Source organism: Periophthalmus magnuspinnatus, chromosome 17 (genome assembly GCF_009829125.3).
Source record: "Periophthalmus magnuspinnatus isolate fPerMag1 chromosome 17, fPerMag1.2.pri, whole genome shotgun sequence".
In the NCBI taxonomy this organism is placed as follows: domain Eukaryota; kingdom Metazoa; phylum Chordata; class Actinopteri; order Gobiiformes; family Gobiidae; genus Periophthalmus; species Periophthalmus magnuspinnatus.
In genome coordinates, this window is record NC_047142.1 from 21,504,045 (window position 1) to 21,648,223 (window position 144,179).

At 39.2% G+C, this 144,179-nt stretch overlaps 5 protein-coding genes across 6 annotated transcripts in view; 1 reads left to right on the forward strand and 4 right to left on the reverse strand.

Annotated features, from left to right (window-relative positions):
• Positions 1-21,556: 21,556 nt before the first annotated feature.
• mib1 (MIB E3 ubiquitin protein ligase 1) lies at positions 21,557-73,610 on the reverse strand. The gene is given in 24 exon segments (XM_033982133.2): positions 21,557-23,810; positions 24,069-24,169; positions 24,885-24,953; positions 26,946-27,107; positions 27,723-27,801; positions 29,420-29,609; positions 30,261-30,442; positions 32,498-32,656; positions 33,095-33,181; positions 34,050-34,182; positions 59,968-60,119; positions 60,221-60,418; positions 60,540-60,647; positions 61,359-61,492; positions 61,613-61,757; positions 62,764-62,947; positions 63,261-63,355; positions 63,357-63,466; positions 64,150-64,216; positions 67,795-67,899; positions 70,222-70,263; positions 70,266-70,353; positions 72,191-72,362; positions 72,782-73,610. Coding segments are annotated over 24 exon segments (3,132 nt in total). The 5' UTR covers positions 73,011-73,610; the 3' UTR covers positions 21,557-23,669.
• A 2,373-nt stretch (positions 73,611-75,983) lies between these two features.
• On the forward strand, positions 75,984-90,102 carry abhd3 (abhydrolase domain containing 3, phospholipase). Its single transcript, XM_033983146.2, has 9 exons — positions 75,984-76,232; positions 77,207-77,370; positions 78,999-79,181; positions 80,496-80,541; positions 83,127-83,239; positions 86,697-86,870; positions 87,375-87,423; positions 87,505-87,670; positions 88,244-90,102. The coding sequence occupies exons 1-9, from the start codon at positions 76,071-76,073 to the stop codon at positions 88,423-88,425; spliced, it is 1,239 nt and encodes a 412-aa protein (XP_033839037.1). The 5' UTR covers positions 75,984-76,070; the 3' UTR covers positions 88,426-90,102.
• Positions 90,103-91,890: 1,788 nt separating this feature from the next.
• Positions 91,891-92,366, reverse strand: LOC117385309 (histone H2A-like). Its single transcript, XM_033982606.2, has one exon. The coding sequence runs from the start codon at positions 92,362-92,364 to the stop codon at positions 91,936-91,938; it is 429 nt and encodes a 142-aa protein (XP_033838497.1). The 5' UTR covers positions 92,365-92,366; the 3' UTR covers positions 91,891-91,935.
• Positions 92,367-95,493: 3,127 nt separating this feature from the next.
• On the reverse strand, positions 95,494-118,850 carry greb1l (GREB1 like retinoic acid receptor coactivator). The gene is made up of 34 exons (XM_033982084.2): positions 118,678-118,850; positions 116,718-116,814; positions 114,995-115,160; positions 113,966-114,136; positions 113,234-113,410; positions 112,746-112,922; positions 112,232-112,354; positions 111,506-111,625; positions 110,332-110,466; positions 109,543-109,677; positions 108,680-108,811; positions 108,063-108,248; positions 107,426-107,722; positions 107,220-107,348; positions 106,976-107,110; positions 106,308-106,508; positions 106,017-106,197; positions 103,473-103,662; positions 103,252-103,388; positions 102,832-103,174; positions 102,587-102,702; positions 102,214-102,437; positions 101,314-101,885; positions 100,699-100,807; positions 100,472-100,615; positions 100,237-100,370; positions 99,818-99,979; positions 99,494-99,698; positions 98,913-99,075; positions 98,541-98,768; positions 98,327-98,468; positions 98,037-98,237; positions 97,732-97,870; positions 95,494-97,173 (listed from the first exon to the last, which is right to left on the reverse strand). The coding sequence occupies exons 3-34, from the start codon at positions 115,149-115,151 to the stop codon at positions 97,010-97,012; spliced, it is 5,829 nt and encodes a 1,942-aa protein (XP_033837975.1). The 5' UTR covers positions 115,152-115,160; positions 116,718-116,814; positions 118,678-118,850; the 3' UTR covers positions 95,494-97,009.
• Positions 118,851-142,209: 23,359 nt separating this feature from the next.
• The window catches only part of dusp12 (dual specificity phosphatase 12), a 2,485-nt gene continuing 515 nt past the window's right edge, over positions 142,210-144,179 (reverse strand). The window contains exons 2-7 of one of the 2 annotated variants that reach the window (XM_033982585.2): positions 144,171-144,179; positions 143,660-143,778; positions 143,497-143,584; positions 143,079-143,164; positions 142,682-142,761; positions 142,210-142,442 (exon numbers count right to left, since the gene is read on the reverse strand). The exon at positions 144,171-144,179 is cut by the window's right edge and continues 105 nt beyond it. In XM_033982585.2, the coding sequence (XP_033838476.1) occupies positions 142,299-142,442; positions 142,682-142,761; positions 143,079-143,164; positions 143,497-143,584; positions 143,660-143,778; positions 144,171-144,179 (526 nt within the window). In that variant the 3' untranslated portion in view covers positions 142,210-142,298. Of the gene's footprint in view, positions 142,443-142,681; positions 142,762-143,072; positions 143,165-143,496; positions 143,585-143,659; positions 143,779-144,170 lie in introns of both variants that reach the window. The other variant, XM_055228379.1, reaches the window with a different exon arrangement.

Below are 144,179 nucleotides of genomic sequence, written 5' to 3' on the forward strand. Positions count from 1 at the left end.
TACAGAGCAGTGTTGTTTTTGCGCGGACCCCCTCCACGTGATGAATGAGGTGTTTTCGTAGTGATGTCAAAGTGTGCGGCTCTGACACAGGGAGGAAAAGTGGCAGGACGCCGCCCTGTCTCCACATTATCCAGAGACGGTCAGGCTCTGGGCCCGTGTCTCAGGCCGCTAATCGAGTTACATTTATCACACGGCGTTTTAGTGGGATTCAGTCTGTGCCACCGCGGTTCAGCTCAACATGACACCCTCTGCAACTATTAAACCCGTAATTACGCATTGCTCGTACGCGTAAAAGCCCATTCCTCTCCGCGTGCGATTAGCCCACTTTTATCAGGGATGTTGTTTGTGTCTTCCTGAGTTGTGTCTAATAGCCGACCCCTCTCCAGGTGTCACTGCCTTATGTACAGACTTGATAATGATTATCTCTAACACTTCAATCTTATTATAGGTCCAGAGCGAGTCGAGGCAAGCCCTGATTATCAATACTGCTGCATAATTGTTAATGCGGGGAAAACTCAGAGCTCCCACGACTCAGCGTTAAATGATGGGGTTGGAATGACTTCATTTTATTCCTAATGGGCAGTTTCTTACAGCACTGATAAATATCAACAGAACTGATTTGTCACAATTGTGATTGAAAGTGCAATCAGCTTATAGTCCTATTATTACATTTTCACTGTTTATGATTAATTTGACATTATTTTTGCTGTTGAATCCATGAACATACCTATATAAACAGACGTATATCTACTCTTAGAGATTAGGCCATAAGAAATTGCCACAAGAACATTGCAAGACCTACAGTAATAGGCATTTACCCCCAACCTTTGTCCTTTAAAAATATAATAATGTGCAATATTTTTTAGCAAATATTATTGCTTCTTATAGTGTGAATCTGAATGTGCAAAAACATTCCCAAACACAATTGAAAACAACTCCATCCTTGGCTGTCTATTGCATTTCAAACCTACTGACCTATTTGCATTTATTTAACAGAAAATAGAATTATTATCTCTTTGTGAAAGACTCCCATAACACAGGCCATACTCTTAGTTAATCAGGCTAAGTGTTTGTTGCAAAGGCTGCTGGGAGTTGGTGAGCTCAGACTATTCGGAGTGGTAGATGATTAAACACTTTGGAACAGGTGTAAAACTAACCTTTGACGTTTTGGACCTGTACCATCACCATTCATCTGCCAGTTCTGTCTGTGCTGTTTTTTCAACCCAAATTAGGCCATCACTATTCAATACAGTGGCTCTGATGTAGCTATAGCCACTTTTATCTGGTGTTTTGAATATTATTTGTGTTTTGTGAGAGTTATCGTTGGTGCCATTATGTCATATCATAGTGACACAGACATTAAGGGCCCATATAAGCTGTAGTCTCCAGACATTATCTAATATGTCTGAACCACTGTCTGTCAGTATATCATGAACTTTTTTAATCATGCTTTTGATATATGAGAAGAATAAGCCAGGCTAAAACATCACGCTATTAGGAACAGTGAACTATAGATGGTATCCAGAACAAAATGACATGTGGCTTAATATGTTAATCTAGTGGGTGCGTAAATAAACACTACACATACAGAAGTTTTTGTGCTTTAGTCCCAAGTCTGTATACATTATTTAAATATATTTGACTTTATATTTGACTATAGCTGTTTGATGTCAGCATATAAGATTATAATTTGTTTTTAAAAAGCCAGCACAACACATTCAGGGAACAGTCAAATGCATTTTAGGTCATTTATTACAGAAATGTCACCACAATTCCAAGAACTATTAATATTGAGTTAATACTTGAAAGTAATTTATTAATACTTCCCCATATAATATTTTTATTTCACCATCAATCAATCCAACATAATAATATGCAATGTAATAAATGTCAAAGAACAACATGTTCATTTCCCTGTAAAATTAATTCCCCTGATTTTCAATACACTGTTTAAGCAAATGTCCTTCTTTGGAGTGGGTGGAATACACAAGCTAATAGTTTTAAGACACATTAGTAGTTCATGTATTTGCATTACTATGGCATGATTCACACCTTGATAATGTCTGGAAATGCAGTAGTGGAAAGTTCATTGTGTATTTTGTATTCTCTGCCTTGGTCATGTATTTATCCTGTGAATAATGAGGAAAAGACCTGACTGTTTTGGGGAACTCAGGAGCCCTTCAGTCTGCCCTATCACTTTAAAGGAGCCGCCTCCGAATAGCCCTCAGTCAGATAAACTTAAGTGTTTAAAAACCCATTCATCCACTAAACAAGATAAGACGCAGAAGTGAGCCATTTCACACAGTACCTGCTAATACACTGTAAAAACGTGTTGTCCAAAACAAAACTGTGACTACTGCCACCGTGGATTTTGTGGATTGAGCTGTTGGCCTAGAAAACTCAGCAAGCGATGGTGAGATTTTGAAAAAGAAATGAGGAAGAGTCTGTAGTGAATAAGGAACGTTTGGTGTATTACTGCAAATGGTCCAAAAAATAATCCTAATGAATTATAATGTTTATTCTGGTGCATCAGAAGCCCATTTACTACTGGTCTGTGGATTAGGTGATCAAATAGCACAGTTTTATATCATTCAAGTTCAACTGTACTGTAGTGGTGTAGGGTTAAGTGTCACTGAACATTTAGATTTTGTGAGATTGATCCTGATTAAGTTCGTTTCTTGAATATCTCTCCTTGTTCTACACCTCTTTTCATGTCTGCTGCCCAATTAATCTGATATATAAGAGCCAGTAAAGAGCCAGTAAAGAGATCGACTACCACATATTGGAAAAACGTTCTATTCGAGATCTTTCTTTCCTCTCAAAAATATTCTAAAATCTTTTAATATGTGTGAGTTATTTAGCACATTTAACCTTCACACAAGCTTCACCTTTAGGTTCGGGATGACTTGAAGGCCTCTCTGTTTGGTTTGTGTTTTTTGGTTTTATTTTGTTATTTTAGTCAATGCAAATGTGTACTGTTCCAAAACAAGATGGAGCTAGAACGTTTTGCACTGTCCATAATGTCATATAGAAACAGGAACACATCTTAACACTGAATCTTCACCTTCACTGGACTCATTCACCCCTGGTCTGCGCTGTGTGGAAAGTGCCCCTCATCTCTGCTGCTGTAGATGCATGGAGCTCTTTGTTATTGTTCCCGTGCTGTCTCCATCCTGTGGCCTGCCTCATGCGCGCCTCTGTTTTGTCTTTTGGCCTGAAGGTTAGGGCCTGGGACAAAGCTCTTTCCCTGAATCAGCTGTTTAGAGCCCACAGCGGTGTTATAGTATGGACAGAAAACAGCCTTGGAGTGCGGCAGGACGTCACTGATAGGACAGAGGCAGACAGAGACAGGCGGTGTGGTGGGACAGAGGAGGGAGGAAGAGAGGGGGAGGAGGAGGAGGGAGGGAGGGAGGGAGGGGAGGTGTGCATGGATCCTTGGGACTGGCACCAGGGGAGAGGAGCAGGCTCAAAAGTGTATTCATGTGTCAAGGTCTGCGGATCTGCTGCTGCAAAGGGGTATAGATATAATGCATGTCTTTGTGTTCATATGAAATCTTGCAGGTTGAATTTGTCAGTGATGGAAAGAATCCTATCTCATTTATGAAAATTCACTTTGTTTAGTACAAAAATTGCAGATAAAAAAAAAAAAAAAAGTTAAGTTTGAACCCTTATTGACCTGGCCTTTTGTTTTCATTGTTTTGACTGTGCTATTCATCCAGAGAGTCTTGCAAGGCAGCGTGAAAAAAGAAGAAAAAAATTATTCATTTGAAAAGAGACAACTTACAATGTCAGTTCTTATTCAGGGAATTTGCATGCGTGCTTTAATCAAATGAATTTAAACCTGAGTAGGCTACAACCGCTCTTATTAAACACTTTGTCAGTCCACACAAAAGTACTAAACGTGGTCGCTGCCAACACTGTGTTAAAATGTGTAAAACTTTTTTGAGCGCACCAAAGTCTGGCCTTGACCTTCTGCGAATACAGTTTCTTTGCAGTTGGAGAAAACTCATTCAAATGTGCCCACAGCTCTCCAGCCCAGGAGAACAAATAACCCTTGTGCGACGTGATAAGATTTGAACTTCTCTAAACGGAGCCTAGACATGATTTTGCATTGGCTTTGTCCTTCTGTGACCGCACAACCTTGCACTTAAAGCAGACAAACATACTGCACTAGCCTTCCACACACATTAAACAGTGTCTCGACTCTTGGCCTGAGTCAGTTGCCAGACAATGAAAACACGGAGCTGCAGTTTCTATGGCGTGACCAGGTCCTTTTGTTTGACAGAAAAACATATGCATTTAACATGGACCAATTATGGTTTTATCAGTTGGCCGTCAAACACACTAACTGTGGCGTTGTATTATGCTTTTCGTTGGCTGTGTACTGTACCACGCAGAGCCCAGGTCGGCTTATTTGCCCATGGAGGGAGTCTCTCACAGAACAATGTGTCATAATCACGTCTGCTCCACTGTAACCAATGTGAGAGGCACAAGTGAGTGGAAAATGGAAACACAGAACACAGACAGGCACGAATTTCAGTGAGAGGCTTTTTAAAGAAAACATGATTTTTCTCAAGTACTTAGTAAACATACATAGATTATTATTTTACTTGTTGTTCATTGTAAACTACAAAATGGATCCAAAATGTAGTAGTAAAATACAGAAAAAATACATAATTGACAAACCCCGCCTCTCCATAGTGGCATTTCACTGTAGCAAACATTTTTATTTTACACAGTAGCATTAACATTTTTGAACCCTACGTTTATAACCCAGAGTCAAAGTTTTTAATAAAGCAAAAGTTAGTACAGAAAAGTGACAGGTATAGGGGGTAGGTGAAAACAGCAAACTTTCCCAAGTCACTGACAGGTGGCTGCAACCAGTCATGAAGTTGGGGCTTTCAGAAACAACAGTTAGCTTTAGTTACCTCATAAAGGCAATATAAAGCACATGAATTGTTGCCTTGGCTGAGGTACTATATTATCTAACTATATTTTCATTGATTTCACAATATGGCAATAAGACCATGAGCTGCTTTGATTTTCAATGCAATTTTAAGTGCCACAGTCTAGAATAAGCAACTCCATTTAGTGACCTAGAAGCCTCCAGTTGTTTTTGTTGCTCCTAGCTTTTATGATTTGAGATGTGTTGCGGTCTTAACACTCAAGATGTTTTTTGTTTTGGGGTTTTTTTTACATTTATTTGATGAACAGTGAATAAAACTTGCATTTCATACAGTACATTATGTCCTCACGCATTTGCATTCGTGTTTGTGTGTCGAATGTTTGGTCTTTCAGGGAGTATCAGGCCGATCAGCAGCACGTACAGTCAGGCTGTTATTGTGACTTAAACAGTGGACCGCAACAAAAGAAAGTCCACGAAACACACAGACAGAACTGACTTTAGCCCGAGTGGACCCACCTCCCCTCAGCTGCAGTCACGTCCACATCCAGAGCCGCTTATGAATGATGGAGGAATTATGTAAGGGGGGTATGGTTATAATTTCTTCACTGCTAATAACATTAAAAATGCACTATGTAACTTATCTGGAGGTGTGGTCTGACATTTTCTAATCTCAATATCTGAAATGTTCCATAGTACACCATTAAATGTATTGCCGCTTCACAGATCTGACCTATAATTATACCTATAGGATTGAATGGATGGATTTTTTTTTTTTATTCATTTATTTTTTCTATTAGGCCCACCTTTATGTTGCATTTATTTTATATCTGTAAAAATAGTTGTGGTAAGACATGGAGAAAATGATTGCAGAAACAAAATGAAAGATGTGTATTTAAAATGTAATGTAATGTTCCTAAAGCAAGGCAGTAATTATTCACAGATAACTCAAAATACATAAAGTTTATGGTAGTAATATACTGTTATAGTTAATGGGTTTTCATTGCACTGTTAGGGTACATGACATTTTCTATAAGCAAACATGTATGTCTGCAGTGAGTCATCCCTCACTGTCAGTTACACCTTTAGACTTTACCCCTCGACCATAGTCTCACCAAATGCGATCTGTACAGGACTTTTTATAATGCACAGAGTAAATGGGACAATGAGGGTCAGGATCAGCAAACTATAGTCTGTGTGGCTTGGGGGGCTGTGGTGCAGTGGAATGGTGGTGTGTAGAGTTGTCCAGTGATTTAATTCTGGGTTAGTTTTTCTCCTGATTGTGTTTTGCATGGTTTTGTCCCGGTTTAATCCCGGTTTAGTCCTGATGTAGACTTAGTTTGGTCCTGGTTTAGTCCTGGATAACTCATGGTCTAGCAAGATTTAAATTTTAATATTTAGTTAATTATTTTAAAAGGGATCATGCACAATTAGAACATAAATGTTTCAATTTGATGCATTGTACCAAAGTTAGCCTTGGGGGTAATTTACATCTACAGTCCCTTGTCAATAAGGTCAATAAATAAGTAAATAAATAAAATCCAGGTACCATGTTTGATTCTAGATCTAGTTATGATCCAATGGTTTGGACTTGGGGATCTAATTTAGTCAAGACTGAGACTTCTTAGTTCATTCAATATGAGTAAAACAGTAAAACATTTCACAACCTGCTTCTCCATAGAGATGTTTTTTGTTTGTTTTGTTTTTTTGCCTGGACAGTATGGCATTATAATATCTATACTGTATTTATTCAAACACCAGTTTTATTAAATATCTTGAAAACATAAATTCTGTGTAAGCCTGCATCTCCTAAGACTTGACTAGAATAGAGACAATAGGTCATTTAATTTGATGAGAACGTACATTACTCGTTGTAAAAGCCACACCTGTGTATTACTATAGGCCAGATTGAACACGCCTCCTGGACATCCCACCTGTGACTGGGGTCAGAGAGGCGCTAATGAGTAACCTCCTTATATGGTTGTGTTAATGGTTAACCAGGCCCATAGACACTACGCCCCTGTCCCAAGCACCTGCAGCCCACTTTACAGGCCTCATCCTGGGATAGAACAAATACTGGGAGGGCTTGTTAGGGCTTTACATGAGCTCTCCTCACCTGACATACCAACAGGTGTCCAGCATAAAGCTAACACTAAACACAGTGGTTAAAGGGTTAATTGGCTGGTCTTCCCCCCTAGTGGCTTATTTTGCGTCTTGTAAAAGTATTACTTCAATTTCACTGTTGTAGTAAACCTGTGTGTTCATGGGAACAAGTCATCTTTGCTTTATGATTTTATGACAAACGGCAAAATTATATTATATTGGTGGAGTCTGAGCACAATGGGGTGTTTGTAAATACTATTAACTATTGACCTTATTCTGCCCTTCCCCCTTTTGCCACTAAGTGCTACTAAACTGCGCTTTCTTTGTAGTGGTGCTTCCGGTTAAGTGGGAATCCCATTCATTTCAATGGAGAATTTGAGAAAAGCTTTGCAGCTAAAAGATGACGTAAAGTAGGTTATTTGTGTAAAACGCTCAATGTCAAGTCAGCACTGCACCGATTCTCTGGAGGCTTTAAAACAGCTTTGTAGTCTGTGCAGAACTTAACAGAGGTCAAGCTCAGCAGCCCCATGCAAAATAATACAATCCAAATGTCGATGGAGGCGCTCACTGCAACTCTGGAATAATGTGAATCCAGGCTTACTTTATTTAACTTTTTCTATTTTTGAATACTGGCCTGATCAACTTGTTAGCACCTCCTGCATATTGCACCCTTTCTTCTTGTTCTTTAGATGTTTTGTACTACAAATTTTTTTGGTGGGATGTTTGCCACCTGCTTTTCTCTATTGCTTTGCCTAGAATATTCCACAGTACTACTACTTTATCAATTTCTCTTTGTTATTTGGGCTGACTGGAACCAGATGAGTGTAAATACAAAGAATTATCTTTTTACATTATGTAGTTTCTGAGAAAAAATTATGTAAGTCAAATGTCCTCATATGTGGACATTTTACTCATTTTGATAAAACATTTGAATAATGATTTGCAAAACCTATTTATTAAGACCCTGAAAACAGCAACATTTATCCTGAATGTAAAAACAAATGTGAAACAACAATTGTGCCTCTTAGAACAATGTTTCTCGAGTGAAGAGCTGCTGAAAGAAAAATTTAAAAAAATTTAAATAAAATATTCTAAACATTCTTAACTGTTAAAAAATGAATATATATAATATATTTGCATTGTTGTTGTTCTTGCATGCTGTTATTCTTCTTCTAAAAATTAGCATTGTGGCCTAGACAACCCAAAATGTGTTGTCCACATATGAGGACACCAGGTCTCAGGAGGTTAATGCCACACTGCGGAATATATGTTACTTCATGACAAACATTCATGACATCACAAAGTGGAGCAGAGCGTTTTGAGCTTTGGAGATATAGACGGACTCATAATAAAGGATTACTCAAATATGTGTGAATGAAACAAAACACAACTCCAGATATGTTTTTGATAAGGTAACATCATTATAACATGGTTTAAATCTCACCAGATTCAATTTTGTGTAATACAGGACCTTTAAAATGGTTTATAGACTGGTTTATGGAGAGCAAATGGCACCTTTCCTATAAAATCCACTGTGTATAAATATTTTGACTCAAGTTTTTACCAATTCCATTTCTAGCACATCCATTTTGTGCTATAATGTCAAATTAACCATGAGACCAATGCCAGTGGTAACAAGGTCAAGATGATGTTCTTTTTATTAAAATGTGAAAAGAGATTCAAACCAAGGTCTTGTTAGCGCAATAATGTAAGAAATTGCAATACGAGTTCATTTTTGTCATTTTGTAATCACATTTAGACACCAGCTGCAGTCTTGCACTTAAATATTTCTCCACACTTTGGTTAAATGCATAAAACCCTCCTCTGTGCTCTGGCAGGAGGCAGAGCACATTCACATGGACACACACACTCCTCTAGTTCTTGATAAATACCGGCAGCAGCTCCAGCAAGGTCAGGCTAACCTCCCCATGACCTTCTGCAGCAGCTACGCGTTTGCACTCAACTCTATGCACGGCAGCTAATGCTAACAGCTAGCCGCTTCTCTCTGACTGGTGCAGAGTTATTACTTTAGCAACATAATAACTACGGTACCCTGCTTGCATTTTTTTGGTTTGCCAAGCCTGCCTGGTCAGTCCACACAGATTAACAAAATCTCTGTTTAAATGTAATATTTTCTGACATAAACTGATTTAGGTATAACTTATCTATCGTCTTAGTGTTTTGATTTGAACAAATAGACAATAGACAAATGCTAATACTAATGTAGGCATGCCCAAACTGTGGCTCGGGGGCCAAATGCAGCCCTCAGACCAATTTTCCTTGGCCCTCAAGCTTTCCGGTGAATTGGCCCACATTACCTTAAACCGTACTTTTTACTGTACATTTCTGAAAATCTACTTACTGCCCATATCAAATATTTAATGTGCCCTATTGAGGATGTAAGCATGAATAAAGATCTAGTGCTTCAGTCTAACTTGTAATAATAACGCAGATTTGAAGTATTTACTGTATTGGCGACAAGTCTATGGCCCTTAATCGACCCTCAGCTTTGTCTATGTTTTTATACGTGGCCCTTATTGAGAAAAGTATGGACACCTCTGTACTAATGGGTGTACTCTGTAAACAGACCCTTGTACCATCCCAAGTTCAAACCAAAGCTGTCAGCGATGGTCGAAAATCTAGGCTAATGTCTCTTTTGAATTGTTTTTGATAAGGCAATATGTAGAGATAAGTGTTGTCACCATCCTATCTGTAAAAAGGAAGCTGCTTTGATAAATCTAGTGTAATCGAATAAGCTCTGTGATTACATGCTTGTGGAGTCTACTGGTTTAAGAATAGGGCCGAGGTTCATAACACTTGCGGGGCTTGTAAAGTTGATAACATCTTTACATTAAACAAATGAGTCCTATCACCTCTGATAGTCAGGATCACTCTGGATTTGTTGACATAATGAAGTAGTACTGATAGCCTATGTCAGTGACACACATTGGGGAAGCAAAAAGACTTACAGTGGGGAGAAAACATCTTATTGGAAGTTTGTAAATAGTTAGATGCAAACACTTTTTTTTTTTTTTACCAGTTGCCAAAAAAAAAAAAAAAAACAAAAAAAAACAAATAGTGGAGAAAATTCAGCTGATGTCTAAAATAAATAAATAAATAATAATTCGTTTGAAAATTTTAAACAGACTCAAACAAGAAAACAATGAATGATAGCCTACAAATATCAGGACCAGATAAAAAACAAACACAACAAAACAAACAAACAAACAAACATACATGCATACATACAAACAAACAACAACAAAACATAAAAGTGTAAATCCACTAATCAAGAACAGAATACAGCTTCCTTTTTGATGACCAGTCAACAAACTGGAGGCTCTTATATAACTGTGTAGCCTTGTATATACACTATCTCTTTTTCCATATCAAACAAGTGAAGGCAAGGCAAGTTTATTTGTACATAAAGGCACAATTCGTACATAAAGTGCTTTACATAATAAGAACGCCTTTAAAATCACACAAATCAAAATATAAATAATCACAAATAATCATCATAAAATTAACATTCAAACAGAAGAGTGCAGAATAAAAACCTTTCAGTCATATGCAAAGCTGAACAGAACTGTTTAGAGCCTGGTAGAGGCCTGTCTCGCATATTCACGAAGATTGTTCCAGGTTTTAGTTGCAAAAAACTATATTTTAAAATGAGAAAACACTGTATTGCCATTGTCAGTCAAAAAAATGCTCATATGCTTTGGCCATTAAGTGTAACATAAAACTATAAATATTATGTCTAATAGTATTCACTCATTCTAGCATTACTACAGACAGATTTATATAATATATAGGCTAATTATATAGGATTTCTAATATGGGACATCTTTGTTTGTAACTCCAGTGCCCTCCTGTCTCTCCTGTGTGCTGAGTCTGAACCCGGCCCCCCTGCCCCTCTGCCCCATGGTGACCCCAGCTGCAGAGGTTGGGGTTGAGTAAACTGTGTGAGCTGTGTAGTCATCTCCAGCAGAGTCCTGTCTCCCCCTCTACCCCCCTCCGAACCCTCCATCCCCCTTTACATCACCACAGCCCCTAACTGCATGTATGGCATTCCTGTCTTCTTAAGAGGCAGAGGTGGTGGTGATGAGTTACATTTTACTCCATTATAAGTGATAAGTAGCAGTTTGTGAAGAAAAGTTGACAAAGTAAAATGAGTGTAACATGTCATAGGCATTTTAAACAAATGGGGGCTCATTCAACATCCAAATTAAAGGAGTTTCATATTTTCCCCCCAGAGGCCTATATTTACTTTTTCTACTAGTACTACTCCTTTACATTATTTTTTCTGCAAGTAAGGAGAAGATGGAGACATGTGTTTTTATGTTTGATTAATTTCATTATTTAACATTTGTCAAAAAAATCTCACCAAAAAATCTCAAATATTTTGCCAATTATACAAGCAACTGTTTAGACAGCCACTTTCTTCAATAAAGCAAAACACAAATAAGAAACAAGACAGTTCCTACAAAAACAACAATATGATTTATGGTCACATTAGCTGATTACTTATAGAGTACAGGCAACAAAGTATGCATGGATGCAAAACATTCATGAATAATAGATTTCATTTATAAAACACTTTCCAAGTAATGTCTTAATCAAGCACAAAAAACATAAATGTGGTTTTATGCTGTTGTGTCCTTCAGCAACACACTAGTATAGTATAGTAGACATCGCAGTGTATGACTGTTTGGTTGTGATTTGAGTCTAGCCTAGGGCAGCTGGAGCTAAATGAGTGTTTAAGCACATTATAAGGACACAGTGCCTGTACAGAATGTTCCAGAGTATGCCATTAATTTATCGATCTAGCATGTATTAAATTATGGGTGTAGTCATTTCTGTTTGTGTGTCTTGGTTCCACCCATGTCTCATGTGCATGGGATATGGGCGCAGTCCGTTCCCTGTCTCCCCGATGGAGACAGCCTATCAGGACCCAAACGTCATCTGTCTCTGGGAGCGCACTGCAGCTCGACCTCATAGATTAGCTGCTCCTATCACACGCGCCTCTGTCCTCTTTAAGTGGATGCTCCTTTCGCTCACCACAACATGCCAACCTGCTTTAGGCCACAGGGTTAACTTTGTTTATCTGCTCAAGGTTGAGGGACCAACCGGCAGACGGGCAGATATCAGCTATCTTAAAGCCAGCTGAGATTTTAGGGGCCTACTTTATTCCATGCTTAAAAGTTTAAAATGTTGACAAACTACAATTTTCTGGACATGTTCTAGTCCATTCAATGAGAAGTTAACCTATTGAGAGATTAACACAAAAAATAATACAGCATGTTGAGACCATCAGATGTGATCTGCATAGTTTTATGGAATGGCAGAACGCTATTATTCTTATTCTTGTTCTTATTCTTGTTATTTATTTTTTTTCTAAATACAATGCACAGTTTATTTGCAAGATTTCTGGTAAATTGTAATATGTTTCATGACAATACACTGAAAATTGGATTATACAGTTACTTTACAGCAATAATTTATCAATATTTTGTCTATCAAGTTGACAGAATTTGTAAATTTTCTTTTCTTTTAGTTGATAAAATGTTAACACGGGGCTCTAGTAGTTGCAACTATGTCCTGGTCATACATTTGACATTTTAGAATTAAAATTTTCATCTTGTAAAATAAATGAATATAGTAAAAACTCATGTGAAGTACCCTTCTCACTTATTACATTAGCTTTTTAAAAATCATATTAATAAGAATCCTGTATAGGTTCATTGCATGATCCAGAAGTAAGACACAAACTAAAACTAGATGTGCTTTAAGGGCTCTGTAAAAATGCCCTGTAGTTTGGATGTCTATTGAGGAGTTTGTAATAACACAGGCTGTGGCTGTTTCTGTTGCTATCAGAGCACAGCTGCCCCTTTCCCAGGCTCAGACCTTCAACACTGGGTCTGGTGAGAACTGCAGGTTTAATGCGCACTGGGAGAATCAATATTTGTCTTTTGGAAACAAGAAATTTTCAAAATAGGAAAGCAGAAATGTCAACTAGAATCAACTATAAACTTTAACCAAAAAGCTGTTACCAAAAGGCTACTATTTATAATTAGTGAAGTATTTCAAGGTGTACAGCACAACTTTCCCAGTGGCTTGGGTCTGCCATCTGTTTATTTCCAAGAACAGGTTCTTGCTTTGCCTGGAATGTTCCGCAGACAGAAAGGCATTAAACATATCTATCTTGCATTTATTTAATTACAAATGTTTTTATTACTTTTACAGACCTTCCTACAGTGAAAATCTTAAACAGTAATTAACATATCTTGACAAAGGTCCTATGAAGACAGAAAGTGTATTAGCACATATGTAAATGATGTGAGATTTGTCTAGATATAATATCAACCATAACTAAATGTCATGCACAGTATCTGTTACCATATATATTATATCTCTAAAATACTTTCGTCTTTTAAATCACATTTTCTAGTATGTTGCCCATATGCTCCTCGCTGTTTGCAGCAGGTGGTGTGAAGAGGGCCTCTCTCAGTCCTGCTCAGAACATGGAGCTCTGGTATATTTGTGTATCGTGTATTGATTCTGAGGTACAACCCTTTGGCTGTAAAGGAGAGATAACACAGGTTAGGCATTAACTGCATTTGACTGGGGTCAGTGTGAGCCTCTTTCACATCCCCACACCTGCCCACAACTCTGAAGGCCTCTGTGCCGCTGGACTCTGGAATATTGATTTTCTCTATTCACTAAAAAAGCAAAATGGCTGCTCTTGCACACAGTATTTCCTGGTGACAGAGAGCAGATAGGGCAGCTACATTCCTGTTGACTCCTTCTCCAAGGCTACTGCATGCCCACTCCACACCTGTTAGAAGGGCACTTGTTTTTGTACAATGTGTCGATTTGGTTTCTCTGAACAGGAAACTCCCTCATCCTCCAGCAACAAGATGGAGCACATAACAGTGTTGTAGGGATTTTCTGTGGATAAAAAGTGCCCACGAAGTAGTGGAACTTGTATGAAAGGATCACCATTTGAACAAAAGAAGTTTAAATGTGACTTAGTATCAGTATTTAATATGATTGTTTTTATTACACAAAATAATATGTGTGTGTGTGCGTGCGTGGGTGTGTGGGTGTGTGTGTGTGTGTGTGTGTGGGGTGCGTGTGGGGGTGGGGGTGTGTGTGTGCGTGTGTGTGTGTCGTTGTGTGTGTGTGTGGGGGGGGGGGGGGGGGGGGGTGATTCAACTGCATAATTCCATTCCAAATAAGAAAGTTAAAACCATAATGGAAACAGAGAAGTTTCATGCCATCCATACAGTGTAACATTATGAATACGGAGAGAATATAAGCATATTAACTATTACTTATGTGTTTCTTCTATTTTATGTGTCTTAAAAAGAATGGCAGTAGTTGCTCATTCGACATGGGACTGACAAATTCAGAGGAGATGTTGAGTCAGAGTGTGGCTGGTTGTGACAGAAAGGGCAAATTACTATAGAACTGTGGCAAACCTGTGAAATGAACAATCAAATGGAAAAAAAAGAATAGCTTCCACTGAATAGTTTACTATGCACTACAAATATGTCTCATCAGTTTTACAAACTGTGATGCATTCAGTAAAGAATACCAGAGGTTACATAAACTGCAGAGGCCTTAGAGTGCAGCTGCTCAGAGTTTGTTGTTGAGTAAAGGCTCATGTGATGGAGTTTGCTCTTGTGTTGATTAAGCAGCAGGTCCATTGTTCTGAGACACAGAGAGAACGCAATCACATCAACTCACTACAGCTACTGAAGGTCAACTCTGGGGCAACTAACATGCACATTTAGCAATATGTGTGCATGGATGTCTAAAGTTGTTTTTAGTTTTCAGTATTCAGATTGCACAAGCTTCTAACTAAATGTGAATGTAATATGTATGATTCTTAAAGTGATCTGTTGTAATGTTTCCTCATCAAAAACATGCCTGGAATTTTGTTTTGTTCCATTCAAACATGTTTAACACACAATCCCTGCGTATTTAGGCTGAGTTTTTCTCTCAGACAGAAAGCACACTGTACCACCTTGTGATGTCATGTCGTAGTACAGGAAAAGCTCCACTGTTTTTTTTAAACTCCATACACCTTCACTAAAATTCTAGGATAATTTCAGCTCAGCAATGACTCATCTCTACTGAATAAAAGGTCAAATGCAGCTGGTAAATGTAAAAAAAACTATTTGGTCATGAGATCACAAGGTGTAATGGAGCAGTTTGAGGTTTGTAGATGGACTAATAATAAAAGATTACTCAAACATGTATTATATCATCTTCTTGTCTCCATGGAAATTGGTCGGAATGATAATGGCATAAAACGTACCAATCTATCATTTATTAACTATGGGTGTTTTCATTGCTCAAAAAATATCCTGAAAAACTGAGCAGTCTAACTTGTAACTTGGCCTGTTGGTGTCACTGTGCTCGTCTGTAGATAAATTCATTTCATACCATACTGTGGAACGTTCCCACCAAATCAATAACATCTCCATGGATACAAGCAGATGGCGAACGCTCTACCAGAAAAGTTACATAGTGCCCCTGTAATAATGGACACTTTTACACCGGATGCTTTTGGGGCTATACTCTCTTTGAGCAATCTTACTATTATATTAAATCTGATCTGATTTAAAGGGCCTGTATTACTCTCTTTTCTCATCTGTTATAAAGTTGTTTTCTCATCCAAAACAGACCTGGAGTTGTGTTTAGTTTCATTCACGCATGTTTAACACATAAATCCTGCATATTTAGGCTGCTATTCCACCTTGTGATGTCATGTGGTGATACAGGAAGTGCTCCACTTTGTTTTTAGACTCCATACACCTTCACTAGAATCATTTGGATAATTTCAGCCCTACATTTGACAATCTCTACTAAACTAAAAGGAAAAAGTAGCTATTAACTTAAAAACTAACACTTCATGATGTCACAAGGAGGAACAGAGCATTTTGAGCTTTGGAGATCTAATAATATAGGGTTACTCAAACTCCAGGAATGTTTGAGGAGGTAACATTACATCATGACTTAAAAAAGAATCAGTTTTGTGTAATATAGGACCATGTTTTCATTTGTTTGTGACTGGTGTGACATATATGCAGAGATGCCTTGTCCTACTTCATTACAAACCATTACAAGTCTACTGAGGTCCATCACCTGTAATGTTATTATTTCCAGTGGAACTAATAAAATAAACACCATCATTCCATCAGCAATATGTCCAATCTGTGCATCAAACACTTTACAACCAGAGGCAAAGGTTGAACTGTGCACTTTTATAGAATTATTAAGTAAGCAATTATGATAACCCTCTGTTTTAAAGATAATGGATGATAAGGTTTGGCAAACGCATACTGTAGCATGGCCTTTTGTTGATCTACCTGGGGACAAAATCAATACATCTTTTCAACTATGTCTCCTCTGTTCTATTTTTAATGATGATTTTGCCATTGCAGAATACAAATAAGATGCAAGAAAAGGTGTTAGAAAGTAATGGGTGCTTAGTTGATGGCATTTTATCAAAGCTCGTAAACCTTGGATGACTATATATTGATAAAGGTTGTTTAAAGTGTCATTGGAACGATAACATTTGCACTGTAAATGTGGCTCCAGCCTCCAATCAAGCTCAGTGTGATAAGGACAGAGACTAGAGGCCTGCAGCAGCCAGTGTGCAGGCCACAGGGGATATCACTTACTTTTATTACTAATTCATAAATCTGTCTTTTTGATAGAAAATGTATTTGGATCCAAGTTGGCTGAAGTTTAAAATAAAATTAGTTTTGGGGAAAAAAGTTTTACAGTTGCTAAATTGTAGTAACTTGCAAGTATCGAAGTGTATTGTGTACACCAGGCAAGTAATTTGGCAGTAAATGTACCAAAAACTTTGTAAAATAGTACTTTTTGTAATGAAAATAGACATTGCAAAAAAAAACAAAAAAAACAAACCACTTTGAATTCAAGGGAGTAGTAGTGCTAAATAAAAAAGTAGTTCTAATAAAGTAGTGGTAGTAATGGTAGTGGTAGTTATGACTGTAATTAATCAATGTAATTTCAGCGTATACGTTAAATAATAAAAGCACTTCAACTTTAGTCTTTGTAGCAGTACTAGGTGTAGCAATTTATATACCTTTAGTGGTAATTACTTAAAGAAATGCTAGTATATCCTGTGGACATTTCGAAACTTTTGCTAAAAGTGGAAACTTCTGAACTTGCACACAGCAGAAGTTAGTAACAATAATGGTAACTGCAGTAGTAATTGCAGTAGTGGTAATATTGGTAGTAGTCACAGTTAGATAGCATGTAGACAGTAGGATTTAGGGGAATTAGTTGTAGGAGTAATACTCAAGTTTTACTGATTACAAGGGAGATGTTGATACAGCAATTGGACTTTTATAGTAGTAGAGATTGCAGTAGTTGCAGTAGTGTGAAAGTAAAAGCAAGAGTTGTTGTTTTAATTCTACTTGTGTACTTTAAAGCTACAGTGTGACTTTTTAGCCAAATATAGAACAAAAGAAAAGCATGTTTTGTTTCTCATTTTGGTTGTATTTATTGCACTGAAACACATGAACCCTTACTCTGAGCGAGCTTGCGTCTCCACAAACCTGACTCTTATTTGTCCTGGAGAGGGTTTCGACCTGCTTTTCCATGATAACGTTGTTCCTTTGACTATAACATTTTACAGTATGGCATAAAACACATCTATCTCCCTGGAGAGTGTTCCGAGGTATGGTTTTTCTTTTAAATTTGTATTTCTATGGAATCAACCTTTAACCAATTATCCATAGTGTTTAGGCCTACTTACTCCTATTCTAAAAGATATATATATATATAGCTGACTTTATATAAATGCATAATAAGTCTTGTTCACTGACACGCTATAAGCATTTTCATTTTTGTAGGTTACATTTTATAGAGCTGTAAACAAATCAGACCTCAATATTATTATCCTGTTATACTAGGTAAGTGCCTTGTTTTTCTAGTACAGTATTACATGCACCAGAGGATCCCTGACCGTGAAAGACGAATGAGTGAGGGACTTGACACTTTGCCCTGATCAATATCAATAAAGCAATCACCACCGGGCCTGTAGGAGCAGAGCCACTGATTTATGACTTTACTATAGAGGTGGAGCCATGAGTCACTGCTAAGCAAAAACACTAAATCTGCATCATTTAAAAACTGTTATCCTTTTGAATAAGCTAAAGCTATTACTTTGCCTGATGTTCCACAGTGTTACATTCAACAAATCTAGTGTAATGAAAAGCAGGTGGCATTACCAGAACAAGTTACAGGCCATATCTGCGGAGAGGCAATCACACTTACAGCAAGATGGCGTGTTTTTCAAGGTATCTGTTTAGCAATAAAGCATCTGCTGTTGAATGAATTCTAATACTGTGGACCATTCCAGGCAAAGCAATAACATCTTCATCGTGTCAGACAACCCCACCAGAAAAGTTACATAGTGTACCTCTAAGAAATAATTGTAAAATATATAGTAATTTCAGTAGTTTATGCATGTCTTATAATATTGACTGTAGCATGTTACAGAGAGTTGGTAGTTGAAAGCTGCCCCTCCCTCCTTCTTCTAGAGCAGTGTGTCCAAACATGCTCAGTGCACTTTGGTCAGGCTCGTCATAAACAAAGACAATAAATTCGATATTCTGAACCGGATGACTTGAGAAAGAAGGAAGGACAGAACAGACCTTCAGACAGGAAGACATCAATGCTTCCAACAAGGCAAAAATAAATGCAAGCAAATCAGACACGGGAGAGGGGAAGTACGTGCTCAAGTAAAAGTAATGTTTCTTCAAAAGTACAAGGATAGTTTTTGATAAAATGAAAAAGTGGGGGAATTATCAAACAGAAAATTAGAAAGTATAAATAAAAAAAATAAAAAAAATAATTCTGCTATAGCTGCATACAAAAAAAAATGTTATAAAATGATCTGCTATAAATTACCATTACTTTTGTTAACCAATTTGCATTTTATAAAATCTAATAATCAATAAATCACATTTTTTTGTAAAACTGTGACTTGTCGGTAACTGAACCTTATTCGTGACAATAATACCCACATATATTTAACAAAAATATAATAAGGGAATTTTTTTGAGTGGAAAAACTACACTAATTCTGATGAATAAAATACATGCCAATTTCCCAGGTGATGCAATGACTAGACTGGAGTTGTTGGATACACTGCCCTCTTGTGATAAACTTTGAAACCTGCATCTCTGAGAAATAATAAATGAATGGACATATAGCTTCTCATTTTGGTATATTTAAAACTTTAGCAAGATAATAAAACCCACATTTGTCCCACAATAGAGACATGGCAGTTCAGGGCTATGGCACCACTGACCTTTTACAATGATGTTTGTGGAGGCTCGTAGGACAGTCCCTGTGTTTTCTCAGCACTGTGGGGGGTCTGGGATCGTCCTATCTGCTGCTCGGTGAAGCCTGTAGGACAGAGGGGGACAGGGGTCTGCAGGGGAGGCACACGTCACCCCTCTCTCTGTGGGATGTCCCGTGGATTAGATGACCTCCTGGAGCTTGAGGAGGGACAGGTTGGAGATAGGGCCTTGTCTCCGGCACCTCTGCAGCAGGACCACTGTCTGTAACAGGGCAGGGGTAAAGACAGGGGCAAAGACGGGGACAGAAGCGGGAACAGAGGCAAGGACAAAGACATGGTACCTGACATGAACTCTACTGCAAGGCTCCCACTGAGGAAAGAATTAAGATAAAACGATTACCTCAACATGAAAAAAATTACACTTTTGTCAATATCTACACAAATTCTATTCATTAATATTGTGCATTAAAAACGTCATGTGTTTATTTATGTTTTTGTTATTCAAATTTAAGCTTGCCAGAAATAATTATTTAAACCACTATTATGTTGGTTCCACACTTCTGTCAGTCAAATAATTCAACATTTACTGGCAACAATGCTTTCATTTTTACTCATTTTCTATTCAAAAATGCCTTTCATTAACAGTGAAAAACGTTTCTTATGCGAAAATAGTTTGGTACAAGTTCTGAATAGCCAACATTAGGAAATGATTAAGGTTCATATCAAGGTTGTTGTGTTGAGTATAAAAAGACAAAGCATTGTGGATTTTACAGCGGTGTTGTGTTGCCATTCCTTTAGACCTCAGAGGGTATAAAAGGTGTCAGTCTCTCCTCCTCTGTTCACTGAGAGAGAGAGAACGAGAGGGAGAGAGAAAGGGAGAGAGCTGACAACATGATGGACGAGCGAGACCAACCCTAAGATCCAAGTCCACGTTATGAATGGACTAGTCAATGAGCTTGAACACAAATGGCCCTTGGTTATAATTCGGTGGTGCTGTGGAGATGTCCCGCTGTCACGCTGCTCACTGGAGAGAATACATCACTTTATCAGCCAAGAGCAGCTCTACAACCAAAACCTTATACACAGGATTTCAAGGAGCAGGGCAACTGAAGAGGAGGGATAAGGGCTGGGAGAGTTCAAATGATGTCGTACGGGCTTTGTCATGTTTATAGGGGTGTATTTGGTGTACTCTGCATGGGACTACACAGAAATTATGATTAACTTTGATTTTCTCATTATTGTGTCACTTGAAAAAACAAACAAGTGCAGCAACTTGACTTTGAATATTGTCATTGCAAATTTATACTATAGACCAGGGGGTATAAGGAATGGTTTTCAGATTTAAAAATGATGAAGCTGATTAGCATTCGATGTTTTGGAGGATTTGGGACATATACTGTAATAGTATTATTTAGGACATAACATAATAGTACTACTAAAGTAAAGTGATTTATTTGTCAACCACCCATGTTTATGTGTACTCTTGAGTGTGAAAGAAGGTTTAGGGGATACTTAAATGGGATAGACCAAAAAGTTGGGAATTAGTGCTATTGGCATTTAAGGGAACACGTACTATATGTGTAATAAATCCTAGATCCAGAGTACAGAGGTAACAACTACAAGTGTACAAAAATAACAAATTATTACTGTGAAAGTCACATAACCAAACTGCATATTTGTGTAAATGTAGACAAATCTAGTGATGTATCAAAATAATTGATCTATTCAAGACATAACATAAATGGAGGAACAAATTGAAATTTCAAAGTTGAAATTAATTTGCGTGTGTGTGTGCATATATATATATATATATATATATATATATATATATATATATATATAAATATTCTGTTCACAGAGCATTAAAAAAATATCATAAGGCAACATTCTGAGCCAAAAGCATCTGCAGAATCTTCTTTCTCTCCCCTATAGCCTCTCTTTGTAATTAGCATAGCGCCCTCTCACTCTGGCGCTGACTCATTACTAGGTGTTCGCATTTTCAATTACATTACAGTCCCTCCTCTGCTCTCTGTCCCCACTGAGAGGCAGCCGCCGCCCAGCAGGGGAAAAGAAACAAGATGCTAATTTTCTGCTTATACGAGGCTAACTACATCTCAGCTCCACTGGAAAAACCAAACAAGCACCAGGCTAATTAACAATCTGAAAGAGTTGGAAAAATAACAGTTCTTTGATTTGCATGGTTCATTTATAGCTTTATTTTTGCCATATGCTTGTTTAAAAGCACTTTTGAGCCATACAGATCTGACCGTTTGCACTGCATATGTCCACATTCATGCCAAAGAAAATACTATGAATACATTTGCGACAGGACAAAGTTACAAGTTTCGAAAATAAAGTACAAAATAGGCTTTCTTTTAAACAACCATAACAAGACAACACTACTTAAAGCCAATTAGTGCTTCTAGCTTATGTGTTATCAATAAAACAGTTTTTCTTTCAGTCCATAAGAGAAAAAAAATGTTAGCAGTCATAATATCCGGTCACTCTAGTCCCCACGTGGGCGACATCCATTTTAAAAGAGGTAAGGCAATTCTTTAAAAACCATTAGCTTTCCTTCCAAAACAAGCAGAAGATACATAATACCTTAACAAAATCTTTTCTTTTCACAAATAAGACCTACAGTATTTTTTTTTAGTAAAAGTTTCTACAGATGATTGCTAGAAAGCTATTGCAACACAATAGAAAAGCAAAAACAAATGATCATAAAATTACAAACAAAACATAGAATTTATTAAAGCAGGATGTAAAATTTGAGGCTACATACAGTTTTGAGGAAGGCAGTGAATCTATAAATCCTATTCTTGGGCAGCAAGAAATAATTTATACTATACCTCTGTCTTTGTTTACTAATAGATTGTACTCTCTAGCTCGATAAAGTTTGATTTAAACAATTAAATAATAAGTGATGAATACGTTATCTCCACACAAGCTATTTTAACATTTTTTGGAAGCAGATGGCACTGAAGTAATCATAGTGAATCAAATTGTACACTCTTTTAGCAGGACAATACCACAAAGTCTGAGTAAAGTTGACGGGATACTTTTCAGTGTAATGTTTGCATAATGTGGTTTTACAACAGTGGTTGGGTGATTTGTATTGAGCATTGGTGGAGTGAAGTCCAAGGAGCTCTTGCAACATGGCGGTCAATGGTGACTGGTACGGCTCGGTAAACAAAGTACAAGGCGTGGTGCAAGTGGCTGCAGACTAGAGTATGTTATCACGAGTAGAAGTCAGCAAAAACAGGATTATTTACTGACCAAGCGGTTTTAAGATCAAGCATAACATTACGACCACTGAGTGACAACTGAAGAAGTGAAAAACAATCTTCTTTTACGGTGATACTGACAAATGAGATCGTGTTGCTTATTTTTAAATGATCCCAATGACAGACTATTTTAGGGCTGTTAAAAAACAAACAACAACAACAGATAGTAAATTGATACTATAACTAAAATAAAATTGTGTACTGGTTCTGTAAACTATTACATTTATAGGGCAGAGTTCACCTTTGGATTTTTTATTTATTTATTTTTTTAGATTTTTTATTTTAAAATATACTCAAAGAAAGTGACATTCCTGCACTTTATGGGCATTTTTCAGTCAGTTCAAATTTGTCTGACACTTAAATCTCGACTAATACATTTAAAGACATATTTTAGCACATCGTTGTTGGATTTACACAACATCAGCTGAATATTGTCATTGGGATATTCAATAAAAATATCAAGATATTCATTTTCAATATGGCCCATCCCTATATCTACATCAACACAGTATCTAGAATAGGGGGCATTATCATTAGCTGGTGCCTGTAATGTTATGCTTGAGGTTTACAGTCTCAGTACCAAGCAAGACAATGTGAATTATTTAACAAGAATGGTAATACCGGCCGCTGTCAAGTTAGATATTAATACATTTTCAGCTGGATTTAAAAATACCACTTAAACTGCAGTTGGCTTCACTGCAACAAATGCATAAGGAAAAAGGTACATGGACCTCTCCAGCTTTACACTTCTGACATGTTCAAGTGTATAGACCACCACAGTTAAAACACAAAAGTGAACTGGTACTCCATGATAAGAGTCCATTTGTAGATTTGTAACAGGAATCCATCAGTCACTTTTTAAGAGCAGTGAATATAAGACCATGGAGATCTTCAGATAGAGAATGGACAAGCGTTAGGTCTGGCTGGTGTACAAGTTTCTGGGTGTGCTCAGTTCTCGTGGACAGGGGTCTCGGGGGTCACAAGTGGACAGGGGTCTCATATGGGCGGAGTCCATGGTGGGCAGGGCTCAGTAGAGGAGGATGCGACGCTCGATCGCCTTGCGGCAGATGGGACACTCGCTCATGCGGTCTCCACACAGCTGGCAGGTGCCGTGGCCACACATAAAGATCATGTTTTTGAGTCGGTCCAGACACACTGGGCACATGGTCTGCAGAAAGAGGGAGAGAAAAGAAGGGATAAACTTCTGTTGAACTAGAAACCAGCTAGCTAATTAACTTTATTGTATGGCCTTCATGCTCTACAACGTGCTTTTGTTTTACCTTTTCGAATGCCAAAATGCAAAATACAGAAGACACCCAGATCCCCCGCATGTGCCGCCCTCCATGGACAAAATCAAGTGACCAACTCCCCAACAGAAAAGTTACATGGAGCACCTTTAAATTGAGAATATGAATATGTTGTTTACCTGTTCCTTGATGTCCTGCAGCTGCTGTTGGAGCTTCTGAACATCTGCATTGACGTTAGTGTTGTCTTTGTCCCTCTGCAGAGCTGGGATGTTTCCACTCGCTGAGGACAACACACAGTGGCCAAGTCAGAAACAGTGGTCATTTAAGACTTTATACCCTAATAAAAATGGACAATAAAATTCAGCCCACAGAACTGCAGCAGTGACTCTTAGCTGGTCTGGACCCAGTTTACTCCTTAAGTTTAATTTGTACATTTGAGGTTCATTTTCTACATTAATTTAATCCTAAAATGCTGTGTTTCTAAGCTTTTTCCTGGTACACAGTAATAAACTAACATATTTTTGTTCATTGTATACTACAAAATTGTGCACTCAAGACTCAATAATGCAGTAAAATACAGGATTACCCAAACATGAATGAATCAATCAAAATACAGCTAAAGATGAGGGAAAACCACTATAACATGGTAGATTAAGCCAATATGTCTTCTTCAAACAAAATATATATTGTCCTATGATTTTTAACAAGGCCTGAATTTTATTGTACAAGACAGACATAGCTATAGCAGAAACAATAGTAAGCAAACAAAGTACATATGCTTATAATGGTGTAAAAGCAAAAATAACTTGGAATTTAAGTTTAAAAGTAATTAAAAAGGTTGATTTAGATGCAAGATATTTTTATATTATCCTAAATGTGTGCGTGCAATGCTATATGACAATTATGATTTTAGTATTACGGGTTGGGGCCTGGGCAGCACTGCGGGGAGCTCTGTTATCAAAAGGGAGGGTAACTTGTTCATGGAGGATACTTACACCAACTTAGAGCCAGATTGTTGGGCTGGAGAAGATCCTGGGACCCCCCCGCCATACTGTTAGAGCTCCCTGCTGAGAATAACCAGTCACATTGTTATAGAAGGAGTTATCCTCACTCAACATTTGGCCTAAAGCTACTCCCAGAAGCCTCGAGAGGGAGGATCAGGGACAGAAGGGGAGAATTTAGTATCAAAGTGAAGCAGTGTTAAGGGACAGAGGCAAGGGAGACTATGCAGAGACAAGAAAAGTATAAGACTGTTATCAAAGTGAGCAGGGTTGGGTTAAATGTGAATGTCACTTAGAAATGCCATTGATGCTGCCCCCGCATGACAGTTAAGTGTGTTTAGTCTGTGTCTTGTACTGTAATGGAACAAAAACAGAGAACTTAAAATAAAGACGGGCTGCACAATATCAAAACTAGGAGATGGAATTAGTGGATTAATTGGATGATGGTGTCTTAACGGACCAAATCATTTTGTAGCTGATTTTATTAGGATTATAAGGATTTATATGGACCACAGATACTATTAAAGTTGTTTTTGAAGTAACAATAAATATTTTATTTAATGCTGCGCCCCTTTTAGCCAATTAATTGATGTTTAGAGCATGTCTTTAGTTGACCAAGAATTTCTTTAGCCAACTACAGCCTTACAGTACAGCATAGCAATTTTTGTTAGGGTTAGTACTACAGGCTCCACTTCAGAAAGATGTAAGAAATTACCTAGCTTTGGTTGTCGAGGTAAACCTTCGGTTGCTATAAACTGGCCTAAACCGTTTGATCTTTTACTGGTTTTATTTTACAATCGAAGATAAGGCTAGAAGGTGACAATTTTTTTTTTTTATGTTATTGCTAACTCACTTACTGTAACTTTATGAACAAACTTTAACCATTTTCCTAACCCTAACTTTAACCAAAATCTTTTCTAACCAAGATTATAACACCTGTCCCTCCAGAGCATGCTATACTGTAGCAGCAACCTTTTGGCAAGTCATCATTTGTTTTAATACTGACCCCTAGTGGCTTCTATGATCACCTTGGAAGGATAATGAGGCTTTCTACCTACTGAGCTAAACTGGCCACTGACTGGGCAACAATTAAGGTTTAAAATTGAAAACTGCCCTTTAAGTAGACAGAATGATAACATTTCCAAATAAAGGCTTTTTAAACAGACCAGTGTGCTGTTTACACATACCCTGAGATACTGGCCTGCTAAAAAGAACCCTTATTTGGAAATAATATTGGAAGACCGAAATTAATCTCTCTCAAGTAGAATTGTTAAATATTAAAAGAAATTAGGTTAGATGTCAAGTAATTTTCAAGTCTCTATACTGACCATTTACTGAGTTGTTTATAAATTCTATCTATAATTCCTGCAGTCAAATTGCTAATGAAATACAGGCAAAAATAAATAACATTATTTAAAAAGGAAATAGTTGCATCGATAATCATCCGCTTCATTATTTTGAAAATATTGTGCAACCCGGCAAAACTAAACACATTTATTCCACAAATGGAATGTAAAAAAAAAAGTAAGATTGACTGTAAAAATCCACAGTACATGAGCTCACTCACTCCAAGATGTCATGGGAACATAAAATTAAATAAAACTTTTATCAATACTCAAATGTGATCTATAATGTTTTTTTGTCTATGCTCTGAACCTTTGATAACTACTGTGACGCAGCATTTTGGTTTTATTATGCATCTATAGGGTGGCCTGTGTAATTAAATCTATGCAATTGTGTTATGTTAATTCAAAGGAGGAGCTGTAATGAATAAAACATGTGTGTAGCATATGACATTGTAATATTCAACGTGGGTGGCAAAGTCATCTCAAAATGGCTTCTAGCTTTTGAGAAATGATTAGTCTAAATGAAGCATGCAAAATCCAGCTGCAAACAAGTTTCAACTTTGTAGAAACTTGTGATGTTACACGGCAAACAACATAAACAATGCAATGTGCAACGCAAGACAATAAAGTGCAGGTGCAACGGAAAGGATGGGAGAAAAGGTGAAAGCAAAAGTAAATTAAAGCAAAAACGTGTGGAAGATTCACTCACTAAGGTCATCATCATCATCATCATCATCATCATCATCATCATCATCATCATCATGAGCGGCATCATCCTCCATACCTTTCCCTCCACAGCACAGAACGAACGGAGTGCGGCGTTCCACCACAGCCCGGCACTGTACGCACTTCTTCATGAGGCTGGCACAGTCTGGAGGAGTACAGAGCAAGGGATTATGGGTTAGAGAAGTGGAAATAAATAAAAGGGCTGAACAATTGCGGTAAAATACCTGTATCTGCTTATTCTAACAAGCTCTGCAATTATATTTATATTTTATCAACAGGATTCTGTTCCAAGAGCACATTTTCTATATGTATAGGAACATTAACATGTGAAAAGAATGAAATCAGAACTGCTAAACTAATAGAAGAACTGAACACACTTCAGAACATGCTGGTAGTGATCTGAAATACAGAAAAAACAGGTTTTATTTGCAGCAGTATTTTCATCCATTGTGATTTACTAATTATAACTATTGCAGTATCAATTTTGATATGATTGCGATACAATTGCTTAAAATTGTCAATGATAGTCTTGAGTCATTTTAGCTCAGAGGTCGACAGACATCTGTCAGTAATAGTATGCGGTTTGGAGCAGAGTTCAGACTTTGAAGGGCTATTTTTTTGTGTTGTCTTCAAAATGAAAAAGAATGTGACTAAAACCCATGAATAATACAAACCTATATAAAACATTATATAACTCATATCAAATCATAAAAAATAAAAATAAAAAATCTTACTGAAACAAAACTGAAAATGTACTCACTCTCACAAGCGCACATGTGACCACAGGGCTGGAACAACACTGCTGCCTTTTTGTCAGAGCAGACCACACACTCCTCGATCTGCAAAGAGAATTTAATATAAACAAATGACAAACAGGCAACATAGTAAAAGAGCCACAAATATGTGGAAAACGTATTATGAAAATGCATAGTCTACTGCAGGATATATCTTTCTACTGTGTCCTTACTTATCAACTGTAGCGCTGTCACGATACTAATATTTCAAACTTGATTTTGATAGTAAAGAAATGGCCTGATAGTCGATAGCTGTATCTATACCATAATGATTGAAAATGTTCCTTTTTATACAATAGGATGTCGTTTTCAGCACAACACAAGAGCTTTTTATTCAATTCAATTTCCATAATAGTGTCAGTATTGATTAGTTTCTAGATACAGATTTTTGTTTGATAAGCCCAATATTGTAGAATTGCCTCTTGTCTTTTACTAAAGCAGACCTCTTAGAGCTTTTAACCATATTATAGTCGTTACCCCTTCTTGCTTACCCTCTCAAAGTTGTATTTAGAGTGATTCATGCATGTTTGAGTAATCTTTAATTACTTATTTTCAAGACTCCAAATTATTGATCAATTCCCGTTTTCACCACCATCGCATACGCCCACTGGTCTGTAATTACTTCCTATCCATAGGGGCCGAAAAACTTTACAGGTCTTTGTTGTGATAACATTTACAGCGATGCCAGCTCCGGCACCGCAGTTTCTAACACCGAAGTCAGTGGACATGTTTCTTTTATTAAGTCATTTTAGATGAATACTGCGATTTAAAATGTGTACATCATAACATAATGATTCACCGGTGTAGATTGCAATGGTAAAGCAGACACAAGCAGAATAAGTCTTTTTAGTAATCATGGCCATTCAAATTTGGAATTCTATATGAACTATACTTCTTTTGAATTAAACCACATCTTGATAGTTAGTACTAAATAAATTACAGACAGAAATATTTGGTAAATTTGATAGTATAGTAATCGCAACTCCCCATACTATAAACATTACAACAAAACAGTGTTTGAATGGGTAAAAAATGAACTACTCATTTATTCCAGTGGGTGTCTTGTGTATTTACTATGTCATCATTTACTAGTTTACAGATTCCACTCTCCTCTTTAGCAGAAGTGTGGCTGTAATAGGAGTTTATTGGTCTGCCGTGTTACCAAGATAAAACACAGCATGCTTTCCCCTGCCTCATTAATCTCCCCTTTGTTTAGTCGCAAACTTTTATTTTTTTCCAACTTACTTCAATAATATGTGTAGTAAACTGGGTCTGTTTGTAACAGCATGAAAGTCTCATGTGTTGAGGTACTCGGCATAGGAACACTACTTTTCTCTAAATGTTTGGTTGTTTTGAGTCTCTTACCTATCTCCACAGAGATTGTTGTATGCCATTCTGTATTTCAACACACTGCAATTCCATGAGCACCTAAATGTTCCATAATGTCCCTTTTTGCATGTCTGGTTTATTTAATATGAATTTAATGGTTCCAACAGTAATTTGCAGCTTACAGTATTGTTTCTGTATAATGTGTAGAACATTATCTCAAACATCACCACCTGTCATGTGACTCCTATCCATGGTTCCTGCATCGAAATGCACCAAATATCCCCTCTGGAACAATAAAGTATAATTGATGGCTTTCCAAAACACATGGTAGTACCTTGGTTCTGGACTGGACCTGCTCCTTACAGATGAGACACTTCTTGACCCGTGGGGAGCAGAGTGAGCAGGTGGCAATGTGCCCACACGGCCCAAACAGAGTGTCCCTCTTCATGTCTGAACACACCATGCACTCCTCCAAACTCTCCATGTTACTGTTGAGAGAGGGGCTGCGTGTGCCCACCTGACTGCTGCACACAGGGAGGAGGGAGAGACAGGAAGACAAGAGTTTAAAATAACACGTAAAAGGTAAAGGGGTGGATGGACCATTTGAGCAAAGTAAAGGAAATCAATACAGATGTACAGAACACAATCAACAGACGTTATTCCCAACCTGTGCCATCTTTGTTGTTTTTTTTAAGTCTTGTTAGCATATCTGTAAGGATCTAAACTCTTTTTATACATTCAAATCACGTTCATGGTAGAAGAAGAATGAGAAAAAAATGTAATATCCAATGTGATTTATGCCTCGCTAATTTACCTATCCAGTATGATTCTGAAACTGCTTTGGAGGACACTTGAGTATAAGCCAGTGGAGATAATGTTCTTAAATTGAAAATATTCATTTTAAACTTAAGAAAGACCTGTGGTAAGAAATATTACAAATTAGTACATTATGCATAAATATACTACTTTAATTTAAATGCCTAGTTAAAACTCTATTTAACCAGCAGCATTTAGCAGATTTTAGCTTCAATATTTCTCCTTATATGGACAATAAAAAGCATCTTGCCATTAATAGAACAACTTTTTAACCTTGGCATCTTCCTGTGGACAAGTCATTTCACATGTATTACATTTGGACCACTTAACCATCACCACGAGTACAGCACACTCCTCACCTGCTCTTCTCCTTGTGGCATTTGGCCAGAGCTTTGCAGAGGCTTGGATCTGGACAGAGGTCTAGAGGGGACTGGCCCTTTTTGTTACGAATGGTCAGGTCTGCTCCGTTGGCTGCCAGGAAACAGGCGATGGATGCTGCGCTCTTCTTCTCCGCCCCCTGGGTCCCCAAGCCCATGATTAACTGCACGGGACAAGACACACAGCACAGAGAGGGACATCAGTTTGGGGATGTTTTCAAGGTGAACCCGCTACAAAATACAATACTGTGCAAAAGTCTAAGACAGCTTTATGGGAACGGCTAGGAACGGCTAGGAACAAAGGATGGGGTATTGTAAATAGAGGTGTATACAAAATGGCATGAAGAAAAACAAGAACACCAAGAACAGAAAGAATAAGAAAAATAAAGAACAGAAATAAGAGTTACCCTTTTGTTCCATTGGAGATAGCAGACTACTCAGTGATTATGCTTTTGATTAGACCACTAGTCAAAGGATTATTTCTATTGTACTATTTATGCTGATTGAGATTTAAAAAATATATGAAAATCACAAATGTTTCATGTTGTCTTTGTTATTTTGGCATATGTTTTAGAGTCTATATAGTCCAGAAAACGTGTATATTAAAAATAATTATTTTCATAGCTAATTAGTCTCAAATCTCAATTAGTCTGATTAATCACTGCAGCCCTTCCCAGAATAAGACACTTCTAGCTCTGGGGTAAATACTGTTTCTATTGCATCATTAATATCACAATTGTACATCTAGCAATTCAATAGCATCATTAAATTTCTCATCACTGCTTCCAAATCCTGGATGTAAATAATAATCTTAACAACTCAACTAAAATTGGCAAGTACAAAAGTGTAATTTTTTTTAACACCATTCTTTACACCTCACTTTAACGTGTGCACATAACTGTAATTCTTGCCTCCATTTCCCACAACAATACTACATGGGTCTTTTGTGGGCTTTTGTGTAGTCCAGATGGGTTTTCTGATTATCCTATTAAAGAAGAGGTCGCAGGCAATCAAGGAGGTGCTTTCAAATGGTAGTGCAATACTGTGATGCCCACCCAGCCCAACCCTATTAACTGTACCACCTTGGAAGCTCGCACTTGTCTGGCCTGATTCAAAGCCTCTCTCTTGGTCTAGCAATTTGGGCTTCCCTTGTCTGATTGTCTTCTACCAGTAGCTTTTACATCTCGTCTGATGGAGCCACCGGGCCGGCTAATTCAATTCTCATTTCTGGAGGGAGAGAGTGGGCTATGGGAGAGTGACCCAGCTACACGTATCTCAATTAGACCCGCTGTCTAGTCTGTTACACTACTGCAATAGGGAACGAGACAGGATACGGAGAAGTAAAAAGACAGTTATAGGGATCATGCAGTAGATGGCAGATCAACTAGAAGTGATGTTTTTAGCGTAAATGCCGCAGGGTTTGACAGGATCCCATTGGCCCCAAAGATGTATTCATTCAGAGCAGTTATGAGAAGGCTTAAGCCTGGTTGAGTGCTCAGTGTTAGTGTCAGGTAACTGTCACTGTGATGGGCTTCGCAGATACAGGGTGACCACTGATGCAGACGACAGGGGACTAAGTAGCAGCTGAACTCAAAGCTGACTGTGGACATCTTAAGAAGGAAGGGCATTCATTATAATGAGACCAATGAGACAATTTTAGGATAGCTATAAGGATCTGTAAACATCTTGTATATCAACGAGGAAATCAATTAATTATTAAATAATACAGTATTAGGAGGGGGAAAATAAATCCTCATTGTTTGTAAATTACAATATTGAGTAAATTTTTTCTATAATAAATACATTAATTCATTTCTTACTAGCTACACATAAAAGATAAACATTTAAATAAACCTGCAGTAGAATAGGTTAAAGGGGGAATTCATAAGTATCCTCTAATTATATTGTAAGGCATAAACGTATTAAAAAAAAAAAAAAAGTTTATGCCCTGCAAGGTAAATGGTAATACCTGTGTTTTATACAATGTCCACAAACATAACCAGGATTAGAAAAACCTAGCTCAAATCTATCAATCATTATTCTTTCTATTATTAATCTATGTTAAATCCCAGTAAATGGTGAATGTGCAGTATGAGTTATTTAAATGCTTAAGTATATTCCAGTAAAATCAGTGTTCGGTAGCTATTGGCCGCTAACTCCTGGCCCAATTTACTGTTCTGTGGCGTTAATAGTGCGCTGTATAAATGATGCATAAGTACAGTGTTCTTGGATGGTTCCCAGGGCTCCACTTTGCTGACGTCCTGCATGTCTTGAAGTTGTCGCAGTTGGGACAGTGTGTGGTGACGCAGTGCTTCATGGAGGGGCGTGTCTCCGTCCTTGTCCTGAACGTCAAGTTTAGCCTCTGCTCGCACAAGCAGCTGCAAAAACAACACATGATGAAGAGACACTTGATGGATAACTGTTCTACAACTTAATACTCCATAAAACAATGTAATTTAATGTCACAAGACAAATGTCAAGTGCTGGTCCATAGTGAACAGCTCCAGTGTGCCAATTATCAGGTGCATTTATTCTTGAGTCCACAAGAGGGCAACGTGGCAGTCTTAATCCAGCGCTACAGACACAGCATTTGTTAATCAGCTTTTCACAAGTGAAATATTACGCTCAGTGTGGAATATTTGTAGAATCAAATGAGGTGCATTATATAATTTGTGCAGATTGTAGAACAGGAATGGCACAAACAATACTAATGTGGAAATACATTTTTGATTAGTGTTAAATAGTAAAACATTATTAGAAAAATGTAATTTCCTTGAAGTTTTTATAAATTCCTGAAATTAAAAGACTTATCTTACCCGAACAATCTGTGTGTGTTGGCGCTCTACTGCTAGATGTAAGGCTGTCTGCTGGTTAACGTTCTGGATGTCCAGGCTGGCGTTTCCCTGGGAAGAGGAATCACACAAAAAAATCTATTTAGAAAAATATGAGAAAAAAAAAATTACTTTTCAATGTAAAAGAATTGCTTTTACACTGTAAAGGTTCTGTGCAAGTACACCCTCTTTTTTCATACAGACTGACAAAGTCGCATCTTTAAACGCACCCTGCTAACAGTGTTGCATGTGATTGTCATTTCCAATTGCAAACACCTCGGCTGAGGAGATGTGAGGGGAAGATAAGCATTGTGATCAGGCAGTGTGTGAAATCCCAAAGTAATAAAACTGACGGACTGGTGCGCTGGCAGCAGATCTGCAGTGCACCTTGTGTGTGGTGCAGTTTCTGAATAGAAAGCTGAGCCATCAGTGTGAACTAGTCCATTGCAGGGCCTGGTCCTAACACACCCCTCCAAAAGGAACGCTCATGTGTTGGAGCAATGCACCATATCCTAATTAACCTGCTTCCTGCTTGGTCAGGTGACTTTTGTCATAAACTCCAGTATGGTTCAGTCCTGAGGGACAAAAAAACTGCAATTTCAAATGGGAAAAGAGCACACACCTATGACGGCAGGAGGAGATGTGCGGGCCAGTGGCAGTAAAGCAGAGCCCCTGGAGGCCGTATGAACCGTATGGATTCAATAAAAAAGAGCAGCTCTAGTCAGTTCAACTGGTCCACAGCTCGCTGGCTGCTGGGACTGCAGTAGGAGCTTGTCTTAATGGTGTGTAGTCAGGAAGATCCAGGAGGGCAAGCGGAGCTGATGCAGCAATGTTGGGCCACATAATGAAGGGTATCTCACAGTGCATGAATAATGGCATTTGTGTTGTCAGGCTTGTGATTAAACATGTGTTAAAATTAGCCCTGTATGTTTGAAGGTACCTGGTGCACCAGCAGCTCTGCCACCTCCACGTGGTTGTTGAGCGCAGCCAGGTGCAGTGCCGTGTATCCATCGTCCTTCTTCTCATCCACGATCCACGGCCTGGGCAGTTTGGACAGCAGCACACGCATCGCACTGTACAGAGCACAAGGAGAGACAGGCCAGTGTGAAGAAGGGTCAAGCTATTTGATAAACCCATGTCAAAATTGTCTGCCAAATTTAATCTGTGAGTAAACATCTCGTGCAGTATGTGATCGCCTGCAGCCAGACAAGCTGTTGTACGTGAACACATCACAGGGTCTGGGCTGCTGATACGCACTGCATATTCCAATACACCTTTCTCTTTTTACAGCAGAGCAGATCCCATTTTCACACATGGGGACGAGAATACAAAATCAACTTAGGGAGGCGCAGCTTTCCTAAACACACTTTAATTTACATCAGACTTTGTGAAATACTGATGTTATTCTAGAGAAACTGTGCCCTACCATCTCCCATGATGATGTGAGGAGTGCTTAACTTACTGAGGCAAAACGGTAATTATACAACATTTACAACCATTCACTCAAGTTTAGACTGAGATAAAGTAGCAGTCCTGGAGTCTCAAAAGAGGAAGCAGATATGGTTTATAGAGCTCCTGAACTTAAGTGGTCTGGGTGTATCTGTTTTGCTCCAAAGAAGGTCGTATGAAGGGCGTGTGCAACAACAAGATGGTGCAGCAATTTCTGCAAATGCATCTGTGCATTGGTACACTGGACAATATAACTGTATTTTCAGTGCTGAGCAGATTTAGCCCAAACATAGTATATTATTCTTTATCTGCTTCTAAGGTTTTCTTTTAATTTCATGGTTCATATATTTTTTTCTGTTTCAATGCATTTTTTAGAGACAATCAATGATCTTGAGAAATGTATACACTCATAGTCAAAGCTGGTTTTATCCAGTAACAAATAACACCAATGACATTAGTTTGCCACCCTCAAATTAAGATTGTATTAAATTAAACTGAAATACACAATGTACTCTTCAAATGCATAAAAGCCCAGCACTGTGGAGCGCAGTATTGACCTTGATTAACCCTGAGCACTTATGCATGGCGTATCTTTGAACTGCGACATGAAGCGCTTGCTCCAATTGAAACACAGCTGAACTGCTGCTCCTCGAGCGCTGGAGTGTTTCCGTCCTCAAAAGTAGATTCAAAATGGTCTGGACTAGTACCGTCTTCATTGGTCTACGAGTGGCCATAGAGGACACATTGAACGCACAGTGTTAACTATTAAGACAGTGAAAGAAGAGAAATGCAAATGAACACAAGTGTCAGGCTTAGAGGTGGAGGGTAATCAGTGTAGCTGCTTCCCTGTGGGTTTTTGCTCAACCTACTCCTCGTCTGGCTCCTTCACGAGTAATGAAAGTGAGCATGATCAGCAGAGGCTCTGGAGAGAGGCAGAAAAAGGCCAGCGAGAGAGAGGCAGGGGGCAGGCATCAGCAGCCTCCACTCTGCTGCAGTGATGAACAGCGCAGCACACTGATCCAGCCTCTGCTCCTCACGCACACACCTGCATCGCTTGCAGCCATCTTCAACACTTAATGCAGAGGAGCAGTGCTTAACCATGATAGCAGCCGCGCCCACTCACCATAATCTAACATTCACACTATGTAGCTCTTGTTACACTCAACTATTTGCTTGGATACAGTGGATTAAAAATCTCATGGGGCCTTTTGCGTAATCTCATCTGTGAAGCTCCCACCGGGTAAAAAGAGGAGACTTGACACTAAACAAGCTAATTATTCAACACAAAAACACAGGAGAGTGTTGCTTAAGGCAAAGGCATAAAACTAAGGGTGAAACTTGACACTCTGTCGAGCAAAATTACTGGAACAAATTACAACAGAAAAAACTACCAATGTGCTTTGTTCTTGCCATTTCAGGTCCTACATCTATTCTATATATACACATTTACACACGTGGGATTGGATGGTAATATGGCCTATACGTAGCGCCGCCAGCCAATGAGAGCAGGTGTGGATTGGTGCCTCCTAGTGCCTGAATGCATCAGTGACATTCTGGGCAGATTTTAGCTGGACCATGGAGTCTCTCCAGAAAAAAGACTGACAGGCTTCCAGCCACGCTGGGCAAAATGGGTAGACATTAATATTAATGCCCCATAGTAGCACAGCTGCATTGCAGTTAAGCCAATTGCTCGAAAAGATCAACTGTGGTGTTTTTATTGTTGTGGGTAAGTGGTGTTGGCGACTACTGAGGCTAAAATGAGACAAAACGGCATTATTGTGACGGAAGGACACAATAAGGAAGAGAAGAGAAGAGAGGTGTATCAGTAAAGACTATCCAGAGACTGTTTAACTGAAAAAGCATTCACATCAAGCAGACTACAACTTAGACAGGTATTTAATGTGTGCTTGTTACTCATTAAACTAACCACTCAGAACCACACTGTGCAGAAGCTGCTGAGAAGAGCCAGAGCTAAGAGGGAGAAGAGTGAAAGGAGGATAGTCAGAGGAGGCACTGGATGAGAGGTGGGACATAGAGGTCCTCGTCTCAGTAGCTGAGAAGAGGATGTGCACTGGATGAGAGGAGGAGGATGCAGGAGGCAGAGACTGAGAGAAGGAGATACTGGTGAGAGAAGCGCGCATGGTGGAACTGGGTCATCCTGTGAGGGCTCTGGAGCCTCTAGAGAGCTCAGTGCGGCCTGTTGTCTGCGGCTGCTATTTGTCATTGAGTGGACGCTGCCTGACGCCCGGAGCTACCGGGGTGCCTTTGTCGATGTGTGTAAAAGTGTGAACTAGACATGAGCGTGGAGGTCGACAGACGCAGCCCTTCTGCCTCCCTGACAGCCATCTGTGAGGTGGCCATTGGCTGTTAGCTGAAAGAGGAAGTGAAAGCTGGAGATGGAAGTTAGGCTTGGACAGGACAGCACCGCAACAGTCAACACCTAGCACCAGATTAATAGCTGTGCACAAACATATGGTTAGTCTGATGGTGGAGACGTGTTTGGCATATGCTCCAGTATTAACACAGGCATGGAAATGCCGCATCTCATTAGTCACACAAATGTGTCACCTGCATCAGAAACTAAATGACAGAAATTGCAGTGTTCCTCATTAGAAGACCATAGCAAACCCAACAGACCTCCCCCTTTAGTCTAAAACTGAAAAAACAAAAAACAAAACACTAAAAAGTAAATAAAGTCACAATACCCAATTTTCTTTCCAAGTCAAATCATATTACCTCCTAAATGACTGAATTTCATAAAGATTTTATCATTTGGATGCTCTTCTCTGTGAACAGAGTTAGGTTGGGCTCAAATAAGACACTGTATCTTGATCTATATACATATAGATCTAGGAAGATTATAAATTTAACAAAAAATTAAATTTTCAATAACTAAGCAATAATTTATTCGACTCATCAGGGATTCATTTGTGATTACCCGACTTAAACGATTATTTATAGTTCTATTTTGAGACTTTTCAAATACATTATCAACTATATAAAGGTTGAAATACAGTTTACTTACTAAATGCTTCTAAATACAAATATATTGTTAGTGATGAGAATAAAATGTTTAAAATTATTTTTTGACAATTAATAAAGCCACCATCTTTTCGCATGTGTTTTTCCAGTGTGCATAGTTATGATTATCAAATAAAACTATGATTATTTTTTTTATACTTGACTAGTAACAATTAGTTGATTGACTGATGCAGCTATAACCATATAATGAGTTTTTAGGTGCTAAATGAAACGCTATCCAAATAAAAGCCCCTAAAATCTTGCTTAAAGGTCCTAAATTGCACATTGACTGTTGTGAGTTTTGGAATGTTTTGTTTTGTTTCACACATGTTTGGAGATGTCGACAGACTAATAATAAAGGATTGCTCAAAGTTCAAAATGCTCTCTTCCACCTAGTAATGTCATGAAGCGGTAGTTTTCATGTCAACAGCTACTTTTTGCCTTTAGTTCAGTTGAGCTATTCCAGGGCTGAAAATATCCAAATGATTCTAGAGAAGGTGCATTTTGAGTGAGTTGAAAAACAATGCAAGCACTGGAATATAGCGTAATGTAGTTTTATTGCCATTTAAAGTGGCATTAAAACTACATCTAAATACATGGGAAACTCAAATAGTACACTTCTTGTTTCTAAATACAATTTCTTCACTTGGCCGGTGCCCTCTTGCAGGACGTGGCCTTCCTGCAGTGGACAGAGTAAATAAACACAGGTAGCGTCAGTGCCAGAGGTGCAGCTCCGAGCCGAGGACAAGAACCTTACCGGCTCTGCTCCCCAATAAAAAAGCTTCCATTACCATACCGTGAAGAGAATAATTTCCCCTACAATGTGACCTTCCCAGGCCCGGCTGCCTCTACCTGCGGCCCCTGAGTGAGTCTGCTTTTATTAAGGACTATTTGCATAAAGCTAGGATGGGGGGAAGAGAAGACAGGACATGGGCGCGTTCCTATGATGTTTTTGGTTATCGCTATAGCTACCGCCACTGCCAATGCCTTGAAGGTTGTTTAGAAGACAGGTGGCGCATTTTCAAACATCTCAAGTGCTGCTGGCTGTCTGTTCACAAATGTAGACAGGGACCTATAAAGGCTTAGCTTTAATTAGCCTTGATTCACCTGGTATTATGGGGTGTCCTGATTCATTGCAATGTAAGTAGGAAGAGGCAGGGAAGACAGTCGGAGGAGCCCAATGGCGCGTTAATGTCCCATTGGTTTGAGATGACCCAATTATTTTCCCATGCTACTCTTTGCACTTTATTCGCCTCCGCACCTTGAAAAACCTCTCTCTCATTTCTACATAAGCCATAAAAGTCATAATATATACATCATTCAACACAAAAAAGTGAAAAACAAAAGACGACATAAATAAGACGCCAAGGACAGGCAGTTTGCAGAAGATATTACTCTGAAATGGTGACTCACGTTGAACAATTGCCGAAGCATCACTGTCAATAAAACAACCATGTAATTACTCAGCTATACACATGACCTTGGATATGCCGCAATCCAAATTCAATCTAATTTGAGATGAGAATGGTTTTAAAATTTATATTCTGGGTAAATGACTGCATAATATTGCATGGAGTAATAAACTATTTAATTTGGACAGTTACACAAGGCAATTACAGGCACTGTTCAAGTACTTTCAGGCATTTAGACCTGACCTAGTAGGAAATTGATAAATGTGCAACATAACAGAATGAATGAATATCAAATCATTTGACATTTTTTTTAATAAGAAGCAATATACTTTGTGTGTTCAAAATGGGAGCAGGTGATATTGGCAAATCCTTTTTTTGGATTATCCTGATTATGAAATCAATCAAAAAAGTGCTAAAATGCACAGAAATCTCTGTTCACACCCTTATTTGGAAGATTACACTTGTACACATTACAAGTTTTTGCCATTTATTTCTCATCACGTCATCTTGCTGCTTTTTAAAATAGTTTTTACAAGCAATATACTTTATATTCTAATTTGGCATATCTCCAAAACAACAATTTTATGAATTGCAATCAACAGCAATATAATTTTTTGGAAATATCTCCCACATCTACCAGGACAGCTTGATCTTTTTAAAAGCCAGAGATGACAACACTTAATAATGTGGCAGCAGCTTCAAATGCTAAATCTAAATGTATCCAGTGCTAAAGAATAAGAACATTTCCTCAATCAGATGAAGATAAAAGAGTTGAAAGACATACTTTTGGATCATAGCATGGAAGCCCCTGGTCTTTGTCTCGTATTATTACAGTCATTGCACTTCAAACAAGCTGTAGACCGAGTGAAGAAAATCACAGGTGACCCCCCTGCTGCTCAGCACAGAGATACTGAGGACACAAAACTCACAATACTGCCTCATATCTAAAAACATTACAGTAAAAGGTACATTCTCAACAGAGCCTTAAGTATAGTCTATTAAACCAGGAACAAGAAAATATCTACTTCAACTACTTTATTTGAGATTTATGTATTGAATTATTTATTTATCTCAACACAGGATCAGCCCTTTTCTGCAGAGGTCCAATGTTAAAACAAAATGTGGAAGTAGAAGATCTTCTTTTAATTTTTATTTGTACAAAGCTGTTCTGTAGTCACTTGAGAGATAAATAACAACTACATAACACATATGGGTTTTGAATTACTTTATTCTTTGTATAAAGCAACTAAATGCTGTTATTGGTATTGGAACTGAAAAAATTGGACTGGTGCATCCTATTTTAAAAGGTAAAATGCTATATAATTATCCCAGTGGTGATAGGGCAAAAATTAACATATTTTTTTTAGGAGTCAGATCACGATTTTGATTTTATCACAATTCATGTGAAGTTTTTATATGCATGTAGTGTGTATTTTTATATTTTCTTTAAGAGGTGCTTCTGAAAATTCACAACCTGCAGTGATTGCTTAAATACACCCATCACTCAGTTAGCACCTTACAGAGGACAACCCAGAAAAAACTTAGGTGGTATTTTTGAGAATAAAGAGAGATGCATTAAATTGACACTTGACGCAAGTTTTAAGATTGTCTGAAAACTCAAGAAAAAAATAAAAAATACAAAATGGATTTAAACACCGCAGCCTGTGATCAATATGTGCATTCATGTTACTGTTTAGGTGTTTGATTTTACACAAAAAGGTGAGAGGGACTGTTCGCTAATGGTAGCCAACTTGTGACTGTAATGTTATTTGAGAGGGATTTGTTTCACAGCACAAATCAGCTCACCTGTTGTAGTTCCAACTAAGTTAGTTCTTTCTGATCAGATTGTGTTAAAACAAAGCTCAGATGAAACTCTAATAAAGCCTCAGACAGAGCAGTGCTTACAGTTATCATCACACCCCCAGGGAATGTTGATGGCATCAGCTGTAAAGTATCAATAATGAAATCATGAGATAATGAATCATAAATTTGGCACAAATGAGATCATAATTCAATTTCTATCACTATTTCACGCAGCCCTACACCAAATAGCCTATTGTGTATTAAAACATTGGTGGAAAAAGTACATACGGTAAATTATAAAATGCAGTATTCCACAGGTATAACATGTTACTGTAATATTGCACAGCCCAAGTTTCCATGTTATTGATGTGTGGCAGTTAACTTGGTGATTTGAAACAAACCCGAAGTAGGCGCGACCCTTTCAAATGAACAACTGGTGTCTTCTTGACAGTGGTGCAGAGCAGTAAATAGAGGCGAGGGATTGACTGAAGGTTTTTGCCGAGTGCTGAAGATTCTGCTGCTGTGAAGGTCCTTCGATCGTCAGCCACTCAGCAGCTGCCTCCCTGTCACCGCCCGGGCACGCGGTCTGGAGGCTCCGTGATCTACAGTCTCACGGAAAATCCAGAACATTAAATCAGCTCCAGCTCCGATGCCCGCCACACACCTCTCTGCCCCCTTCTCACTCTGGCGCACCCTCTCTGGATCAGGGCTGAACAGTTTTGGACAAATATTGAATTACAATGTTTCTGACAAGCATGGTGATTAAAGTTGTAATACTTAAACAGACGTATTCAGATCAAACTCCAGCAAATTCTAATCAAGATTGAATCATTTTAAATAGAGATTGATATGCTTAGAGCTTTGAAATATAACCTACTAAAAGTAGTTTATGTTCAAAAAATGGATATTAATGTATCTTTTCTAAATAAAAATTACATTTGAGTCGCTCATATATCAGCTATATATATATTCCTATCCCATTTCAAATTGCCAACTATTTTCTGACTGCAACCATTCGAATTGCAGCCACAATTTAATTGTTATCAATTTTAAGGCCACCTTTAACAGAGAGACAATGTAAAAACTGTATCCAAAGCAACACAAACACACTGACATATTCGGCTCATAAGCCTGACTTCCTTTGCTGCCCGACACACATGCAGCAGAGGAAGCCATAGCTGAACGAGCATTTTGCTAATTAAAATCCATTGTTTGCAGCGGGAAATAATGGGGATCAAAGGGCCTTGTATCAGCCCCTGCTTTCCCTAAGCACTGAGACAACAGGCCACATGCCCGAGAGCCGCACACAAAATGTCTAACAGCCAACGTGTTAATGGCTGGGCATGAGGCCTGTATCAGTGCATTAAAGGAGCCAATACAATCTGCTGCAAACGTGAACACACTCCACAAAGAGCCACCACTGCACTGATAGTGGAGTCAGGCTGCTGTACGCTTCAATGCAACACATTTGCTGTCAAAGTCAAAGGGAATTTGGATAAGTATTCTCCACATGTTGGGACCAGAGCAGCCACTCGGAGGCATGCACAAACACACCAAAAGACGCCAGCAAACAGAAATTGTTATCCTCTCTGACCTGTCATAGTGCATTTACATGGAGCTATTGACTTCAGTGTCCACACGGGTTACCAAGGTAACATGGCCTGCATTATTCAACAGCCAAGTCTGGTTTAAATGTGAACCTCGGCCTCAGTGTGTCCCTGCGAATGGGTTAGGGTCACGAACACCCCAGCGGACAGACATTAGATATGACTGGTCATTTAACTGTACTGATAAAGAGTGTATCAAAAATATGCATCCAATTATACAAGCTTTTTGTAAAACTTTGGGCTTTTTTTTTTTAATAGGCTACCATAAAACACAAGACAGTACACCGTGATTGGGGTGATAACTGTAACTACTGTGTAGTTATACAGTTTTCAAAAAGGTGCATAATGTTTTGTCATATTGTAGAACATTTTACTCATTCAGCCAGCTAAGAAATATGCAGTTTGCTCACAGCCGCCAGATGTTAAAGCACAATAAAATGTGCGAAGTCATTACATTACTTATTCCAATACATCAAGCAAATAGATAAACTACATTTGCTTTTAAATGGCGATAGAAAATATTAAAGATGCCTGACAGCTGTGTTGTAGAAGTATATCAGCTTGCTCTGTCATATTTACTACCTGCATCACAGAGGCACTTAAAGTGCCACAGATAAATCCTGCTCTTTCTAGGTTTGGCACTGGGCACAAACATACCATCAGAGCTGTGTGCATCTCAATGCAGCGCTCTTTAGCATGCTATAGTCACTTTCCCAAAAGCTCTTTATGTCCTTGATTCCTACAGTAAGGGAGTACCCCCTCCCTCTCTCTTCTGCTCAATCCCTCATTCTCTTTCTTTTCCCCTCTATCCATCCATTCTCCCTTCCTCTCTCCCTCCTTCCCCCTCCATGTGCTATAGCTGTTTCAGTATGCCACAGGACAGACACAGCATTACAGCATGGCTGAGCACATCTATTGGCTCAGAGCCACGGTTGGCCCAGCCCTAGGATGGCGAACGGACACTGTGATTGGTCACCAGGGGATTGGGGCTTGTACCAGCGTGTCCTCTGGCTGATCTGTTGGACTGGCCTCAGCTCAAAGAGGCGGACACTGGGAGGGCTCAAAGTTTGGGACACTTTTCAATTAAGTCAGAGTGCATGCTCCTGCAGCCTGCTACCTATGCCAGCTGAATATTAAACAGACTGCATCTCAGAGAATAATTTCTCAATTAACTTTAAGTGGCATAATGCTATGTCTATTTGAACAAGTAGATGTGATATCTGACAAAACAAAGAAGATCTGCAATTATAGTATAACTACACAGCATAATCCTTGGTGTCAAAAACCATGTCAAGTACTTGCACTGTGTAGTATTAACGTGGAGGTTATTCCTCTTTATATGTACTTACTATATCTTAAAATGAATCACAGAGCTAGTTCATCTCTCAGGATTCTAGCATCAGACACTATCTTAGAATTACAAACCTCCACTAATGCGCCAATGCTCAAGACTCTTCAACACACAGATGACCATGTCCTGATAACTGGAAAAATGAGCATTAAGTATATCTAAAGCCAACTCATTTAAAACCTTTGTAATGACATGCACCCCTGTAATACATAGGTGTTTTTGCAGTTTTAGCGGTAAGACGCGGTGCCAAACGGATCACAGTAGTTCCCCTGCAGTGTGGCTGAAGGGAACAATAGGCTGCAGGATCAGAGCGTCCCACCGCCACAGGCTTCCCCTCAGCAGCAGCGCCAGGTAGGCCCTCCCTCCCATTCATAAATCACTTTTATTCCTCCGAGCGCTCAACAGCCTCGCCTCTTCAAATGATGCACTGTGTAAAAGCGGCGTGGCCAAGGGAGGGGGGTGAACGGGGGGCTTGGGTGAGGAAAATGCAGTAGGAGAGAGAGAGAGACGGGGGGGGATGTGCCAATAGACAGAAGAAGGGTTCAAAATGCACTGGACTCATTAGAAGATACAGTAATCCCCAAGAAGATGTCTGGTGGGCAACTGCACAGAAAGAAGAATTAGGGCGAGCCAGGAGGCCAACCAAGTAGGACAGTCGCTCGAGGAAAACACATGACACATAAGAGGCTAAACAAGGAAATTATTAAATTATAAAATATGTGATAAACAAACTACCAAGCTGTCAATGATAGCATAAAAACACATTTTAGACATTTTAAGATAAAAAAACAAAAACAAAAAACTGAAAAGGTCATAAAAATTATTTCTATCAATCTGAGTGTTATAAAAATGTGTTAGCAGTAAAACTCAAAATGTATTCATACAAGAAAACCTATTGATTTGGCCTCTGTCAAAACAAAGAGTAAAAATGAAAGGCAGTCAATAAATAATTATCCAAGTCCCAAATCAATGAGTCTCAAGCAAAACTGTCTTATTCAAGCCATATTATAAGAGGAATTTCATTCATAAAATTTATGTTTGTTTTTTTTGTATTTTCAACAGTTTCAAGACCCATAACCCTGGAATGTTCCACAGTGACACATAAAACTTATCTAGCTTACATTTATTTGATTACAGATATTTTTAAAGCTCTCTACAGATGTAGATGCAGCTTGTGGTGTCAGCTATACTTGTCTCGATGAAGATGTCGAGTACAGTGGAATATTCCAGGAAAAGCAAAAATTCCATGGAGTCCAGCATACACTAGAACAACTAAATAGTTCACCTTTCAAAAACATCAATAAACTTATTTTATTTGACGAAGCAAAAATAACTGATCATGTATTCCTTTAGGTTCAAATCATTGGGCTGGTTAGAACAAAAAACAAAACAAATGGTTATTCATTGTTTGTAAACAAAATAATAATAAATAAATACAATAAAAGTTTGGCCAAACATTTAGCCTGATTTAACAGCTGTTTACCAAACCCCACAAGATCAATGGGGACTTCAACCACTGGTGAGTCATGCCGCTTTGGTGAGCCCACTTGTCGCTTCAATTTATAAGTCTTTCTGTATTTGTGCCGTATGAATGGAGATACATTTTAAGTGGGGCCTGGGACGGGAACGAACCGCCCCTTGCTACACCCAGTGAAACAAAGCGCATCCATTAGTAGACCCTATTCTTATTGATCGATTAACTGCTCAGCTAAACATTGGACCGTATGCTATTCATCACAGGGCAAGGATGTGAGCTGTGCTGCGGAGTTTCGGGGGCCGATGGAATGTCGTGGTGTAATTGAGATTAAACTGGTGGGCTGGTCCACTTGGGACAGGCTGGGAGGAGACCCACAGAGGGGATCCACAAAAACACAAGGTATTATCAATAAAAGAGTTACTGTACAGGCCATTAGGTGCAGGTACAGCAAGTAGCAGTCGCATCTAGCCATGTCAGGTCATTATTACTAAATACTAAAAATTATTTTTAAATCTAAATTAATTTCAATTCAATCTTCAATTTTTTCAACTGGCTGTTTATGTCACACTTAATTAATTTTATCATTTAGAATGTTTGTTTTCCTAATGTTAGTCCCATAGTAGAGGGACAAAAATGTAACAGTGTCAATGGAGTCTATAATTGTGAATAACTGTACAATTCTAATCATTCTTACAATTTTTGAATAAAACTAAAATTAGATATTGTGGTATTGTTGAGGCTTTGTTAATTGTACGTAGACCCAGAAATGTTTACTTCATTCAAAATTTGTTGGTAAAAACAGCTGCTATAAAACAAAACTTTACACCTCCTTTCCTTGCTTCAAACACTTTCGATAGATATTGACCACTGCACCAAGAAAACCCCTCAAGAAAACCGCTTTGGAAATGGATCATGTTTCTTTCCTTGTCAGAGTCAATCAAAAACTGTGCTAGCAAATTTCCAATTCAATTCTGAGAAAAAAGTTGACTTGCAGAATACAGAGACAGAAGAGACAAAAAGTGTTACTTGTTTCACCTGTCAAAGTCATGTTATTCCATCATGGTTTTCACAGTGGAGATTTTTCTTCTGAGTAAAAACTAAAAACACTGTTGCCAAACTTTAAACTTGTTATACGCCTAAAGTTCTTGAATTCCTTAACAAAATGAAAATCAATTACTCTGACAAGCATTACAATTACATTTGATTCGTTGTTTTTTTTGTTTTTTTAAACTTAAATTTTATTGTTTAAAAAAAAACAAACATAATACAACAGTGATGATTCTGTGTTTTGATAGGATTCTGTTCCTAAACTAATATAAGAATCCCATGCCTTTCAAAACAAGTTTGTTGAGATCTAAACTACATGGTTAGCAGGTATAATATCGAATAGTAGAGGATAATTTGTTGTATGCAAAGGAAATTATGTTAGCTGAATAAGTGCAGTCCTTGCAACTAATCCAATTGAGATTTTGATTTGATTGTGATATATCTTGCAGCCCTACTCTGCAGTCATAGCAGTAATCATAGGCTTTCCTTATGATCTGATATTAGCAGGTAGACATGCTCAGTTTTGGCATTTGTAAAGGCTCTGATTGGTCCAGTCGGGTCAAGTTTTGAGCACCCACATTAGCGACAATCTATTTTACATACCAAACGGTCAATTCTTGTAATAGCCATAAAGATAATGTAATTGAAAAGCTATAAATTGTGGCGACAACACATTCATTAAAAGGGCACACTTAAATACATTATCTCCCGCAAGAAAATTAATAAATCTTTAAGTGAGGGAGAAAGAAATGACTGTGCACGTTAAAAGGCTTATCAAACCAAGCTCGGCAAAAGTGCTAGCCATGTCTCATAAATGTATACTTTGCAACATGGCTAAGGGGAGTGGAGTGCTGTGTAAAAATACATTGTCTCCATGATTGTGAAGTTAAAATTCAGGTGGGGTTGGCAGGAGGACTTATGCTGTTACCGCGGTGGCAGAGGGAATGAAAAAGAGAGGAGGGCACAGAGGACATTGCTTCTGTACAGTATAGATGTGCCCCGTGATGAGACCAACTAATTAAACAGATTCTTCAGTGGCCGCGCCTCGGGAAAGCTTGAAAAAGACACTTGGAAAATTAATGAGTGCTCAGGATGGGGAAGAAGGCAACCAAAAAAAAAAAACTTTACAGTGCCGTGAGGTGAGCCTGCCACTTGCATCTGTGCATCGTGGAATGTGGGGTAAATAAATAAAAGTTAAAGACATAATAATGTGTCCTGCTGTCAAGTGCATTCCCAAAATTCCCAGCAATATGGATTCACCTTCTCTTTCTCATGGCTTTAAACAGTTGTTATTCAAAGTATAAAGGTGAGCAGACAGGAGCGCCAACATTAACAGCATGGTCGCAGTCTATTTTAAAAAATGCTACAGACTGAGGTGGTGGAAAGGACATGGTGATATCAGAGGCAGTGGTGCTGAAGGATGTAAAACAGAATGGGGGAGTGTGGGGGGTGTGGGGGGGGGGGGTCAGAGTATAGAAGTGGGAGCAGGAGAGACCACTTTATTTGGAGTTACTAAAAATAGAGCTGCAAATGATAGTAGTAGGGGCTAGCTGGCCGAATGCAGCGCTCTCCTTGCAGACCAGTGAAATCAATAGGCAGTGAGCCATAGGGGAGTCTTCCCGGAGCCGGTGGCCAACAGTTGCTTTGGGGGAAGTGCGGACGAGGCGGGTGAAGCCAGGAGAGCACAGAAGTGGAGAGGAGTGGGAACTATTTTTTGCACTGCTTGACTAAATATGGTCAGGGAGGTAGTGAGACAAGACACAGGAGCAGCCCGGCAACAGGGCCATGGTGTGTTTCAAATGCTTGGCTTCCCACAAAGTGCTAACCGTTTAGCTTAGTGCTCCACACTGTGAGGAATGAAGCCACGGGATAGTTGGCCTCTTGGTCCTAATTTGCTGCCAGTGTGTCCCTCATGTTCTCTGTGCCCTTTAAATTCCTCCAGCATCTTCCCCGTTTTGCTGGAGTAACTGGTCAGTCCAAATGATTTAACAGCACACTTAAGGCAATTTTCTGTCACAGTAAAATTGTAGTAATGTTATGCATTAGAAATGGTACATTTCATTTAAGGTAGGTGAAAACCTCTTGTAGACCCACATATAAGAAAAGAAGCTATTAATGAACAAATGAGAAACTTTTCTCAAGTAGAAGGTATCTTGTCTCAAGTCCATGACGATGGCAATTGCATTTGCATTTGTTCACAAGGGACTATTAAAGTGCAGCTGTCCTGCACTGCAGCGGTATAGCTATCGCTATCACAATTGTTCTCAGACATTCTGTAAACTGCCTCTTCAAAAGTTCTTCTGAATAATAAAAGCGTTTTAGGAGCGGGCTAAGCTCTGGGGCAGTGCTGCGTGCCGACGGGGCGGAGGAGGCTGGTTGTTACACTGTCTCTGGTGACCGGGGCATCCTCCGGCTCTCATCCTGAGCGCACATGATGAAGAGCAGTGCTGCAGAGTTTTTTTTACCCCTCCTTCACTCTCTCTCTCTCCCTCTTTCCCCTTTTTAAAACGGCACTCCTTTATGCCAGCCTCCTCTCCTACTGGAGGTACGACTGCTCCTAGTGATGTGGGATGCGTGGGAATGCGTGCATGCCCACTTTTCTCTCCCTCCCTCCTCCCGACTGTGCTCTCCCCCTCCCTCCTCCCCCCGATCATAGGAGCTGATTCAGCGAGTCAGGCGTGCACCCGGCACACACACACGATGGCTGCAGCAGCTGGAGCGCTTGCTAGGTCATTATGGCTATGGGAATGAGAGGAGGAGCGGCGGCTATTAGAAACTGATCTGACAGGTAATATATGCTGTTCCTTGGCTTTTGGACGGAGTTTACCCTGTGATTGGTCCACGCCGTCTCCTCTTCTCTCTTGTCCTGTCTCTTCCTCGGATGTGATCAGTTATTAACCGCATGGTTTTGTCTGAGAGTCGCAAAGGGGAATGTACTGTTCTGCAGCAGTGGCAGCAGCAGTGGGACAAAACTTAACCAGAGCACACCTTTTGTCTCTGTGCGCCTGTCGTAGAAGAGCAGGACAAGGTAAAAAGTGTGAAGAGGATGCGGGAGGAGAGGAGCAGCTGGGAGTTGCTGTGGTCCACATGGATTTTAGCCGTTTTTTGTACTCCACTCCATCGCTCTCATCTTCCCTCTCCCTCCTTCCTGTCTTACTCTTACTCTCTCTCCTGCGCTCTTGTGTTCCTGGCACTGGCCGGACATGCTGCAGCAGCACGGCTCTTTGGCTCATTAGGCTTCATGGTTGCAGCCCTGCCGCTGTGTAATGACGGACTCGTTAACTCAGAGCTGCACTGGTGTGGAGAGACATTCCCTCACAGACACCACCTCTGCATCTGACTTCTGACATCCAGCACCTTGTCCCCAGCTCCAGGGATTTAACACTCTTTGCTCTGTCTTTTTTGGCTCTTCTTTGTGGTTCCACAGAACCACTTTAAGTTAACCTGAGATACGAGGAGGTCAATGCCTTTCTTTTTTGATCAGAGGTAAGTTTAAGGATGCACTTTTTAAGAGAGACTAGAGCCTACATACAGGATGCCATGACCAGGCGGATGACGAAGCAGTAGAATATTGGACAGTGGGCAGGTCAGAGGTTGGGGACAGGGGTAAAGCGGATTGAGCAGACACAGCTGGGAGAGGTGTATTAGTGGAGCAGTGGGGGGCGAGGGCCAGGAGGGGACAGCACTGGTTAGCTCAGACTAGGATGTGTGTCAGTCAGGACCACAGCATGGAGGCTAGTGACACACTTTCTTCTATTAGACTGACAGAGGGACAAGGCAGGGCACAGCGTACTGCAGCACAAACACACAGGCCACCCCAGAGCGCCATGTGCCATGCGCTCTGGTGTCTGTCGGAAGGAATTTCACCCCTCACTCTCCTCGGGCGCCTGTGACATTTCCTAAACAGGACGTCACATCTTTAGAAGCAGCTCATCCACCTGCCCAAGCCCATCTCCATGTTGTCACCTCTGATATATCCACAACTCATTTCAAAGGCAATGGCAAAATTACTGCACCACTTCGTCCATTTGTTCATTTCTTCATTACAGAAGTAATTTTTTTTACATTGATTACTCAGAAAGCACTTAGCCTGCTGCTAGCTTAGCATAGCTAGTCAGTTCAGACTTGTGGAATGTGTTAGTCTGGGGTAAAGATTCATTAGAGACTTACTGGACAATTCTCACCAGCATGTAAATAGTTACCGATTTAAATCTCTTCATTTGCTTTAAAACGGCTGGTTTAAATACATCATAGGCAGTTGAGCTAAAACTATATAAAGGAGGATCAAACTACACAGTGAGCTCACAGTGGACCCAACATGGAGACAGGGCCATAATGAGAGTTACCGGTGGGTGGGGGTAACACCAGGACCAATCCACAAGTGCTGAGTGGGCATTAGCGCCTTCATGTGACCTATGGCCTGCCTCTGCGCCTAAAGCCTAAATCCTGCTCACAATAGCTTCCTGTTCCACTTGGATCACCCTGGTTTTCAAACATCAGCAAGCGCACCAGTTAGCCACTGGGGACAGCGCAGACACCAGAGGGCTCAGGACAGAGGGGTACAAATGTTAGCGTGATAGGTGTAAAGGAGCACAGAGGAGCAGAGACATGGGAGGGACAGGAGGTCTATGCACCCGGGACACAGCCAGTGCCTGCCAGCTACTACAAGGTGCTCTGTAAAGCTGCCTCTCATAACATGGACAAAACTCTTTTTTCCAAGCCTGCTATTTTTAAAAATTTTCCTGGAGAAAGAAAAGCCCAACCCGCTTTGAAGGAAACATTATTTCTGTGTTTGTGGAGGACAGTGGGGTCACTGGGACAGTCTGCTATGGTATGGACTGCACACTCCTGTGTGATCAGGGGCGGGGGGACTGGCTTCCAGCCTTACATGGCAAGTGAAGGAAAGCCCTGAGTGTTGAACTGAATTTACACTCAAAGTCACCTTACGCCGCAGACTACAGTGCAGACTACCATACTTGGGAGAGAAACCGTGAGGAAAAATGTTCTGCTTCCAACTTCCTGACCTTGACAAAAGGTGAGCACATTCATACATGCGACTGCCTCCTTGGTGCACATACTTCTTTATGTACCCATATGAACATATGACAGCTATGGAATGTAAAGAAGTATGTATTCCTCTGAGGCCAAGTCCTCGTCTAAAGGTGTCTGATTGCACCGCACTGTTTAAAGATGCAGCTCTTGTTTTGAAAACTGCTAATACTTGATTAAGGGGTAAAGAGAACAAAACGTATAGAGTGAAAGTGAGAGAGGACGTGTGCATGTGGTACCGCTCATGTTAGCTATACTGTCTCTGGGCAGTCTCACTGCAGCAATAACCGCTGTAGGGAGCCTAGCATTCCTCCTTCTACTGCCTCACACCACCAATAGATCTCTCATCCATTAGATTTTAACAACTCATTAGACAATTATGTAATTATCTAAAAAAGCATCAATTCATTCCAACTAGTGTGTGAGTGTGAGAGGGTAATACAGTGTGTGGCCAAGAGTGAGGCCTTGGGGCAAGTCGTGGCCCTTTGTATGATACCGTTATTAATGCATTTGTAAAAATATTAGCTAATTTTACTGCATAACTGTCAACTGTAACTGAGCTACATGCGCCTTGCTGCTCTGGACTAGTAAACTCTAATCTTTTCCATTGCTCCCACTTGGCTGGGGGAAATAAGCCAGGTGAAGAGGGTCCATCTCGTAATGTTGCCGTGTTTTTTAATAATAAATGTGTTTCAAGGAGCAGGAAATAGTTGCTGAGGGTGCATTTGCTGTTGCTACCACAAATTGGTTTCATCCCGCAGTATCATATGGCGCGTGTGTTTAACAATCTCATGTATTTAAGTACCAGTGCCCTCCCTTTCTGCTGCTGCCCTTATGCGCACCCCCCCGCCTCGCAACAACCCCAATGCCCCAAACCCCCCCTCCCTCCTCCCCGATTCCTGTTCTCATTGTTCACGTTTGCTATGCTTGCCAAATGCTTTGCTGGGCTGTACGGCAGTCAGATTAGACCATCAAAAAAGTGACAATGCAGGATCAGGGTCGGCTCTGGCCTGTCAGCTGATTCCAATTGTAGACTGTTTGGGGCAAATAAAGGCCACTGAAAATACACAGAGAAACAAGGTGAGGGAGGAGCTGGGGAGAGCTATTCATATGTAGCCCTTTAAATTATTCTGAGCAACTGGTTCAAGGCCCACATGCAAGTTTAACTAGTCTAGTCCGCCACCAATATACTGCTACAAGATTGATTTAGAGTTGTGACTTAAAAAGATTAAGAAAGCCAACAAGCATAAAACAAATTGACTGCCAGGGCAAGCAAATAATAACTCTCAATGATTAGCTATTCAAGATTTTATTACAAATGAACAATACGATAGCGAGTGTGGCGTAGACAATAAAACTTCGTTAAACTAAAACACTGAACCCGAAGTACTGGCTGCCACTTGATCAGATTCAATTCATTTTCCTAAATTTCAAAGCGTTAGGCCCACAATCACATTACTGCCGCGGTGTAGCAAGTGGAGTACAACTGCCTTGTTATAATGAAATACAAGATGATTCATTGTGAGCTGATTGATATGCCAGGTATAGGGGCTGCATCCATAAATACTACCTAAGCAGAAACAACACAAAACCACATCTAATCTTTTTGCTCATTTTAAATAGGAGAGATAAAACTTGCAATGCATGAGATTGTATTATATTTCATATGCCATTTAAAGAACGTAGGTGCACAATTAAATATAATAAATGCACGAGAACTGAATAGGTTTGCACGTTGATCTGATTAGCTGAATAACAATAGAAAGTAAAGTGGTTAAAATGTAAATTAAAAGCAAATTACCTCAACTTTTAAATTAGGACGCATTTCATTTCAGGATAATTTTAATGTTAATAAAGCTATTTCTTTCTTGCTTAACTGAAAGGTAATCTTAAAGTAATATAACCCATGTTTTTAAAGTGATGCTATATTTCTTTATTGTAGTACAAATCTGGATTTTTTTTCTCTTAGTCCACACACTTTTAATACTTTGGAATACATCTTGCACTCTGATGTTACTGCTAGTTTATTTATTCCCTTTCCCAGTTGTTACTAAAGCCAAAATAAAACTCCCCACTCCTCCATTTGTCCAGCACTATACGCCCTGCTCTCTCTCCCTGTCAAGTCTTAAGAGCAGTGCATGGCAGTTCCTCCCCGGCCCTCAATAGCACTGACCTGCTGTCTGAGTGACAAACGCAGCAGATGCTGACATTATCAAATACTCAGTGGCTGCTGTCGGCCCCTGCTTTTGCCCTGTTATGGCTCTTAGACGAGGTGAGCCGCCTGGCCACCTGACTCTGAAGGACTGGCCTGTTTGTGTGGCTATGTTACAAATAGATGTGCCTCTGGTGTGCCATATCAAGCTGGCCTTATGTTAACCTCCATCCCGTCCACACGCTGTAGATCCCTCAGCTGTTGCCGGCCACTCACAGGAACCAGCTAAGCCATGGTAGAAAGAATTAATAACCATCATAGATTTGTGTTATGTTTCAAATGAGAAATATAATAATCATTTGCAAGATGTCTTTTAATAGAACAGAGTGTACTACTGCAGACACTTGAAGTATTCTGCCTACAGCCCCTGTTCAAAAACTACATTCAGTACAAATCAGTGAGTCGGCCCTAAATGAGTGACTTAAATGAATGTTGGGACCTGACAGCCCCGAGTGGAGCTGCAGAGAGGCGTCTGTGGACGTGCCTCTACATTTGTCTATTGGCCCTCTCAGTGACCGGAGCGGTGCAAAGCTTACAGCAGCGCCCATCTATCACAGCCTGTAATTGCTTCATGACTTCGGGACATTTGACTCAAGTGCACTGCCACAGATTATTATTATCCTTTTCTCAAGGAACAATTTTTCTCACTCTCTGGGAGGGGGGCAACATAAAACTTAAAAAGATAGCAAGGAGGATAAATCGTCTACCTGCAAGGCAGCAAAGAAAAAAGTTGGGTAAGGCTGATCGAATGTACCTGTTTGCTGGTGGTGAATGTTGCAGTGAGCCAAACAGCTTACACTCACATGCAGGTAATATCTGAATGAATGAAGTGTTCTCCAGACCTCAGCACCTGAACATGACCTAACAAGACACATGTCTGGCGTTAATGTCTTTAAATGATACTTCGTCTTCTGCAGTGAGGCAGTGCAACTGTGTACCTTCATTTAAACAGCTCTTTGCTCTGTCTCTGCCACAGTGATTCCCACAATGCTTTGCTAAAGCTGGTAAAATGGAACCAAATCACCTCTTGAATGGATTTGGTCCCCTTCAACCAGCTGTAGCTATGCTTTGATGACTACAGGAGATGCCTTTTATTGGAATATCTGCTATTATTTGAAGAAGGTCAAAGCCAGTGGCCTGTAACTTTGAGTGATTCCTGTGTTCAATGTCCTGTTTCCTCTCAATAAAAGACGATGGTAACTGAAACTTTCACTTGTGCTGTGTCCTGCCTGAGTGTTGTGTGCCTCTAGAGATTAATATTCTGACCACACCGTCTTTTGCTGTTTCAAAAATAGCAGGGGGGAGACTCTATTTCAGAGACTCACATGCCGTTGCCAGAACACACAGCTGTCCTTCTACGACACCTTTTAAACCCACTGTCACTGGAAGCTAACAGTCAATTACACTGTGGGTGGGAATAGGCAAACACAAGCAAAAAGAAACATCTAATGATACTCAGCAGGGGAGGGCTAACTTTTGTAAAGAAATCTAAACACAAAATATGACAATTACAGTTTGGGGAATAAAAAGACACTAAATACAGTTGTTTTGAGAGAGTCCAATAGGCTTAAATATACACTAAAGCGCCTTTGTTTGAGAACAACTTAGCTTCCTGCAGGGATGTTGGATGAGAGGGGGGAAGCAAGAGCCTGGCATCATAGAGGACAGTAGCTCTATGCACAAAACACAGGTAGAGGAGGTCCATATATCAAATATAATTAAAATATTGAGTGTATAGCCAATAATAAAATAATAAAGGTTACAAAGAGTGCTGTACATAAACTTGCAGCACTATCTTTCAAATAAGTGTATAAAATTATATTTTCTGTACTTTTGCATTTAATTTTGCAGTTTATTCACTTTTTGTGTGGTATGTAAACCACAACAAAGACATTAACAAGCATTTTAACTCATCTTAGATGGATTGCCATAAATATTGTAGTCAGAATATAAAAATGTCAATTCATTTTTGACACCCAACTGTAACAAGCCTAAAGTGTTTGCAGTTATACCATCACAATTTACAGCTAAAAGATTATTTAAAGTTTTCTCAAAGAGTGTAGTCTACGACCCGATTCTACGTATCAACTGGGTTCCTAATTTGGCTGACTTGTCAGCGCAACTGGGTCCTCTCGTTCAGAAATTTTTTAACATGATAGTTGCTCTTGTTATAATTATCTTTGCATCTAAACATTTGTCTGAAATGTCAAAACGTACCAGAAGACTGTGTGCATGTAACGTATATGTTAGATATTTAAATCAGTGCAACATGTTACGAGTGGCCTATTTGTTGTGACAGGATGAAGAATTACATTGGGCGTATAGAGATATAGCAAATTTCAAAGCACTGCAGGGAGGTGTAGCGTTATTACCATAAGTGCTTTGAACTGTGCTGTTGTAATATTGTGGTGCTTGTACTAAATGAAAGCAGGATAATATACAAGAGAGGGAAGGAGGGCAAATATTCCAAGGAGGTGACACGTAAAAGGGTATAGGCCCGCACTGGCACGGCTTGTTTGGAGTCTGTTTATGAGTCACGGGCTATTAATCGTATTGTTTACAGTATTGTAACAGCTACCGGCTTCTCACCGCCCCAGGGAAAGAGAGAAAGACGCAAGGCAGGCAGGCACCCCCTCACAGGCCCAGGGCTGCGGTAAACACACAAAGAAGAACACCCGCACGCCGGATGTCCGAGATAACCTTTTTCAGAGCAAATTATTCGCAATTGTAAAAGTTAACAACTGTAGGGTCTAATTTATGAGAAAACACGCTTGCACCTTGTTCAGCAGTGTGTGAGTAATGAACAAAATGAAATATAATCCAACACAGTGTTTCCCGCGCGGTCGGTAGAGTTGATTTTTCCTCACCGTTTGGGAACTAAAGCAGAAAGAATCATCTGTCACCAATAGTTTCCCCTCTGTATCTTCCTAAATCGTCTGCACCTCAGGGAGACCCACCCACTCAGTTACAACAGCAGAGCACGTAATGCACATTTAAACACCGGCACTGGGGAGCACCTCATGTTCTGAAGTCAATATCAAACTAAATTGTAGGCATTTAAAAAGGTAGAATTGTTGAGGCACTAATAAGGGGATTTTTTTTTAACATTGCACTGTGGTTATTTTGTGTATTTGTTATCCGCAAAGCAGCACAATAAAACTAACAACTAGAAGTAATTTACATTTAATTAATTACTTACGTTTATGACTTATGTTTGGTGCGCAAAATTTGTTCATCAAAATTGCTCTGCTCTCACTTTAGGGCTAGGCAATATGATTTTTCTCTTCACTAAACAATCATGACTTTCTTATTTTGGCTTTGTCTTGCTTTTACGGATAGACAATTGGCTGTAGACATTTTTATTAAAAAGACCCAAGCAGATCATTAGAAATCATTGAAACTTGATTAAAGTTCGATTAAATGAGAGATGGACAAATGTCATAATTTATGTATAACTAGTACAGGAAAGGTTGCTCTAATCTCATACAAGAATTACAATTTAAAAAGACAAAGCATTTATTGTTACAGTGCTATCATATTCATGGATTTAATAACAAATAATAACAAAATATAATATTTTTGTAAAGGGGAAAAGTGATCAAAATTGCATCTACAAAAGAGGAGTCAATACACAACCCCTGCTCATCTATTTGATTTGCTCTTCAACATTTTTTTTTTTCCAAGACAGCCATCATCGGTGCCATGTTTCTGAAAATATGACTCAACAATAAGACCTCCTTTACTGCACTTCAATCGGCACAACTTGTTCGGCACTAAAAACAGAGCAGACCAGGTACTGGACTCAGACCTGGGGAGAGATTTTCCGGGGCTTTAGGACTTGTGCACCGTCTTGCTGATATTGCGGCAGCCCGAGCGTGAAATAAAAGTAAATGGGCAGACTGGCGAAGGCGACATATATCTTGGTTTCTGTGAAGGCAAGGAGGGACGCAGAGTGGACCGGCACACACAAAACACGACAGGACCTCTGATTCACAAAACAGCTGACCCCAGCACTTTCTGCCCAGGCCAGTCGATGGGTCTCTTAGCAGACTACTACTTTACATTTTGTTTAGTTTGCAAAGGTGCATTTCACTTGCATTATCATCACACAAGTAATTCTATTTTAATTTCACTTGTATGTGATTTTTACTAACAATTGTCCATTACGGTTTAAGAGCTTTGCATTCAACAATATAACAGAAGCTTAGTCACTTTTTGTCAATTAAGATTACAAAAGCTGAAAGTGCTGACCAGCTGGCCAATGGGTGCAGTGGGAGAATCATTTAGGTTTTCACTCGTATATTGCTGTAATTGCAAACATTCTCCACATGACTGTTATCAGATAGAACTATGCCTATATAATTACATTTAATTATAGAATTTTAGGGATCATTGACTCGGGAAGGCCTGCCAGAGGGAAAAGTGGAAAGCTTCTGTTAAAAGCAAAACATCCTAAATTAATACAGTGTATGCTAGGAGTAGGGATGTAAACATTATTAGATTAAGTGATAATTGTGATTATACAAGTCTCAAAATACTAAAAAAAATACTAAATGGCAAGTCATTTTAGAAGCAGAAAATGTTAGAACCAAAATAAAACAATACAACAAATTCAGATTTAAATTCAATGTGTACTCTCCATCTTTAAAGTTTGATTTCATGAAGCTGTTCAAAATGATCTATTTAACAATGAGAATGAAAGAAAATTATAAATTCCACTTTTATTTTGTTGTAATAATTGTGAATAATGGTTAAATGGTGATATTTCTTCTCACAATAAACATAACACAAAAATTTTATATTTGTGACATCCCTAGCTGGATTACCTTTACTATTTAAAAAGAGATGTAATAACTTTAATAAATGGGATAGCTACCCCAGAAGTACAATACAAGAATGCATCACAAAAGGAATACATCAGTAGCTTTAAATAATCTATTGTGTGGCGTGCCAGAGGTGCAGCGCGGGTTTGGCCAGGCGCGTGGCAGGTGGTCCACAGCACTTTGACCTCAATCCCATTTGTCCCAGCGCCAACAAAACGAATGCTAGTGAAGGAGGGTGACATTTCTGCAGCCACAAATATACGCTAATACACACAAGGGCTTCGTGATAGTGGAGGAGGGAAATATACCAGCTATAAGATAATATACAAAATATGCATAACTAGACTGACGAGTAGATTATGTATCATAAGAAAACTGTCAAAAGATGAATAATAGTTGGTATAGATTAAGAAGGAAAGAAATTTGCAGTGTAATTTTCCATACAAGGATAAAAGGTGATATCACTGCATATTTGTGTTTAATTTTACAGTCTGTTCACTTTATGTAGGATACATTTACAGGCATGTTCTAGTCCACGGATAGCTAAAAAATGACCAGATTATTGTGGTCAAAACTAAATGATACTGAGTTATACATTCATGTAAAAAAAATTATAAATAAATAAATGATAACCAGATACTTATTGATACTAAAACTAGAATCAAAACTCATTAAGTATCAATACTTAAAAAAAATTTACTAGGAAAAATTTGACCTTTTCTAAACAGTATCTTTATCAAAATTTGTAAGAACACATGGTAATATTAAACAGACAACAAAAATCTCCTAAAGACTACATTTTAAAAAACTGTTTTATTATCATTATAAATCAGTATCAAGTGATTGAAAAAAGGCTAACATTTTTGTAATGTGACGACACTTCCCTGCACCAACGAATCAAATACAAGTAAAGGAGGGAGACATTACTAGAGCCACATAGATATGCAAACAGACATAGAAGTACATTCCGATCGCTAGGCACAGGAAGCAGCTGCTAAGTTTTCTCAAAATGACTCCAGTCTATAAAAGCTTGCCCCTGTAGTGTCAGCATCCATCAAGTGAACACAACCCCGAATGATCAACTTGATACAGACAGGCCTCTCTCTGCGCTCACGGATGAGAGACGACACAAAACAGCCAAAGAGTATCTAGAAGAACCTGCTGCTGCCAGAAATAGCTTTAGCCAAGGACAAGGAGCACCACTGACTGAGGAGGCTAGCCGCTCGGGGCCAGCCACTGATCGCGACTCAGCGACAGACCGGCATAACAATAAAGAGAAGCGACAAATGAACTTCAAGGGCTATTAACTGTGCTAATATAGAAAATAACATAAAACAGATGCTTTCAGGGCCTCAAAGGTAGTCCCACATCATTTTAAGTCAAAACCATCTGCTGAGGAGGTGCAGTTACTCTACACGCCTTATTCTACCTCAATCAACGTCAAAATTAACAGACATCCCCAAACGGACTTTAGCACAAGATTTATTACACTCTGTGAGCCTGGGAAAAACAGATAATATAGCACATTTCATATATAAAATTAAGCCAAATCAAATCAGCTGTCATCTTTGTACAAATACAAATTTTAAATTGTGCGTAGGTCATACCTGGGGTTTCCTCTTAGGGCGGCGTGATGCAGAGCATTGAAACCGTTGTTGTTGGTGATAGTGACGTCTGCGCCGGCCTCTAGCAGCACAGACAGCATGTCATCTCTTTTTTTACTGATGGCATCATGCAAAGGCGTATCCCCTTCAGAGTCCTACAGGTATAAAATGCACTCAGGTTCATTAAACCCATAAAGGTAAAAGCAATTATTTATAATACAGTTTCTTTGCCCCCAATAGTTGTATTATTAAGTACCTGTAGACTTGGATGGCAGCCAAAGTCCAGCAGTGTTTTGACCACCTGTAGGTGACCCTTGTTGACAGCTATATGTAAAGGAGTTTGTCTTCGCTTATTTCTTGCATTCAGATCAGCTCCGCCCCTTTGCAGCACCTCAATGACAGAGCCCTCATCACCAAAGGCTGCGTGGTGCACTGCCCGGTCTCCGTCTTTGTCCTATGTCAATGACATTACAGCAGATTAACTGACTGTTGGGTCTCTAACGGTTTTATTTACACCCACTGACACATAAAATGCATTTACAAAAGTGTAAGTAGATTTGCTTAACTTCACCCACCTCAGCCTCCAGGTCCACATTGTGTTTGAGCAGAAGCTTCAACACGTCCACATGACCATTCTGACTGGCTGCCTGCATGGCCGTATGTCCAGCACACTGCCCATTTACCTAAAACACATGAAACAGTCACATTATGAGTAAACCTGACGTCATGGCCAAAGCTTTTATTTAGATCTACACTCTACTGAATTAGCCAGTACAATAATGGAGTATTTGTATGTGTGGATTTGTATGCACGGCTGTGTGCGCATGTTTCATCACCAACTGCAGCACTGCAAAAACTCAAGAGCATGAATATTAATGTGGAGTCCTTTGGGAGTCTCGAGACATCTCTTGTCCTGGCAAGCGGATCACTTGGTCTGGCTCAATGTGCTCAGCTTTAAGCAAATAATTCCACTGAAAGGCAGTGGGGCAGCTGGCCAGCTCTCACCAATGACATGCACGCATTCCCTCCCAACGCTTAGTGACGACAGGTTTTTAGTGCAGACTTGACGTAATGGTCACTTCTCATCAGAGACATGTCCTTTAGCAGAGGTGCTACACTGGTGTTCAGAGAAGCTGGGGTCAGACCTGCACTGGTGTGGGCTGCAGATTTGAGCCCGTGTTTAGAGTGAGGTTTGTGCTGCAGTGCTCTCTGTGCTTCCTCTGGTCTAGGGCTAGTGCTGTTCTGATGGAGAGAAACGCAGGAGTGGGAGGGTCTTCCCCAGAGACTACCTCAGTACTGCCAGAGTACGCCAACAAGTCTATGGGTTTGAAACTCATATCTTCCCTATTAAGTTACTTTGTTTCCGGACACTGCAATCATTTAGATTCACTTACATCCACGTCAGGTCTCTTCAGGATATCCTCCACTTTGGCCAAATCTCCGTTAGCCGCTGCCTTTACCAGCTCCTCGTTGATGTCCCCTGATTCCTGTGTCTCAAACAGCTTTTTCAGCAACTGGGACAAGCGCTCTGGCCAAAGAGACAACAAACAAAATGAGCGTGTGTAGTTGTCAAAAAAACAAGTACAAGCAGACGTGGCAAATGTGGTAGCACAGTCTCTGTCTGTGTTGCATGTTGATGTGCGTGTACCTCCAGAGGCGTTGCTGACAGCAGAGCCGGAGGGAGCAATCTTGGTGACAGCGGCAGGATTGTACGTCCACGAGGTTCCACAAACTTCGACCTTTAAATCACTGTCAGAGTAGATTTGCTGCACACGCCCAACTTTGCCCAGGGTCTGTTGATAAACGGTAACAAAGGGATAAGTACCATGAAAATTTACATGCCAGAATTAGCATATGGCACATTTCAGGTAAACACTATGATATGCTGCTTATCATAATCTTAAGAACATAAAATACATCATATACTGTTATTTTAGTAGAATGACTTTTTTTTTAAGAATATCAAAAAAATATATATTTTATGAAGTATCAATTTGTTAAAATTAAGTTTTACATTACATCAGTTTTTGTTTTGGTCTCCAGGAACTTTTATTTAACAATATACTAAATAAATGAATATACTGTCTGTATGTAATATTAGACATATTCAATTTGAAAGCCCTGAATAGAAAAAGCTTTACAAACATCAATCAGACAGTGTTTAATAACTCATGACAATACAATTTTGAATCTAAAAGAATGCAATAGCATTAAAACATTGAGCCGGGAATACATCTTCTCAATAATTTTCTAGTAGACAGATGAAGAATGCAGTGGAAGATGCTTTCCAATCGGAATGACATCATGGTGATTACAACGACATGACACAGGACTGCTCAGACGGGAGCGGGACTGTCCTGACGGTGCCATCAATAACACAGACTGCAGCAGCACCAGCAGCAGCGGGCGGCCGGCAGCTTTGGTTAGTGATCAAAGCTACAGCCCATCTCAGGGTTTTAAGGCTCATTAGCTGCTGAGGGGGGCCGCTTTGGCAGGGACAAGTGGCATATTGGAGGAGACCATCGTTACATAACCCAAGGCGCGCTGGGCAGCTACGGATAAACTTCATAATAGGTGAGGAATTGAAGTCTCAGAGCGAGAGCCATAAAATGATTTGATGAATCATGTCAATAAAAGAGCAATATTTCTGTACAGAATCTGAGGCTGCCGCTGCAGTGAGCTCAGAACAATTGGAAACTACAGACTGGGGCTGTATAAAAGGATTAGAGAAGAAACAATGCAGTGCTGATCTAGTTTAAATTTCTATTTTCATAAGAATAGTAGTATGTGTATTCTTACAGGTAGCATGGCCTCAGCCCACTCTCCATGTCCTCTTTGTAGGAGCTTGATGCGGTCAATGTCATAGCAGATCTGGACCAGGTCTCCCACCATGAACTGTGAGCTGCCCCCCTCTGCCCCCGCCGCCACCTCTCCACTACGCACCACATTGGCCTTTGTCAGAACTGCAGGATTGAATGTCCATCTAAAACAAGTGCCAGTGATGAGATCAGACAGCAGTTCAATTGAAACAAACTTCATGAACGACAAGATGTACAGTGTGAAAACTTTATCACTGGTAACTTGATGTTGTGTCGCAAGAATACATTATTGTGTTTTTTATATGAGTAAGAAAAACTGTCTTCCTAACACCATTTAACTAATTAAAATAAGGTGCTTTTAAAGACCTTATTAAAATTCCCTCTGTAACATACCAACAATTCATTCATACATTTAATTCCAATCCAATACAATCAAAGGCATTGTACTTATAGACATTACTGATCCATGTCATATACCTGTTACCACTGGGGTATTGCACCACGATATCATGGTCTTCGTCAATGCCACACACTGTACCAGTGGTGGTGAGGGTCTCGAACATGCCGTCAGTCCCAGCCCCCGTGACCGTGTTGGAGAGATTGGACAATCTCTAGGTCCAAGTCTATGTTAACCAGGTCCCCAATCTGAAGACCACCTGGGTTTCTGTTGCCATTCTGTTCACCTGTAATATAAAGAGTGAATACATTTAGGGTAGTCACAATACTAAAATTTTAAACTTGATTTTCATACTAAGGAAAAGGCTCAGAACTTGATATCAATTTTGATGATGACAAAACAAAAAAATACACAAAAATAGTAGTTTCTTTAATGTTTCAATGTGATTTTGCACTAGTTTGGATGAAGATGCCTATACCATTCTAAAACAATTCAGGAAAGGTGATTTTTTTTTTTCATTTATGTAATTTTTTTAGTATTAGTATAGATGATACTTGTCCAGTACAGTAGGTCAGGCAGATGTTTGCTGGATAGAATTATTGCCCAGTTATAGCTCTCATTAAAATGCATATGAGTCTTCATTTCTAAAAGTTAAACAAACATATGATGAGGTCTACTGTATGTAACCATTTCTCAATATGACCAAGTGTTTTTAAACTGTGACATTCAACATAGCTTAGGGTCAGGGTTTATACTAGCAAAGCAAATATTGTGGAGTCTCCAGCATTTGACCTATGCCAAGATCAAACTTTTACGGGACGAGGGACTGTATAGTGCTGCCATCTAGTGCCCAAAGTCAACTAACTACAAGTGAGGTTCCCCTAATGCCCTTGAATTCACTGCACCAGCACACATAGGTGAGAATTGGTGCAATATGGACGGTATACAAATAACACTTAAGTTACTTACCTAAAACTGGACAATGATCTCTGTAGAAAGAGCCTCCTTTGGCATCTTGGACACACTTAAGATCGGACTGAAAATAGCATAATAGAGAAAGAAATTCAATTAAAGCAGGGCTTAATCCTACATAATAAACTTACACAGATATGATGGCATTATTGACGTTACTGCATGGATGGGCAACGATATCATAGCAGTATGGCCCAAGGGTATGACAGGACAATGAAATAGTGGAGTGCTTCGTATCATTTGTGATGACTCAGACGCAGAGGCGCGGTGAAGTTAGAGGGCAAAGATGATACTAAAGGCGTGCATTCCTCTGCACTGAAGGAGCACAGCAAGTCCCAACAAACCAAGACTATTCCCAGGAAATCCAATGAAACACACACTAAGAAGCAGTGTATTGAAAAAGATGCTTCAATAGACTAGTCATCAACAGGATAATTTTATATTGTTGACCTTAAAGGTCAGGTTGCAGGCGCAAGCTCAGTAAACAATACATCAGTCACCAGTTCTACTTAAGTGTATATCTTTGGTTGAATTTTTGCATTTCATTTTAGACCCTTGATGATTTGATAATTAACCAATTTTAATCTTGGGATTGTGCTTTATTGGTATTGTGCCATATTGTCAATACAGTACAACTGATTGTGTGTAAACTGCACTGCAGCCTTGCTGCTGAGCAAAGACATCATTAAAAACTAGATCATCTCTCCCCATCTGAATAAATATGACTTAATATGAACCCCGTTCTCTGCCTTCAATTGTCGATGTGCAGCTCGTAGCTGTGGTCATAAGGTCTGCCAGTGCTTGTCGCAGTGGCAACCCTCGAACCCGGTGGTGGACACCAGAAGTAAGGGATGCTGTCAGGCTGCAGGAGTCCTATTGAGCCTTGTTGGCTTGTGGACTCCTGAGACAGCTGACGTGTACTGGCAGGCCAAGCGTACCACAGCTCATACTGTTACGATGACAAAAACTCGGGGTTGGGGGGAGTTCGGGGAGGCCATGTAGGAGGACTATCGGACGGCCTGAAAGAGAAGCAGTGCTTCGTCAACACTGTTTACAATACGGGTGGAGAGCTGCTGACCTCGACTGGGGATGTTGTCAGACGGTGGAAGGAATACTTTGAGGACCTCCTCAATTCCACGGTCACGTCTTCCGAGGAGGAAGCGGAGACTGGGGACCCAGAAGCGGACTCGTCCATCACCTTGGCTGAAGTAACTGAGCTGGTTGGCAAGATCCTCAGTGGCAAGGCTCCGGGGGTGGACAAGAACTGTCCCAAGTACCTAAGTCTCTGGATGTTGTGGGTCTGTCTTGGTTGACACGTCTCTGCAACATTGCGTGCCGGTCGGGGACAGTACCTCTGGACTGGCAGACTGGTGGTCCCGCTGTTTAAGAAAGGAGACCGGAGGGTGTATTCCAATTACAGGGGAATCACACTCCTCAGCCTTCCTGGTAAGGTCTATTCCAGTACTGGGAAGGTATACTGAAGAGGAGAATCCGTCCAATAGTCGAACCTCGGATTCAGGAGGGGCAATGCGCTTTTCATCTCGGTCGCTGGACCAGCTCTACACTCTCCATCGGGTGCTCGAGGGTTCATGGGAGTTTGCCCAACCAGTCCACATGTGCTTTGTGGATGTGGAGGCATTCAACCGTGTCCCCCGTGGTGTCCTTTGGAGGATGCCACGGGAGTATGGGGTCCAGGGCCCTTTGCTAAGGGCTGTCCAGTCCCTATATGACTGGAGCAGGAGCTGTGTTTGCATTGCCGGTGCATGCTGAACTCTGCCAGGGCTGTCCTTTGTCACCGGTTCTGTTCATTATATTTATGAACAGAATTTCTAGGCGCAAATAGGGGCCGGAGGGGGTCTGAAACCAAAGGATTTCATTTCTGCTGTTTGCGAATGATATTGTCCTGATGGCTTATTCAAGCCAGGCACTGTGGCAGTTTGCAGCCGAGTGTGAAGCGGCTGGGATAAGAATCAGCTCCTCCAAATCCGAAGCTATGGTTCTCGACCGGAAAAAGGTGGCTTGCCCTCTTTGGGTGGGTGGAGAGTCTTTGCCTCAAGTCGAGGTCTTGGGGTCTTGTTTACGAGTGAGGGAAGAATGAGAGTGAGATTGACAGACGGATTGGTGCAGCGTCCGCAGTGATGCGGTCACTGTATTGGACTGTTGTGGTAAAGAAGGAGCTGAGTTGAAAGGCAAAGCTCTCGATTTACCGATCAATCTACATTCCCACCCTCACCTATGGTCATGAGCTTTGGGTAATGACCGAAAGGACAAGATCGCGGATACAAGCGGCCAACATGAGCTTCCTGCGCAGGGTGGCTGGGTGCTCCCTTAGAGATAGGATGAGGAGTTCAGTCATATGGGAGGAGCTCGGAGTCAAGCTATAGCTTCTCCATGTCGAGAAGAGCCAGCTGAGGTGGCTCAGGCATCTGTTCAGGATGCCTCCTGGACGCCTCCCTAGGGAGGTGTTCTGGACATGTCCCACCAGGAGGAGATCCCAGGGAAGACCCAGGACACGCTGGAGGGACTATGTCTCTCAGCTGGCCTGGGAACACCTTGGGGTCCCACCGAAGGAGCTGGAGGATATGTCTGGGGTAAGGGAAGTCTGGGAGTCCCTGCTTAGACTGCTGTCCCCACGACCCGGCCCCTGATAAGTGGAAGAAAATGGATGGATGGATGAACTGAGTAAAATATAACTCAAAATGTAAGGATTTGGTTGTTACAAAAATAACAAAGCTATAATGTAAATCCCAACCACTACTTGGAATAAGGGGTTTCATTAAATATTTGTAGAATTGCGAGATGGGGCCAAATATGATAACTCCAGCCAGACCAAAATCAATATTTGGGGAGTCTTACCAGCATTACTTGAACCACGAGCATATGCCATATCTGTCTGTCTGAATATCATTTAATTCATTATAATTACAAAAGCCAAATCTGTTACACAATCTAGAAACCCACTTGGCCTCTTTCATTCAAGGGCTAGGTCAGGCTCAACCAATCGGATCGTATTTTATTATTTGAGACGCGTGTGTAGCAGCGCCTGGAGCAGACCCCCCTTACTCAAGTTTGACCTCCGTGTGAACGCTCCTTCCCCAAACTACCAGAAGGGACAGCTTTTGCCTTTATCATGCAGATGTCTTCCTCTTCCAGCTGCCCTGGACAACTGCGCCCTACCATGCAGCCTGCGTGGCTGAGATAATAGACCAGGGGCACATGAAAAGCAAGACGCACAAAAGCAGCCTCCATGAAGTAGTTCCCCAGACACTGGTATTGGTCTGATCTGGAAGATTTAACAGAATGGGGCAGTGCACTAAAATATCGATGTCAAATATCGGTGTGTGGCTGTGTTGCATTCACAGATTTTTCTCAGTGAATCAAACTTGTGTTTTTGAAGAGACTAATGAGTGAAAATGCAAATAGAACACCAATTAGGCTAAAAATGTAGCTCTATGTTTACACAATCATACAATAGGCAATTCATTTGTTAAATTAAAATGGATTTTGAATCCCATATGGATTTTAAAGATTTAGCATCAGTATCAACAAATATTGGGTATTGTATTGTCTCCAAAGATCCATATTGGACCACCGCTACCAAAAAGTGTGTGTGCACAAAAACAAGGGTTACACTGAACTAACCATTCCCTCAAAGCCAACCCGGTACAGGTTTTTGGCACCATTGTCCCAGAGCACATAGGCAGCGCTGTGGGGACTGGCTGCGCTCCAATCCTGGATCTCAGTCACCTGCAAAGAAAGAGGAGAAGAAGAACAGAGTGTTAGCTAATTGATTTGTTTTTGTCCTGTGCCAATAAAGACAGCAAATTGAATAAAGGATTTGATACAAGGTGGATGAGAAACCTACTACGTCGCTGCAGGTGTTTATATTGGAACCAACAAAAAGAAATACAATGGTTAATCTAATTTTGTAAACTAATCTTTTCTACAGTCTATCAAGCTTAACGTTTGAGTGACAACGCAGAAGATAGGAAGAAAACAAGCTGGACCTCTCGACAATAGGAAATGTATACTCCCAGGTTTAAAATTTCACTTTATTTGTAACCGTCTCCGACTCACATAGTCCCCTATTGTAATTGTAACAAAGGAACACAAAAGTACTTGGCAGGCTTAAAGGAAAATCTATACAGAATACTGTCTGCCTCTACACGACTCTGTTGGATTCCCAAAGTGCTGTGAAATATTAGAAATGGGAATCACTATGATGAAATTTAATTAAAGTGTTGATTATGAGGGATCCAATTAGATTTCGTTTAAGTTCCTGCTGCACTGGAATTTTCAAGTCAATGCTAAAGCTATTGTGGTTTTGGTTTCTTAGAGGGAAAATACGTGAAAATCTTCAAAGAATAGTAATTAAAGGCACCTAACGAAGTCTATTTGTTGAAGAAAGCCTAGCAACAAAAACAAGTTCAGTCAGAGCAAACTTGGTGCAAACATATTTTACATCTATCCACATGTATCTACGTATAAAGTGGATTCTGCAAAAGATTCAGATGAAGCCATTTTAGACTAATTATTGTGTAGGGCAGCCTTGAGAATGATCAATGTTATCTTTTTGATGAATTCAGGGAGCTTCCGTGCATCAATATCTCTATCAATTTTCTATTAAGAGCCCTTGAAACAGGAAAAGTGGATTAATGATATGGACTGCCTCAGTGCCATGTTTAAATGACAAATTATGTTACTGTCTATTATAATGTACGGCAATTAAGGAAAATAACGCGATTTATGTGTCAGTAAAAGTCCTGGGTATAAAATTGGGAGATAAAACATTTTTAAAAAGACATAAATGGTCCTAAAACAATAGTATAATACAAAATGAATAGTAATAAAATTAAGTACAAATACTGCAAAATAAATAACTTCTACCTGATTGTTCTGCCAATTCTGGCTGATTGTTATTAAAATAGACGATTAAAACAGAAATATACAATCAACTAATGAAATTAAATTAAATTCTGAGCACTTCTTTAAAAGCCATTGCCACAACATTGCAAAAGATTGTCAAGGGATGATCCACAGTAAAGTAAATGAAATGTTTAATTAAATGCTTTGCCTTAAGTAAACACTGAAACCGAATCATTAAATTATATTCCAGGTCCCTTCCAGAGGTAATTGATTAATGGGCCTGAGGAGGCAATATTCACACTATTCACGTAGTATATTCAAGCTGCAGGACACTCAATGTTTTTCTGCAGCACATATTGCTTACAGCATCATAAAACAGTAATGAGATATGCCATTAAATAACAGAGCAATATGAAGTCTTAAATTGCCTAAGGGGACTCTTAAATTGAATACTCAGGGGTCTGGACCTGAGTCAAAATAAAACCTCTTTACGACACTGATCTTGTGTTAATCTAAATAAGCAGTGCTAAGCAACCTCAGAGATGTATTACCCCAAGAGATGAATTTAAAACATGGTTAACCTGCAGAGTCAGCAGTAAAGAAAACATATAGAAGCAATGACAAAGATCTAGTAAAATAAGTTACAAAATGTAATTAAAATGTCCTTATCTAAGTGTTTAATTTAGACATATTATGTTTTTATTGGTATAAAATGACTCAATAATAGAAGCAGGACCACTGACTTCCTGTTCAAAACTGCACAACTGAGCCCTCATGATCTCTTCATACTTGATTTTCCTGTTGAAAGTTACATGGTATTTTTGAGCCATAGCCAGATTTATTGTGCAGTGGGGCAGAGGTAGGTGGTAAGTGAAAACACAAATTTCCTAAGCACTCAATCTTCAAATGCAAGACAATACAGACTCACTCAAACACACATGAATCAAGTCTGAGTAAACCAATGATGAGAGAACGTTTGATACTGATAAAAGTAAAACATAATACATACATAACATTTTAGAACTAGATTTGTTATATTTAGGTAATCCTGAGTAATGATAATTGTATGGAAGAAGTACGCCAACTGTTGGAGTAATTGTGTTTTTTTCTTTTTTTTGACCATAAAATTGTTTAATTCACATTTAGCATGTACTGACTGTGTGTAATGTAGTAAGTATTGTGCAATTTTGTGAATGCCCATACCTTTCCTCTCCTCCCGTTGCCCCCATCCTGGTTCTTCCCACTGCCCAGTCCACTCCTCTCACCACACGGCCTCCAGCGAAGATCCCTCTGGCTGTGATTTTCTTGGACTCCGCCGTTGACTCCAAAAGCACTCTGCCAAGAAATTACATGTATTCCTCTTAAGTCTGAATTCTGCTCCAAATTTTTTTACAGGCAGAGGACTGGCTATACACTTGTAAATTAAAACAAAAAACTCAAACATAAATGACGATTAGACATGGCTGAATGCTGGTTTAGATTTAAATTTCATTGATTGCTCAGCCCTAATACAAGTCACAAGTATGGAAAGTGAAGCTGTATTACTTGCAATAACAATAGGCAGAACACTCGTCATAACACTCATTTCTTTTGTCTATGGGATTTTTTCTCATAAAATTTTAGGACAGGTTAAACAAGATAAGGGACTTCTTTTTCCACAAACTTACAGTTCTGTAATTATGTGGTGTGCACTTATTTAACCAGTCAAAAAATTAGAAAGATTGCTGATAATTTGGGTTTGAGCCCTGCAATTTGTTAGTTTGAGTGGTCTGGTAGGTAAAATAAAATACTGTGCAGCAGTGTGACATTTTGAAATATAGTTGGCTATAAAAACTGGCATGAATTTCAATTTAGAGCTAATTTAAGAATCAAAAGTGTTACATAATCAACATGAATCAAGGCATATACTTGGAATAAAATATGTTAAAGATTATTTGGACCACTAGATCTAACTCAGGGGATTCCAACCTTTAATTCCCATTCCCTTTATGTAGCTCCCCAAGCAATTGAATAATTAAATTTGATTGTCACATGCATATTACCCTCTAAACTGGATGCCAAACTTTGTGCACTATCAAAAGGATAATGGCTTATGTTTCATAAGCAACCAACTGTACATGTGATCACTGTTATATTGACTCAATGTCTTGTGGCTGCTAACAGGAGTAACTCTTTATCATTTTAATTTTGTAAAAATAGCCCCCCGTGGTGGAGACTCCAACTGTATGTACCATCATGCATGCAACAAGAATTGGGGAAGGAATTAACACAAAGTTGTCAATTCAGTTGAGGTGAGAAAAACATAAAATCCACATTACAAAGCTGTTAATGTAAAACACATTGAAAAACAGCATTGACCTTTGCAAGGCCATAACTTCACCTATAACTTCCAAACAGCACTGTGCTTTGATGCGTAGCAGCTGAACAGTGTCAGTCTAGCTAACGCCAACACTTGGTGATCTAACCACACCCCCTCAGCATTTAGTAAAAGACTTTAATGTGGTGTAACAAAGCTCTCCACCACAGTGTCAGAGCAGTGCATGCTGGAGACCATCAGCACCCATTGTTCTGTATGCACGTCTGTCTCTAAGGGAAAGAAAGTCATAGTCAGATGAAAAGGCTGCCAGCTGTTAGGCCATGTGTTCAGCCACTAGTCTGGTGTCTGCTCAATCAGACTTTCAAATATCATCAGCATCATAACCAGAGGAGCTCCAGAGTCAAGTAAGATTTAAGATTTTTACAACCATTTACAGGAACTTTTGGGGGAAAAAGCCCTCTTCTGCACATAATAAAGTAAAATTAATAACTGCACAAGTGTGTTTTGACACACAAAAATGTCATGAAAAGATTGCCCGGTAACACGGCGATGTGCATTGCTCATGATGAGCAAAGCAGACAACAAAAACAATACTAATAGATACAAAATAAATTATTTCTGGCAACCATTTCAAAATGGTTTTGATGGTCAGTTTTGTGACAGATCCTAAACAACACAGACTGTAACAAGGCCGAAGTGTTGCTTGGCAACAGAGGCTGGCTGCGAGAGATATGTTCAATCTGAGGCTCACAAAATACGGCTGCCAAATTTATCACAAAAATAAAACCAAACCAACATGGTCTTGTTACATGGGCTGGTACCCGAGTGACATCTAAAGCTAATGTACAGGTGTACCTCTCACTGCCCGGGGTGGTGATCCTGTAGAAGCGGTGTCGGAGGTGATGCTTGTCTCCATGGTAACACGTAGTGCAGAGGTCGTAATTGGTGCATTCGGCACATTTCCAGCGAATACCAATGATGGGCTGTTGACGGCAGGTGTCACACATAGTTCCGTCATGCTTGATACCTACAGTGGGAGTGGAGTTATGTAAGTTCAGTCAAGTCAGATTTTACTGCGTGATAGCACTGACAAACATTCCTTTTAAAAATATGTGTTGACAGCAAAAACAAAATTAAGTCAATAGTTTACCTGCTGAAAAGTTTTACACATTACACACTGTAAAGTTGAATTGCATTGAATTTGGAAGCAACAGGGGAAAACACCTCTTATTTAATACCACTGACAAAGAAGAGCAGAACTAAAGGTTGTTGGCCTTTACTGCCATCATGATCAAATAGTAAACATTACACACACTTTCAGTCTTCAGAAAAACAATACGTGTATTCATCTATATAAGTAAATAAGTCGTGCAATCCTTTAAAACTACGTCTTTGCACCCAAAGGTACTTCTTTACAAGAGATGGCGCATCAGGTGAGCATGTTACCTGTAGGAGCACTGTCCAGTATCCTCACGTCGTACGCTCCAGAGCAGCGGTAGTTAGCAGCTGTCCCGTTGTCCCAAACCACGACCACCTCCTCGGGACTCTCAAAGCTCCTCACGGTGCCGACATGTCCCTCTCCACCGTCCTGTTTCCCCCACTTCCAGTCAGGTCCACGCACCACTCTGGCTCCAACTCCTTCCATCATCGCTCGGTTGTTCCTACCCGTGGTCATTTACGAAAGTGTATCGCAATGCCACAGAAATTCAGCAGGCTAGAGTCGTGCGCTAGCCAGCTACTGTTGTGCCTTCAACAGTTTTACAGACTCAAGCCCACAGAGAAATCAAACAATCCACGGGATTAGCCTGTTAGCAAAGTAGCCTGGTCCGCTACCTACACGGCTGTGGGAGTCTCTAAAAAGTGAGTCCACGATCACGCTGCTAGTGCGTCTCCGCGGCTCGCAGTGAAGGAGAAAACTAAGCACAACGTACAATTTCCATATTTAGTGTTGAGTCAAAACGGTACTATGCTCTTCTCCAAACAGAGCTGCAACCTTTTCAACTTAGCAGCAGGCTAGCGAGTCGCTGTGTTAGCTAACAACAGCACAGTTAGCAGATGCACCTCTGCTAAGTCCTTTTGCTGAAATAAAAAATCTTCCGGATGCAGTTGTTGCCTGTTGATGTTGAGTAAAGTCCATCCGGTTGTCCTTATGTTAACCAGGGGTGGCTTTCTAGATCTAGCTCAGGATAAACGCGTCGCCATTGTTGTAAATAATCGCTCAGACTCAGAAGCAACAACTAGCTCCAGAGCTGAACGACAAAGCCCGAAGACGAGCGGCTGGACAAAACAGCATGAACCTCTCGGCTGCGCATGCGCCCTACAGGCCAAGGCCCGCTGCAAGTACATCAAAAAACCTGACCAAAACTTAGAGTTGAAAGCTTTTATCCAATCCACAATATACTAACCACACTTTAACCACACAGTGGTTCTACAAAGACAAATGATACACGATTTTAGTAGTTGTAGTCTCACAAATAAAAAAAGCTTTGGGCATCAACAAGTGATATCAAAATTGAGGAATAAACAGAAATGCAGTAGAAGACTTATTTGGACCACAGTAGAAGAAGACTTACAGTGGTAAGTATTTTACTCACCTAAAACCTCAATATTTTATTTATATTTAAGTTATTATTTTGCCTTACATTGTTATTACCGTATGTGCAGCACTTTGGAAACTACAGTGGACAAAGTTATTTGTATGGTCATCAAAACAATAAAAAATAAATAAATACATTTTTAAAAATCACTAAATTAAATAACAATAATTTAATTAAATTAGGTAAAAGTAATTACCTGTAGGTGAGCTAAAGCTTACTCTGTCTCCTGGGAGGCTGCCTCCAGGGAAGCTTCCATACCTGCCAGAGAATAATTACTATCATGCTTCTGGTTAACATGGTCTAAACACATAAATAGTGTGATTATTGCCTCATAAGCTACATAAAAAGCCTTTTTGGATATAACATGTGAATTACAACCTAATAATTACAACATTATAACCTAATAAATACATACAAGAGTTGAGATGCAAATAGAGGCTTTTGTAATTGAGTTTTGTTTTTTTTATCATGAATTTTTTATCATGCATTGTGTATGTGATGCATTACAAATCATTCAAACATTGTTGCATATGTTGAAAAAGTACATATAGCTTGGCCTAAACATTTCATTATTAAATGTAAATAAACACATAAAATACATACATTTTAAAGAAAGATGAAACATATTTTAAACTGTGTAACATACTTAAATTTAAACTCAATGTAAACATAATATGATACTTTTCAGGTCTCAAGTGGTCCACTCTTGTGTTTCCATGGTTTCTTCCAGCCAGCTCCAGCCCAATGCTGTTCTTCCTTCTCATCTTGCTGGTAGCTCCTGAATCAGATGTTTTTTGCTGGTTTGTTCTTCTGTTCTTTTCCTTGATTTTGTCTCCTTTGGCTGTGCAAAAGTTTTGTTCAAAGTTTTCTTGTCCTCTTCCTTTGCTCATACATGGCACACTTAAATTTGTTGTTGGGCTCTGGGGAAAAGTGCTTGTCATTTTCCTTCACTTCTCCTCTGCCCAGATAAAGACAGATAAACTTGAATCCTCAACTCCAGCCTCTCTTGTTAGATTTAGACACAGTTTTTTTTTTATTATGTTTTCCTGTTATATTTAGTTTTTTTTCTTGCTACAAGTTTTGCTAACAGTTGTCTCAGTGGGTTTGGATGGCTCATGTTAGTGAGGATAAGCCTTATATTTGGGGCTGCATCTGTTTAGAGCACTTTTGTTGTCATAGTGATCTGAGTTCTGGCTCCTCAGTCTCTTGGACTTCATTGATTATGATATATTCTCCTCCTCTCTCAGTGTTGACAGATTTCAGGTTAGATTTTTGAGTTTTACCTACTTCAACCCAGGAACCTGAGTACATTTAGGTTAAATTGTAACTAAATTAAATTGTAGCTCCAATTTATTTGAGTAGCTTAAATATAAGTGCCTAGGCTTCTGTCCACCTTTGACAAAGGCTATGGGGTAATATAGGTGTTTTTCAACCAGTGTGAACACTAGTGTGCCTTGAGGTATTTCCAGGTATGCCTTGAAAAAATATTAAATTTGAGTTAAGATTTAAAAAAAAGTAAAAAAAAAAAAAAAAAAAGAAAGTAAAATAATTACATGTAATGTAAAGAACTAGACAGTAACATGGGCATTATTAGCTACATGATGCACCACATTAAAGATCTGATAAATAGTAGATGTTTGTTTATTTGATGATGATGATGATGATGATGTTTATTTATTTTATTTATTTATTATTTTTCCAGAAAAAATTTAATATGCCTTAACTAAAAAAGAAGGCTGCAAAACACTGACATAGCGCCATAGCCAACAAGTAGCCCAATTTGTCATATTTGTCATCTTCAACACAATACAATACAATACAACGCAATACGAACCTAGTAAAATAAGATTATGTTAAGCTCCCTCCCTCTATTGCAGATAATACTGGACCATTTTAATCAGATTACCTGTCTGTCCAGTGGCCGTACATCGCATGTGTTACCACCATGCGGCGCCCTCTCGTCCCATGTGCGGTGAAACAGCGCCCCCTCCTGTCACATCGTTGCGCTCAGCCTCCTCTTCCTCTTCCTCCCCTTTCCGCGGTTGGTCCCCTTGACTGTCTCCTTCATTTCAGTCTCGCACTGCAGAGTCCCGTCGAGCTGCCCGTCCTTCTGAGAGGAGGGAAACAGGCACATTGCAATGATCTCGCCGGAGTTCAATTTCAATATTTTGACTCGGGACCTGTCACATTATGTGGAAAATCAAGTGAAAGTTGGACTCTTCGACTCCGGTATAGGATTCTCCCTGGTGCTGGGGTTTAGCGCTGCCTACACCTGCTACTATTTACTATCAGTAGCGAAGGTAAATGTATATGTGTTGTCGTGTTTTAGTAAAAGTTTCTTTTTTATAGCGTACATTATAGAGAAAAATGCTGGATCCCGCTGTTATTGAGCGGTGATACAGTGCTGCAGTCACTGTACTGACGGCGAGGTTGCATCGGTCTACACCGGTGCTAACGCTGATCTGCACATGTCTGATGATGCCAAGCTCGAAAGAGACATTTTTACTGTAAATTAAACGCTAAAATCAACTAAATATATAGATGCACCCTGACGTTTTTGTATATTTTCTTGAAGTAGTCGTATTGCGTTAAGGTCATTTGGCCACATTTCAGCATTGGCTAAGCTAGCATTAAATACCGGTCTCTTATGCAATCTTAGACTGTATACAGTACAGTCAATGTATGCGATACAGCACCGAAAAGCCTTCAGCAGTGTTATTATAATGTTATTATGCCTAGACAACTAACACTGCTTGTCACAGATATAAAACACATTATACAATAACATTATATTTATTCCACCCCCATCACAAAATGTAACTAAAAAGTGAACGTGACCCCTTACCAAATTCCCATGATGTTAGTGAATTGCAACCTTTACCCTGTTGTACAAACGTGTGATTGTGTGATTGTTGTGCCATAAAAGTCCAGTTTCAAACTTGCACGTGTCATTACGTGGTAGTGGGGTCAAGGTCTGCAATGCACCTTGTTGCACATGTGTTGTTAATCCTCTATTTTTTCCATCCTGGATGGCAATGGACTATAGGTCAGGCTTAAAAAGGATCTTGTTTGTCTACTTATCTGACTGCTCTATTTCTTATTCGGCATTCCAACTTCATTCCAACATGACCCAATAAACCATACATTATGATATATTAACTATGAATAAAAGATAACGAGTGCTACTGTGTGTGACAGTAAAATGCTACATCACCATTATACGCCAGACTGGTGTGGAATGTAATAAAAACTACAAGCTTTTTGTGTTTTACAGAAGCCGCAGCTCATCTCCGGGGGTAAAAAGTTCTACCAGTTTTTGAGGGATCATTGTCCTGTTGTGTCCGAGACCTACTATCCCACCTTCTGGTGCTGGGAGAGCCGAATTCAGACTCTACTAAGACCATTCGTTACAGCCAAACCTGGAGTTGTCTATAGAAAGTAAGTAATACATTGTTCTATTTCTTGCCCAGACTGTAACTGTAAATATTGCATTCCCATATTTGAATTATAACATTGAAATAGACTAGATCTGGCCACTTGACAAAGTGGATTTAACAGTATTATCAATCAAAGGTCTGTGTTGTGTTCGCTACCACGGCATGTTTCTTAATTCTTTCACAACTGTAGTGAAATCTTTGCTTAGTCAACACTCAAAACACGTTATATAAAGGGACCTATTGTGTAGTGTTGACTACCCTGATTGATTTGCATTGCAGAGCTTGTATGCTCAGAATACAGTATATATTGGTATAACAAAACCAAGAAAGGGACACTATTTATTGTGTCTTCAGATTGAATAAAAAACACAATTTGTGAATTGAACTTGTTTTTCATATACTCTCATAATAAGTATGATATTGAAACTGCAAGCTATGGTCATAATTATGTATTGCCATTTATTGCCTTTGGATGACTGTGCATACTGTAACTCGCAGGTTGGTTTATAACCTTGTTACAAAATGCATTGACTAAGTGTCATTTAAAACAAATACATAATATCCGCTTATACTGTAAGCTATATATTATGGCACTTGAACATGAGTTTGTCATATTAGTATCATTATTTGTCCCTCCCATGTACATTTATCTCCTGACTCCTCAGTCAAGGAGACACATATTCTCATATTGCACAGGGGCAGCATCTATCTCAAAAACTGGAAAGAGTGATGGTCACATTTTCTAAGGTTATTATTACATTTCCTGCGGGGACACTGGACCTCCCCCTGTAATGAAGTTACTCAAGGTTGACACAAGGACGAGCTGTGTGAAAACTGTCCTATTTGTAGTAGCGGGCAGTGCAGGTGTAATTCCACTCATGTCATTGTCCGAGCGAAGGATTACTGCCGCTCCCCTCTCCACCTTGAGCCTGGTCATTTGGGACAGGCCTTTGTCGACTTTAACCCCAGGTGTATATTTCACTTTGGTTCTGTAATTTCAGGCGGGAGGCAGTCCTACTTGTTTCTGCTCTTTTCGTGTGGGCATGTGTGGGTTTGTAATGCTGTAGCAGCAGCAGTGGGACTGAATGACCTCATCTGCCAAAAGCAAAGGATGCAGCCAAAAAACCCAATTGCCCGTTGCAATCCTCTGGTGCATTGTGCTTCTTATCTGTTTGGGCTTGTTGCTAAGCACTCAGATAAAAAGGGATGCTAGAGAATGTCAGAGAGAACTGGACACAGAGTGAAGTTAACTCCCCCAGTGGTAATGACACTGAGGTACCAGAAAGTAAGAATGGAAGTGTCATCAAAAATAACCAATCATAAGCATTTGTTTACTGCTAGTATATATTGCTAAGTATATTGTCTATAATTATATTCTATTTATATATTCATGTAATCTATATTGCAACATTGACAATATAGATTACTCTGTGTTCAAACTAAATTATCTCTGGATGACTCAACTCTACTAAGTGCAATGTAACATGCACAGTATTTGCTTATACTCCAATTAATACACTTGACCAAAATCTTAACTTGTTTCTTGCGGATCAATATTGCATGGTTTTATGAGTCATAATGGCCTGCTCTTGACCAGTGTGTTGCGTGTCTGTCTGTCGGTGTCTGCAGTGAGCTTATTAAAGCAGCAGATGGAGGGCAGATCTCATTGGATTGGTTTGACAACGACGACAGCTCCTCGCACCCCGACCCGTCCTGTCGACCCACCGTTCTGCTCCTGCCCGGTCTCACAGGCACCAGCCGAGAGTCCTATATTCTGCACATGGTCCAACAGAGCCGAGATCTCGGATACAGGTGGGTGCCCCCGAACTCAGGCCTGGGGCAAGGATTAGCACTCTGTATAAAACACTTTACCTTACAAAATATAATGCTTCAGTTTTATGCTCTACAATACTGTCAAATATGATTCAGGTTCAGGCTCTTCTAATATGTTAAATACCTTGCTAACAATGTCATGCAATTTTATAAAGGAAAAAATGGCAAGAAAGTAGTTTATAAAGATGGGAAAAATGGAATGTTCATGTTAAAATGTACAATATCCTCTTCTTGATCAAAAAAGACAGCATTCTGGGTTCACACCCAATTTGATCCTTTGCTGATTAGTGTCCTGTCATAAAAAAATAAATAAATTATTATTTATCACAATTTTCACATTTCAATTAAATCTCAATAATACAACAAGAATTTATCATTTGGATCACATTTTTGGAACAGTGCAAATTGCTGCATTTTCATCCATTGAAAATCCACTTAAATCTACTTGACCCTATAGATAAAAAGCTTAGGCCAGAAGCACTATTTTAGTGCATGCAGCTCTTAGCATCCTATTACACATTGCACCTGCATATTGAAAGACAAATTGTTAGACTATATATTACAAAAAAAAAAAAAAACAGTAGCTGAATCTTTGTGCTGGTTTGGGATCAGCTGAGGTGAAGTGCATTATAAAGTGAACATCTAAGCTCGATGTCAGGGGCCGCTTTAGTAAAGAGCCAATCGAAGCACACACATTTGCAGACAAAGGCACTTTCTCCGCAGTGTTTCTTTTCTCCAACAGGCCAACCCTCTGCTCTCTGCACTCATTCTTTCACCCAGATTTTGTAAAAATAAATAAATTTTAAAAATACAAGCAAACTCAGCACTATCCATCTTGCTGCCCCTCACCCCTGCTTGCTAGTGTCTGTGTAGCTTAATGAATTAGAGTTTATGCCGGTGCTGGCTTAGACCATACCAGCTTCCAGTCGATGCTGCAATGTGTGCAAAGCAGTGCCCCTCTGCTGCCCCTCAGCCCCCCTTGCACTTACCCAGCTGGGACAGCCTGCTTAGTTACACTGCAGATCAGAGATGAATGGGGAGAATTTATGTCTGTATGGGTGCTGGTGTTAATGGAGATGCAAAAGTATAACTGTCATGTAGTTATTTGGGGCAGTTTTCTGTATTGTAAATATCAAAGAGCATAATTCTTACATGAAAAATCTGTAAAAACTGTAAAACCTTTCTTGTAAGTTTAATTTTAGTCTGCACCATTTATTCCCTTACTAAATGCACAATTTTAGCCTAATCAGCAAAAATGTTTGAATAGTATTTTTGTGTTCATATGTATTTCAGATGTGTGGTATTCAACAACAGAGGGGTGTGTGGAGAGACTCTGCTGGTAAGAACAAACTTTATTCATGGACTCATCATCAAATTGCAAAAAGGAATATCTACATAATTTAAAATGGCTTAAACTCTGAATATTAATCGTACTTTAAGTACTTTAGACATATTTATCTTTTTTGTCTTTGTTTATACGACAGTTTGCAATATTAAATTTCAGAGAAGAAGATAGCAAGTGTCATGAAATTCTCTCTTAAATAGTCAACTTAATGAATAAAAATCCTCCATGGACAGATCATTTTAGCTTGAAACTAGCTAAAATCAGTTTGGTCCTGGATTAGTCCTGGTCTAGTTCAGGTTTAGTTTAGAGCTTAAATCCATGTTTGATGTGTTGGTGTGCAAGTCTGCAAATACCTTTTTTATATTCTAGACATACAAACTAAATAATTCCAAATTAGTCAAATAAATTACTTTTATCAAGATTAGTGCACTGTCCGGGTTCATACCAGCACATGTGTTTGGGTCAGACCCAGGGGCAGACTCTGTTATTACCCAGCAGGGATAAAGTTTCAGTCAGATCCAGTATTTTAATGCCAAACCAAAAGAATATGACCTTGTGGAGCACATGCTGTTCTGACACTTGGCCTAATCTGTTCCCTTGCACTCGGTCACTTGCTGGTATATTTAGCCAACAAAAAGTCCCCCCCCCCCCCCCCCAACACTTAACATAGCAGACCTCTGCCAAGATGATGGCCCTTCCTCACATTTAATGACTTTTTCCTATTGAAAAGATCATATTATTTTTAAATTGTCAATTACTATGGCAGTGGTCCTAATTTTTCATAATTTGGAAACCCATTTATAGTAGGAGTTTTAAAATTAAAGTGTGTGAGGAGGTAGCTCTCACAAACTGACTGGTAGTTTTGTTTTTGTTTTTTAACAGTAAATATTAAACATTCAGCAAAGCTGTGAAATTACATTTTGTAGATGGGACACACCCCTGTTGCAGTTCTTAGCAATGGAACTGTATTTGTGTTAAAATGTCTTTTGGCATGTGTTTTAGTCTTTTGAGGTCCAGATAACAGTTAATGATGATTAAAATAATCAGTTATTATTTTAGTAGTCGATTAGTCACATTATTCCAATTCACTGTTGCAGGATTACTTGGCACCTTATGAAGCTTGTGTAGTCTGTATTTCTATTGGGACCATGCTATGCTATGCTATATTCCTATGATGAGGCTTTTGTGCATAGCTCTGAGTGGTTTCTCTGTGGCTATTAAATATGAACTGCCTGTTTTCTAAGTAGGCCAGTGTGTCTAAATGACCCACAGTGTGAAGGATGCCCTCTACCTCCCTTTATGCTAGTGCCCCAGATATACTGTACAAAGCTAGCATTACTTATACACTGCCATATAGAAAGCTTACATTGTCTAAATATTAGGTATTTTCTGTGTTGCAGATTAATTAGATAAACTGCGTGCAGATGTCCCAGTGTAGCCTCCAGAGAATAGTGGAGAACACAAGCTTGAATTTTAATGACGGTCATTGAAAAGCAGGAAGTGAGCAGAATGCTGAGACTTTGCCTTAACAAAATGGGAAATTATTATTTTGTTCACTACAGTACATTCTCAATGTCTCATAAAGATGGAGACTATGGTGCCGTTAACGCTGATGATTATGATGATACTGAGGACTGAGGAATGCTCTTTAGCTGTAGTTCTTAATTAAGTTTAATTCAAGTACTTATTTTCTGTTTTAGTCCTAGTTCTATCTATGCTAGTTGGGGCTAGTCTTGGTTTAGTCCTGGATTCAAGGTTAGTTCTGTTTAGATCTCTCTTAAACCTGATTCAATTCTAGTTAGACCAGGGTTTGACCCATTCCAGAGTGACACCTGCTTTATTCATGTTTTTTTGATCAACATAGTTGTTTTTTCTGTTTAGAATTGCTGTAGTTTTTTTTATTATTATCACAATTTTGCTCACAGATGAAGTTGTTAGATGTAATTCAGATGTATAAGTTTAATTGAGTCCATTAGTAAAACCGTTAGCTTTAATCTTTTGTAATTATTTTGTGACAATGATGTTAATGACTTCATTGTAATGTCAAACTAAAAGTCTTGTTTCTTGTTTCCTTTTAAATACAGCATCAGCTAAATCAAATGTATTGATTTTCTTAAAAGGGGGAAAGACATGCTCTGCGTTCGCCTCATGCACAATCCATACAGCTATAATGTAATTAACATTCTTAGTCCTTGTGCTAATTATTAAAAAAAAATATGGAGAAATGATTATTTGACAAAAGCCACTGCAGCTCATTACAGTCTAAAGATATGTTTGGAATATTTCACGGTTAATGCTAAATGTTTTTTCATTCAACTTTTTACTATTGGAATTTAATTGAAAGGTAAATCAAATGTTCATAATCACATTTTACAAATGAAGCAGTTTTCCGGCAGTGCTGCTTATGGTGAAATACTGTAAAATCTCAAAACAAAATATAAGCACTAAAATGAAAACTGAAAAATTAGTAAAACACAGACTTAAAACAATAACAAGCACAATATAAATAAATAGATACATTAAATCTATTGTCAAAACTCATTATAATTTGAACCTGTTATATTTGTATTTTCTGTCAGACCCCAAGGACATACTGCGCTGCTAACACGGAGGACTTGGAGACTGTTATTGAACACATCCAGAGGAGTTGCGCAGTTGCCCCTCTCATGGCGGCTGGTGTGTCCATGGGCGGGTAATCAAGCTTTTCTCCTCCATATGACTTTTACCATCACAACATCAGATATTGCACACACTTTATGCTCTTCAAGACAGTGCAAGTCTATGACCTTGTATTAGAGCTGAACAATTTGGGAGAAATTGCAATGTGGAATATCAAAATTTAGAATTACAGTTGGCCAAAAATGTTTTAAAAAAATACCCAGATACCAATTCATACGAGAATTAGTATTGAAAAGTGATACTGGATTGAGCAGGTATCGATACTGAAAAAAATTGCATCAATAGGACAAAGTTGGATCATTCCAAGTTTTAGAATGGTCTGATCTACATCAGAACTAGTATTGGTATTAGTTATTAGTATTATTGAACTCATATTATTTGTGTTGAAACTTACAGTCTGTTGTCTAAAAAGGCATGTGTTTTATTAGGGATGATCTTTTTTATTCAAAATTCGCTTCAGTCTAGTACATATAAATTACACTCAAGGTCACAGCTAAATAGGCCATTTCTATCTGCAGCTCCTGATTTAAGGAAATAAGATGTGAAATACAGTAAGCAAATAATCAAATATTCCACAATTCCCTCTCTCTTAAGCATGAATATGTTAGTGCAATATGAACCATCTCACACTCTGAGGATTTTAGGGACCGGCCTCCTGCTGGTGCCCAGAGTCAGGACTAAACATGGAGAGTCAGCATTTCAGTTTTATGCAGCAAAAACCTGGAGCAGTCTTCCTGAAGATGTGAGACTGGCCTCTACTTTGACAATGTTTAAATCCAGGCTCAAAATGTGTTTGTTTAGCTGTGCATATGTGCTGAAGGGTTTTTATTCTGCACTCTTGTATTGGGATTTTAATTACTTTCTTATTCTGTAAAGCACTTAGAATTACTTTGTGTACGAATTGTGCTATACAAATAAATTTGCCTCGCGTTGCCTTGAGCATACATTATGCCAGGAAGCAGATAATTGGCTGTAGTTAGAGAAAACCAAAAGGAAGTCATTATGTTGTGAGTTGAATATAACCTCTTGTTCATAATTTAGTAGCTAGTACCAATTGTACACTCTAAGATATTGAACACAGTAGTGGAACCAGCTGTTTTTGTCCAACCTCCTCATCCTCTTTCTACAAATAGTCCAAGGGGACAAACTAAGCACTGCAGGAGTGAAGAGCACTTGTGGGGTTTTTTTTTGTTTGTTTTTTTGGAACACTCTTATATGAATCATAAAGCACAACGAGTGTAGCACTGAGGAGTGGATTTCTAATTTTAATTTACCAAAGCTGAAACACTATATTTACACTTGGTTGCTAGCTGTTCCTCCTTAAGCTGATGAAAAGTGGTTCCAACTATTGAATTTTTGCCAATATCTCCAATAAGGTACCAAAATACACCAAACCAAGTGTCCATTTAGGAAGTATTTAGCTTAATTTAATAATTCACCTGTTGCTCATCTGCATGTGACATCTTTTTAAATGGAATCCTTCCCGGTATTGTAATTGACAAACGATAATGCAAAATATAAGTCAGATGACAGTTCACACACCTCAGGGTAATTCAATGGACTTAGCTAAAAACAGAGACTCCATCCATCCATTTTCTTCCACTTATCCGGGGCCGGGTCGTGGGAGCAGCAGTCTAAGTAGGGGCTCCCAACTTCCGTAACCTCAGACACATCCTCTAGCTCCTCCAGTGGGACTCCAAGGCACTCCCAGGCCAGCTGAGAGACATAGTCACTCCAGCCTGTCCTGGGTCTTCCCCAAGGCTTTCTTCCGGTGGGCCATGCCCAGAACACCTCCCCAGGGAGGCGTCCAGAGGGCATCCGGAACAGATGTCTGAGCTACCTCAGCTCGCTCCTCTTTACATGGAGGAGCAGTGGCTCTACTTCGAGTTCCTCCCATCTGACCAAGCTCCTCACCCTATCTTGTATCTGCGATCTTGTCCTTTCAGTCATTACTCAAAGCTCGTGACCATAGGTGAGGATAGGAACATGGATTGACCAATAAATCGAGAGCTTTGTCTTTCGACTCAGCTCATTATTTACCACAACAGTCTGATACAGTGACCGCATCATTGCAGACGCTGCACCTATCCGCCTGTCAATCTCACGCTGCATCCTTCCCCCACTCGTGAACCAGACCCCAAGATACTTGAACTCCTCAACTTGAGGCAAGGACTCACCACCCACCCGGAGAGAGCAAGCCACCTTTTTCTGGTCGAGAACCATGACCTCGGATTTGAAGGAGCTGATTCTCATCCCAGCCGCTTCACACTCGGCTGCAAACTGCCCCAGTGCCTTCTGCAGGTTCTGGCTCAAAGAAGCCATCAGGACAACATCATTTACAAACAGCAGAATTGAAATTCTGTGGTTCTGTTGGCCCCTAGGCTGACAACAGTGAGAGACCTGTCCCCACCCCAAAGGCCTCTCATACCCTCCCATTCACCAGGTGAACTCCAACATGAGGCGGCTGAGTTGTGGGGCAATAAGCAAGCCCACACCAGCACGCAGCCTCTCTCTATGGGCAACGCCAGAGAAATGGAGAGTCCAGCCCCTCTCAAGGAGTTGTGTTCCAGAGCCCAAGCTGTGCGTGGAGGTGAAGCCGACTATATCTAGCTGGTAATGCTCAACTTCCCGCACAAGCTCAGGCTCGTTCTCTCCCAGCGAGGTGATATTCCATGTCTCCACAGCCAGTCTCCATGTCCCGAGATTCAGTCATTGAGGCCCCTGCTTTCGACTGCTGCCCAGAGCTCTTTGCACCGGCCTTTCACGGATCCTCCTGCAGGCGGTGGGTCCATGGGAGTACGGCCCCACGTTGCTCCTTCGGACTGAGCTTGGCTGGGCCCCGCGGGGAAAGGCACAGCCGCCAGGCATTCACTGTCAGGCATCAATCCCAGGTCAGGCTCTAGGGTGGGGCTCTGGTAGCACAAATCCGGGCGATGTAACTGGCCTTGTTTTAACTATCTGGCCTTGTTTTATCCCTTGTCATGAAAGGCTTCTGAACCACTCTTAGTCTGACCCATCCCCCAGGACCTTTTTCCATGGGTGACTCTACCAGGGGCAAGAAGCCCCCACAACATCATTTGGGTGGATCATTTGGGTGCTCAAACCCCTCCACTACGTTAGGAGGCAGTTCAAGGAGGGGTAATAATAACAGATACTTCTTACAGTAAACAGCTCTGGTGTGTTATTTTTAGTGTAGTTGGTTCCTCCCTTCAGAGAGATATTTAAAGTGATTTACCAAACACTGTCAGAACTGAAGAAGCTACTAGGATGAGTTGCAAAACATATTCACTCTTAAAAACGTTTGTTCAGTTGACAGAATTAAATTTTCTTTGGCTATGGACCCTATCTTGAAATTAAATAGTTATTTAATGTCACATTTTTCTCATATCCTTCAGCACAATCCAAACCTTATATTATACCTTTATATGTCTTACTGTTCTCAGACCTTCTCCTCTCCCCTCTCCTTTTAGGATGATGCTGGCGAACTACCTTGGTCGTAAGGGTCGTGAAACATGTCTGAAAGGGGGTGTGGTCTTCTCAGCAGGCTGGGATGTGTTTGAGTGCACTGCCTCTCTGGAAAAACCTCTGGACCGATTCCTCTTCAACTCCTACCTCACCAGCTGTCTACAGGCCTCAGTGGACAGGTCAGTTATTTGGGTAGACACAAACTTACCTTAACTTGTTCTGATGTGCAAATTTGGCATTATCCTTAGTTATACCTGCAGTGTGACAACCTCATGGCAGGTTGAGCTTGTATGCTTAATTTTGAAGTCACATTCACACATTGACATAATAGTGTAGGTTTTATTTAATGGGTTTTAGTTAAATTACTTTCCCTGTTATAGAGGCCATTTTAGTACATTGGACTATTCAAAAGATAAAATATTTAGTTTTGAATTGCTGTGGAATTGGTCCTAATTTCAACACTCTCAATCCATGGATACCATATAGGTGGTGTGTGGGAAGCTGCACCTAAAAGCATGACCTCGGTAAACTTGTGGTTCTATTTCTGAATTCCTTCAGGGTATTAGCTGTACTGCTCATTCATTTTTGTCACAGCCTTGTCAGCATTTATATAGACTTCATTTTACACAACTCATTTTACATGACAGCTGATGATGACAGTTTTATTTTTATCTGCCCCCTAGACACAGACCCGTGCTTGAAAAGTGTTATGACATTGATCACGTAATGAAGGTATGACTTGTTTTTAGACTAGCAAAATATATCTTAAAGAACACTAAAAACGATACAATTACAATAATATCTATTTCGCAGGCAAAGACCATTCGTGAATTTGATGAGAGGTTTACGTCCATAATGTTCGGGTACCCCACAAACGATGATTACTACCGAGATGCTAGTCCGATCCACAGGCTAAAGTCAGTGCAGGTGCCACTGCTTTGCCTCAACGCTGCTGATGATGTCTTCTCCCCCAGTCATGGTAAATTCTATATTACATTAATAACAGGTTAGCACTAGGCATGTCACAATGCAAAATTTGTGTGTTGTGTTGGTGCTTAGTTGAATAATCCTAATTTTTCAGTTATTCACAATTATCAACACTGTGACTAAACAACACTGAAATCCTTCTGTACTTTCTTCACTAGTATGTGATTAACTTGAAATAAAACTTTCTAAAAAGTAAAACTAATGTGACATTTACAGCTTTTTTAGTTCTTATGATCATATTGTAGCTGTATAATCACCATTTTGAATGTTCTCCTTGTTTCTGGGTTTCTCTTATTGAACAGAGCTTATCATACAACTACATACTTCAGACTAACTGACCATAAAGTCATTTTAATATTGAGAAAGGAATCTCCTTGTTAATTTTTGAGGGAATATTATATTATGTAATCCTATCAATACCTTCTTATATAATTTTGAGCAGTATGGCGGCACTGGAGGTGAGGTTTCTCTGTAAATATAATTGTAGATATCTAATATAATATCTTTCAATGACAAACACATTCACAAATGCAGCTTGTAACAAATAAAATTTTCTTTATTGCAGCCATCCCGGTTGAAGCAGTGAAGCAGAATCCAAACCTGGCGATGCTTATCACTTGTCACGGCGGCCATATTGGATTCCTGGAGGGGCTGTGGCCGCGGCAGAGCACTTACATGGACCGAGTTTTTAAGCAGTTTGCCAAGGCAGTCATTGAACAGGGCAGTCGTCTTCAGGACCTTTCCTGATATCACCTCATTCTCTAGTTTTATTCCTATTTTTACACTTTTACATTCAATTTCTATAGGTCATATTACATTCCTGAGTTCTGTTTTCATTTGTCTTTCACCTAAGCATTACTCAGCCTTACTGTCATTCCACCTTACTATATTCCATAATGCACCACAATCCAATCATCACATTATGCTGAAAGAATATCTCTGTTAAGGCCTCCCGTATTTTGACTGGACTCTGTACCATCACTGTTTTTCTTCTTTCTTTTGTTCCTTTTCTCTATCATTCCGTCCTATTTTTTCTTTTCCCTTAAGTAAAGGTTAAGTATTTATTTAAAATGGTGCCCATTGTTTAATACAGTGCTCTCTGTAACAATTTTGAAATTTGGGAAATGAAATCAGAAGACCCCATTATCATGTTTTGAATTGGATCTTGTTTGTGACAAATCCATTTCCAAAAAGTACTTAAACTCTGGGCGCAGATTCAGTTATGCTTATTGATTGGACTGGTTAGCAAACATCTATTTTGTGCAATTATTTTGGCACTTTTTAAGCACTGTAAAACCATCATACCTCATGCATTTGTTTATTATTGTCCTATGTAGTTTTAAGTTTTTGTCCTTATTGTATGCACCTTTCCACCTTTTTAAACACACCAAATGTAATATCTTTAAATGTAACAAATGAATTTATGACTTGGGAATGTGAATCATGTCCTCCATCTGTTTGGTGTATGAAAATATTTTCCAAATGCTGAAGAAAGCTTTTGCAGTCATATATCAACAATTATAATTAAATAGATTATTTAATTCTTAATTTATTACACTTATTTCAAGCAGTTCAAGTCTAAAAGTGAAATTGATTTTATTCAGAAGAGGTAGAGAGTTAGAGTAACTTAAAAAAAGATATGTGTTTTTGCCCCAAGTGTTAAGTATGTCATAATCGCGACAATACAAATGCCTCAGATGTTTTGCTCTTTGCAGGTACAAATGGGCTCCGTCCTCACATTTTCCTGCTCCAAGGACAAATCTTGGTCTTAGTTTAGTCTTTCTTTGGTCCTGGTTTGGTTCTAGTTCAGTCCTAGTTGTGGATTATTCCTGATTTTGCACTGACTTCAACCGCAGTCATTTGAAAGCCAAATATTGTCTGAGGTGGTACTTTGCATGAAATATTGGTAATAGTTATTAACAATACAGCTTTCAGTTTGGATTGGAAAACTACAATGAATGGCCTTTTTTCTATTATCCAAATTCACTGATGTAGCACTCTATTGTATGTTTCTTTTGTGAAAATGCCAGTGGTTGGTTATGTATGTGAACTCTGAGGAAGCCAGATAAACAACATGAATGAAGGCATACAAATATGCCATAGGAAGTAAAGTAGTACATAGTACTTTCGGCATGACACAAAATCCATATTATTGAACTTTTCTGCTTGATGCTTGTTCCTGATTCACTTTTGCCAACAATGATCCAACGACTGAATATGAATGAGTTGGCAATAAAGAAAGGGGCTGCCATGTGACTACACACAATTCCATTCTTAATAAAGTTTTAAACTGAGCTGGAGGACAGGTCAGAATACTATGGTAGAGACGCTGTAAAACTATTAAAGTGCAAATGTTTTGACCTGCATAATATCTATGTAAATACTGGGCCTATCCACATGAAATAAAGACTGATCTCTGCCAGGACATGTGAACTAGAGTGAGTTTTGTTTTTACACTGACATTAAAAGGTGGCAATAATTGATGATAAATGACATGGAATGACATGACTGTAAGCCCTATATTCAGTCTTAACCAGAAGAAGGAAGTTATTGAGTTGCATCACCCCTTGCCTGCATAATCCCTCAGTCATCCAGGTCTGATCCATAGTAAAAGCCAAAAATAAAAGTAAAATCTGTCAACTAGAGAGCCCTCTCGGCTTGTGGATACCTAAAATGGGCCTTGAATAGATCTAACAGAGCGAAAACAAAAAAGGACAACAGGGAATCTGAACCTAGAAGGAAAGGCATAACTTCTCTACACAACTGGTTTGTCTGAAAAGCTACTGAGAATTTTCAGACAGTATGAAATTCCAGTCTATTTTAAACCTACAAATACTATAAAAGAAACTGGTTCACTCAAAAGGACAAAACCCCAAGCCATAAACAAATAATGTGGTCTACTCCATTCAGTGTTGTGAAGAGTGCAGTGAGTGTTACATTGGAGAAACTCTGGACCCCAGTCTGCCGTACATCTCCATCTCAAAGCAACTAACCACTCCTTTGAAGATAGTGAGGTGCAGATCTTAGCCAGGGAAAAGAAATGCTTTGAGAGGGGAGTTAAAGAAGCAATTTTTTCTAGAAAAGACAATCCTTCCTTAAACAGGAATGGGAGGCCTTAGACATCACCTCCTATATACACAACTCCATCATCAGACCCAAAGGAAACAAAGAACAATGGAGCTAGCCAGATTGCCAATAGGTGTGGCCAGAACTGAAGAAGTGGCTTAGATGAGCAGTGAAATGTCTTCACTCCAACAACTTTTTGTCCAGCTGACACATTTTACTACCACCACCCCTTGCCCCAAATCTGAAAATGTGTTAAAATGAACAAGAAACATTGTTTTACTAAATTGATTTAGCTCGAGTCTTACTGACACATTTTCAACAATGACCTCTAGCACAAATGACAGGTTTGTGTCACTGGAGATGCTGTATTGCATGTTGAAGGCAAAAAAAAAAAAAAAAAAGAAATGCAGCCATAAGCTTTTAAAGTTGCCAAATTCAGCATTTCAGTTAATTTCTCAGTATCCTTTAGTGCAATCAACCAAGCAAAATAATCCAACCTCATGGGAAGCACAACTGATGCTGCTTAATTTATAAATAACTCAAGTATTGCAGTTCACACAAAGGTTAGGCCTACTATAAGAAAGCTTGCATTAAGGGGCATTATAACTTTTCTGGCGAGTCCTAATTGCCTTTATACCATGGAACGTTCCGGGTAAAGACAATGTTGAATTTAGCAATCTCCTTAAAGACATGCAGATGATGCCACCTTGTTCTGGTTCTGTGGAGAGGTGAACATTGTATACATTTAAAAAGCAGCCAGTCCTTATTAGTTAAAATGTCACTGGAATATTCCATGCCAATATCAAGCAGGAGGCACTTCAGAATGTTAGTATACCTTTAAATGTGTTATTTGGATGGATGCGTAATTTTAAACGTATTTAAAATGACACAGGTCTCTTATCAAGGTGGCCTGCCCGCTGTTTGCCCTGCAGGGACCATACGAGTCCGTGCAATATGACTGACATCTAGTGGTGAGCCATGGGATAGTTATGACCCTTGTCAATTTGACAATGTACGTTTATCACTATAGGCTGGCTACAGGTAATAGATGTGGACTGAACATTGCACCCCTTGCCTTTCTGAACCAAACAACTTCGCAAGAAACTTAGATTCAACGCTGCAGCTTTTCTGCAAGCATGATAGTTAAAAAGGTTTTATTACGATGATTAAAACTGCGTAGAAAAGTGCCCTTTAAAACTCCTGTGACTGCACATCTTTGGCCACACTGTCATCTCTGCCGGGCGCTGCCTTGGTCTTCTTTGGGAGCAGACTGGCCTGAATATTCGGAATGACTCCTCCATCTGAGATGGTGACTCCAGAGAGCAGTTTGTTGAGCTCCTCGTCATTTCTCACGGCCAGGAGGATGTGGCGAGGGGCGATTCTCTGCTTCTTATTGTCTCGGCTCGCGTTTCCTGACAGCTCCAGGATTTCGGCGCAGAGATATTCCAAGACAGCAGCGAGGTACACAGCTGCGCCCGCCCCGATCCTCTCCGCGTAGTTCCCCTTTCGGAGCATCCTGTGGAGACGCCCCACGGGGAACGTGAGCCCGGCCCGGACAGACTTTGACAAGGCACTTTTTGGAGGCTTGTGCGCAACAGGTTTCTTTCCACGGCCAGACATTTTGGATCTAAAGAAAGAATAAAAAAAAAATAAAAATAAAAAAGGGGTTTAAATAAAGCTAGCCATAAGTGGCCTACAATTTGTCCTAAAGTGCAATAGTAAACAAGCTAATTTAGAGAGTGTCCGAGCATGGGCCATTCATGGGTTTTCAGAGAAAAAAAAAGGGTGCAACACATCACCGAAGTTATAAACAGGCCTGGGTAGACCTAAGACACCCCAACATTAAATATTACCAATTAAGAAACTAGTCATCAGACAGTTCAAACAGAGTTTCAACGTAGAAAAAGCAAAGACCACAAGGTTCTTTCCACTTACCAACCGCGCAGATTCAGAGTCAAAAGCACAAATTGCACTGTAAAAGCTCAGGCGCGAGCTCCCTGGTGTTATAGTGACCTGTGTTGATTGGCTAATTGGCCGCACGTGGCGCTGCGCACATTTCCTCCAACAGCAGGGGGCAGCAAATGACAAGATTAGGCTGATGTTCTTTGAATTTACTATAATGCCCATTTGTATTTTCTGAGCACTTAAATCTGAGATTTGATTCAAATTATTTCAGTGATAAATCTGAAAAACTTAATTTATGGGAGTGAGGAAGTGTTACAATATTGCACAGCCTTATTTACTGGCTGGGAGATCGATTTCCCTTTTTGTTCTGGATTTGAACCTTGTTCGTTGGATTGAGTTTTTCATCACAGTAAATGGTGTTATGTCTTCAAGACTGTAATGTTCCACAGAAGCTCCACAGGGTTGCGTTATCGTCTTTACTTTTTATTTTGTATACCAATGACTGCAGAATTGCATTTTATAACAGGCACTAATTGAAATTTGCAGACGATACAGTCAGTGAGTCATTGTTATTTTAACAGATCAATGCTATCAATGTGTCCAAGACAAAAGACGTTCTGATAGACTTTCGAAAATCTACCCCTAGTGGCACTCACTCTGTCATCCAGGGAAAAGAAGTTGAGTTTGTATTTGCTCAGTTTATGGTTCGTCTCTGAATATAAATACTTGGGGACAGTTATTAACAATGCTCTACGCTTTGAGCCAAACTCTAATGCCATCTGCAAGAAAGTGCAGCAACGACTGTTCTTCTTAAGGGAAATTAATTCTTTTAAAGTCAGTAATGTTCTTATGACTCTATTTGATCAGTTTTATTGAATCAGTTCTTGCATTTTGTATTGTCTGGAGGGTGGTACCCTCTATGCGTCCAGTAGAAATCATCTGGTTTGGTTGGTCAAAGTGGCTGGTAAAATTATAGATTTACAGCAATTCCAGTTTTGTAGGAGTTTAACCTCCTCCCTTTTGGGCGGCGGCTGAGAATCCCCCCAATCAGGGCATAGAGAGATAGGACATTTATCTCTGAAGCCATAACCAGGATCTCTTAGACCAGGGGTGTTCATTACGTCGATCGCGAAGGCATTTTGGGTAGATCACGTCCCGTCATCCATCCAGTCACATGACTAATATACAGGACAACCAGTCAGATTACACCTGACTCTCCAATGTTCGTACTGGTTTACCTCATCTACAACAGTGTGACATGAAACTGTTAAATCTGAATAAAGATCTGTACAGTGTGTTTGATGATTAAAAAGGAGGGGAGTTACATGGAATAAAGGAATGTGGAGTTATTGCTAGACAATAAGAAGACATTATTATCATGAGAAAATATTACTGCACTAAGAATAATGTAAGAATATTCGTTTCTATTGTAAGCGTCAAAGACCAAGAGACTGAAACGTAAAGTCAGAAGAGTTTAATGAGTTGCACACAGGTAATGTGAACAATGAAGCAACGGACTCTCCAGAAAGGACAGAAGAGAGTCCTGAGACGTGCACAAAATCTTCATGTGTTCCGGTACATTCCATACGTCTGCGCCCCTCGTGGGCACGTGTCATTTACTTTCGTGTTAGTAAATCAAGACACTAGCTTGATGTAGCACTGCACTGCTAGAAAATACCTTATAATAATCAGATGAAAAGAACTGGCACAGCATAGAAGGGAAACAGCGCCCTCTACTGTTATTAAAGTGTAGCAACTGGCCAAAATACCAAACCATTAAACTGCAATATCCCACTTTATGTACCACTAATCAGTGTTCTCTGGTTTATAGACTATGAATGTCAAAATGATATTGTTACCTCTGTCTCTGTTATTACGTTTTCACAAGGTATATTTTGTTAAAGTTATGAAGTAGCTACAATTGAGTAAAAAAATCACCTCGAACGTTATATTTGCCTATTGATATTCAATCTAAACAGAAAGAAGCGGCTGTGACGACGATATCTTGACTTTTCTTCTATTAAATAATAAATAATTAAAAATAACGTACGTAATGTACGTACCGTACGTTCAAAGACAGCGGTGGAAGTGCGGTCCGTGGTGTAGACCTGTCCCACTTCAGCAAGATGGCGGCTACACTGAGGAGGGCAGATTCTCGACCGGAACATTCAAACTACACTTTGAAGAGTACTTCGAAGGGACCCTTCAAAAGGTGCATTTGGCGAATTGGGACACGGCCAGCATTTCCTGTGGAAAACCTAATGCTGCCCAGCAGGTAAACCAGGCCCCCAGGTAAACTGAGTTTGAGACCCCTGTCTTATAGCTTGGGTCAGTGGTGATGGAATGTGGTTACATTTTCTTGTGCCTTTTTGTCTATTTTGAAGGGAATATACTTCTGCATATTCAAGCATGAGCTTAAGCTGTAATCAAGTGTACTATTGTATTGTATCTTTCGGTTGCCTATTTTCTGTTGAATCTGCTGGCAGGGTTACTGGCAGTCACGTCACAAAATAACTTTGTCGCCTCATTTAAAATTACTTTAAACTTGGTCCACAGATGATATTACCAAGAGAAATTACACAGAAAAACACAAAACTGTATTCATTTCCTCCAAACATGAATCTTTGAAACATTGAAAACATTTCTTATGCATATTTTGGCATTATAAACAAATATAGTTTCTAAAAATAAAACATCACTAAAAATTACTACCAATGATATATTGAATATTTTAACTGCAGACAAGCCACTCTGAGGGCAGATTGCAGTCCCTCACAAGACTTAATCCGTGTGTAATATAAATAACTACCTCAGTGACAACAAAAACAATACCAACATGCAGTGTCAGTAAATGGACATGTCGTTTTATTACATTCATAAATTTCAACAACAAAACATGGCCCTAAGATCATATGTTCACGATCTTCAAACACTAAAACAGCATGAGGTAGATCACAGAGATACCAAGGCTTCCACTGAGCTGCAATGTAGTCTAGACAAGATTGTGAAAGCAAGTTGCATAAGAAGTGTTAATATATACAAAAAGACAACATTTTTTAGACATAATGTTTATGAGATGTTGGGGGCTAATCTGTTGTTGTTGTTGTTGTTGTTGTTGTTGAGGAATATATTTTTTTGCTGAAGACCTGTATAGTGCAAGTTAACTTTTCCCACTCCATTGACATTCAGCACATCGATAAGGAATCATTCTGGGTCATGTGCAAAACCTTTGTTAGCGGTTTTGAACAAAAAGGGACACAGCCACTTGTCTTAAGTGACATGCCAGTATCACATATATAATATGATTATCAGCCCAAAATGTTCAATAAATAAGAATACAACATGGACTTTTTCAAAACAAAAACGTAATCAAGAAAGTTTACAGACATTACAGTAAGCACACATCTAGGTAGATTCTTCTTGTCTTGCACAAAGACTAAAACTGGCAAAGAAAAATACACGGAACATTAGTGACACTTCATTGTACAAGGGGTGATACAATATATTAGTAATGTAAACATTTTTAAACAGTAGTCCAAAATGAAATTATTCCATTTTGTTTTTATCATTTTTCTTCTCACAGTTACATGGTTTCTTCATTTTTGTTGGTCCGAAAACTTTAGAAACTTTAGTGGTAATATCCTCGGTATCACCAATAAGGCATTTTCTTTGGACAACCCTGTGCAGAAAATATAAAAACATTCTTGTTTCAAGTACGAACCTTAGTGACCTGCTGCTCATTTGAGTACCAAAGATGGCATTTTTCCCATAATTTTGATTGCTTTTGTCAATACATTTGGCAGTGATTGCTGTTGATTGATTGGGTAAAGCTCGCTAAAAATATGAACTTTCAATGCAGCAGATTAAATGAACAGAAGCATAGAAAACAAGCCAAAGAATGTATTATGACGCATGGTAATACACTAATATTGCATTAAAACATATTCTCAACATTAAAAAGCCGAGATTAAATCGCATAGTGGAAAGCAATGGGTGCAGCAGAGGATGTCTTTGGTATCAACTTAAATAAAAAACAGCAAAATATAACATATCGTAAAAAAAGAAAAAATCCCTTTAACAACTTCCCTTTCTTCTACTTTTAAAACCCTGAGATAAAAATGCATGTTCAGGACAGTCCCGAACACGCAATACAATCTTCAATAGTCACATTATCGTTTTAGAGGCTTTGTTTACATGAAATACAGGAACAAAGCTGTAATTGTAGCAGTGCTCTATCATGAGAGAGTCTGTATAATTGGAGCTATAGTTGTGTCCAGCTTCTTGCAACAGTCAGCCAATGCATGCCAGCCAGTCCATGCATAGAAACACTCTGAAAAATGGCGATTCTTAGTTCCAGTATTTAAACATGGCGCCCTGTTAAAAAGTACAGGGGACGGTCTTCACTGCAGTTGGCTGTTTGAAACTCGTCTCGGAGCCTGAATTGCCACTCATCCTCCAGTTCCAGTCGAACGATGGTCTGACGCAGAGAACTCCGGTCCTGGCAGATTACACACAGAGTCGCACCTGGGGACATTCAACAACAGGCAAGTGTAAATATGGCCTGAATGTTATGTTTTCAGATGAGATAATATACCTTGTAATGTTTAATTATAAAGGATAGAAACTAATAAATGAAATATGTAGATTTCGTGGATGGTTGGACACACAATAGACCAGACTAGATAATGACCTAATTGCTTGCTTCCATTTTGATACCAATATCACTACAGTGATTATATAAAAATACAATAATATAATGTAATATCATACATAGGTTTCAGTGTACTGTTACAGGTGAGATTTTAATAAATTTTCACCATTCAGGAGAGTTATTTGTTGTTTGTTAATTGCCAATGCGACTGACACAATTTTTTATCATTCTGAAACTCCTGGATAAAAAGAAAATCCCAAATGTTTATCCTGTCAAAGTCACAAGGTAAATTTTTCTGTACAATAAAAAACCTTAATCAACAATGAACTGAAGAACAAATACTGTTACCATAAAATTTTACAGTCAAGTAAAGGTTAGAGTAAAATATAGTAAAGTAAGTAAAGAGTAAGGTAGAAGCACAGTTTGGTCACCTTTCAGGAAGTGGAATTTCTTGAGGAGTCCAGAGACGACGAAGGAGTCACTGAGGTAGAGTAGCAGCCCGCTGAAGACCAAGCCCTGGTGGTTCAGGTTTGTGGAGTGTGGACGAGAGTTGATGTAACACACGGAAATCTGAGGCAAAAGATAAAAAGAGATTTAAATCTTATGACTAGTGATTGTGCAGCAGTAATTTACGTTCATAAAAAAATAACAAAATCAAGAACACAGCATAAAGACCTATCTATGGTTATGCTTCTGACATCAAGATTTCAGAAAATATTCCTGGGATAGTGGTTACCTTGGGGCCAATGTTCAAGTAGCTGTCAATGGACAGGACAGGGTTGGCCCTGTTGTGAATGGCCATGGGGAACAGTCTGTGACTGCAGCTCTGGAGGAACTTCTCCAGGAGGAATTGTGCTGGAGCGTCCAGCAGTGTTTGCTCACTGTCAGGGGCACACACATACTGGGACGGACTAATGAGGGCCGGGTTCTCCATCTCCTGAACAGGAAGAGACACGTCAAATGAAGGTCTCAGTTGAAACTAGTAATAAGCAATAATTAGCAGAAACTATTCAAACAATAATTTACCACAAGTTTGGGTTTGACCAGAAAGTCCTTGTTCCCTCCAACTGGAATGTGCTTCTTCATGAGGCTGAAGTTGTTGAAGCGACAGAGCAGCAGCCCACTGCTGTTCACTCTCAGATTAAAGTCCACCTCTTCACAGCTGTACCTGTAGGCACACACACATAGTGTTAAAAAGGACAAAAGTGCTACAGAAGAAGGCAGTATTAGACAGGCTCACCGGTTGAGGTCATACTGTACGTTCTGTGTCAGGTCGACATTGAGCAGAACAAAGTCATGGAGGTGGCTGCGGCTGAAGGGGATGAGTGGGGCACGGTGGGACAGACCACTGCTCCACTTCCTGGTCCCACACAGGGCATACAGCGAGATTTTAGGGGTGTTCTCGATGTGCTGCAGTACAGACTTCAAAGACACGTTCGTCAAAACTGATCCTCCATCTGGTGTTTCACTAAAATACACAAGATACAGCAAAAAAATTTACAAATTATGATGAGTGAAATAAAATAAAGTAACTTGCCTCTAACACACGTTTATGAACATGTCTACTGTAAATCTTTCAGTAATATTCAGTATGTGTGTATGTTGTGCTCACCCAGTGTCAGCAGGCTGGTGGGCGTTCCACAGCACACAGGAGTCATCCATCATGAGGATGAAAGGCCACACGTCCTGCCTCTTCACACCCTGCTCCTCTAGACGATTCCTCTCCAGCTCCAGATTATGGTATGACAGCTCTTTAATCATGAATCGTGCAGCACCTACAACAGCAGCAACAGTTTGTTTTATTAATGTCTGGTGCAGTCTGTAAAGTTTTAAGAGATTTTTTTCAGTTTTAAGAGATTTTTTTTCTAGCATTTTGACATGCTGTGCTTCTGACATACAAAAACTACATTGATTTTCCCTAAATAAATTCATTTGGGATTAAAACTAGATACCGATCAATTTGTGAAGCTATGATGAAATGCCTAACCCCTGGTGCAAAATAATAGGAATTACAGTGTATTCATTATTAGAATAACATCTGTGCAGCCAATGACCTGATTGCTCATTTGACAGTTCTAAGAAAAAGTGAAAACTACATTTGAATTTGTACTGTAAAACTTGTGCATGAGTGGTGAACTATATTAGACCCAAAGCATGCATGTAACCTTATTGGGGTTCATAGATATCACTCACCCACTCCAGCGTTGTTGAACATAGCAGGTAGGACAAGCAGGATGTGGTTAGGCCAGTACTTTCGGTATAAGGTCATTTCAAAATGCTTCACCACTAGAATGTGCAGATGGTTGGTGCCCTCCATTGCATGAAATAGGTTCAGAAGACCATGCTCCTGGCGTCCTGTAGTTGGAGTAAATATGGGACTTTTCAACAGGTCAAGGTCCTAGGGGTCAAACACAAAAATATCAAATTAATTGTGTCTCTTACAAGATAAGATTATTTTTTAGATTATTAGGTACCCATGCCTTTTCCTAAACATACGGCTAATTTGTTTGTTGTTACCTTGCTGGAGATAAGAGGCAGGCGCATGCTCTCCAGGTGGCTGCCTTGCTGACTGAAGACAAAGTGCTGCTCCTTGGATTTAGGAATTACAAACTGAAGCTGGACCTCCTCTCCCAACATAGATGAGCTAAAGGTGAATGCGTGGAAAATACACTCGGACAACTGCACACAAAACACATACTAACATTATCACCAAAACACCAGGATTACGCCATTCAACACAAAGTATACAGGCTGGACTAGGCAGGAATGTGTGAGCCACTTATTTAGAATATTTTAGGATTATTTTGTCATGTAGAAAGTTATACTTTACTTTATACATTTATATATTACCAGTACATTACAATTTTGCACACATTTTACAGTGCAACCTTCACATTTATTTCATTCACATTTTATTTTATTTATAATTTTTTTACCTGAGAAGAGGGGCTTGCTTCACAGTAGTGGTGGCACTGCTCACAGTGATGAAACGCATTGTGTGCTGCAAACCGACTCAGGCGAATTGATGTGGTCTTTCGGTCAACTGGCGTTTCTTCCTCTTGTTTTGCATCTGTTCAAAAATAGCATTAAATATACATTAGCATGTTTTAAATGTGTAAACAATTACTTCATGCTTTCCAATAGTTATTCACATATAGTATTTCTTCCAACCTGTTAAGAACTTTGGCATTTTCTCTGAGTAAACGAGACTAGCCTTCTTAAATTTAGGGTCACATGGAAAAGAGTCAAAGGACAACTTGTGAATATCTTCAATGTCAGGCCAGATGCTGTTCCCTGGACTTGTAACAGGTATTTCTATAACATAAAAAAAAACAAAATGATTTGATTTTTATGTCACTCTTGATTTATGCAACAAAAGTGGCTTCAATTCTACTGACCTTCTTCATCCTGAACTTCATTCTCATCGTACACGTCCACCTCCAAGAGTCTGATAAGCATCTTAAAAAGGATGCGGAGAAACTGCAGGTATGCACCGGTTTTACCCACCTGTAACAAAATGAAAGCAATTATTCAAATCTAACAAATTTGCTGTTGATATACAACTTATTCATCTTTCTTCTGCATGTCTGTACACAACTTCTATTTCTTCTACTCTGATTATTACTATGCCACCAGCTTGTCTCCATGTTATTACTTACTGACTGAAATATTGCACAATAAGGCATTAAACTTGCCTATCTTGGATTTTTTAGGTAAAAAACTGAAGGAAAAAGCACATTTACTATGAGCAAGGTCCCCTATCCACAGATCTGCCTTGTGACTTTGCTTGGTGGTGCCAAGTGCTATACTGTGGAACATTCCAGGCAAAGCAATAATATCCATAGAGACAGGTGGTGGTGAACTCCCAACCAGAAAGGTGCCACAGTACTCCTTGAATTGTTTTTAATATTGTATTTTCTCACTATTGTGTCCATATAATTTAGTGAAATGAATCAATAAAGAATAACTTAATTAATTAATTTTCCAATATAGTGATATAAACTGTCTATCACCTGAGGTGGTCCACTCAGCAGTAGTCGTCTTGGGTGTGGCACTGAGGGGGCTTCATGATCTGCATGATGCTGCCTGGCTGTGGTCCACTGTCTGTAGTACATACTCTCCTCTGCCCCCTGCAGGTTGGAGGTGATGAGTGGTCTAAGTGGGCTGCTCCAGGTCACATCCGCATGCGGGAGAAGAGAGAAGGAGCAGAGCTGGCTAACAGACTCGCCGGAGAGCAGGTTGTAGGTGGCCCGGGACATGATTACAGTACGAGGTAACACTCTAGTGGGTTTGGTGGGGCGTCCACATTGAGTTGATTGGCTGGGCCTTTGAGTGGAGGAAGAGGAAGGAGAGGAAGAGGTGGAGGAGGTGGAGTAGGTGGAGTAGAGAGAGGGAGGAGTTTTGGAGTCTTTGGAGTGAAGATGGCTTCCAGGAGAATCACACTCTTGTTTGAACATAGTCTGAGAGCCAATCTCAGTCGTGTTTATGTCTGAAGGGCCACAGTCCACTGCACAATGAGATGTCGAGGCCTTTGGGAAAGTGTCTGCATTATCTGAAGAACTGACTCCATTTTCCACCAAAGAACCTGAGTGTAGCACAGGCAAGTCAAATATTATATATCAAATATGAAATATTTACTGTCAGATTCAAAATTGGATGATTCCTGTTGTAAAAAAATATTTTGTCAAAATCTCAGATCAAACAAATATTGCTAACTGGTAATTAAGTTTTAGTGATTGTGTCCACAAACTCACTTAATGTATATGCTTGTATGATTAAAATTAAAGCAGTCTATTTGTACTGAAGGTCCAAACCATGGCAACATTTTGATTCACAGAAAAGCCTACCATATAATTTACCCTCATTTTGTAGGGGCTTTAGGATCTCGATCATATGAACATGACCTTACTCACCAGACGCCCTTGTATTTGCGCTGCCGTTGCTCTGCGGTCGCTCCAGGTCATCTCTGTCATGAGTGGGAACTTTCTCTCCATCAAACCCAGAGGCCATGGCTTTTTTAGGATCCCGCATGACACTAGAGGATACATAGGTACAGGCCAGGCCCACCTCCTGCTCCAAAGCTGTACGGGACAGGTAGCTTGAGTCAATCAGGCGAAGATCACAGTATTTCAAAGACCTAAAGAGGTACAATGGGACATTAATATTACAAAATATATGTCAGTATTCCTTTTCCAAAAAACATTACAGAACCCTTTGCAGTTAGGTAAACCAGACCAGCAAAGGTCAATGCCTTTTCCATTTTCAATGAAAATAAAAGTTATTTACCTGGGGAATGTCTCTCCAAGTGGGTCCTTGCCTGTCAGAATAACAATACAAGGTAGTCCCTCAAGATCCTCATAGGTTTTTGGGGCCCAGTCTTCATTTTCACACCCTCTCAACACCTATAGAATAAAATACATTCACACATTAAAAGCACTGTTATTTCCTTATTTCTTTGTAAATGTTTACATTCAAGCTTGCCTGCCTGAAGTACATATTAAAAACGTGTGTTTTTGTCCCTGCACACTGACCCTGAGGCGGTTGATGTACACTTTGGGCAGGCTGAGCTCAGAGGCGGGACTTCCAAGCAGCACAGCGAAACACAGAGATAACCCAAGTTTGTCCCGGACATCCTCCAGGCGCTCGCGGGCCACCATGGCCAGTTGCAGAGAGGGCACCCTCACCAGCAGCATGTGCCCCCGGCCCTGTGACCTCTCTCTGCTTGGGGCATTGATCAGATCCTCCACCATGGCCAGGGTCTCCGGGGTAATATGGTCCCGCAGAGAGGGGGATGAGGTGAGGGCCATCATAGCCTCAGTGTACTGCTGAATTAGCAGGTAACTGCGGATAACCATACTGTGCAAGTGGGGGTGTCTAAGGGAGTGATCAGGGAGTTTTAGCAAGATTCCTAAACATGTATATATGTATTTATACAATCACAATATAGATACCTTTCCAAAAGGGTATGAACCATTTTCTCAAAAGCATCATCACAGCGTAGAATAGGACTGGCCACACCCCACTGGAGGGACTTGCTGTAGTCACCCAAACCAAAGTAGAGCAAATCCTTTGGCGACCGCTCTCCCTGCTGGACAAATAGAATATACATTTATAATGAATCACTTTCAACAGACAGTATAACTGAGTTAAGTACATGTAAAATGCTCCTCACCAGGCTTTCGTTGGTGGGCCAGTGAACCTCGTTGTGAATGCTGATGCGTGACTGGTGTGTCTGCAAGGTGTATGGGAAACAGCTGACCTGCAGCACCAGCAGGTTTATGGCGGTTAGGACCTCAGGACAGTTCACCACTCGGTCAGCCAATCCCTGCAGCTCCCCATGGCACACGGAGCCTGACAGAGCACTGCAGAACACAGTGTACCAGATTAACATACAAGCACTCCCACAACACTCCCCTCCTTGAACCACCACCTTAACGTGATGGAGGCGAAGGCACATGGGCAAGGACAGTGACACCTGGAGGCGGATGATCGGGAAGAACGGCCTCCCTGATCTGAACCAAGTGGCGTTCTGTTATTGGACTTCTGTTCAAGTCACAGTTTGTCCATAAACACCATGTTCAAGCACAAGGGTATCCATCATGTGGCACCAGGAGACTCTAGGTCGGAGGTCGATGATCGATTTTGTTGTCGTGTTATCTGACCTCTGCCCACGTGTCTTGGTCCGCTGGCGGAGGAAGAAGACCTAGCAGACCCAAGCGTACTGTGAAGGTCTGCTGAGAACGTCTGGCAGAGCCTCTGTCAGGGGGTCTTCACTCACACCTCTGGGAGACCTTCTCTCAGGTCCCAGGGGAGGCTGGGGACATAGATTCCAAATAGGCCATGTTCTCCGCCTCTATTGTTGATGCAGCCACGAGTGTTGCAGCTCATGCCATCGCAGAGGCAAAAACTCGGGGGTTGGGAGGAGTTCGGGGAGGCCATGGAGGAGGACCCAAAGAGATTCTGGCAAACTGTTCGAGGCCTCAGAAGGGAGAAGCAGTGTTTCACTAATACTGTTTACAGTGCAGGCAGAAAGCTGCTGACCTTGACTGGGGATGTCGGACGGTGGAAGGAATACTTTGATCCCACCGTCACGTCTTCCGAGAAGGAAGCAGAAACTGAGCACTTGGATTCAGAGTCATCCATCACCCTGGCTGAAATCATTGGGGTGGTTGGCAAGGTCCGCTGTGGCAAGGCTCTGGGGCTTTAGATTAGATTAAATCCGACCTGAGTATCTTAGGTCTCTGGATGTTGTAGGGCTGTCTTAGCTGACACATGTCTGCAACATTGCATGGCAGTCAGGGACAGTGCCACTGGACTGGCAGACAGGGGTGGTGGTCCCTCTGTTTGAGAAGGGGGACTGGAAGGTGTGTCCAACTACCTGGGAATCACACTCCCCAGCCTTCCCGGTAAGGACTATTTCAGGGTACGGGAGCAGCAAATCCAACCAGTAGTCAAACCGTGGATTCAGGAGGAGCAGAGTGGTTTTTGTCCCGGTCATGGAACACTGGACCAGCTCTACACTCTCCATTGGGTCCTCGAAGGTTCATGGGAGTTTGCTCAACCAGTCCATATGTGCTTTGTGGGTCTGGAGAAGACATTCAGCCATGTCCCTCGTGGTATCCTTTGGGGGGGTGCTCCGGGAGTATGGGGTCAGGGGCCCTTTGCTAAGGGCTGTCTGGTCTCTGTATGACCGGAGCAGGAGCTGTGTTCGCATTGTCAGCAGTAAGTCGGACCTGTTCCCAGGGCATGTTGGACTCCACCAGGGCTGCCCTTTGTCACCAGTTCTGTTCATTTTATATATGGACAGAATTTCTAGGGGCCGGATGGGGTCAGATTCATCAAGCCAAGACCTGCAGCAGTCACTGGGGCAGTTTGCAGCCGAGTGTGAAGTGACAGGGATGAGAACCAGCTGCTCCAAATCCGAGGCCATGATTCTCGACCGGAAAAAGGTGTCTCGCGCTCTCCAAGTGAGTGGACAGTCCTTGAATCAAGTGGAGGAATTCAAGTATCTGGGGTCTTGTTCACGCGTGAGGGAAGGATGGAGTGTGAGATTGACAGGTGGATTGGTATAGTGATGCAGTCATGAGCTTTTGGGTAATGACTGGAAGGTTCGCGGATGCAAGCAGCTGAAATGAGTTTCCTCTGCAGGGTGGTTGAACGCTCCCTTAGAGATAGGGTGAGGAGCTCGGTCACATGGGAGGAGCTCGGGGTAGAGCCGCTGATCCTCCACGTCAAGAGGAGCCAGCTGAGGTGGCTTGGGCATCTGTTTAGGATGCCTCCTGGATGCCTCCCTAGGGAGGTGTTCCGGGCATGTCCCACCAGGAGGAAGGAGTGTGTCTCTTGGCTGGCCTGGAAATGCCTTGCGGTCCCACCGGAGGAGCTGGAGGACATGTATGGGGTGAGAGAAGTCTGGGACTCCCTCCTTAGACTGTTGTCCCTGCAACCCGGCTCCAGATAAATGGAAGAAAATGGATGGATGGTGCTTCCACAAATGGATCAACTTCACTACATAATATTCACAAATACATTTAATCTCCCTCTGAAGACAGGACATAAGCAGCAATAACAGTCCATAAAAATTAATACAAATATATTTTCTCACATAATACTATGAAAATATTATGCTATATTGGCTCAGCGGTCTTCAGTAACATTTATGTTTCAAAAATTCTCCAGACATAACATTTATCTAACTCCAGACACAGCAGTATTTTACCTTGTGAGATCTACATGCGAGTTGTCGTGAATGAGGACAAACAGTGTGTAGGGGTTCTGTTTGACTTTCCTCATGAATGCATCCATTTTGGCATGAACGTCACCATCCAGACGCACCACATACTTCTCTGATTTCTGATTGGCTTGAGAGCTTTCTTCAACTCCAAGGTCCACAAGCACACCTAGTGAAAACAAATATGGTTGTTGCAAAAGTCATCCTTGAGTCCAGGCCAGTAACCCAGAACATTTTAGTTTGAAGGGAAAAAAAATGGAAAACAAAACGTCCTTGTACCTGATTGTCGGATCCGCTGTGCTGTCTGCTGTACCAAGATATGAGAAGGTGGGACCAAAATAAGAAAGTCCACTTTACAAAACCTTCCTAGATCAAGGTTCTGTGTCCCTGAGTCAGCGATGGAGCAGACTTGAGATAAGAGGCTGCGTGCCACTTTCAGTTGCGTTGGATAGATCTGGAAGATCTTGTTTAAAACCTCTTCTGTTGGACAGACAAAAGCCATGTTACCTCTGGTACATTTTACAGTAAAAACACAGCTATAGTCAACTAAAGAAATTAATGGTAAACTAAAGACTTGCCTTGTGCATGAATTAATCAATTAAAAGAAGGTGTGGCGTTGGCAAAATTTCTAAATTGCTAGAATGTTGCGCAAAAACTACACACACAATTTACTAGTAAAGCCACATTAAAATGTCCAGTCACTCTAGATGACTCACTTCATGCTTTCCTGTCCTTGCTGCAGCACATATAAATCCTTACAACTGTAGTAAAATAATTTGTTGACTGATAAAACAATTGGTCTACTGAGACTCGATTGACCAATTAATTGACTTAACACCTAACTGCATAAAAACCCTGCTAACAGTTATCATGTTTTGGAGCTATTTGCTATCTGCATGTATGTAAATAAAAATGCTGTCTGATGAAACTGCCGGGGGCAATCTAACCTCTGTCAGAGTGGGGCAACATGCTGGCTGCCTCCTGTGAGTGGATGTGGTCAGTCACTTCGCCCTGAAAGGCCAGGGCACCCTGGCCCTTCTGCCTGCGTTGGTACCGCACCAACTGCTTGTCCAGATTGTCCCCTGAAACAGCAGGCATCACAGTCACACATAAGAGGAAATATCAATGAACATTTACATCTACAGATATCTGTATAAACAGTACTAGAGTAGTTATTTATCATCCGCTCACCTAGAGATGTAGTTTTGAAGTGAGATGCCAGTACACTGACTTTGCCTGTAATGAGCTCATAACTGATTTCCTTCAAAAACTCATTGGTTGTCAGCATTCCTTCAGCTAAAGCCCGGGCTTGATATTTTCCTGTGGTAAATATATTTGATTTAGATATTTGAAAAAGATATTTTGACTGAAGAAAAAAAAAATTCACAGCTGTTTACCTAAAACAAGTACACAAAACTCGCTGCCGCTCATTTTGGAGGCACATACAATGACTACATAGGTGGGAAGGCACTGGTGGAGTGGTCCTTCACTGAGAGTTCTCAGTGACTCTGAAATGCCTTCTCCCAAGGAATTATGAGTAACCACGACCTGGACGCTTCCACCGGAGACACTGGCCTCAAGTCGAGCCAGCCAGGGCAACTGAGCTGGGACAATAGCAGGGCCTCCAGGACAGCACAGCATAGCCTTCAATACAATCTGCTCCAACTCCTCTCTCAGGGGGATCTGATGAGGACCTACACAAACAATATGAAGACATGGATATTAATTGCATATGCATATTAATACTACGATATAAAAAACTTAATAGAGTAAACAAGCAATGAAACTAACTGTGTCAGACATCAAATACTTTGGTTTCAAATCTCAAATAAAGTGTTGAAGCATGTAAGGTTCGATATCTCAAACTTCTGTTACATCTTTGAAACTAAAGATAAAATCACTTTGTAACATTCAATTATTTATAAGAATTTACATAACTATATAGCTATATAAATGTGTAAAAATAGGCAAAAAAATTGTTAAAATAAGAAATATAATTTGTGTTAATAAATTAAACTTAAATGAGTTTCTTACCTAAACGTGCCAGGTATTGTAACGTAAGTAATATCATTGTTTCCACACTGAGGAGTTGGCTGCTGTTGAGGCCTAATAGCTCCAGGTTTTTCTCAGTTAACTGGCTGCTTTTATAGCAACTGGTCAGCAGGGGGCTCACCACAATGTCTCCCACATTTCCATAGAAATAAGGTAAAGTGCCATGTCCTGCAAAAAACAAAATATCTGTAAATAACCAATAAGAAACAGTTCAAAGTGGAAAATATTAAAGGTGCACTATGTATCTTTTGCAGGGGAGGGTCACCACATGCATGTCATTGCTTTATCTGGAATATTGGAGTGCAGAAATAAGATTTCTATCTACTTTTATTGAATTTTACTACTTTACTTGAACTTTTACTTCTCAGAAACGTCTTGAAACACATGTATATTTATTGTGAGTGTGGCTGCTCTTCACAGATCTGACTTGTAACTTGGCCTAGTGTTGTCATCTGCTTGTCTCGATGAAGAGATTGGTTTAATGCCATACTATGGAACTTTCAAGGCACTAATACCTCAAAAAAAAAAAAAAAAAAAACCCACCTCAAGTAAAAGTTACACAGGGCACCTTTAAGTAAGTAGTAGTGTAAATGTTATACCAATGAGTATGACAGGGCGAACTCCTGATGAGTTTAGGAGGTTGTCAGGGACGATGACAGTTTCTCCGGCGGTCACAGGTTGGGGCTGAATAACTGCAGGAGCTGGAGGCTGAGGCACTGATACTGTCATAACTGTAAAACAGGTAAAATAAGTAGTATGGTCTTTAAGATCATTGCTGAAAACAAACGAGCTTAAAACATAAGGCATATGAGGTCGGGAGATGACTGAAAACATGGATAATATGAATGTTGTTTTGAAGATGTGCAAAGTTCTAATAGCAATATATCATCAATATAATTTACAATAAAAGACACTATAAAAAGAGCTGATTAAAAATTTAAATGGAAAGAAAGCTTATGCTGTATACTTACAAATAAGGGTCCAAAGTGATATTTGTGCATCTTTTTACTTACACCTCTAATACATTTAGAAACATGTTTTAGCACATTTCTTTTGTTATCGGTAATCACCAAAACATCAGTGAGATATTAATTTTTGTCAACATTGCCCATTCCTAATTAATAATTATGAATTTAAATGTAATGCAATTGTAAAAGTAGACAGTAAATTTCAAATGATAGAATATGCAACGATTACAGCAAATAGGCTATTTTCTAATTTCGGCAATAAATTCTCTATTAGCATTGCCATGGAGATGTGGGCTGAATCATTTTCAGCAACATAATCACAAAAATAAAATGATGCAAACCAGTTCAAACATTTTAAACAGTGTCCAATAAGAGACAAAGCCATATGTACTTCAGACTGAAATGAGCTTAGAGGTGAGTAAATTACATAAGAAGGTCAAGTGAAGGCAAAGCTTACATGACTGAAGACTAACTGTAATGGGTTCAGGACTGACCTGGAGAGCAGACGATAGGTCGAATGGCGGGCACGGGGACAGCAGTGGGCGGGACAGGAACCAGGGTACTGGGGTGTGATGGGTGCCAACTGCGATGGCGCTTCTTTGGGGGTCCACTGTTCATGGCAGAGGAAGCTGGAGGGGGAAAAAAACAGTGATCAGACTGAATTATAACCAAGTTTAAAAGATCTGACTTATATTCAGATATACTAAATGTTACTTTTCTGGTGGGGGTCCACAGCCTGGTTGTCACTATGAAACTTGTATATTTTTGCCTGGAATGTTCCTCAATATCGGATTAAACTTTTTCCTAGTTTAGCTACAATTTATTCAATTACAGGTGTTTTCTATAATTCAGTAACATCTTGAAAAACATGCACTTTTACTGTGGGCTTACATCTCCATAGATCTGATCCGAAATCTGGCCTGGTGACATCACCTGCTAGTCTCTATGGAGATATACAAATTTATTGCCATACAGTGGTATCTCAATAGTGACAAGCAGGCAGCAACCCTCCTCCAGACTTGTTGCATAATCATCATTTTAAATAATGATAAACTGGTTACCATAATAATTGAAATATTTTGGTAAGGAAAATCCATCATGAGATTTCATTTGAGCTTTCATTTCTACATTTACAAAATTCTTTTCAATTTAAAATGTTGTATGGTATATTCAATTACTTAAGAATATTAACATTGAACTTGGAGATGTGGGAGATTGAGATTCTATCCAAAAAGTGTCTCTTGCACAACAATTGCTTTTCTTAATGTTAATTGCATTCCTACCCGTATTATCCCCGAGATCTGAGGAGCGGTACACCTGTCCCTGGGGCCGAAGGGAGACGGGGGAGGGGCTGAGCAGAGGCGTGTGGGTATCTACCAGGCCATTAGTGGGAGCATTGACCCTCAAAGCTGTGGGGACTGCGCAGAAAAAAATCATATTAGGATTAATTTAACCACGGCCAAGTACAGAATTTGGTACCAGTAATCTTTGTATGGAGGAACATGCAAACTAGGGCAATACAACATAATGATGTCAGTGCAATTCTACTTAATGCAGTATATGCTCGAACACAGACTTTTTAATTGTCAATAATATGCTTGGATCTTAATGAAGAGGTCTATAGCCTACATATTTTTTTGATTCAGACCTGGAACATTCTTGGCAGTTTTTTTTTCACATCACCTGATTTGACATTCATAAATCCTAAAGCCACTGTGAATGCAATACACCAAGATATTGATTAGTTTCTGTAGCCTTTGCTTGTCAATATCACAACCTTGTGAAGAGGCCAATGGGTAGCAAGGCCTTAAAAAGTCATTACAGCATTCCTTCCTTGAGTATTGATTGATGTGCTAATACAAGTACACACACAAAATGGATGGCTGTGTGGAGAACTGTCATTCGTGTGCACCCATAGTGATTTCAGCTTCATTGTCAGTTCCATGTGTTGTGTCCAGAGCATTATACAGCACATGTAAGTAAGGCTTTTCACAACAGGGGCAAGGGCATGTCACAGACAAACAAAAGATCCAACCTGCAGTACCACCATATATTCTGTCCATCTTCTAAGTTGCACTATGTAAGATTCATGGTGATGAAATCGCTTTGCCTAGAATGTACCATAGGATGGCATTGAGCTAATCTATTTCCATGGAGACAAGAAGATAATTCCACCAGGCCAAGTCACTGGTCAGATATGTGACAACCCCACACAGTAAGAATTTGTCTTTTTCAAGGTATTTCTAAGCAATAAAATTGGGTGTAACTGCATAAATATAAAATAGATATGTTTATAATGTCATGCAGTGGCATGGAGACAAGCAGGTGCTGGACCCTCCATTGAAAAAGTTCCATAGTGCACATTTAACACTTTTCACATCAATGAATTTCAACTCTATCAACCATTTTGGATAGTACATTAAGATATATACGTAGGTCCTCGTATATCATTATTACCTAGGGGCAGAGTCTTGTTCCCTGGTGTGGATGTGAGGGGTTTAATAAAGCTGCTCTCTCGGTTCAGGTCTTGACTGTAGAAGGCTGACGGAGGATGTGCTTGTCTCCCTGGAGGAGAATCTGGAAGTAAAAAAAACACAAGAAATGGCCTGTAAATAATAGCTTCTGAGTCTCACTGACCTCTTCGGGAGCAGAACGCACTTGGAGGTCGTCGTCAAGGAGATTTTGGGAATGAATTATGCCAAACAAGAGCTTGGCGACACAGCTGCCTAACATTAATGCGTGATGAGAGCACCAACAGTTGTTTTTTAGGTTTAGAGAAATAATAAACAGTATATAAACTGGGAAGAAAAATGCTCTTTAAACCAAAAATTAGAAGAGCTTTTTCATGATATTTGTGGAGATAATGGTGGTAATTCAAGTTCTTAAAAGTTCTTATAGATAGATCATCTGTTTGCATTGAACAATATCAGTATTAACACAAGTGATCAGCTTCAACAATTGTGGATTTTCCTTTAGGATATCTCTTATAAAAATACCATGTAATCAATTGGAGTCTGAATAACACAAAACCAATTTAATATCAGTTTAATAGCATATATCTAATCTTGTCCATCCTTATTTTGACATTCTAGGATGAACTAAAAGTAAGACAATTAAAAGACAGCATAATGCAATATTTTGCATTTCTATAGAACTGGTACAAGAGTGTGTGTCTGTCCTTACCTGACAGTGAATAGGGAGAGGAGCTGTGTCCACTGGTGCCTCCATTTTCTTTACTGCTCAGAGAAGAAGCTGAGCTAGGTTTGGAGGTGGACGCACTGCTAGAGAACTGACGAGTTTTACAATCTAATCAACAAAGCATGGAAGTAAAAATCATTTATGCAAAATGTAATATAGAATACTGTATCAAAAAAAAAGATTTTGTAAAATGACTGACAAGTATGAAAGGTGCCACAAATAAATTGAATCTGAGAGTAGACCTGGTGATATCTCAAAACAGTAAAGGTACAACTCTTACAAGGGTGTATATATGTATGTGTGTGTGTGTGTGTGTGTATCTATCTATCGATCTATATATATATATATATATATATATATATATATATATATATATATATGTAACATAAAAAACAAGTCATGTATTAGATTTTCTATAGTACTATTAAATTCATCTAAGTATACAACCAGTACTAATTTAGAAATAAATTAGTTACAAAAATATAGTATATAATTTTACCTTTCCAGCAAATAAGGGGTCCTTTTGTCAGAGCACCCTGCGAGTTCTTCACCAGGTAGTATTTTAAGTGCTTCTGCTTTTTGGGCTGTGTAGATAATTTCAGATTTATGTGGTTTGAAAACTCGGTGAAATATCGGAAACCTTTCTCTCCACAGCCAACACAGTTTCCTGAAAAACCTATTTAAAACACAAAACAAAAGCATTAGTTAGTTAGGCTAACCAATAGTTAGTGAGGAGTGTATGAGGAAAAGTAGATGCCTGGGGAGGTGCCTGTGTTTAAACATAGAGCAGCATTTTAAAAAACAATGAATCACATTGATTGACAGGTGACAATTTTGTGTAATGTTACTTTGCCCCACTTTAACTACTTCTTGTCTCTGCTCACCACAACTTAACAGAATCCTTCATGCTTTTTGACTAGAATCTTAAAATAAACCCAATTGCTATCTGTCTCATTATTTGCTATCACAAGTTGGGAACACACTGACCTAAAAGTGCATTTTTCCCATTCTCATCGGGCAGGAAGCGGCGGTCCACAGCACACACCAAGATGTGCTCCGGGACGCTCGGAGACTTGGCACCGACCAGCTCGAACCCCGTTGGGATGTCTATGGCCTCTGTTGCTATGGAGACCAGACGGAGGTCCTTGCCAGCTTGACAAAAACCTGAGGAGAGAGGTTGTTTTTCATTTACACAAATATGACAGGACAAGTAATAAAACAGTGATTAGAAAGTTTAAGCTATTTTGTTCTTTGTTTTTTAAAGAAGCATTTTTTAAATGTAGCTTGCTTTTCTACATGGACATGTAATTACGCCACACTTGAAAAGTCACATAATGTGTCTTTAACCTTTTACACATTAACAATCGACTTTAACCAGATGCTGCGATTCTATACAGAATGCCTTTAGCCACTGAGGTGCAACCTAAAATAAAGAAAAAATATTCCAACTTCTTGGGTTAGTAACTACTTATAACAACGATATTTGACATAATGAATAGGGTCCAATGATTATTTAAACATATCTTTCAAGAACGGTAACTACAATTAGATTTGCAATTTATATTTTAAGAGTAGGATTTTGTCCTAATTTTAAACACATTGAGGAGCATAAACATTTGAGAGAAGAGTGAACTATGAATGTTAGTACATTTAAAACATAATCAGACTGTTGCAGTATTTGTAATTTGTTAATCGTGATCATTCAAAGAGGGATTTTACCATCCAGAGTGCAGCACCCATCAGGGGGTGGGGCCTGGAGGTACGGCAAAGGGGGACTGCTGCTGTCCGAATCATCATCGTCATCCATGTCTTCCATGTCGTTTGATGAGTGACCGTTCATATCGTGATTTGGCGTCTCTGCCCCGGTCAGCTCATTTTTGGGTTTTATGTCTAATGATAAAATTGGGAGAATTTTAGAGCATTTCTCAGATAATAGGTTTGCCATTTAACTTATTTTAGCTTCACACATAAAAGATTTGTCTTTAGAGATTTAGAGATTTTAGAGAGATAAAATATCTGTACCAAAAACTGACTAACACAAAACACAGACTAACTCATAAAGCTTAGATTAAAAAAGACTTATCAGGACTAAAAACTGATCTACAAATGCATCATTTTGAGCACTTAAAAATAAGCAAATTACAAAAAAAAATAAAAATTAATAAACAAGGAACCGTAGTGGTCAAGCTTCTCTATCACTGCCTTAAGACAGTGGTTCACCAAATTATGAACCACTGTCATTAAAAAATGTGTCTTTTGAGAGATACAAAATATACCACAATTTCGCTGTATAATCAAACGCTATGAAATCATTGTTTTCTGCAACAACACCAGGCGTAAATTCAAAATGGGGACATACTTAAGAGTTGCAATGCTATTAGTTAGTAGGGCTGAAACAGTCAATCAGAATAATCATGACAAGAGAACTATTAAAATGAAAAAAGATACAAAAAAGATACAATAAAACAATGACAGCAGCATTATTAACTCAAAATGATTAAATCTAAAAGCATTTGATCACCATATTTCAACCTTTAGGTGGTTAAAAACATATTTAAAAATTTCAATGCACAATAGAAATAACTGTTGATATAGTAGTTGACATATTGCAAAACTAATCACTGATGAGTTGACAACTAAAATTTCAGCTATATTAGGTAGAAAGAAAGGATATGTAATAAACACAGTAAAGTAAGATAGCCTAGTACAACCAGTGTCCATTACTGTTTAAATGGAGTGTGTATTTACCCTCCACGTTTCCCGGATACGGCTCAGGTTCGAGGTATAGCTGCGTGAAGATGGGCTGTGGGTCTCCACTGCTCGATCTCAGTGAGGCCTCAATAGAGTTATGGAGAGCCTCTTCAAACCGTGCAGACTTCAGCTGGCCCGCATACGAATTGCCCATGATTATTACCTGTGAGAATGAGGTGAAAGACAGAGAGAGGGAAAGAAACAGAAATAGAGTAAAATAAGTGTTTTAGACAGCAATACTTACATCATCTCAAAACAGCACAGCCCTAGATTACCTATATTGTTACTTAACATAGAGGTATCCTTTTGTATCAATCTACATGTGTTTAATATAATTTTGTAACTGCATTATACACAAAGTTTCAGTTATGTTTTCTGGAGCCACTTGTACTCCACATTTTCAGACTGGTTGGCTCTAAGAACAGCCAAGGCCAATGGCTTCTTGCTGCCTGTGTTCAGTCAGTGATGTCCTGCGGTCTCCTGCCACCAGTGCCCCTTCACCCCCGCGCAGGGACATCTGCCGGGGTCGCCTGACTTTGGCCAGTCTTTGGTGACAGGAGGCATCTGGACACAAAGCCAGCCATGTGGCCTCAAAACTAAACAAAAAGAGAAAGGAGAAAGGACAGCCGTAAGATCTCCAAATTAGCCAAAAGAGCTGTGTCCAACCACTCCTTTTATCACACGATTGAAGAACTCCCATTTGTGATGTGTCAAAACATCTCAGGAAATGTGGTTTAAATCCAAGGCAGCCATAAAAGACACATCCAGAACAGTGGTGCAGGGGGGTTCAGATGTCCTGAGGTGCCTCCTGTCTGTGTCCTTGCAGAGTTCAGGCTGAAGCGCTTTGAGAAACACATTCCTTATTTCAGGGTGATCCAAAACAGCTGTTAAACAGCAACAACTGAATACATCCACAGTGTAATATTAACCTTGGGGAGATATACTTACAGTTATACACATGAGAAATGCTTAGGTTTGGCAGTGCAGTCCAGAAATAATGTTTTACTCATTGAATGTATCAAAATACAACCTCATCTGGACCTTCTTATTTTGTCAATAAACGGTTGGTGTGAATTTGTCCACGCCTGGACAGGTTCCAGTTGCTGTGTTTACCTAACAACCATCAACCCAGACTAAAGACTAGATTAACAGAGCCTGACTGTGCTGTGGGAGATAAGCAGCTTAACAGACACAGCTACAGTATTTCTTAACTGATGGAGGTAGGAGCTGTGCAGAAACAAAAGGGACAGAGGCAGCCTCAGGCTCCTGTTGGACAGAAGAGGCTCTTGAGACCTGCCCTCCTCCCATTCACAGATTTATCATTAACCTCGCGCACGCCGGACGTGGACAACATTCTGACCTCGTGTCACCTGCACTAGACAAGACCCTAAAACAAAGCATCATGGTCACCTGACGGATGTGGTTCAGGTAGAGCAGGTTAGCTGCAGTGATTGTGCTTCATGGATGAACACACTTAAAGAAAAGATGCCCAGAAGAAGAGTTTAAGCTCAGTGTCTTAAAGAGGTCATTCTGCTCTTGTTAGTGAGCAGTTGGCCCAGCTCTGCTTGTGGGTGGCATCACCAGATTGCAAGAGTCTGACCCCAGGTCAAAATAAGCTCTATCTTCACTACAGCATTCAAGGCAACAAAGAAAATAGAATAACAGCTGAAGCTCTAATCAGAGCTGTTTTAATAGAAAATGTAATTTGAAAAGTCCTTACGTTGTTGTTCACAGGTGTGAAAGGACTCGTTCACCTCTGCTACATGCTGGGTCACCACAGCGTAGAAAGCTTCAGAGAAAACACAGGGCTCTGACACCTGAGGAGAAAAATCAAATATATAAGTAGTTCAGTATACACTACATACTATCCATGTCTATTCAAGTTCTTTTCTACCTACTATGGCATTAAAATAAATGGCAGAGTGGCATTCGTGTGACTCTATGAAGTCAGTGATGTTACATAATCAGAGCAGCAAACAGGATAATGTTACCAGAGCCCAGAGGATCTAGTCACTCCCAGCATGAATGGGCGCACTTATGACCACTTCAACATTAAGAGGGGTTCAATCATGACATATGTGGCCACTATTATTAGGCCACAAAGTGTTATTTGATACCACCAGCCTGGGGCTATTTTCGTGAAACACAATTGGGTGTTTTAGTTTGCTGCCTCCGCTCCACACACGGGCGGCTGTCTTGTGAATGGATCTGCTTGGTACTACGACCTTTTGACTAAGTATTGTTTAGCTCCTGATACAACAGAAGCAATGTTCCCCTCAAAACATTGACTGCCCAATCTCCTCGTCATCACTTCTGACTGCAGCTGTAACCGGAGAGCTAAGTCGGGGTCCAAGTCCTCCACTAACCGAGTGTACACAAGCAACTGGTTCAAATGCATTTAGGGATCACACTGAACCTTATTTTGTGAATGATTAGCTACTTTGATACTGCTTATCAAAGTGGGGCCAAAATGTCAGAACTCCCATACAAGATTGACATTTCAGCACTTAGGCATTTATGATGCAAACAAACACTACAAAACAAAGACATATTGGAAAGGTTTATGAAGCCAACATAGCCCATGATTGATTGAGCATATATTTAGGTACAGACTTTACAGGATACAAAATCACCTATTTAACAGTAACTTGGCAGCAATTCAAATTGAAGGAACAACCTGTACATGAAAAATAGGCAGCATTGGTAATTAAATGGCAGTTTACTAATAACTAAACTTAGTGCACATTTTCTGATGGCTTCTGTGAATGTAGTGGGAGACAGAAAGTAAGAGATACAGTGGCGAGACCAGCCTGAGGTGTTTGTAAAATGTCCCTTTTAAACTAATGACTTCTGAAGGCATGTTTAGGCTGACAGGGCAGTTTGGTTTCTCCCCCAGAGCCAAATTCAAGCTGAGGGTTAAGGACACACCTTTGTCACATAAATAAGTGAACTGCCGATGTATTACACTACAAGGACATAGCAAAAAGATACTGTCAAAATATAAAATGTCACAGTGATTATATTGACTATTTAATTAGTTATTTATTTCTGTGATATAGAGTCCAAATATAAACGCATTTAACAGTAAGGAGAAACATTTGAGTGTTTTGGCTGGAGTACCTCATTGGCTAGTCACTTATCTCCTCCTTTGTTACTCACTCAACTGTGAAATTCAATTGCAAGACTTCCAACATACAAAAAGAAATTAAATTTAACTATACTGTAATAAGTATTTAGATCTGATGCATGATTTCACTGGGACTTTATAAAATAAAGTAACTATGTGAACTTTTCAAGTTAAATTTGCTTTAAGTTTATATCAAAATTAGGCTAATACAAACATTTTACAGTGCTCAAACTGGACTGAACTGGAAGGGGGAATCCCTTGTAGCCATGAAACCACAAGATGTTAGTGGAATTTTGATAAACATCTCAATCGTTTTCACCTCATTGTTATGCTGTACCATTTAAAACTCCATACCAATGGACCATAATGTTTAACATTAGAAAAGCCAAAGTCACTCAAAGTCAATGCCCAGCTGATATGAGAAACAGGGGGGAAGGGAGGAAGACTAGGAGGAAAAGAGAAAACATTTCTCCATGTAGTTTGAATTAGGTGCTAAAAGCCTATCTCATAAATGTATGTGAGCTCCAAAAGTAAGACATACAGTAATAGGTACCTTCCATGACTCCAAGACCTGGGGTAAAAATCCCAAATTGAAATGCAGTACAATCCAAATCCTAGGGTCTCAATAGAGTAGTCCTTTTCATATAATAAATCCCATTGGTAACACTTAAATGGTTGATATCCACACAGCAAACATGCACAGAATTCCCTGGTAGGTCTGGAGACACCCTTGTCATGATAGTCTACTGAGCAAACTGGGATTCCCACTTGGAGTGCACCAGAAGCCCTGCCTCCCTCTCTCATTGCCCCCCACCCTCCCCCCTCCCTGTCTCTCTCTTTTTCTCTCTCTCTCTCTCTCCTCACTCACATGCAAACAAGCTCCACCCCTGATCCCCTGTCACCCCTGCTCCACTCTCCAATAGTGGGCCATTTGCCAGAGTAAAGGAAGGGCACAGCCAAAAGAGGACTCTAGCATGAACTAAAATCAAAATCTTTATATTTGTATTAGTTTTGACTGCAGGATGAATTATCTTGCTTGAATACAAGCAAGATTATTTAACATGAAACAAGAAAATAAACCCACTTATAAAAGAGCAATTTTTTTTACCCCTATAGGCAAATGATTTAGGTTGTAGTAAAAAGCAATGTAAAGAAACCATTCAGAAACATATTAAAATACATCTGATAACATAGACTCATCACATAAAGAAATCTTAACTTGTCAAAATTCAAATCAAGATCAATATTCTGAACACAATTTATCTGATGTAAATATGACTTTTATTTGGTAATGCAGTAGTAGGGAGAGAGGGCAGGAGTAGTGAATTCACCTCTCATTCATCTTGGCCAGGCGGACTCCCCACGGTGACAGATGCTATTAGGGTCTGCACAGTAGTGGGGGTTAAAAACAAAGAGGTCACCCATCGCTCCACACTGCCCTGCTGTGCTGCCACGCATCACCCAGGCACACCCAACTTTTACATATGGCCACCATTGTACTTTTACGTTACAGTGTCCAATTTCCAAAGTGGATCAATATAGTTTGTCTATAGGTAGTTTTCTGATTTTTTGATGTGATGATGTCATAGTCCCAAATCGGGGTCAAGAGACAGTATTACTATTAATCGAATGTTATTCTCATGAGAAATATTTATAAGGCAAATTCACAAATATTGAATCTGATCATTTCCCATCAGTGAATGCCAAGAGAACAACATTCATTTTAGACAAATAAGTCAAATTCTAACATCTGGACAGAAAATTCCAAGTGTTATTAATATATTAACTTCACATTTTTCTACAGTTACACATGTGGATACTTATATTAACAGTTTTCTGACAATCTGACTTTGACAATTCCCAAGTCATAAATTGTTTTGTTTTAGGATTGACCCCTCACTGTGCCATTACTCCTGCTATAAATACCAGAAGCTCATCTGGTTAAAATAAACAAACAAAAACCGACCACAAATCAACTCTCCAGGCACATGTGGTGATTATAGGCTATTATGGACTGGGTTCTTATCATCAAATGGAGCTATGTTATAATGGTCAAAGTTTAAACAGGTTGTAATGTAAGGTATTTGAAATATTCTCACGCTCAGGTTAAAACTTTGTGAGCAATAAAGGCAAGAAAATCTACAACTGGAGTCACATTGGGTACAGTAACTACTGTTAATTTAAATAATCAAACATAGATCATTTACTACAGTATTTTACCAAAAAAAGAAAGAGAGAGAAATATAGTCTAAATTCTGTAGAATGTCATTGCTGATATTATTGCCTGCTTATGACCAAACAGAATTATCCAATGTGATGTTCAAAAACTGCAGTCTAATGATGCATATGTATAAACATATATGGATACACATAAACAAAAATATGGCACAATGTAGCAGTGATTAATAGCCACTATTTATTGACCTTTACCAATAACACATTCTGTAGTGTGTTATACTGGTGCAGATATTATCACGATAAACTGTAACATTGATACTACTTTGTGCCACTGACACATTAACCCCAAATCAGGAGAATCCCAGTACATACCATAAACAAAACATATTCTGTCAGTATTACTTCATGTGAAAATCAAATAGGAAATTTGTATAATGGGGCCTGCTGTGTAGCTATTGTCAAGTAAGATTGTTTGCTTTTGTTGTTTGAGAAACTTGAGAATTTGCCAAGTAGGCCAAAGGTAACACAATACTAACAAGGAATCTTTTCAGCTAATTGTACTAATTTGCAAGAGCACAGCAATCCTTCACCCTACATTCATTATTAAAAATAATATATAGTCAATCCTTGTATTTGAAAATTTAAGGAAAATGTTTCTCTAAAGGTATTGATGATTAGTTATAACTTGAAATGTACAATCAAAAGTTAATGATAAAGTGCCATTTAATTACACCTCACAATGATTATATTAAAGGGCTGCATGATTTGGGAAAAATAAATAAATAAATAATCAAATAATTTTTTTCAGTTAAGTATTGTGATTAGTCTTGCAAGATAAATTTAAAAAGTAGGATTATGCTCAGAGTGTTCATTATAACCAATACCAGAAGCAGTAACATTTGAGAAAAGACTGAAACTGATAAACTAATGCAAGAATCCAATGAGAATCCAATTTCAAAACATGTTTGCAAAGGTCTAAACTACAGGTACAAGATATTTCTATAAAAAGACAGGATATTTTGCTCTTTGCAGATGACATATTTTCTAAATAATTGCAGCCTTTGCAATTTGATAACTGGGCATCTCAAATTCTTATTTAAATTTAATTTCAAAGTTACTTATACAATTCATTTGCTACATTGCTAATCATTGATATGGTTTGATTAAAAAAAACAAAAAACACTTTACACATTAAGCTCATTTTGGCTGCATTTTGGCTGCTAGTTGCTATACTGTTTCTAAAGACACATCAGCTGTTCAACTACATCCTGTTGCATGCTGTCATTATAAAACTCTCTCTCTCTGCTTTTCCTGCTTGTTCCAGTTCATTACCACAAGCACAACAGTTGTTTTAATCAGTTTCTGTGCAGTTTGTGGCACCTCTTCTCCAATGGGTATATTAGGGCTTGCACCATGTGAGGGACAGGACAATAAAACTCCACTCCAGCCAATCAGAGGCTCCATTAGCATGCAAGGGTTCTAATGTCACCCCATCAGTGACATTTGTCTAAACATTGGGCTTGAGTTTGACTGTGAAATTTGTCTGGCTGTTGCTTTTTTAGACCACACATGGGAAAGGTCATTGAGTTTTTACAGTAGAGCCAAATTATACCTCATTGAATTAGTGCAAGAGTCAATGAGTGGAAAAAGCTACATTGTGAGCAACAAACATGACAAAACATTGTTGGAAAATGCTAAGATGGAAGGAAGTAACTTAACTTGACTTTATCTAAATTAGCTTGAATTTTAATCCTATCTTACTACTGTTCTACTTTTGTTCCAACTGTGTTTTGAATATTTTTTTCACTGAATTGTCACTTCCTATTTCTGATGTGGATCGATAAAGTTTGTCATTATAATGGGGGGAAAAAAAACCTACGTGGAACATAAGTAGTAGTTCTGCTGCAAAACCACATGCTTTTACTGACAAACAACTGGGTGAAGTGGTGTCAGTTAAAAAAAACCCAAAAGCATATATCATTAACAATTAGAAATGACTGAATCTCGAGTAAATTTTTTAAATGCCCAGCCCTAAAAACTAAGTTAATGAGAGAGATTATAGCCAATATCTAAGAGTAGCATCTGACTATAACAATAATGGCTTGACTGGATAAGGTCTTCAACATAAATTAGTGAATATGATATCATTGGAGACACAGCAAGTTCAACTGAGGGAAAAGAGCTGTCATTGTGATTTACACCCGAGCCCCTGACTTTGACACAACCACTCTTAAATAACCCATTTCAGGCAGAGATAATGAGTAAACCCGGCATTTTCTTTGGCCTCAAAAGACTTGTGTGGAAAAACAAAGGAGCGTGGATTGAATGGTAGCCCGCCCCTCATCCCCATCCCTCACCAGTGCATTGAGCTCCTGGTAAATTCCCTGACAAAAGGAAGCACCCTGACCACGGCCACCTGAGGATGCACAGGTCATGTGACAGCTGAGGTGAATCTTGGGCTTAAAGAAGGAGAAGACAAGATGGAGGGAAAGATGGAGGGAAAGAGGAAGGGAGGGAGGAGGGGTGAGGAGAGGAGTCCCAGGGGTATACCAAAGCTCTGTGTTCACTGACTCAGCAGCTGCCAAACACATGACTGTTGGCCCGATCAGCGTCTAATCAATTGCTATCTAAGCCGGCAGCTGTTTTAGCTCTACCCAATACTAATAGGTGACTCTAAAGTTAAGGAACAGATAGAAATGCACAACCTTAAATTAAACAAGTGTGGTTCCGGTGATGCTTTTAAGCTGGGTTGAGAGTACCCAATGAATCACATTATGTTTACAACTATTGCTCCAAACAATGACTATGTTCACATGCACACCAAACTGTTATGCACAAGCCACAAAATATGATGCTATGATTGCAATTTACAGGTCATTTAATAGCTTTATAACTCAAAAAAATCTAAGCTGTTTTAGCTCTACCCAATACTAATAGGTGACTCTAAAGTTAAGGAACAGATAGAAATGCACAACCTTAAATTAAACAAGTGTGGTTCCGGTGATGCTTTTAAGCTGGGTTGAGAGTACCCAATGAATCACATTATGTTTACAACTATTGCTCCAAACAATGACTATGTTCACATGCACACCAAACTGTTATGCACAAGCCACAAAATATGATGCTATGATTGCAATTTACAGGTCATTTAATAGCTTTATAACTCAAAAAAATCTAATCTGAGTGTCAAAAAATGGTGTCAAAGAATTATAAGTTAAATTCTGCTTTGAATTACAGGGGCAATTATTCTGTCTCACTGAAACCTTTAGCAAAATTACTTGTCAAAAATACTGGCATTGTAAGCATGACCCACAGATTAACGTTTGTCAGTACATAAATTATTACTGTAAAAAAAATTGATTTCAATTATGACCCAAATAATCAATATTACAATTTCACCATTTAATACCTACAATTTTAAGTTAATATTTATTTGTGATGTGTAGTGTGAAAAAGCCAAAATTACATACATGGACAATCATGGAAAGAAAGGTGAATAAACTCAACCATCTATTTGTCCAACGGTGAAATTTCTTTGTTTATTGGAATTGGAGCACAATTAGAGACACGCAAGTTAGGATTAAAATATTCTTGTATGATATTAATGACTGCAGCATAAAACAGCACAGAATGAGACAGAGAAACATTGAAACATTGAAAATCAAATTCTCCAGATTGTAAGTGTTTTCCCTGTATATTAGTTGAAATTACAAAGACAAACAGATATACACTCACCTAAAGGATTATTAGGAACACCTGTTCAATTTCTCCTTAATGCAATTATCTAATCAACCAATCATATGGCAGTTGCTTCAATGCATTTAGGGGCGTGGTCCTGGTCAAGACAATCTCCTGAACTCCAAACTGAATGTCAGAATGGGAAAGAAAGGTGATTTAAGCAATTTTAAGCGTGGCATGGTTGTTGGTGCCAGACGGGCCGGTCTGAGTATTTCACAATCTGCTCAGTTACTAGGATTTTCACGCACAACCATTTCTAGGGTTTACAAAGAATGGTGTGAAAAGGGAAAAACATCCAGTATGTGGCAGTCCTGTGGGCGAAGATGCCTTGTTGATGCTAGAGGTCAGAGGAGAATGGGCCGAGTGATTCAAGCTGATAGAAGAGCAACGTTGACTGAAATAACCACTCGTTGCAACCGAGGAATGCAGCAAAGCATTTGTGAAGCCACAACACGCACAACCTTGAGGTGGATGGGCTACAACAGCAGAAGACCCCACCGGGTACCACTCATCTCCACTACAAATAGGAAAAAGAGGCTACAATTTGCACGAGCTCACCAAAATTGGACAGTTGAAGACTGGAAAAATGTTGCCTGGTCTGATGAGTCTCGATTTCTGTTGAGACATTCAAATGGAAGAGTCAGAATTTGGCGTAAACAGAATGAGAACATGGATCCATCATGCCTTGTTACCACTGTGCAGGCTGGTGGTGGTGGTGTAATGGTGTGGGGGATGTTTTCTTGGCACACTTTAGGTCCCTTAGTGCCAATTGGGCATCGTTTAAATGCCACGGGCTACCTGAACATTGTTTCTGACCATGTCCATCCCTTCATGACCACCATGTACCCATCCTCTGATGGCCACTTCCAGCAGGATAATGCACCATGTCATAAAGCTCAAATAACAAATTGGTTTCTTGAACATGACAATGAGTTCACTGTACTACAATGGCCCCCACAGTCACCAGATCTCAACCCGATAGAGCATCTTTGGGATGGGGTGGAACGGGAGCTTCGTGCCCTGGATGTGCATCCCACAAATCTCCATCAACTGCAAGATGCTCCTATCAATATGGGCCAACATTTCTAAAGAATGCTTTCAGCACCTTGTTGAATCAATGCCACGTAGAATTAAGGCAGTTCTGAAGGCGAAAGGGGGTCAAACTCCGTATTAGTATGGTGTTCCTAATAATCCTTCAGGTGAGTGTATTTGAATCTAGATTTAGCATTGGCTTTTAACATGGTAGGCCAGGGTTCAAGATGCATCTTCCCTAATTGCATTTCTGAAAAGTATGTATTCATTCTAATAAAAAAAAAAAAAAAAGCCACAGCCTTGTCTATATTTTCTCTTTGAATAGTAAGGGGGAAGTAGAAATCAATGATTACACAATTACACATGGTATAGGTTGAGGTTTATGTAGTGACCCAAATTGGCAAATATTATCTAAATCACAACAGCCACATGAACAGTGCAAAAAAAAAAAAAAATAGAGAATGAACAAAGCTGGTGAAAAAGAAAATATTTTACCTAGAAGCACAAACCAGAGGGGATTTTTTTTTTTTTTTTTTTTTTTCAGGGCTTCCGTATTGACATAATGATAAATTAAAATCAATTGAGTTCTGGCTGTGTATAGTTGATTATGTTGAAAAAATATGTATTGTTAATGCTAAACAATAATAAATAACCTAATTAAAACACTACTATGTCACAAAAGTGGTTTCCTCATTGTAGCTTTCACACATGTTGATATCATTTATAACTGCATTGTCTTGATTACTGTAGGAGTGCCAAAGTATAAATGTAGCAGTAAAACTTGTTTTATTATTTTTATTTTATTGATCTCAGTTGCATCATGTGGTGAGACCCTCTGCACTTCACCCCTCACAAACTGACAACTTACAGCCACTACTGTCCACAATGTGAAAGTTCCCACGAAGAAGCAGCCAAGTCCATCCAGTCACATGGTCTCCTCGACACCCAAGGGTGTCAGGACTCGCACTAATGTTTACTATCAAGGTGGCAGATCCGCGATCTAATTTCCTTATAAAAAGACCCACAACTTTCTTTGCTCGCCCCTCCCCGCCTGTACTAGGGAGTGCCTGCTGGGCTTGAAGTGCAAATCGCAGTAGTGAGGTTAGCAGATGAGTTGAGGTCACTCCAGGGGCTTTCCAGTAAGCTACACAAACAAAAACATTCCTACTGAATGCCATAGTTGGAGTTAGAGTAACACAGTGTACATAGACATAGCAGAGCAGATACTGTATATCGCGATATTTGCTTTATAATCAATATCAATAATAATTCTACAGTTTTAGGAGAGTGGTGAGTTTTATCTTGTCCTATGGGTAGAGAGATGAAAAATAAGCATGGTTGCCATGGCAATTAATAATTCAAACAAAATATTTTATCAATTGGATGCTGAAATGTCCTCAAAATAGCGCCTATAAACAGGAAGTTGAAATTCATTAATATTATCTATGAACAAAAGCTGTGGCCAATACACTCTGGCATATTAAATATAGTAAATATAATGCAAAAACTGAGCGATTAACTTGTAAATGCAATGTAATTTAGTCCTAATAAGATAGCAAAGACTGCAATAAATTAATTGAAGGCAGGACTTTTACTTATACCATGCATTTCATACACAGGGAAACTCAAATGGGCGTGTGTGTGAAGATAGATACATAATAGATACATTTCCAGTCACATTGCTAGGTATCCTGATCTTAGTGAATGCTTTGCCTGTGTCCTTGTATGTGTGTTTTGAGGATTATCAGTGGACTATAAACTGGGGTGAACCAGGGTTTAAGTCCTGCGGTGACCAGAGGCACCGGGGGCAGGGAGCACGGAGGAGGGCAGGACAAAAGGAGCATTTGGGCAGATGAAGAAGCCATCATCATTAAGCCACTGGAAGTTTACTGTCCAGTTATAAAACTCATTTCAAGATTAGAGGAGTGCATGTGAAAGGGCAGTTTTGGAGCAGAGAGCAGCTCAGGGCCGTGGTGCAGCTAATTCATTAAGGGACAGGCGTTTTCTTTGTGTTTTGTGCTGGGGGATTGGAGCAGTGACCTTGCCACACATTCTGGCCTAGTGGATGAGTTTAAGGGCAAGGCATTTAACCTGAACTGCATCTGAGCCGGACAAAGGCACGCATCAATTAATAGGAATAACCTGCCTAATCTTCCCGCTATATAGGGCTGTATGGGGTAGGTTCATATGCACATTTAGCATATAATCAAGAAATTTTCCATTTACTAAGACTAATATGCAAGGTTTGTAATTAAGGTCTTGATTTATGCTAATTACAACAAAAAAGGCTCCACAATAAACTCTGAAAGCAACTGTGCATGAGAAGACATGCTTAACTGTAGGGATGCATCAATACTTGTTTCGGATATCGGCGCCGATACTGAAAAATTTCCTGGGTCAGATATTGGCTTATATAGACTCAGCCAATATCAACTGTTTACCCAAAAAGTCTTATAATGTTTGAATATTTATTTATACATCATTGTTCTGTAGTTACCTGTGTGACTAGTTTTGTCTTACTTTATTTTTGTATTAAGGAATGAAAGGCTATCCTCGGTATTGGAACACACAATGCTGGATCGCTGCATCCCTACTTAACTAATAATATACAAAATATTACATTACTTTGTTTACCAAATCTTACCAATATTGACACAGATTTACAATTATTTTGTATATTTGAGTCACTTTTAGTGAATTTTAGTTTTATCCCAAAGACAAATAACTCATTACATGTACTTGTATCAGAGTAATATTAATAGCAGAAAATTTTTCTTTGTCAATAAGCACTAGTATTTCTTTATTGATAAGGTATTTTTTTAAAAGAGTTATTCAAAAGTCAATCCACAAATGTTCAATCTGCTAATTTATATCAGTGAGTCCACTATTTTTTTGGTCCACTTGAAAAAACTCAGATTTTTAATAAATAAATTGTCCATAAACACCATAAATGACTTCATATTTCTGAATATGAAAATATAAATTGTGAAATAATAGATAAATCACTATGCAGGATATAAGAGCTATCACATTTGACCCTTTGCTATTAGGGTGAGTCATGGGTCCCCAGAAGCCTTTGCTGATAACTGAATGAAAGTGAAGGATGAGTGACAGTTTACAATGCTCTTCATGGCTGTGCAGTAAAACCCGGAGCCCTGCCAGTGAACCCTATCTGCATTTTACAACATGGTCCCGGGTTGAGCTCCAGTTCACCTCCGCAGCAAAACAACACACACACACAGGACCCTAATGCCTTTATGGACTTATTCAGCAGTACCATATTGAATAAGACAACAATGAGTTCTATTTCATACTGTAAAACTGTCAGAGTGCTGGTCACACATAGGTCAATGGTAAAGGGCACGCAGAGGCAACGGGAAAGAATCTCCCAGCAATTTGTTTTGAATTGTTTGTCTCGTTTGTGAAGAATTTTTTGTACTACAACACTTAAAGGTGCACTATAACATTTCTGAGAGGGTCGACCACCTGCTTGTGTGACATTAGAAACATTACTGTTTTTGCCTGGAATGTAGAGACTGGCCTTATACATATTTATCTCCATGGAGACAACCCGATAACACCACCCGGCTACGTTACAGGTCAGATCTGAACAGAAGTAAACCCTCTCATAGTAAATATGAGATATGTTTTTCAAAGTATTGTTAAGTAATTACAGCAACACCTGAATAAATGTAAGATATACATTTAATGTCATTCTGTGGAACATTACAGGCAAAGCAATACCATCTCCATGGAGACAAGCAGGTGGCAGGCCCCCCTTCAGAAAGTATATGATTACTGATGACTACTAGTAGAGTACATCTTATATATTGCCCAGATTTCCTTGCTCTATGCTCATATCCAATACAAAACAAATTTGTTTTTCTTAAAGTAGTTAAAAATAGTCTATCAAGAGGGAAATATTTGACGTTTAATTTCTACCGAGGCCTACTTGGCATGGGAGCTTAACGTAAGAAGAAATGTGAGAGGAGAGACGAAAGTACAACCAGTACACTAGAAAGAAGGTTTAGTTCATTTTTCACAGGACAAGGAACAAAAACACATTTATTTATTTATTTTTTGTATTTGTTTTTTAGAAAAGCCAATCATAGTTTGTGAAGATATTATAAATGCATATTTACATAATCAAGTAATTTTCCATTTACTAACACACAATTAATTGCATTCTTGTATTCAAAAACACTTTATCAATGCCACTACTTTCTCCAACATCTGGTCCTTGGATAATTGCTCATGCCATGGCAGATCTTTGATGATTCTTGACCAGGCCTTGTCCCGGCTGTAAAGCGTTGTTTGGACAGCCCTGTTTGTGATGGGGTGTTAAAGGAGAGCAATGGATCACGTTGAAAGGGCCAATGCAATCAAAACATGGGGTCTTATCAGGTGACACCACTACAGAGGGGTCAGATTCACAGTCCAGGACCTCAAGACAAACTGTGCCTACGTTCAAGATGGAGATGATACTGCTGATGAGACTATTTCTGCAAATAGAAATACTACCACTTCTGCTACTAGAGATGTCAAGATTAATCGGTTAATCAATCACTGTGATTATTCAAGTAACAATAAAACTAAGAACAAAAAAATAGATAATTTCAGAAGCAGAGCAGGTCATTTCAATTCTATCCCTAAACACCAAAACGAAATGTTAAGTACTTTTTAATTGGGGTGTTTATGGCACATTAATTAATCATTCAAAAACTAAAGCTGGTATCATAATTGGAGAAATGGTAATGCATTGGACAATATGAATTACAACTACTACAACTACCAAAAATAGTACTACCTCAACTACTACTACTATTACAACTACAATTCAGACTAAGTAAAACTATCAATATTATTATGACTGCCACCATCTCTTGAACCACTACTTTGTTACATAATATTACATTTCTGTACACTGTAAATCACATACAGTCATTGCCTTGCTATATATCAATTTCTGTTTTTACAAAATGATCAATATTTAAAAGCTGTAGACATTTTTGTAGTAAAAACATCTACATTTCATCTTTTGATTTCTACACCCTTCATTTCAAAATAAAAGCCCTATGCAGAAATGGTGCCAGGACAAAGACCAGCTCATCCACTCACACAGCAGTCTAAAAGGTTCATATATTGACTGAATTTCCCTGTGTTCAGCTTGGGGCACTCATGAAGGGAACAGAAGAAAGACGGCCAATTCTTACAAAGGGTCCTCTCCTTTCTTATCCTGCTGAGAAGTCCTGACCACCTTGAATCCATTTGAGTGACACTATGACAAAGGGGCTCCTAAATGTCCCGACAGACCAGCACCCCCACACTTGTCTGTCCTGCCTCTAAACTTCCTCACTGGGCGATCAGCTGTATCCATCATGCCGTCCTTCCTGACCCTGCCTCTCCACCCCCATACAATGTCCCAATGTGTGGATTTATTAAGCACCAGGTTGTCCCCGGTGATGGGACCTTTACACTTAAATCCAGTACCACTGTTTTGTCTCTGGGACAATGGGAGCACACCGGGGCTTTGTAGGAGGCTTTAGCCACACACACAGACCAGGATCATGAGAAGAAATGTCTCTATTCGGGGCGGGTGCCACTTCATCCAGTTCTGATCCCACTGGTCGACAGCAGATGTGACAGTCAGCAAAGCCCAAAAGACAATACAGGCTAAAGCTAAATAAGAGATCAATGACCTCAGCTTATTCTGACACTATCTCTCTGTCTTTGAGGAGAACTAACTGCAACGTTCTTGCAGAGCAGTCCAGTCAGCTTTATTATGAGGACTTACTTTGGAAATTGTATTTGAGTATTTTAGGGGCATATTCTGCTTCTTATGTAAATGACAAGAATTGATGACACCAAATATTTTCATAGTTTTCAGTCCTTAGTATTATGCCATACTATATTACATCATCTGTATGACAAAAGTATGTATACCTAGTTGCATGATTATAGTATTGCATGAATTTGCTATATTGGGGAAAGATGTAACTTTTTGGAGGTTTTTCACCTAAAGGCTTATCTCCATGGAGATGCTATTGTCTTGACTGGAATGTGCCACAGTATGTATTTAATCCTCCACGGAGACAAGCAAGTGAAGCTATCAAGTTACAGGTCAGACCTGTCAAGAAGCGATCCTGCTTACAGTAAGAATCCATGTTTTTCCAAGGTATATGTTAGATATACGAACACTTGTAAAGAAGATAACACTCCAGATAAAGTAAAAACATCAAGCAGAACATCAAGTCCTCCACCTGAAAAAAATCATAGTGCACATTTAAAGAATGTATTCAGCATTCATCATAATTATGATGAAACTCAATTAATTCCAAAATAAAGTATAGTATAGTATAGTATAGTATTTCTTGGGGTAAATATCCATTCAACAATGATGGGAACTCACACCACACTTAACCCAGAATAAAAGTCTACAGTAATCCCATTCTGAAGTTTCACCAAACATTGAGTGCACTCTAGATACTGTATAGCTTGATAATTCTGATGTTCTGTCAGTCTTTCTCTCTCTCTCTCACTCTCGCTCTGCTAATTTGCTTCAGTCCGGTAGTCCTGGAGCAGAGAAAAGCTGAGGAGAGGATGACCTCCGTTGCCATAGAGGAACACAGAGTCCTCAGAGCCCAGGTCACAGCAGCCTTGGACCTCAGAGAGACCGCCTATGGAAAAGCACCCCTCTCCTCTACACCAACACTGGGCTGTATCTACACAAACTGACCTCGTGATTTCTATAAAGCAGAGGGGAGGGGGTGAATGTGGTGTTTAGGGTTTGTTGATGCAAGAGTGTGTGGGATGATATGTGACACAGAAGCGACGGCATCACTTCTGCTGCTATGGTGATGAGGAGAGCTGTCCAGGTTGTCCAGCTGCTGTCTATGGACTCACTGCCCTCCCAAAACAACAACACAAACTGATAGGGACTGTGTCAATCCATCCTTTATCCAGGGCTGGGTTGTAGATGAAACAGTCTAAGCAGGGAGGCCATTGCCACACTCTGTAGGGCTATAATATAGTAATACATTTAAGGTCCCATATACTAATCAATACCTAAACAAGATACTAATTTGAAGTATTTAAACAAGTTTCAGCCCTATAAACCACATTTAACTAGCAATTATAAATATGTAATATAACGTATACATAAAAATAAAACAATGACATATAATGAAGTAAACATAAACCAGATGAACAGAAACCTGTAAGTGCATTTTTTCATATCAAGTCAATCATCAACGCACATGAATCCAACAAGGAGCGTCTGGGAGGGTTATGACCTGTCTAAGCAACTAAAGTCATCACAAAGGCAGGTTGATGTGTGTTGACCCATTTACCACTTATCTGAAAGCCGATAGCTTCATGAATGATTTAAACAATCATTATCAGAACCTAACAACTATCATCTCTGTTGGAATATTTTACTACTGCACACGGTGTACCCTTTAAAAGAACATAAAAGCCACGTGCAGTCATTCAGGGCCACCTCAGTTCTGCTGGGATTGGCATGAGAGGCGTAGAGGCTGTGAGAACACACTGTTCCGTAACAACAGAGTCCAGCCAAAAAGAACTCTCAGCTGGAAGCTTTCCAACTCTCAATGGCAGGACGAGGATATGGTTTTCCTAAGTGCACTCTACAGATCAACTCGGGACACTTTTCGGATCATGAGCCCCTCCGCACACTCGTCTAAAGGCACCCGAAAGTCCAAGACAGGGTGTAGTCTAAAGTTATCCAGGTTAAAAGAAGACTATAATAATTTTGTCTCTTATAACAATACCAATGGCCAATTAAGTTAAAAAATTAAGGTGCTTATTAGCTTTATGACCCATTAAATATTGATTTTTACGGTTAAAATATGACATGTAATAAGTCATAATTTTATGTCTTCTTACAACTACCTCTCACTTGCTTTTGGTAAAAAAGGGTAAAATTTTAAAATGTTGATTATGTTCTGCAGACTGCACAAAGTGCATACATACAAGAGACAACCTAAAAGAAACATAAAACAGAAACAATGACAAAGCTTGACAAGTGGAGTAGATGAACCTGATATGGATAGGAAAAACAGCATTGGGCATTTTTTTTCAATAGTTTAAAATTCACAGGTTTCAACCCTATTGGGTTTAATTTTCCTGAAACTTGTGAATAAATAAAACATGGGTATGACAATATAAAATCTAAATATGGTAAATATGTCTATTTGGAGAACTTGTTGCATTGTGTTTTTGTGCTATTCTGATTCACACAACTCTGTGCTCAAACACAGACATGCCATAATTTCCTCAACCACCCCTCCTTCATGCTATGAATTATATTTTTTGGCTTTTTTCTGATGAAAAAACAGAGTGGACCATCAATGCACAGTCATCTCTCACTCTAAAGCTTTCCATAGCATAGTTTACAATTGATAAAATGCAGACAGTGCACAGTGGTCTTTTACATGCTTTATTCGGGGGAAACATATTTTACTTAATTACAAAAGATACGTTGGGTAATGCTGCCTTAAATATAATTTCTTTTAAAATAATCAATACTTCATCATTTGTACTGACACTAAGTAACTTTCTATAGTCCAGGATCCACCAGGCATCAAAACTTCATCTGTTGCATGGTGTCGTACCTATTGACTAAGCAGTTTTGAAAATAGGTCATATACCTTTGTAAGTCTTTGCTGTACAGTTTCCCATGTGTCTGATGTATTTGCTAATAGTGTGTACTCCCATGAAACTCCCTGGTTTAACTAAACATTTCGTTTCAATGTGTTCAGGGATTATTTAAATAGAAGGGGTTTAAGTTTATGATGTTAATTATTTATAGCAAGCCTAATTTGCCATCAAGAACGGCGGCATGCTGAATATATATTTAGACTGTTTTATTTATGTTTCCTGTCTTCAATATGCCTGAAATAAGACCTATATTTACTTAGCATTGGTTATTAGACTGAGAAGGAAACAGAGGACAGAACAGCAGCAGAAAAAGCAGGAGAACATATGCTTTAGATTGTGAGCCTATGACATGAATGAATATTATTCTCCTACGTTATGAAAGAAATCACATTTATCACTCAGCTGTAACTGACTGACACATCAGCACATCCTTTCAAATGTTACAATGACATGTGATCATATGCCAATGCAGATGTTGTTTTTTCTGACTCCTATTGCTTGGTACAGCTACTGCAGAGTTCATCCGAGGCCACAAAGGCTTGAAATTCCTCCTTAACCTTGACGCAGCATCAGTTCCCCCACCCACACACACCAAACGAATGGGTCGCTCGTGCCTGTCTCTCTGACCCTTTGACTTTGCTCTGGACACCCGTCCTGATGAACGACTCTGGGGCATGTTCAGATAAGTTTCATCTGTTACTGTCAGGAAAGTATTTGAGCTTTGATGTGGAAGGGAAGTACACACATTGTGGGAGGGGAAAGAAATGCTTTTGTTGGTTGTATATTTGATACGCCTCATTAAACAGAATAGGAATAATTGTAAAAATAGAAAAAAAAATGCTTTAATTTAACCTTCTGAGCAATACTTAACAATATTTGGAGATCTTGTACATAATTTGCTATGTTTTTCATAAATTAATTATTTTTTGTTTGATTTTACTAGCATTGGAAGGTAAAAATCATTAGCTCATTGTTGAACTTTTGTGAACATTTTTTTTTTCTTTTTGTGGATCAAGAAATGTTAATCAAAGTTGTTGTTTTGTCTAGTTGGAAGTGGCAATTACTTAAAAATAAAATATAAAAAAACAAACTCATTAGTCGAATTGAACAAGAAGCTTGGATGCATTGCTGCTGGGCTACAAGGACATTTTTTATCAATTTTTTGTGATCAATTCATTCAGTCATTACTGGCATGTAATTACTGCAGTTACACATTTTAGTCTTTTCTCAACTGCTAATACTCCTGATCCTGAATCAGTTAAAATTTGAACCATGTGTGGATCTAAAATTAAAAAAAATTAAAAATAAAAAAAAAAAACGAGGAAAAAAAAAGGAAATCTAATCAGGATTTTTTGTTTATTCTTTCAGCCTTACATGAAACAGTTGCTGGGGTCATTGAGATTCCTATGTTCCCAACCAAGAACAAGTAGATGACAGACACAACCTGTCTGACACGTTTAGATCCAAGAATCCCCAAAGCAAAACACAGTGTCACAATTTCAATTCAGCACAAATACACAAAGACATTACATAGACCAGGATGTTCAGATCTGTTTGGCTTTCATGTAACATACTGTGATCCTGGCAGTACCTCAGTGATGCCACTGCTGCAGATGTTTTGAAAGGCATTTTTTAAAGGAGGAAAGTGGAGGAGTTTGATCCACATGACGTTTCTCTTTCCCCTTCATTCCTGAGCAGGCCATAAACACGAGGGTGTGAAGCAGAGTTGCACCAAACACAAATTCATGGTCAGACATCAGAGAGGAGATAGGTCAGTCAAAATGTCAGTAATAAGTGATAAGTGATGGCCAATATATATCACAAGAAATACCTAAATTGTTGCTTTTAGTATGCAAATTATAATTATTATTTATAATGGAGAATATTGTCTATCATAAAAAATCAAAATCCCGCAGTAAGTGTGGACAAGAAAAACTTGCTATGTAATATTTTCAAAAAGGGTAGATAATATTTCTACATTTTTGTGTTTAATTGTACAGTCAATACTTTATTATTTATACTTTATTTATTTATATTTTAGCATGTGTCTATTGTATTGCAAAATAGGATCTCATTGTTTCTGTGATAGAATAAAAGAAAAGTTGTTACATTTGTTTTTGTCAATAATGCTCAAGAGACAATACCACTGTGAAAAATACTATATGTTATGATAATTGTCCAAAGCACTGCATTGACTTTTATAACAAGGAACAGTTGCAGACAACATAATTATCTATTTTCTTCAGTTGCAGGGCTGGGATTGGGGTTTTAAGTTAAATACATAGAATGAATTCTTAAAATAACTAATACTAAGATAGAAGTGTTAGAGAATACTGGATGTATTTCCTGCAGGTGAAACTAAGATATAACAGCTGATGGTAGGAGCTTTCAGAAGGAAGCCCCACCCCCAACAGAAGGATCAATGCACATAAATGGAAGAGGTCACGGACCTTTGACATCTGTGTGTGCCGGGGGAGGGGTTGTGGGCCTTTGTGCGATTGGCTTTAATGATCCAATTGTTGAGTGTGTCATACACCTTCATACAGTACACACAATCCCCGTATCACTGCAGCACTGAGCAGTCAAGTGAGGAAGCGTGTCCTTGGATAACGTCTAACTTATATACTGCTTCTTACTAGCTTCATATTTGTTTATTTGGATTGTCTTAAGATGTAGTCCAGAGCTGGCCATTCCTCCTGGGGTCTATTGGAAAACTGAAATATCAACAAATACATACTAATAGTACTGATATGTATTATATAGACACACTACAGTTTAAAACATTTTCAAATATTTCTTGTATAGTTCATTGAATTATAAATATAAATAATATATGATATAAGTAATATATAATATATAAATATAAGTGTAAATATCTATGGAAGTTTAATGGACTAAGTCTTATCCAAAGGATTGATTGGGAAAGAAAGAAATCTCATACAATTCAATAATAATTAAGGCATATTGTTTTCTTCATTTGACTTCTTCCTAGCATATTTTCCTTTCCTCAGCTGCCCATGCCACTCAGCAGGCCTTATCTATCACTCAAATCTGCTGCATTTGCAGAAAGATGGCTCTCTTTAATTGCCAACATGCTGGAAGAAGAGCAACATCTGGTCTCAGTTTCTTATCATTTGTGACAATGCATCAATACCTTGTGCATTATAGTGTACCAAAGTTGACCACAGAGTACAAGGAGAGGACATACCTTATCTACATCTAGGCATTTTTATACACTATGTTTTACTGATCAAGAGTCTTAAGATTTGGCTTCCTAGTTTGGCTGAGAAAAATGTTTGATCCCGTCATTGCTGGTACAACAGTAAAATCCTCTGTGTTCTTTTGATTGAGTAACCACTCGTGAACACAGTGTTCTTGGCATTTTGGACTTCAATAAAAAGTACAGTTTAAGAGAGTATTAGGGGTGTAAAAAAAACTCAAAATAACAAACACTAGTCTACAAATATCTCATAAATGTATACTTCTGTAGATTATTTGAAATGTTGCCCAACATTGTTAATGGGCAATTTTTATATGCTATGCCCAGCACAGTCCCTTCAGTCCCTTTATTTAAAAATAAATAAATTTAAAAATAAATAAATTTAAAAATAAATAAATTTAAAAAAAAAATAAAATAAAATAAAATAAAAAAAAAAAAAAAAAAATAATAATAATAATAATAAAATAAAATAAAAAAATAAAAAATAAATAATAATAATAATAATAATAATAATAATAATAATAATAATAATAATAATAATAATAATAATAATAATAATAATACAGGGCTTCACAATTGCTTTGTAAATTTGGACAATGTCCAAAATATCCAGTTTAAGGTCAAATTCCTTTTGGGGCAAAGGTGTAAAACAATAGTTATCTCTTAAGTTGGATTTTGCCTCTGTGCCATCTGTACAATGCGTAAGACATATCCAGCTCACTAAGCCGACCCTTGGAAAGGATAAAGCAATGGAATTGTCCGCATAACTAACCAGACCCTGGTGATCCATGTATTTGAAGACTTTTTCTTTCACTTATCAATATTCAAAGTAATAAAGGAATAAAGCTAAGCTTTATGTCACTACTAAGCATCGACAGCTCCAGCCACACACTCCACTCCAACAGCTATATTAACAGCTATATATTCCTAAAGCCCACGCAGCTTTTGGCTGCACCTTATTTCAGTTCTCTGCAGTAAGTGACTGGAACTACCTACAACAGATTTTTAAACTTTTTTGTTTGTTTTTACCACTGTCTATTTTTAAAAAGTCTTTAATCTGCAAATGTTTCACAGTTTCATGTTACAATTGACCATTTCAAATTATGATTGATGTGGGAGTGTTTGTATTCAGCTTGTGAGTTTTTATGTTGTGTCTTGGCCAAATTGTCACTGTAAATGAGAAGGTTTTCTCAATTGATTTACCTGGTAAAATATTGAATAAATAAATGTATTTTGGATTCTGCCTGTAATGGTTAGAATTGAAAAATGTCTGCAGTTGAAATAAATACTTTTTTTTAAAGCTAAAGATGGTCTTACAAGTTAATTCGCCTTCCACAAATCTATATCTTTTTTCTCTCTACATGGGAAATATAAGACTAATATTGTACTGTAGAATAATTAGTTAGTAATAGTGACAATCATTTAAAAAAATCTATACCTTACTAACTGATACTCAAATGAGATTTGAAACTGGACACTAGACAACTAGACAAAATATAAATCACATAATTTAAAAACTATTGACCTTTCAGTTGTTGAATTATCTTATCCATATTGTAATATTTTAAAACTATTATGATTTCTGATGAAAATCATCTTTGTCAGAAAAAAATGTGTTTATTATCATTGTTGTAGCTCAGTATCGAAATTTTTGAAAATGTTTGTACTGTGACAGCATTAGTAATGGTACATGTACTCAGGCAATGTTTTTAGTAAGCTTTGCATATTGTTGGATGGACTGAAACTGTAGCTCATTTGTCTAACCTAAAGTGCAAAATCTATTGAGCGGCCAACACACTAGTTTCCTAAAATAAAATCAAGAGACATATTGGTTCAAACTACTAATCAGTCCCAGAGGTGGTCTCTGATCTACAGCGGCTATTGCATGTGAAGGATTTTGGCTTCCTTGGATCAATATTTAAAAATGATATGTTTTGGTCTAGGTAAAGTATAGGGGAAACTGAATCCTCTGCATTGGAAATCAATTGTTATATATGTGTTTTAGCTATGGCCCCAGATGGATCAGTTCTCCATCACACCCTGGTTTGTCATAACAAAGAACAATAATGCAAGGTGTGAGGATAACAAATGTAGCCTTGTTTCGTGTCAGAATAAATTCTCACAGGAAAAATAAAAACAAGCAAACAAAAGGACAACTGGCTAAACATGTGGTCCAGCCCGAGCTGAAGGAGAAACCTGCAGAGTTCAAAATGATACTGACTAATAAATCAATCTGTTGTCGTGGAGACGTATGTGCGAATGGGAGTGAATTAGACTTTAATGTGAAAAATGTCAGCTTGTATTTTTAGAAAACAACATCTTTTGAGCATCACAGCGGGTTGTCTACAGCAGAGCAGCGGAGATAAAAAATAATCATAACTGCACTGGGTTTACAGAGGTCATTAGAAGCCATATTGGATTGTAACTTTATGTAACATTTTAAACTAGAAAAAACTAAAGCCACTTTCTCAGTCATTTCATACAATGCAGAAATATAAGGAAGAGTATTGAGGATATGGTATTATTTTAACGGGAAGACATGATTTCAATTGACACTGAAGTGGGTTTACAGCTAGCTTTCAAGAGAATGGAAACTTGTAGCTCATCTTTGGAGTTTGATGGAGGAGTAAATGAATAATGCACAAAACTCAGTTCTGCGATTAAGACATGATATTATAAATGTTAGAACTACTTTTATTGCCTTTTCATGGTTGTAAGTGTGAGGAAATTTTAGTAAAACAAGACCAGCAAGCAAACTATACATGTTCATGATGAATCAATTAACCAATTTATTTTAAACTGAACCGAGCAGAAAGTAGTTCACATTACAGATAGATTTTGTTAAGATCACTCAGTCAGGATTAAATAAAATGTTAAGAATGTGCACCCTAGGCCTAACCAAAACGAGATGTCTCCTTCAAGGCTAAAGGGGTCCGCATGCAGTTGGTGTGAGTGGTGTCACAAGGCCCTCACTTATCTCCTCCCAGATTAAGTCCCAATTGTTTGTGAAGGAACAATGGGGCCAGTGAGGAAACCAACCCCCGGGGGCCAGATGGTCAGCACAGAGCCCTCTGACCCCTGCAGCCTTTGGCCTCAGTGACGTGAGCAGCGCATGCTCTGAGCCAGCCGGGCCACCCAGCACATTCAACAGAGTGCACATTGACTCTAAAAGGGCTGAGCTCTGTGTGATACTGTACAACCTGTTTGCCTCCAGGCTTAAGCTCAGTATAAAGGCCTGGCTGTGAATTTGGACAATGTGAGAAATGTCAAAGCTTCAGCATTTCAAACAATAGCCAACTGATCAATGAGGTGAAATGACTTCTATTTTACTATTATGTGACTAAATGCTATAGCCAAAACAATCTGCAATTTTTTTATGCATTGGTTAATGTTACAAGTTGCAAGTTCTTCTATATTGTTAGCACTAGGTTACTAGTGCAACAGCTACTGACTTAAGCTACTACAAGGCAAACTGGTTCACCTGTAACTGCAATGACAAACCACCAAATCCATCTACATGGCCACTGCTTTTATCTGATAGGGGTCTATCTGGACTGCTGCAGCCTGTTTCCACATCTGCCCCGGGCAGCTATCACACAAACAAACGGATAATGTGAACCGGTGGCTCAAGGTATAGTCTTACAAGACATGCTTCTGTTAACAATGATCAATCAGGTCATCAATCAAATAATGGGGCTGATCATTTCCTGATGGTTTATTACTCCCAGTGACCAAAACTGCAAATAGGGCTTCATACTCAAACTGATCATCTAATGTCTCCAGCATCTCCAAAATGTGGTAGATTGTCTTCAGCTAATCATCCTTGTTTTGGGTATTAATGACGCGATAAAATAGTCTCATTAGGATGGAACAACACATTCAAATTCAGGCACTTAAATCTAACGAGAACGTCAGGTCAAACATTAAGGTAGGCTATAGTTGAGACAATAGTAAAACACAATTGCCAAATTAAGACGTAAACATAAGCGATAAGTAACTTTAAACCTCCAGGCTTTGTAGGCAGAACATCAGTCTGCAGTGCGCGCAACATCACCCAAATACAACAGCTTCTGTCTTCATGACGCGCGATGTCATTTGACTTAACCCAAAGTACAGCTATGAAGAAATACTCACGGATTTACCAAGAAAGAAGCATCACACGGTCACGTCGAGTCGGTGAGAGCACAGCCGTTTTGCTTCGCTGCTCTGCCGCTCCAGTGTTGACCACGGCACAGCTGATGTTCATACGCAGGGAACTGCCAAGTGACGCACAGAACAGCCAGGGATTCAAGAGAGAAACAGAGGAAAGTGACAGTTATAAAGTCATATTTTCTACACTAGATGATTTACATAAGCTATAGCCCATCTTTGAGCTCAACTTAAGAAATCTACAACCGTGATATTAAGTTTGCGTAAAAGCATTTCACAAAGAGAGCCAATGTGAGAGCCACAACCTACTGAAATATGACCACAGCCTTCGGAAATGATAAATGGACACCCAGAGTCATGACTTCGTTAAACCCAACTGATACTAAAATAATAATTACCTTTAAATGTCCGAATATGTAGCCTACTAAGCAGTAGTTAATGACAGGTAATGCATTTAAATATCCAATTATGTACTTAATTTGCAGTCGGTAATGTTTTCAAAGCCATCGTGACAAAGATGTATGTAAAAAAAGAAAAAGTCAGAAAAAAGAGTCAAGCTCATGCGTCTTTATCAAGTTGAGTCACAGCAGTAAATAAAGGGACAGCGCCATCTTTTGAGTAGTACAGGTTAAAAGAGGATTGAACTTAGTCACGTAGCACACACAGGCCATTAAAAAAACAACCTAAAACTAGACTTTAATATGGTATAAAACTGATATCATAGAATATAAAAATAAATGGTATAAAAAATGATATCCTCAAAACAAAAGGTAAATAATAGAAATAGTAAATAGTAAATGTGTTGCTTTCACAGATGTACACGTTTTTGGCATTGGCGTACAGTAAAAGCCAAAGTTAAATCTATCAGCTGGACAAAAAACTGTAGGAGTGAAGACGTTTTGCTGCTCATTCAAGCTGCTTCTTCAGTTCTTGGAGTAGAAAACTTTTTATCAGTGTAGGAATTTTTAAATAATGCTATATTTTTTTAGAGAGGGTCTACACAGATATATATTTTTTATTGTATAAAACCATAAAATAGATGGTAAAAACAAATTCCATTCAAAATAGTTTACTTGATTTCAGAAAAAAATATTTGACATAAACACTGGCCACATTTTAAAATCTCAGCACATATTTTATTTACATTTTCCATTATTGTTAAGCATAATAAGCTATTGCTATTTGTGTAGGTTGACCTGTCGTATTTCATCCACTCTGTTGCGATGGAGCTGAAACGCCGGAGTGACCCAACGACCACATGAACATTGGTCACCACACCAGTTGAAGGAGCCCAACTTTGAGTTACATTTAGGACATAAGAGCTGTATCGATAGAGAAACAAATTTTTTCTTTAAGGGTGAAAAAAACATGCAAAATTATAATAAATGTGATTACGATTACATATGAAATATTATTTTTAAATCAAATATAGGAGCACTGACTTTTGAGAGAAGACTTATAAAGTATAACTACAGAAGAATCACTTGCATTTCATAACATGTTTATAAAAAGGTCAGGTTTTCCTACATACTCGCACATTTTGTGCATTTTAAAATGTTACCTGTCCATCCATGACTCCAAGTAAAGATGGTTCCATCCATTGAACTGGCTCAATAAAGTAAGATGTGCACTGCACTTGACCTAAAAACATATTACATAATGAGAGAAGATCTTGTCTTCAAAAATCTCAAACATTTGTCCTGCTTGAGAACAATCTAGCAAACTATCTTTGCAACCAATCGTTCAGTTATATGGGTTACATTAGACAGATGACTGAAGAATACAGTATTTTTATTTTTTTTTAAATCTATAATAAGTAAATTGATGAGCAAACTTATCGATTTATGTAATTGATATAAAAATCTTGTCTCATCTCATGAACTCAATCTTGTGTCTTGCCCCAACACCTCAACACTATTATATTCTGCAGTTAGACTTGGTTGATCTCAGACCCTTACCTGACAGATTACTGGATTTCTTATTTTGAAAAGCACCATCTCCTACTGAGTGACTGAGGATACTGGAATCACGGAAAAGAGTTCGCCTGTGAAACAGGATAGGTACAATGTTAATGTAGTTAATGTAAACATTTAACAGAACAGTGCAAATGGATGAATTCATGAAAAATAGCATGACATCAATGTGTTTTTACATCCTATCATCCAGGATTAATTCAAATGTTTTTCAAGGACTGGTACTTTTTTACATACATGAAATTATTAAAACCATAGCTTAATTCAATGTTTTGAGAACCAATAAGTCGTTACTACTTATTTATGTGTTATTGGCCATTTTCTTTATTATGATGGTCAGAAAGAAAGATGTTTTTTAGCTCAAAAGACATTACTTAGATTCTGATTCAAAAACTGACATTACCGGCATTTTCTACAGCGATATGACACTTCAGAAGAGCACAGATTTGCTGGGTCAACTGCAAAAACTTCTTTGGGAACATGCTGTAATTCTGTACCAAAAAAATAATAAAACATCAAAAAGTGCACAAAAAACATGTTTTCACTTTATATTTAAGAGATAGTACCTGGGAATTTCTCTATGATCTTGGACAGTCTGTATTGTTTGTACAGTGGACTGGATGTGTCCACTTCACACTCCATATTTTCATACAGGCACAACTGCTCCTCGAAGCCAGGATTGACTCTTGAAATAAAATAAACAGTAAAACTGAGCAAGCATTGTATAATTACAAACTGTGGGATGTAGCAAACTGTTTAGCAGTGAAATGCATATCTTAAATTTGTTTTTTTTTTTGCTATCAGACAATGCATTATCATGACTAGAATTCAGTCTTGATTGTTGAAAAAAATGTTACAGGGTATTTCCAATAAGGGATGTTTGTTTTTGTTTTGTTTTTACTTCAACAGTATGCCACTTTTACTAGAAAACGCAAAAAAAGTACATAATTTGCCAAATTAATTTATTGTACAACTTTTTGAAGTATGGAGGATTTATTTTGATGACATTGGGCTATCGCATTTATTGAAAAACCATTGGGAACCAATTAAATAATTTCTAGGGCAGCAGCAACTTACTGGACATCA

What these genes read in the sequence shown, in the direction of transcription:
- abhd3 (XM_033983146.2), top strand. Translation starts at nt 76,071, where the DNA reads ATGATCTCGCCGGAGTTCAATTTCAATATTTTGACTCGGGACCTGTCA. An exon ending in CCTGGAGTTGTCTATAGAAA is followed by an intron (nt 77,371 to 78,998) that starts GTAAGTAATACA and finishes CGGTGTCTGCAG; the next exon opens with TGAGCTTATTAAAGCAGCAG. An exon ending in CTACAGGCCTCAGTGGACAG is followed by an intron (nt 86,871 to 87,374) that starts GTCAGTTATTTG and finishes TCTGCCCCCTAG; the next exon opens with ACACAGACCCGTGCTTGAAA.
- LOC117385309 (XM_033982606.2), bottom strand. Translation starts at nt 92,364, where the DNA reads ATGTCTGGCCGTGGAAAGAAACCTGTTGCGCACAAGCCTCCAAAAAGT.
- greb1l (XM_033982084.2), bottom strand. Translation starts at nt 115,151, where the DNA reads ATGGGCAATTCGTATGCGGGCCAGCTGAAGTCTGCACGGTTTGAAGAG. An exon ending in ACCTATCGTCTGCTCTCCAG is followed by an intron (nt 108,812 to 109,542) that starts GTCAGTCCTGAA and finishes CCTGTTTTACAG; the next exon opens with TTATGACAGTATCAGTGCCT. An exon ending in TCGCATGTAGATCTCACAAG is followed by an intron (nt 103,663 to 106,016) that starts GTAAAATACTGC and finishes TGTGTTCTGCAG; the next exon opens with TGCTCTGTCAGGCTCCGTGT.